Below are 144,179 nucleotides of genomic sequence, written 5' to 3'. Positions count from 1 at the left end.
TCCTTTGGTGCGGGGGAGGGGCGGGGCGAGATAAGCGCCTAATGCTGATTGGCTAAGATAGAGTAAAGCTTTCACGTTGAGCCAACCAGAGACATCAGGTGGGCGGGTGTTTACTCAGGAACACAGCACAGAGCAGCACTCACGCTAACTATCAGAGACGGCGAGCCTGGGGGAAAGACAGCGTTTTCTAGATGGAAATAGAGGCACTACTTTAACTTCGTGGCGGTCAAAGGTCAAAACGTACATATTGAGGGGGCGTTATGTCGTCCCAGAGCGAGAGTGAAGAGGCTGTCAACGTCCAATGTCAGCAACTCCAATTTAATGAAGCGCCTCTCGACGGCCCTACTCTTCTTCTACTAAACTGGTGGCCAGAAACTGCGTTGACACCCCTAGTGGTGATAGCAAGCAGGTGCTGTTCAGGTGAGCTCCGCTACAGAGAAGGACAGGAGCCACGCGTCCCAGCAGCCACAGCAGGATTTTTCTGCTCCGCTCCACAAAAACTCGTGACACAGACAGAACTTAACGAACTGATAGGCCTTTATGTTGAAAACAGGCTGCCGTTGTCAGCAGGTGATTCAGACTCCTTCAGAGCCCTCATAGACACCCCCCCCCCCCCAAGAAAAACCCCTTCCAAATTCTTTGACATTTTAAACTTAAAAGAAAAAAGAGTAACGCAAAAGTTACTTTCCCTGGTAACTAGTTACTTTCCCTGGTAACTAGTTACTTTCGTAGTGGAGTAACTCAGTTACTTTTTGGGAGAAGTAACAAGTAACTGTAACTAATTACTTTTTCACAGTAATGTGCCCAACACTGTTTTTGTTTGATTTTTTTGCAGAGGAATGGGTAACTTCCTTGGGAATTGATGGGAATAGATGGAAATGAACAGGAATACACTGGACACTCTGTTTATATAGTTTCCACTGCCTTTTACTGGCTCGTTTTCTGTTTAATTTAGCGTCCTGATTTCAGAACGTTCATCTGGTTAATGCTCAAATGTCATTTTTAAAATGCCTAAAAAACTTATGACAGTTAGTATAAAGAGTCTCAAAATTTTTGATTGATTCGTAGGCAGAACTTCTCTGTAGCTTCACAATATTTAATTGAAGACGGTCTTCTGACACCCAGTCAGTCTAACCAATCTGGCGCCTTCCTATGTTCAGAAAAGTGCACAGCATCAGATTGTGATTTCTTGCTCAGACCTCACAGGAACGTGAGGAGAAGAGGTCACCTGAGACGGAGCAGAGCAGAGTAGCAGGTGTGAGCCGACAAACCTCTTATGACCGGATCACTGGTGGCGGATGTTAACTCAGGTGACGGGTGTTGCGTGTTCTACAGAAGAAGACTAGCATAGACACTACCTAGGATGGGGGCAGGGCTGGAGAACGTTGGCATCAGTGGCGTCTGCGGTGTTCGACCAGCATGACCCCGTGTGATGTCATATCCTGCACTCATGGAGAAGCTGGACATGGGTGGTCCTACCGGAGGAGCCAGCACGCCGGCAGCAGGGGGCGGTGGTGGTCTGATAGCAGTGGGCAGGGGAGGCACAGAGTGGGAGGCAGTGGTGAAGGGGGAGGCAAGTGAGGAGGGAGGAGGAAACTGGGCAGAGAGGGAGGAAGGTGGAGCCAGAGGTCTACTGAAGGTGGGTAGGGGTGGGGCAGATGAGACATCAGCAGTGACAGAGATGGAACTGGTCCCTGCAGGGATGGAGGACAGGGGGGTGGACAGACCTGGAACACAAGGTACTCAGGTCACAACCTGACATCACGCCGAAACATGCCAGCCAGAGTTTACATGTATAAACGTCACCTCACACTCAGCAAAATCTGTTTTTACACCAACTTCCTGTCTGTGACGTTTACCCCATCGTGATAAAGTGGAGATTTCACCAAAGTCACAAGTTTGGACTAAATTATGAGGTCTCAACTTCACCACATGGCATCCACTTACCCACACTCAGTGGCGGTGCACTGACCGCAGCAGCCACATTCAGAGGTGTTGTCGGGCTGGTGGGAGGTGTAGTCTCAGTCCAACTGTCTTCCATCATCTTCTCAGCCTTCAGCGTTCACTTCCGCCCAGAATACAACTGCAGGAAGACGAGATCATGTGACGGCGGCGGCGGGGTTCACACAGTGACTGATTTTAGACACCTAACAACATTGTTTAATTGACTTTGAAAGATTAGAGCTGCAGCAAATCAACTCCCTGCATCATCAGAGCACACAGAACTAACCAACATTCACTAAATCATCTCCATGTACCTCTGATGTCAGTGTTTCTACCGTCAGTTATGAATCACGCCCCACCAGTACACCTGACTGTGCTCCCCCTCCACGATTGGTGGAGCCAATACACTCGGTGGTGCTTTCATAGACGACCTTTGGGGGACAGGGACACGCTCAAGTTGAGAGTAGTTGTGCTACCCGTGATGGAAGGATGCAGCCTGCAGATCATCTTACAGCAAAGCTGTCAGGTTCCTGTGTCGACCTGGCACCAGATCACGTGACACCACGGCAGCGTCAACAACCATCACATCACTGGTATGTAGAGGCTCTCAGCTCTGTTTCCAGTTAACAGTGCACCCCCCCCCCCCCCCAATCATGAAGACCTAAAACATGACTTGATTGAGAACCGAGTCTCATCATGTCATGTGCTTACGAGTCTGTCACGTCACTGAATGACCCCAAAGACAACTGAATGACCCCAAAGACAACAGACGACCCCAGGTCACGACCCCAGCTGGACTACTAACGCGGCTGCTCTTAGTCTATAGTTTCCCCACATTGGTACTTTTGTTTACCTTCGGAGTGACCTGAGTGTCGTGCTGACTGCAGTGTTAGCTGTTAGCTTGGGAGCTACACTTCAGCCGTACACGTGTGCAAACACCTCGAGCTCGAGGAACCTCGGCAGACACGGACGTTACCGTCGTTGACCGGAAGGTCCGCTCCGGAGAGACAACAGAGAGCAATTATGAAGCTACGGGCTGAACTGGAATACTTACCTGCTAGCCGGACTAGCTCAGTAAACCATTCAACCACACTGACTCACTCTGATGACGTTGTGTTTTGCCACGTCTGCTCGTAGGTGACTCCGCCCACTACCGGGAGAGCCCAGATGCACGTGACCAAGAATGGCGTGTTTTTGTTTTCTTATTTACTTAAAGACAAACACAAAACCGTCGATGATGAATCCAAACCACTAAATAGGTCCTGATTTGACCGACTCCTGGATTTTTTGTGCAACTTTAATTCACTCCGGAAAAAGCAAACAGGCAAATTCCTGATTCTGTTCTGTAACAAAAATGTTGCAGCCTCAGAGAAGATGTTAACTTTCTTAGACCAAACAAACACACAGTGCGCTACTGTCAAAATTAAACCATTATTTTTTTAAAGAAATTTAAGAGTCATCGAAGCCACTTAAGGTGTTTCCAGTTATAGTCCAGTCATTAGAACTGGATCACAAGATGAAAACGGTGCCTTCATGCGTTCTGTCAGAGTGACTGATGTTACCTCTTCATGGCCACCATGACGATGTGTGTCAGGAAAGGGTCCAACTGCCAAGGGCAGAACTCTCCAAAGGCCAAAAACACAGTCAAACATTTCAGGACTCACATAAAATTCAACAACATAAATGTAAACACTTTAAGTAGGACTTGAAAGATTTTTATTGTTATTTTTATTATTAAAAAAGGTCAACGTCATATCTCCTGAAAATTAATGAAAAGGTCAAAATGTTAAAAAGGATATTAAAACAATTTCATCAGAAAATTCATCCATTTTTGCACAATTGTTTAAAAATAACAGCTTTGCAAATGTATATATTACAGAAATTCCTCTTTCATATATATATATACCCTTTTACAAAAGTAATGTATGTAAAATTACCTCTGTTTACAGCGGTGTTGTCAATCCTTAGAGACATTTTAAGACATTTTTCCTGTTTCCAAATTCTGATGGAAAAAAGAGAAACATTTTCACTGGAATGTAGAAAACACCAGCATCACTCTTATGATGCTCGTGGTATGGGGCTTGGATGGTTGCTATGGCAACACCCTTAGAAAATTCAGACATAATGTGAACTGAAACACTGCATGGAAGGTGCACTTCCAGGAAAGGTCTGTTGGTCCTTGGCAGGTTTGGATGGATCCTGGACATGTGGGCGGGGCAAAAGACAAGGACGGAAAGGCGAGGGGGATCGCTGCCCCCTGCTCAGGAGGCTGCTCCGGTCTAACAAGTGCTTCACACTGAAACTCTGGTCTGGTTTTCATGGAGAAGTTAACTATGAGAGAGGTCACCGCTATGGATAGGGTTGTTTTAGAGGTTGTAAATCAAGCAGGTCAGTTGAGGCATCGTCATCTCAAGTTACAGTCTACCTGAATCAACTATTCTATCATTAGGATTTAAATCCCAGTATATTGAAAGTGGTGCGTCTTTGTGGAAGTCCAGAGGTTCTCTAACTTCTCTTCTTCTAGTCCCACCTACTCATTCTTGTAAAGGGTCATTAGAGGGAAAATACATCTAAATCTACTTTAAATATACTAATGAAATCCACCACTCCTTGTTATAGCCCTGGAATAAAATTAACACAATAAAAACAACCAGGTTCTTTCAAACATTCCAAGTGTGGCTTCAACAGCACCACAGAATAATGTTAGTGAATAGCTCGCCGATTGAACAACTCTTATCTATGATGATCGATTTGTATTTATTTTTAACTAATAGTTTTATTTATTTGTAACTAATAATCAATTGTTTGAATATCCATATTCTAATATATTATAAATTTAAACTCTGTCTGTTTAAGATTAATATTCTACTTAACTAAAAATAATTTCCACTGCATCGTGAACTTCAACTTGAAGGCATTCAGCCTCCCGTGTGTATGTGTGTGTGTGTGTGTGTGTGTGTGGGGGGGGGGGGGGGGGGGGACTCCCACCCACCCCTTAGGAACAATGGACTATGGACTGGTTTTATCTTTAAATCTCATTTTCCTGCATCAACAGTCTGATCAGCCTCAAATGTTTATAGCTTGATTTTTCCAGACAGAAGGTCATCATACAGAGATGCAGTCAGGAGAATGTAGTCCTTCTGAGACAGGTCTAGGAAATAGAGGGGGTCCTGGGTGGACTCTGGGTCAAAGCCCTCCTGGACCAGCTTCACCTTCTGCTGCTTGAAGGTCTCTGTCACATCCAGAGAAGCCTGAACACACAAGACAAGAAGCAAGTCTTTATTCTGTCACTACTGCAGACACAGACGAAGTGAAGGTGGCAAGCGCTGGCGTGACGTACCTGTATCCGTAGAAACCATGGCCAAGCATATGCAGGGAGTGATTCTCCTAAATGATTGTAGACTTTAGGACCGTTCAACTTGTGATGCTGTTTTAAGACAATGGCAGCCATGCCAGCTCGACCTTCATGTCCTGCAAAAGACACTTCAACACTTACTCAATAAGCAATGAACCAATCATGGCTCAATACTACAATTCTGCTGTATTACGCTATAATTTGTCTGTGACATACTAGTGTGGTGGCCTCATTCACACCTCAAGTATCCTACTGCGTCCAAACACATTGCTACACTTGAGCCGTTTTCACAAGATGGGTCAATATTGAGCTGCAGACCAGAGGCTCTGCCCTCACACAGGGCACAGCAACATCACCTCAGCTTGTAGAAATATGTGTTTCAGCAGAGGGATGAAAAGGAACAGTGGCTGCTGTCTTACTGTCACTTTGTAACGTGTTCACTACCAACAGACTCTCTTCTCTCCTTGACAGTTTTTAGGTGTTGGTCCTTAACAACAGAAGCGCTTGTATCTCGTCTCCCCAGGTACAGCTGATGTCCCTACAGCGATTTCTTCTGAGCACCATTTACTATTATTTTTTTCTGTGGGAGTGGGAGTGGGGGTGGGCCTCACTCAGCCTTTTTGAGTGTCCACTCTAAGAGTTGCAAAATGAACATTTGGACCTTTTCACAAAATCACTGGTGCTGCTGCTGTCGCTTCTTTTCAGGCAGCCCAGCAAGTAGAAGCAGTTTACTGAAAAACTACACCTCATCCCCCTGAATGGTGTCACTGCTCAGGAGAGGGAACTGCTGACTGGGAGGACGTGAAACTGGCCCTCAGCCTGAAAACAAGCAGCCACCGTGAACAGGAGCTGTCTGGTGAGATGATGCTATTCACTGTGTAGGTGTCTTCCACTGATCCTCCGGTCAAAGGTCAGATTGAGCTGCTACAGCAGTGACATCATCATTGTGAAGCTCATCTGTTCTGTGGTTGGGACAACGTCCAGAACAACAGTGCTTCATTCAATAGAGAGACACTGCCTGACGTGCTATCACCTTCAGAGGTTGGATTTTTTCCTCTGGTTTCATGCCAGTCACATGACAGACATGAGTGAGCAGGTAGGACTGATACACTATACACTGCTCGCTTCATACTGTAACACCAAGCATGTGGTGTGAGGGAAAGTCAACTTGTTGAGCTTCCTGAAGAGGTGAGCAGCAGGCAAACGTGGATCCTGTGGTTCTTTCCAGACCAGCAACAGAAAATACCTCCATGATTGTTGGTTCACTTCACATGGGACTCTTTCCATAACTGGGCCGGTACCAAGCTGGTTAGCAGAAAGCCTGAAGCTAAAGGAACACGCTGTTCCTTCACCACTTGGCTGTGTTGGTCCTGGAGCTGTTGTTCTGGCCCGCACCAGAGAACCAAGGGAACGCTATTGTGGTTCAATTGCAGTGAGAACTCAATCGAAGCATGGGATTAATGGCAGTCTGTGTGTGGTGTTGATTGACATGTTCACAGAACATCTGGACAGAAGAGTTGACATTTTTAAGCACTACAACTACTACTACTACAACTAATGTATCAATTTGAATCAGACTGTTCCCAGTCTAATCGACGATAACAAATGAAAGAGACTCAACAGCAAATGAACAAAGTCCAAAACTGCTCCTCAGTGACAGACCTGGGACAGAGACTCCATAAACATTGGCCTCCTGGATGAAATCAAGATGACACAAAGCCTCGGACACTTCCATTGTGGATACATTCTCTCCTTTCCACCTGTAGGACACAGCGATGGACACGACAGTGGCACACCACAGACTGCTGCAGTCACAAATATACCAAACAATATTCTACAATAGCTTTCTAATGCTACGTTTCAGTTCTTATGAAATAAGTACAATGTAATGTTGCCTGTTCATGTCACACAAAGTGTAACGTGTCTGCCGTTCATCACTGTTGTACATCAAAGGTGTCAGTTGTTATGGCAACAAGGATGCTACTGTCCATCGCATGGTAGCAACCTTGACGCCAGTGTTGTCAGTTGTCAGTCAACATGACGTCGGCTAGAGTTCTTACTATCTTTTCATACAAGAATGTTAAAACCACATTTTGCTCTTCTCAGGAGTGAATGAAGTTTTCCCGGAGAAGCTGATGGTTCTGGACACTTTGGCGCTGTAGTGGTTTACACGCCACTTCAATGTTGCGTGGAGGTCGAAACTCTGATTCAGGAGGAGCAACACGTGTTCCATCCTGGTCGTGGAACAGCGGACCAGCTCAACACCCTTGTGGGGTGTAACCATCCGGTCTTTGTGTTGTGTCATGTCAGACAGTTGCAGTTACATCAGCGATTCAGTCAGTGACTCCAGCAAGAGCACTGAATTTGCCACGGACGAATATCCCATTGCATTTAATCCTCATTCACAACTAACTGGACATACAAGCTGCCGCTGTACTAGCAGGGTCAGATAGTACCTGAATGTGTCTCCAACCCGGTCACGGAAGTAAAGAAAGTCCCTGTGGTCTTGGAGCAGGAGGTCTCCAGTGTTAAAATAGACGTCGCCAGGCCTGAACACATCCCTGAGCAGCTTCTTCTCGGACTGGACCTTGTTCCCAGCATACCCCAGGAACTGGTTCACAGCTGTCAGAGGAGCGACCAGGATTCCGGCCTCTCCTGCACACAGACGTTGGCATCAGTGATTGTGTCATATGAACCCAGCAACTTTAACATAAAGGATGTGCGATTACCTGTTTGTGCTCGTACACATCTTCCCAACTCTGTTCGAACTGGCTCATATGTTTGGGTGTCGTATCTCAGGAGCTCAAAGGGCATAGAGAGCTGACACAGCAGAAATGACAACAGGACTCGACAAGAAACTGATTTAGCTCTCATTGCACCATCAGAATACTAGCTTACATGAGTCCATTGCAAATCAGTACTTAAAACATGCCACGAACATTTAAAGTACACAAATCGGTACAACGTGAGAGTTTTTCTCCATGAGAAAAATACAGGGAATTCTTCCTGACTATTGATCTCAGCTGTGTATTGGCCCTTTTTGATGAATCTATTTTATCTCTAAAAGAAAGAGATGTTGAATTCCTGACCTTGTTGAAGAAGCTCGCCCTCCCAATCGCTCCGACCTCATCGGTGTAGTTGAGGAAGCCGATGCTGGCCTCGGTTAAGCCGTAACCCTCCCTGATCTTGATCCTCCCGAAGCGTTTGAGGAATTCCCTCCACACATCTGCCCTGAGACCACTTCCTGCTGCCAGCCGGACACTGTGAGCCCTTTCCTCTGGAACCTGCACACAGAGAAAGGCCTCCCGTCAATAAACAGAGTGCAATAATTTGGGGAAAATATACTTCTGCCTTGACCTGTCACATTTATAAGAAAGATATTTTGTTGCTTCTATATCAAGAGCCAAGGCAAGAACACACTCCAGGCCTAAGTCACACTTAAAGAGAAGCTGTTTGGCTTTTCCTGAATTTCTCTTTGATATATAATGTAACAGTGGTGAATGATCATGTTAATCCAAGGGTCAGTCAGTGTGGTCAAACAATCCCTGTAAGTCAAGTCGTCCATTTTATTTGTAGGCGCCAAATCACAACAAAGTTCTCTCATGACACTTTACAGGTAGAGCAGGTCCAGCACCTCCCTCCTTCAATGAACCTCCACCCAACAATTCTCCATCAGCAGCACATCCTGCAACAGCAGCCACCAAAACCTTCCTTTTAACAGGCAGGATCGTCGAGCAGACCCAGGATCAGTGGGGACGGCCTTCTGTAAGCAACCGATGATCGTGTCAAATCAGATACATGATATTTTATAAATAAATAAATAACCTTTGCTTTCTCTGTGATATTTGGATACAGTTTTTATTGCCTTGTAATGGGTATTAAAATTACAGGTCAGCTATCTCAACAGCTACTATAAGTTTTATTGTAGTGTTATGAATGTGTACTATTATGCATGAAACTGAACCCATGCTGCAATGTTTTCACTCGTCTTGTTGTACTTCTAGAAACCACCTGATGTCACTGTGCTCCCCCCCCACAGGGCGGCAAACCCTTAACAGTGATAATAATATGCAAATACTTGTGATAAAAAAAATAAGTAGGATGAGACCGCTAAAGCTTCCAAACTTTGTGTAAGGCAGAAATAAACCACGCCCTCCAGAGGACGTCACTGAGTCACGTGACCAATCAGCAACACTCGTCTTTCTCAAATGTTCCACAATGCACAGCTACATATATCAAATTGAGCATCATGCAAAAATATTCACAAAACAAGTCAAGACAAATTTGTCACGACTGACAATAATTAGTGTTATTTACAACAAACATCATATCTGTGATTATTAGTGGTCTTTATTTCATTATTATTGTTGTTGTTGTTCTGACCTTGAGGGTTACTGTGGTCAAACTAAACAATCTCAGACTAAGAACAGCTGAATATAAGGCTTCCATCAGAAATGATGGGGATGATGATAATCGTACGGATGAGAGAAATCCTGGCTCGGCTACCTCTCAGATTCACTGGCATAGAGAGAGTGCGGCCCAACCCTCAGCTGGTCACCCGGTCAACCAGCTGCTCAGGACAGAACACGACTGAACCTTATGGACTAAAATGGTCAAGACAGACGGCACATGACAGGAGAAAGATTGCGACAGGAGAAAATCTCTTGGCTCCTGATCAATAGTGAGTACATAGGAGAAGAGACCTTCTTACCTTGGGGTGGTTGAGCAGGTAGCGACACAGCTCTCCTATGTACTGCACCACACTCACATTGTACTTCACACAGTCCTTCCAAAACTGACTGGCAGAAAACTTCTTTTTTAAGACACACGTGGCACCTGAGACCCAAAGGTACAAATAAAGAAGACAGAAGGTCAAATGTCATGACAGGATACTGTTCACAGCTGGAGCTGTCGTGGGCACTGGGCACACTTGTTTCAGGCTCCTGGTATGTGAGGAAGTGAATTCCTTACAGCTCTATAAAAGGATATCCGCGGTCATGCTGGTTTCCTCAGGCATTCCACCACATTCTGTTTATGTGATGGCAAATCTTCCAGGAATTGTGTTTGTCTGGACCTGATACAGTAGCTCAGAAAGACCCACACAGTTGGGTGTTTAGAACAACAGAGGTTCCGCCAGCTTGTTTACCATTAGGAACCTTTGGAAGCAGCCAATCCTGAACAAGCAAGTCAGGAGGGCTCTCCTCGGCTCTTTAGGGTGTATTACTTGGCTCACTCAGCTAAGTTTGCAAACAGTACCATGGTGTAACACAGTGTGCTGGTCGCTGGTCTTTGCTCACCGCTCTTACCAAGGTGTATACATCCTCCAACCCCCAGCAGCGAGGCAGACATGTGGTACAGAGGAAGGGTGATGTAAATGATGTCATCTGATGTGGCTCCACACATCTGGAAGAACGCCATGCTGACTATGGCTTTGAGGTGACCAACGCAAGCTGCCTTCGACAGACCTGCAAGGGAGAAACACTGGTTACGTGAAATCCGTGCTGTTTATGGGTTTCCTGTGAATATCGCTAGAATATTCAGCGTTACCTGCAGCTGAGCAACGAATGACTGAAGACACACGCCCACTTTATGGTCCCGTCTCCTTTGTCAGAGAATTTTTTTTTTTAACTCTTTGGGTTGGGGTTAGGCGTCAAATCCTGTCACTTTCAAAACTCAATACAAGTTTGTAAGATGTGCTTGAAGCTAGAGCTGCACCACCAAGCAGTTTAACTGCCATACGAAACGCGAACATACGATAGATATGAAGGTGCTACAAAAACTCCAAAAGGTGTCAACATGTCTACAACGTGTGTAATTATTACAATTAACAATGGACTATTCCACCAGTTCAGTTCCATTATGACTGACTCCGACCACATCAAATACATGAACAGAACCTTATCCGAGTTAAGGTCATGAGAAAATGCCATTTACATGGTAGCGTCCTCTTAACTCCACCTCAACATATTGAATAGTCTCGTCTACATATACAGAACAATAGGACAAACTGATCATATATTTTAACAAACTAATCTAAACAAATTCCATATCAGCACACACACCCTTTTGGTTGTTTTTTTTAGTTGGATTTACAATAGAGCACCACAGGGATGAGGTGTGTTTATAGTCCAACAGGAAGTTGGCATATAAGAGATGAGGTATTTTTGTAGCACAACAGGAAGTGATCATGTCAGGGATGAGGTGTTGTTGTAGCCCGACAAGAAGTGGTCATCTCTCTGTTCATCCACCAACAGGAAGAAGTCATTAGCCTGTTCATTAAGATCATCTTCGCTAATAAACCACTCTGATGATGCTGGAAGCCTGGATGCAACAGTTAGCAGTACTAAGCTAACGTTAGCCTATGAAGGAGTTACACCATGGTCACATGACTCCAAGGTCACCATCACTAAGCTTAAGGCTTCTTCTGGTCTCACGCTGATGACCTCTAATGACCTTATTTAGCCACTTGTTAGCAACTGCTGTTTTTAAGACACATAAACACTTCAAAATTTAAGACTGGAATTTAAGTCACAGAACAAAACCTTAAAATATCTTCAGCTGGTGTTAACCTCTGACTTAATTTTAGGAATTTGACCAAACAGCCGCTGATGTGAAACCAGACATTCAACAATGAGAACTTTTTCCCAGGACTCATTCCTGTGTTGTACCACATGTCTCTATAGAGTTAGCATGTTTAGTTAGCATGTGATTGTTGTGTGGTGGTGGTTGGTGTGTGTGTGTGTGTGTGTGTGTGTGTGTGTGTGTGTGTGTGGTGGGGAGCAGCTGCTGTGGTACCTGTGGTGCCTGATGTGAATATGAAGAGGAAGTTTGACATGATGTCAACTTTGGGGGGGCTGAAGTTCTCAGTCGACATGTGTTCCACCTTGTCCAGTAAACTTTTGAAACCAGCAGAGGGAGCTGAGTGACGCAGCACCCACACAGTCATGTTGTCCCTCTGCAGCTCAGGCAGCACCTCCTCCACCAAACTCACCAAATCTGGATGAAGAGAGACAATATCAATGCAACCAGAGAAACCCCTGAGAGCTCCAACATCATTTTTCAAGAGTCACACCTGGTTTCATCAGACTGAAGTAATCTGAGCATTATTCCTGGTGTCTAGTCCACATATGCGTGTTCATGTATCTTCACTTAACATTGCTGCCAAGATAACATCCTTCCGTGATCATTAACCCTGCAGGTAAAAGGTCCATGTGCTCCCGTCCTTCACACCTGTCCAACATACCGGTGGGCGACATCACAGCATGATACTTTGCTCTCTACATTCAACTATCAGTGTCACTGATAGTGTTTCACTGGTTGAGGCAGAGAATCGCACATTGCGGACAGCAATTTGGCAATATACAGATAACCCAGTGAAAAGATGCGTGTTCCTTGAAGGAGATGAACACGCCGCAGTTACACTACAGCACTAGAAACACATCTCGCCTTTGTCAGGGAGCCAGAATTGTCTTGACCCAAAACTCATGTGGAGTTCTGAAGTTGTAGGATGTTAAAATAAAGCAGGAGACAAAGTAAAGTTGATACTGCAGAACAGCATCACAAGAGTAGAATTCTCATCTGATCAGCTACAGTCTCACAAGCTATAAACACGGTCGACCTCCAACCGTGATACGCCCACTACTGCGCACAGGCCAGAACCCCCCCCCCCCCCAGCACATGAAAAGGCAGTAATAATGATAGTGAGCCTTTAAGGAGCATGAAAGGGAGATTGTCAGCACAGGGATCAGAGCCCGTAGCACCAGTGGAGGGTCAGTATTCTCATTGATGACTGGCTTCCATGCCAGAGTAATGTAACCCATTCCCAGTCCACAAGAGCAACTATGTTACATACACCATCCATCCATTTTCTTCTGCTTATCCTGTTAAGGGATGGGGGGGCTGGAGCCCATCCCATCAGGTTTTGGGTGTGAGACGGGGTTCACCCTAGACAGGTCGCCAGTCCAACACATAGAGACAGACAACCATTCACACTCACAGTCACACCTACGGTCAATTTAGAGTCTCAATCAGCCTCGTCCCCTCTTGATGTCTTTGGACTGTGGGAGGAAGCTGGAGTACCAGAGAGAACCCACACAGGAACAGGGAGAACATGGAGACTCACACAGAAAGATCCCGTGCCAGAGCCAGGACCCCGACTGGGAACCTTCTTGCAGTGAGGCGACAGTGCTGACCACTGCACCACTGTGCAGCCCTGTGACATACATGTTATACTTTTTTTTTTTTTAATTACATGTTTAATGTGTCAATTCTGGGTAATAAATTGCATGACTTTTTATTAGTTTTTTTTAGAGTAATGACTCCTCCAACATGGCAAAAGCACACTAGACAACAACTTCAAATCCTGAATGACACTGAGTACCCCAGTGAGTTATGTACTAATACAAGTGAACCCTGCCAGTTGTTTGAATGTTGCAACATCGAAGGGAGTTTATTTGAATACATTTTAGGTAAATCAGGTAAATATATGGTTCCAGTATTTGACAATTTCAGTGTGAACAGTTTCGGATTTTCGGGGAGTTTGCATGACAGCGTTAGCAGGCCCTGACGCCCACTGCCTGATGGGGTGTCTGAGGGCGGGAACAGGGCGTGGCTTCTCTCTTTGACGGTCTCTTTAAAAAGGTAATTACTGTTAACAGAGCTAACGTCACTAGAAGCCAGTTCACTAGGTGAGAGCGTGAAGGTACCTGTGCCAACGACGAGCGTGGAGGCTGCGCAGCTGCGGAGGCAGTGAAGGAGAGCTTTGGCCGATCGGATGTTGCTGTTGAGGAAGGCCACCTGACAGCCCAGCTTGCACAGTCCCAGCCACACGCACACGAAGTCCGGCTCGTTGCACATCAACAGAGCAACAGTGTGTCCCTGCTGCACCGAGCCGTCCCTGAACGCGCCGGCGAACTGGCTGCTTCTCCGGTCCACGTCCCGGTAGCTGAGCCTCTGATCCTCGAAGAGAATGAAGGGTTTATCGGGGGTCCTCCTCGCCTGCAGGAGAAAGCAGTCGAGGTAGGAGACCACTCCTTGCTGCATCCGAGCCTGCAGCGTCTTTTTGTAGCTGCGCAGCCGCAGGTAGTAGGTGAGGTCCTGCCACAGGAAGGGATACGTCATCCTCTGGTAGAGAAGGAGAGCCAGCAGCCCCGCGACCAGGCTGCTCAACACCACACTGATCATCTTCTTCACCTAGTGACTCCTCTAACTTCTGACAACACGGCCTCAGAACTTCAGGCTGACGCCGCAGCAGCGCGCATGCCTCCGAAGAAGCGGCAGCCAATCAGCTGCCAGCGTGGACACTTCAAGACGCTGCAGGAAAAAACGGCTGTTTGCATAGAAATGTTGCTGCTGAGGACCCAGTCACAGTCAGGTGTTCACTTTGGTTCAGATTTACTCACAGAAACATTAGTTTTATGGTTAAATTGCATATTCAATCATAAAACTCACGTTTAATATAAAGGAGTGTAAAAATGCTGTTATCACAAGGTATGTACGTCATCAACGAGGACATGTGTCGTTTTCACCAGGAGTTTGTAGCTGAGCAACCTGTATTCATTCTTTCTTTCTTTCTTCTTAGGAGGACATCCGTGTTCCGTGCGTGAACATAAACCACACTTTGGTCCAGTCCGAGGTGAGTGTTGCTTTGCTGCCCATCAGTCCTGATGGTGGCGCTACAACCACCGTCCGAAGTTAGAGTCAAGTCAAGTTTAAACTTGTATAACAAATCAGCAGTACAACTTTCTGACTCCTATATGCAGCTGGAAGCGGGATGAAACTTTCTGCTACCTGCTGGCAGTCGTTTTGAAGTCCCCGTGTCTCTCAAACTGTAACGTTTACTGAGACTGTGTCCTCCGACAGATTCCTACTCACATCGATCTGGACTCTTCTGCTGATGGACCCTCCTCTATCTCTCTGACGGTTTCCTTCTCGTCCTTCTTCCTCCTCTAAATGCCCGACCCTGGCCCATTGTTGCATGGCTGGTACATTTTAATTCTAAACTGGACATTTCCACAAACTGATTTCAAACAGATTTTGGAGACAAAATTCTGTTTATAACTAAAATGGGTGTAAAAAAAATGTAATAAACGTATGACAGGGTGTAATTTACGTCATTAACTGTGGATGGTTTGTTATCTTATGTAGTTTTTAGGGGTGTGAGTGGGCCGGGATCTAGTACCAGTGGTCCTGGGAACTGGATGTTGTTTCTCTCAGAGATTAACGGGCCCCTGCTGCGATACTTGTACAAGTTACGTAAGAGAAGTGATACAGACCACAACCAACCGCTAGGTGGTGCTATACTCAAGGTCAGCGCGTTTAGGATGATAAATGCACATGAAATGTCACCAAATGAAAAACTTGATATCCGCGCATTCACTGTGCGTAGTCAGCTGAATCTTATGAGTTAGGCCTTGCCCCCATTTTTCTTCCCAAATCAGACAATTTCCCAGAACCTGCCTCATCCTGGTCAGTGCATCCAATCAAACTGAAACCTGGTATGGAGGATCTAAGGATGCTCATGAGAAGAAAAAAAAAAACAATTTCCTGCCTGTTCTGTCCAAACAAGAAGTGGTACAATATCTATGTCACAGTTAGTCCCGCCACTGTCTCAGACACAGGTCTGAACTTTTTTGAACTTCATCAATCTCTTACTTTATGTGTCCAATTATTCAACGGTATTTACAAATTGCCACTAATCTGGAAGTGAGCCACGTGATGTGTGCGATGTCTAAAGTTTAAACTTGACCAACAATTATGCATTCATAATAGAGGCTGGATTGACCACAGCTGTACCCAAAGGAGGACAGAAGAGAAGACACAGCAGGCCCCAGCACCTGGAGGCAGATGTGAAGGTCAGCTGGTTCAGGACCTGGGTGCTCGGAGGGCGTGTGCTGGCTCATACCCACGGCAGGGCTATAGACAGTTGGTCAATCTATAGTAACTTGAACCGTGGTCTTGTACTGTACTGACCACTGTACAAACATGAATTTTGTGTTTTTCTTTCTTTTAAAAGAAATTCAAAATATAAAGTGGAAATAAATATCAGACATGTAATTCAAAGAGAATCAATGATCAATACACACAAAGAATAAAATGAGGGTAACATGTTGTGATAGTTGTTGCTCTTTTCGTTGTGCCTTCATTTGAATATACGTTTACTACTTCCTCCTGCAAGATAAAGAGAGAAACAAAGGTTTGTTAAGTCCACAAATTCCCAACAGCCCATAAGAGTCTCTCTGTCCTGGTCTGTATGTAATACACTGATCTAGCAACATCTCATCGCAAGATACTGGTTTGAATCTGAGTGAATGACTGCAGAGAGGAAGCAGTGGGAGAGGGAGGAGACGGATGAACCCAGACTTTCCCTCATTATCAGGGTGAGCAGACACAAAACCTGCCTCCTGAAACGGGCCCCTGGAGGGACTGTAAGACACAGTTTCCCACTTTTAATAGAACAAATAGTTCTCTGACTTGTGTTTCATGGGGGCTTCAAGGAATATAATGACTGCAGCAGGTCTCCGACTCTCTTCATTCAGCTACTCACCACATGAAGAACATGGAAAAATGGATTCAGCTGGCACACTCGGGCAACCTGTGTGGCCCAGGACACACCACCTAAAGAGCCCACCTAATTAGAATAAATGTTGTGGTCTAGAGGGAAATAGGACCCGGGCAGAAAAGATTAAACGATCACAAAAAAACCAAAAACAGTCCAGCATCATGTCTCGTTACTTCAGCTGAGCTACAACAGCTGTGTAAAATCAGAGGGGAGATTAGTTCAAAGCCACGGTAAATGTGTGTAAATGTTCAATGTTCTGCTGTCCTCAGTCTCCGTGGAAGCTCAGCTGGTTTTGTGTGTTTGACCCATGTTTGGGCCACAGCTTAATGGCCCTCTGAGCTTTAGCTGGAAATCGTCCAGAATCTCCTGAGTGACTCGGTATCTGTAAAAATACAGAATTAAATAAAAGATAAGTGCCAATCACAGTAAACAAAACAACACAAAAAAACCCACCCACAAATCCACAAAAGAATGGCTGTGAGGACTCTTGGGTGGAGGCCACAAGGTGCCTGCATCCCCTTCAGCACAGACCAGGTCCCCCTGAAAAAGGAGGACAACAAAAGTTCTGAAGAGACCAGGTATTCAAGACACACGTTTCACTTGACCGCTGCAATTGGAGAGTTTCCTTACTTCTCAAGTAAAATTACCTGAAGGTCGATAAAGGAGAGCACAATCACCAGGACAAAATAAAAAAAAAGAAACTGTGTACCTGTAGAACTAGTGCTGTGGCCTCTGTTTGAGGGGCAGGATGTAGTTGTGCGACCTCTGACCAGAGATCTCTTGCATTTACAGTAAGATGAGTTCAGATTCAGACGTTATTTTCGAAGCAATGCAGATGATAATATCGAAAGATGTGTGAAATGATGACAACAACGATTTCTGGCCAGCTCTTCACACGTGTCCTGGGACAGAGGCTGGAGGTGTTCAAGTGTCTGGAAACATCTCCATTGACCGTCCAAAAGCAGGAGTACCATCACCGGTGCCACTCCTCACGCTCCAAGGAAGCTGAAGCAAAACCTTGGCAACAACATGAACGCCAGTATTTCATACTGTGTAGTATTTAACCAAATGAAGTACAATGTGTCGTAATCCATGTTCACATGGGCTGAGTACTACCTGGGCTCATCACATGCCCCTGAGCTTAATCCTGTTCCTGATTTTCGCAAAACACAGAGGTCATGTGATGATTTCAGACGGGTGTGGATTGGTGAATGGAGCCATTAGCCAGCAGCCATTAGCTGTGGCTACAGTGGCCAGGCTGCTCCCCTTAGTCACATGGCTCGGATGGTCATTAATATTTATAAGACAATGTACGAGAAGGCCTTGGACTCTAGAGAGAATGAAACTAAGGCTAGGGCTCAGACGCTCAAAGGTAACATGTTGGGAGTCACTTCTGAGCTGGAAAAGGAGATTCAAGACCTTAAAAAGCAATTGAACCAAGAAAAAAGTTGAAATTGAAGAGGCAGAAAAGAGGAACAATGAAAGACGTCAGTTGGACGAAAAGAACCACGCAGCAGAGCTTCAGTCCCTGAAGTTAATCAACCACCAAGTCAAGGCCCAACTGGAGATGATAAAACCAAAGAGGGCTGTAAGGGAAAAAAATGTAAAATAAATACACCTTTTATGGGATGCAACTTATCTTAACTTTATCATGAGGTGATGAACTAAAGATAACTATTATATTGAACATAACAAAAACCAAACAAACTACTCATGTGGCTGATGCTACCTGGTGATCTTACAATCCAATCCTAATGATCTGACAAAACAAGCAAAAACAAAACATAAACTGTGGTAATAACACAACACCCAACAAGTGGATGAACATGAGGGCAGGGGAGGAGCTAATACAATTTAAAAAAAAGAGACAAAAAAAGACTACTAAGGATTATGAAGATGTCTCTCCTGGTGAAAGGAGATAAAGAGTCGTGCGGTCCTCTGAGGTCTCGTTGTGTCTTTCAGTCAGAAAGAAACAAACCAAGTGTGTGCCAAGTCGGCTGTGATATATCTACAAGTAAATGAAGGGGGTTGGGTTCCCCACACCTTTCTCCCCTAAAACAAAAGGCCAGACAGGTGACTTGAAACAGACCACATGGTCTGTTTGAGGCTTGAGAGAGGACTTGTCTGAACTGTCTGGAGATACCTTTTGTTCTGCGGGTCATGGGCGAAAGGTTTTGCTAAAGCAGATGTTTATTTGTTTAATGACATGGTCACCACATAAAGTAAAGAATAAAAGCATCTCAGAAACCCCCATTTTGTTACAGCAAGGTCAATTAAAACCATCCGTCTGAAAGATTGGAGGATCAAGTATATTAAATAATGTCGCTGTCTAAATCGGTGCTTTCACTCTGTACATAAGCTTTCCTGTCAGGATGACGCCCCTGATGAGAAAGTGTCTGCAGGCAGCGAAGCTATGCTTCAGAGACCGGCGTTTTGAAATTGATTTGATCTTTCCGCTCCGTTCGCGGCAGCCGGTCCGCTCTCCGTCGCTGGGAGTCCACTACCGCAGCCGCACTCACACTCACGCACACAAACGTGCGCGCGCGCGCGCGCTACCGCAAAGGTAACGACGAACGGCAAAGTTACGCTCCAACACTGTCCAACTTTTCCACTCCTATGATCTTTTGCGACAACGCCGCAGCTGCAGGCTCTGCTTAAATTGCTGAAGTTATGCTAAATAAAATCATACTTTAAAAGTTGTATAAAATATCACGTAGACATGAAACTCAATACCGTGGGGGCGTGGTCACAGACGTAAAATCACGTGGTCGCACGCACAAAAGACGGACGAAGTCAGGTGATCACACGCACAAAATAGCGTCATCGTGCCCCAAGTCACGTGACCGCGCGCACTTCACGCGCGTGCACTTCACACGCGCGCGCAACGGTGCTGTATATCATTACTATACTGGGCTGATGTGATGTATTTTGGCTGATATGACGCATACAGGGCTGCACGGTGGTGCAGTGGTCAGCACTGTGGCCTCACAGCAAGAAGGTTCCAGGTTCCAGTCCCGGCTCCATCACAGGATCTTTCTGTGTGAGTCTCCATGTTCTCCCTGTTCCTGCTGGGTTCTCTCTGGTACTCCAGCTTCCTCCACAGTCCAAAGACATCAAGAGGGGACGAGGCTGATTGATACTCTAAATTGACCGTAGGTATGAATGTGAGAGTGAATGGTTGTTCATCTCTATGTGTTGGCCCTGCCATGGACTGGCGACCTGTCCAGGGTGAACCCCGATGGATGGACGACGATGACGCATACTGGGCTGATATGACACATACTGGTGTGATATAATGTATACTAGGGCGGCATGGCTCAGGGGTACAGTGGCTGTCTAGCAACCGAAGGGTCGCTGGTTCGATCCTCGACCCTGGTGACCATGTCCAAGTGTCCTTGAGCAAGATACTGAACCCATAATTGCTCCTGATGAGCAGGTTGGTGCCTTGCATGGCAGCTTCCACCATCAGTGTGTGAGTGTGTGTGTGAACGGGTGGATGAGAGGACACTGTAAAGAGCTTTGAGTGATGCTAAGGTAGAAAAGCGCTCTATAAAATTGAGTCCATTGAGTCCATACTGAGCTGATATGATGTATACTGGGCTGACATGATGTATACTGGGCTGATATGATGTATACTGGGCTGATGTGATGTATACTGGGCTGACATGATGTATACTGGGCTGATATGATGTATACTGGGCTGATGTGATGTATACTGGGCTGACATGATGTATACTGGGCTGATATGATGTATACTGGGCTGATGTGATGTATACTGGGCTGACATGATGTATACTGGGCTGACGTGATGTATACTGGGCTGATATGATGTATATATGATGTATACTGGGCTGATATGATGTATATATGATGTATACTGGGCAGATATGATGTATACTGGGCTGATGTGATGTATACTGGGCTGACGTGATGTATACTGGGCAGATATGATGTATACTGGGCAGATATGATGTATACTGGGCAGATATGATGTATACTGGGCTGATGTGATGTATACTGGGCTGACGTGATGTATACTGGGCAGATATGATGTATACTGGGCAGATATGATGTATACTGGGCTGATATGATGTATATATGATGTATACTGGGCTGATGTGATGTATACTGGGCTGACGTGATGTATACTGGGCTGACGTGATGTATACTGGGCAGATATGATGTATACTGGGCAGATATGATGTATACTGGGCTGATATGATGTATATATGATGTATACTGGGCAGATATGATGTATACTGGGCTGACGTGATGTATACTGGGCTGATATGATGTATCCTGGGCTGATGTGATGTATACTGGGCTGACGTGATGTATACTGGGCTGATGTGATGTATACTGGGCTGATGTGATGTATACTGGGCTGACATGATGTATACTGGGCTGATATGATGTATACTGGGCTGACATGATGTATACTGGGCTGATGTGATGTATACTGGGCTGATGTGATGTATACTGGGCTGACGTGATGTATACTGGGCTGATATGATGTATATATGATGTATACTGGGCTGATGTGATGTATACTGGGCTGACATGATGTATACTGGGCTGATATGATGTATACTGGGCTGACATGATGTATACTGGGCTGATGTGATGTATACTGGGCTGATGTGATGTATACTGGGCTGACGTGATGTATACTGGGCTGATATGATGTATATATGATGTATACTGGGCTGATGTGATGTATACTGGGCTGATATGATGTATACTGGGCTGACATGATGTATACTGGGCTGATGTGATGTATACTGGGCTGACGTGATGTATACTGGGCTGATATGATGTATACTGGGCTGATGTGATGTATACTGGGCTGATGTGATGTATACTGGGCTGATGTGATGTATACTGGGCTGATATGATGTATACTGGGCTGATGTGATGTATACTGGGCTGACGTGATGTATACTGGGCTGATATGATGTATACTGGGCTGACATGATGTATACTGGGCTGACGTGATGTATACTGGGCTGACGTGATGTATACTGGGCTGACGTGATGTATACTGGGCTGACGTGATGTATACTGGGCTGATATGATGTATACTGGGCTGACGTGATGTATACTGGGCTGATGTGATGTATACTGGGCTGATGTGATGTATACTGGGCTGATATGATGTATATATGATGTATACTGGGCAGATATGATGTATACTTGGCTGACGTGATGTATACTGGGCTGATATGATGTATATATGATGTATACTGGGCAGATATGATGTATACTTGGCTGACGTGATGTATACTGGGCTGACGTGATGTATACTGGGCTGATGTGATGTATACTGGGCAGATATGATGTATACTGGGCTGATGTGATGTATACTGGGCTGATATGATGTATATATGATGTATACTGGGCAGATATGATGTATACTGGGCTGACGTGATGTATACTGGGCTGATATGATGTATATATGATGTATACTGGGCAGATATGATGTATACTGGGCTGACGTGATGTATACTGGGCTGACGTGATGTATACTGGGCTGATGTGATGTATACTGGGCAGATATGGTGTATACTGGGCTGATGTGATGTATACTGGGCTGATATGATGTATATATGATGTATACTGGGCAGATATGATGTATACTGGGCTGACGTGATGTATACTGGGCTGATATGATGTATATATGATGTATACTGGGCAGATATGATGTATACTGGGCTGACGTGATGTATACTGGGCTGACGTGATGTATACTGGGCTGATGTGATGTATACTGGGCAGATATGGTGTATACTGGGCTGATGTGATGTATACTGGGCTGATATGATGTATATATGATGTATACTGGGCAGATATGATGTATACTGGGCTGACGTGATGTATACTGGGCTGATATGATGTATATATGATGTATACTGGGCTGATGTGATGTATACTGGGCTGATGTGATGTATACTGGGCTGACATGATGTATACTGGGCTGATATGATGTATACTGGGCTGACATGATGTATACTGGGCTGATGTGATGTATACTGGGCTGATGTGATGTATACTGGGCTGACGTGATGTATACTGGGCTGATATGATGTATATATGATGTATACTGGGCTGATGTGATGTATACTGGGCTGATATGATGTATACTGGGCTGATATGATGTAAACTGGGCTGACATGATGTATACTGGGCTGATGTGATGTATACTGGGCTGATGTGATGTATACTGGGCAGATATGATGTATACTGGGCTGACGTGATGTATACTGGGCTGATATGATGTATATATGATGTATACTGGGCTGATGTGATGTATACTGGGCTGACATGATGTATACTGGGCTGATATGATGTATACTGGGCTGATGTGATGTATACTGGGCTGACGTGATGTATACTGGGCTGATATGATGTATACTGGGCTGACGTGATGTATACTGGGCTGACGTGATGTATACTGGGCTGACGTGATGTATACTGGGCTGACGTGATGTATACTGGGCTGATATGATGTATACTGGGCTGACATGATGTATACTGGGCTGACGTGATGTATACTGGGCTGACGTGATGTATACTGGGCTGATATGATGTATACTGCGCTGACATGATGTATACTGGGCTGATGTGATGTATACTGGGCTGATGTGATGTATACTGGGCTGACGTGATGTATACTGGGCTGATATGATGTATATATGATGTATACTGGGCAGATATGATGTATACTGGGCTGACGTGATGTATACTGGGCTGATATGATGTATATATGATGTATACTGGGCTGATGTGATGTATACTGGGCTGATATGATGTATACTGGGCTGATGTGATGTATACTGGGCTGATATGATGTATATATGATGTATACTGGGCTGACGTGATGTATACTGGGCTGACGTGATGTATACTGGGCTGATGTGATGTATACTGGGCAGATATGATGTATACTGGGCTGATGTGATGTATACTGGGCTGATATGATGTATATATGATGTATACTGGGCAGATATGATGTATACTGGGCTGACGTGATGTATACTGGGCTGATATGATGTATATATGATGTATACTGGGCTGATGTGATGTATACTGGGCTGACATGATGTATACTGGGCTGATATGATGTATACTGGGCTGATGTGATGTATACTGGGCTGACGTGATGTATACTGGGCTGATATGATGTATACTGGGCTGACGTGATGTATACTGGGCTGACGTGATGTATACTGGGCTGACGTGATGTATACTGGGCTGACGTGATGTATACTGGGCTGATATGATGTATACTGGGCTGACATGATGTATACTGGGCTGACGTGATGTATACTGGGCTGACGTGATGTATACTGGGCTGATATGATGTATACTGCGCTGACATGATGTATACTGGGCTGATGTGATGTATACTGGGCTGATGTGATGTATACTGGGCTGACGTGATGTATACTGGGCTGATATGATGTATATATGATGTATACTGGGCAGATATGATGTATACTGGGCTGACGTGATGTATACTGGGCTGATATGATGTATATATGATGTATACTGGGCTGATGTGATGTATACTGGGCTGATATGATGTATACTGGGCTGATGTGATGTATACTGGGCTGATATGATGTATATATGATGTATACTGGGCTGACGTGATGTATACTGGGCTGACGTGATGTATACTGGGCTGATGTGATGTATACTGGGCAGATATGATGTATACTGGGCTGATGTGATGTATACTGGGCTGATATGATGTATATATGATGTATACTGGGCAGATATGATGTATACTGGGCTGACGTGATGTATACTGGGCTGATATGATGTATATATGATGTATACTGGGCAGATATGATGTATACTGGGCTGACGTGATGTATACTGGGCTGATATGATGTATACTGGGCTGATGTGATGTATACTGGGCTGACGTGATGTATACTGGGCTGATGTGATGTATACTGGGCAGATATGATGTATACTGGGCTGATGTGATGTATACTGGGCAGATAGGATGTATACTGGGCTGATAGGATGTATACTGGGCTGATAGGATGTATACTGGGCTGATAGGATGTATACTGGGCTTTACCATCCTTCAGATGAGCAAACCTCAGATTAAGTAGAAAACACAGAATCAGGGACTCACAAATACCACAATTATATCACCATATCATGTCTTTTAATTGAAAAGAGTTTTGCACAAAGAGCACTATAAGGAAAAGAACCCCCCCCCCCTCCCCCACTGGAGTTATAGATACAGTCCCATGGTCATAGTGGCTCCATCAGTGGTCACTGTGTAGCAGCTGGAAGAAACTTAGGGAGCGTTCTTCCAGCTGCAGGACTAAAGAAGCAGAACGTGTTGAAGTGTTGATGGGAAACATCTTAAGTGGTCATAGAAATACAAAGCACAGATGCTGCAGGACTTCACTGCTGCAAACTCCATTCTATACCAAATGCCACATTTGTTCCTGGTTTTCAGAAATAAGACACTGGGTGATGTTAACATTTTTACATCAGAACTGATCAAACTATATACATTATTTTACAACATTTCAAATAGGCTCAGCATAGTTTAAGACTGTTGGCTAGTTTGCCATTGATGGTCATGAACAGGAGAGACGAGGATGTCCAATCATCCTCCAGCAACAGTGTTCCGTCAGTGGTGTTGACACCAGCTGGTTAATACCATCTACCTCAATGATTCTTTCCAAAGCTAAAGTCCAGCTTAAGCTTGCATTTCATTCCATGTTCAACAAAGCAGCTGCGTCACTGATGAGTGGCTTTACTCTGTCACATGAAGTCAACATGATGGAAAAGCTGTGAGGACAACAAGGCTGCGAGGACAACAAGGCTGCGAGGACAACAAGGTTGCCTCACACTCCAGGTCACCTGTTCCCTTGTCGGGTTGGGCGGGGGCTTACAAGGGGTTGCTGAACTCTCTATATGGGAATTTACTTTACTCCACTGATGATGTCTTCATCAGGATATTTGCTTATGTCACATTGGAGAAGTGGAGAGAAACATTTTCACAGTTTTATACATAAAATGATGAACCAAATCATTTGATTGTCAACTCATTAGATGGAAATATAGTTTAATACTTCCATAGAAACATGGGACTGTAGCCTCAGGTCTGTCACAGCAACACATTTGAGGTGTTTCTTTTCTATTTTTTGTGAAAAATCAGAAGTACCTTCTATGTATTTCAATAAAAAGTTAAGTGCTTGAAGATTGGGACTCTTGTGACATCAATTCTAACCTTCCCGTCAGCAGATGTTCAGCAGAGGCAGAAGTTCTGTGTGTGGAAGGGTCACATGACAGTCCTGCTAGGCCACTCCCACGTCTTCGAAAGCTGCTGCATGAGTCAGGTGACCATTAAACACGCTGAACAGCTCATCTCTGCACAGGAACAACACCTGGTTGGACATGTGGATGTCTGTGTGGAGGTGCAGAAATCATACCTCCAAATGACTCCACCTAAGCACACAACCAGAACACATAGCTGCAGCTCTTCAACACCCACAATCTACAAAATAATAAAAAAAAAATAGTAGCACACTCAATTATTTACAATGCAGTGTGGATGGCAAGTTGTACATAATAATATCTGTGTTTGTGTGTGTGTGTGTTTGTGTGTGTGTGTGTGAGAAAGAAAAAAACGCACTAATAAATGCAATCTTTGTGAAATTGGCTGTTTAGCTTGCTAAATTGTGTAACACCCTGTTTGCCATGTCATCATACCAGGCCTGACTTACTCTATTGAAAAGGTGTGTTGCGTGTATGACTTAAAGTAAGTGTCACACGCACACACACACACAGGCGCGCACATGCACACACACACACACACACACACACACACACACACACACAATCTCAATGCACATATTTCCTTCATAAATACCAGTTCATGTGCAGGCAGAGGCAAATGCAGTGTTGACATCGGCCAGAGCTGCAGTCAGATCACACACAGATTGTATGTTAGTGCAAGTGAAAAATGGGGTCACAGCGACCCGGGGTCGGGGGGGGGGCAGTTTAGCTGGTCTGCAGTGGCTTAGCAAGAGAGATACATGAATATTTGACTACATGAACAAAGTAGAACTGCATTTGTGGCGAGAGCAACTACTGGCACCATTGTGGAGCTGATAGGAATGATAGTTCAGCAACAAACACTGAGCGTCATGTAACGAGATAATACATGAGTTGTTGGATTATCGTGTTGATTAACTGAAATGGCAGCAATCTGAGTAGTAAGAAATGATCTATAATCAATAATGGAAACTGTCAAAGAGAAGAGGCTCTGCTTAGAAGCTTCGATGTCACTCACAACTTTGGTTAATGCGTCACTGTCTGACTATGTTTGATAAGCGAACCTCAAAAACTTGTCCTGTGTCAGCAGCTTTCCTCTTTGATACATTTGCTCATGTCCAATCCACTTAGCCAGTTACACGCTGTTGTTACAAAAATAAAGATTTGATTGGTATTGAATGTTCTCAGCATGCGTCCAACAAAGTGCTCGTCAGGCTCGGGGGGGGGGGGGGGCTTCGTCTGACACATCCACTTCATATCGAGATGGTCAGGAGTGTGAAGGTGTGTAAGTACTCTTCATATGCACAGTCGAGTGGACTGCCATGAATGCTTCAACACACAGTTGTTGAGTTGCATTAGCGGTTCACTTTTCCCTTTCGCAGCCGTCAGATGACACAGAAACCAACAAGCTGCTTCTGCTGGAAGCATTCTAAGCTGCTACCTGTGACACTTCACTGCACTTTAAAAGAGGCAGTAGAAAATAACAGCCGCACCTCGACAGTAAACTCCAGGTTTTCATGCACCCACTTCGTTCTGAAAAGTCACGTTACAATGACAGTTTCAAAACTAAACAAAAACAAAACAACTACAAGTAAGCAGTGGGATCAGTGTGCCTGTGCGTGAGGTTTCCAGTGCTGGAGCTGCGGATGGAGGAGTGTCGGCCTGCTCATTCACTGTCCAGATCCTGGTGCTCCGAGGTGGGGCTCTCTCGGGCTGGCAGCAGGTCATAGTGACAGGGGATGTGGCTGTTTTTTGGTAGATCATAAAGGTCCTGGCCCAGCTGCAGGTGGCTGTTGGAGTCTCCAGAGGAGCGAGTGGTGCTGACAGTCGGCTCTGAGGGGGAGACCAACAAGAAATTACTCTCACTGCTGAAGTACAGCTACATGAGCCAATGTTTTTAGAGTTAAATGTTCATCAATGTTCATGTTTGTTTATAATTTGATTTAAGCATGATGGCAAAAAATGGATTGATGTTAAACTCACCAACTTCATAGACGTTCCTCTTGCTGGTCGCTGGGCTGCTGTTACTGATCTCAGCGTACGGTGAATCCCGTCTGGCGGGCGACTTCATCTCCACGTAGCCGCACTCTGTGTTTTTGGTCGTGAGGAGGGGCGGGTCCTTGATTGTGGCGTATGGGTTCTCAGAACTATTGAGCGAGCTGGAGCTGGCATGATAGGGTGTGCCTTTGCCCAGTTCTGGAGGACACAGGGGAACCAGTCAGACGAGTGGCAGCATGAACTGGACCAGTTTACCATGCATTTTTAGAACGTACCACGTAAGGATTTGCCCACGCATCTCCTGTCAACTCCATAGGCTCCTAGTTCCGAGGGAGAAGGACATAAGGAAGATCGGTGTTTGGTGGAAGTAAAATCAGGAGCGAGACCTGAACTAAATATCATGGTCAAAAAAAACAACTACTTGACTTTGACGACACACTCATTTCTCAGTTTTTTTGTAAAGACCTTTTTCTAAATGTTTGCAAGATTATCTATAGATCTATTCTCTACAGTCTCTGGTAGTACTCTGAGTAGTAGAGACCATCTTTGTAGTACTCTGAGTAGTAGCGACCATCTCAGGTAGTATTCTGCATAGTAGAAAGAGTCTTTAATGTTCATAAGTTTTATGGTGAATTTATATGCTCAAACGTGTGAGAACATTCTATAGCCTCTAGAATGTAATAATATTATTCAATATCAACAATAAGGAAGCATGTGACATCATCCTTTCACATTATTCCACCAAAAGAATCAAAATCAAATGCATCTTCATATACAGGTGGGTGGGACCAAACTGATGGACAGGTGATGCGGTGAGGATGTCTCCTCCTCACCTCCTCCACCTGCATAGGAGGGCGGGACTACAACACGAGGAAAGGAAGTGATGATGTGCAAAATTGGGATGGAGAAGACACTTTTATCTCCTGGTTGCTCCACATCCTGTCTCCCATCATTCGTGATTGGCTCCATGTGTAGCAGCAGTGTCTCGTCTCTCTCGCTGGCTTCTGTCATCGGTCTCAGCGTATTCAGTCCTCTTTCCTCCTCTTTGGGTGTTGGATCATCACCCAATTCATGTCTGTTTTCTCTCTGTTATGTTTTACTAGTTTCTTTTTTATTGTAAGTTTAAATTTATTTTCCAGTCTCTAGATGAAATGTCCAGCTACACACTCAGATATTCTGACTTCCTCGCTAGAGTGCTACACACCAACTGAGCTAAGCTTTTAGAATCGGCTGGAGGGGCTTTCCTGTCCGTCACGCAGAGGGAGTCACAGCTCACCCAGGTCGTTGAAGCAGTCCCCATGTTTCCAGTCAGCGGGCAGGGTGCCGGTGTGGTCAGCAACTGGATATCTCTTCCTCTGTTCCACATTTTTCAAGCTCACAAACATCTGGTTGTTCTTGGCCTACAGGTTAGAAAGAAAGTGGCATAAATCAGGTAGATGCTCTGACAAACTTGCCTCAGGACCAGAGTTGTTCTGATGCTGATACCAGAGATTCATGCTATTCCACCCAGTCCCCCTCCGCCCTGAGCAGGCAACCCCACCAACCAAGGGAGGCACTATTGCAGACAACAGGACCCAAACACTCCAGATTCCCCTGGAGTGGCCAGGCAGGCCAGGGAGCAGCAGGGGCAACCAAGCTTTAAAGGGTCCTTACCTTTCCATACGGGGAGTTGCTGTGTGGGCCGATGCACTGGGTCAGCGTGTGGTAGCTGGGGTTGGAGAAGTAGTTACTGGGGAGGGCCTCACATGCCGGAGGGTGAGCATCTGTAAAAGAATACGTTTTACCACCAGGATGCACAAGTTTGTGAACAGTTTTGATAAAATGCTCTTTTCTCTTCTGTATTCTGCCTCCACTCTTCTTCTGAAGGTGTAAACTACATAACAGGTTTCCCTGATGAATTCAATTCAGCAGTGGAACTGGGCTGCTGCATATTTGTCCTTGGATGTAGTAATAGTCCCGGCACTTACAGAATATTACCCAAGTAAGATAAGATCAACTTTAATTGTCCCACAGTGGGGAAATTTACATTGTTGCAGCAGCAAGAACAAGGAGAATTTAACATAAAAAGTATGTGAGGAAAAATATAAGGGGTGTACAAATGTACAAAAATAAGTAATATATAAAAGTAATACACAAATGTAAAAGAGGAAGAATTATGTACAGCAACAGAATAATACTGCAAACACACACAAAAAAGTATTGTACCACTGTACCTGTGATGGTGTAATCAGCTGTCACCCTCAGAGCAGGGGTGTAGGTCACAGCTGGCATGGTGGGCTCTTTCCCCTTCTGTTTCTTCCTGTAGATGATGAAGAGGAGGAGGAAGAAGAGCACCAGCAGCACCAGCACGATGATTCCTGCTATGGCTCCAATCTGGTAGGTGTCCACCTGCATGGCAGCGCTGGTCAGACTGTTGAGGCTGCCTACAACCACGGCAGCTGCACACACACCAGATACCAGAGTCCATTTGGTCCTCGTGGACAGAACAAATCTCCTGACTAAATTGTGGTTGTGATGTGGGTGTGGTCACCTTGGTCGCAGCGGGACCCCTTCCAGCCCGGGTTGCAGTAGCACGTGCCAGTGATGTGATCACAGGTGGAGTTATTTAGACAGTCGCACACGTGACGGCAGCCATAACCGTAAGTACCAGGAGGACACTCTGGAGAAAACACCACACACCACACTCAAAGATCCACAGAAGAACATCTTGATTATCATCACATATCACTGCTCCGGGGTGGCACAATGGTGCAGTGGTCAGCACTGTCACCTCACAGCAAGAAGGTTCGAGCCTCAGCTGGAGCACAGGGTCTTTCTGTGTGAGTCTCCATGTTCTCCCTGTACCTGTGTGTGTTCTCTCTGGTACTCCGGCTTCCTCCCACAGTCCAAAGACATCAAGAGGGGACGAGGTTAATCCAGACTCTAAACTGACTGTAGGCGTGGCTGTGAATGCCAATGGTTGTCTGTCTATACAGGTGAAACTTGAAAATGTATAATCATTCATATGTACTCAGTACTTGGTTTGGCCCCTTTTGCATGAATTACCGCCTCCGTGCGGCATGGATGCCATGGATGCTGTCAGCCTGTGGCACTGCTGAGGTGTTATCGAAGACCAGGATGCAGGTGCCAAGTCCTGCTGGACAATGAAGTCAGCATCTCCATAAAGGTTGTGTGCTGAAGGACGCATGAAGTGGACCAACACTAGCAAATCAACATCTTCATATTGGACGTCAAGCATCTCGGACTGTGTGCCTCTCCACTCTGCCACTCTTCTTCCAGACTCTGGGACCTTGGTTTCCAAATGAGATGCAGAATTTGCTCTCATCTGAGAAGAGGACTTTGTACCACTGAGCAATGGACCAGTTCTTTTTCTTTAGCCCAGATAAGATGCTTCTGATGTTGCTTGTTGTTCAGGAGCGGCTTGACAAGAGGAATACAACATTTGAAGCCCATGTCCAGGATCCGTCTGTGTACGGTGGCTCTTGATGCACTCACACCAGCCTCAGCCCACTCCATGTGAAGCACCCCACACTTTTGAACGGCCTTTCCCTGACAATCCTCTGCAGGCTGCAGTCGTCCCTGCTGCTTGTGCAGCTTTTTCTTCCACACTTTGCCCTTCCACTCAACTTTCTATTAACGTGCTTTGATACGGCACTTTGGGAACATGCTACTTGTTGCGCAGTTACATTTTGAGGTTTTCCGTCTTGTCAATGATGATTTTCTGCACAAATGTTGTTGTTTTTTGAAATTTCAGGAATTTCCCGCAAGGGATTCATAAAAGATTTCTGATTCTGATGTCAGGTCATCAGTCTCCCCCATGATTGTGAATTCTACCGAACCAGACTGAGAGACCTTTTAAAGGCGCAGGAACCCTTTGCAGGTGAATTATATATCACAATATCACGATATTCTAATTTTCTGAGATTTTGAATTTGGGGTTTTCATACGCTGTAAAGCCATAATTATTAAAATTATAACAAATAAAGGCTTGAAATATCTCACTTGTGTACGAAATGAGTCCATATAATATATTAGTTTCACCTTTTATGTTGAATTACTGAAATAAATGAACTTTTGCCTGTCCAGGGTGAACCCCGCCTCTCGCCTGAACTCAGCTGGGATAGGCTCCAGTTGTGTGGAAAACAGAAAGAACACTTAAATGTTTGAACAAGTCTTCAGAAAAGTTGCCGCTTTCATTGCATCAATGCAGAAGTGACAAGTGTGTGCTCGTTGAATCGCACTGATCTTGACTATGGAAGCTGCCTGTGATTATTGTGATATGCATACGCTGAAGAGTTCAAAATCATATTCTATAATAAAAATGATAAAGAGGTTAATACAGGAGGTGTGAGTGTTTACATCATTGAATCAAGTGAATAAATAACTAGTAAGGAAAGAATGATCATCAGAACCAAGAGTCTGACCCCTGAATGATCACATTATGGTCCAGATGGAACCAGGACTCCTGAGAGTCTGGACCTACTTTGTTCACAGTGCTGTCCCATGAAGCCGGTGCGACAGGTGCACTGTCCAGAGATGTGGTCACAGTCAGCTCCATTCCTGCACTGACACGTCTGAGAACAGTCTTTCCCATAAAAACCTAAAGGACAACCTGCAAGACAGAAGGTAGACGCTAATCACCCAGGGCTGAGCAGCATTCAGGCTCCGAGCAAACAGCAGAACACCCAGGTTCCATCATGTAGGACCTCATGAGGACCTCTCAAATTGAGCCAGCACACTCCCTCAGGCATTGGACCTTGGACAGTGCCACTGGAGCGTAGGGGCGCATGACTCGACATGGATGACCACTAACACCGGTGCTGCAGTTGGAATGCTGGGATGTCTAACTTGTGAGGAGGGAATGTGTGTGTGTGTGTGTGTGTGTGTGTGTGTGTGTGTGTGTGTTTTCGTGTGAGTTTGTTTGTGTATTTGTTTGTTTGTGAGACTGACGCTGTGTGCAGTAGAGGCCGGTCCATCCAGGGGTGCACTTGCACTCTCCGTCATAAGCGCTGCAGTATGCTCCGTTGTGACAGTTGCACGTGTGGATGCAGTTGGGTCCCCACTGGCCTGGCGGACATGCTGCAACACAGACACACAAACATCAGCAACTCCACAGCACACAGGTCAGCAGAGAAGCAGCACAACATCCTGTGCAATTCACTCACACTGAGAGCAGTCACTGCCGATCCACCCTGGGTAACACTGACAGGAGCCATCGATGGGGTTGCAGGTGCCGTTGTTGGTGCAGCTGCATCTCCAGGAACACTTCTTCCCGTAGTACCCACTGGGACACACTGCACACAGTCACATTATGTGGTCATCATCCCCAGTCCTCAGAGCCTCTCCACAGCACACCCTCAACTGGCTCAGGTCTAGTATTCTGACAGGTGCTGGTGTGATTCCCATCCCCCCCAGACAACATGATGATGTGTCCCTGAGGAGGATGCTGAACCTCACTGCTCCTGATGCTTGATGTATGAATGTGTTAAGTAACGTAGCCTAGAAACCTAATGCTGAAATCATGTGTCATGCGTGTGTGATTTCACAGGCAGTCGAGTGGAACTTGTGTCTGACGTGTCCTATTGATGTGTTTGTGCTAGCAGCACTCGTGAGATGATGTCACTGCTGGGATGTGATGCTCACCCTCATTGCAAAGTGCCCCTTTGAAGCCTGGTAGACAGTCACACTGCCCACTGACATGGTGGCATGGCCCGTTACTATGGACACACTGTGGGCACATCTGACTGCAGCGGTGTCCAAAGTAGCCTGGAGAGCAGACTGCAGGAAGCAGGGGACAGGAAGGTGAGGGACTGAACGTTCTACACCTGTTAGTTTAAAAGGGGTTTCGTGTCAGATTTGTGTCTTCACCAATAATGACTGGAAAAGTCTTGTGGCCAGTGGTAACATATATAATTATTGGATAAAGCCAGAATGATATCACCCCTTGTTTTAGGCAGGCTTTGTTTTTTGGAGCAGACTCAGCGTGGAGGCGACTCAGGCTCTTTCTTCTGACAGACTTCTACACAATGGCCCCCCCACTGGCCAGTAGAGAGAATACAAGTGTGTGTGTCCCTGTGCTGCTCTCTGGTAAGTGGTGACAGCATTGCTCCATTTGTTTTGACATATTGTATCTGTGGTCCTTAATCTAACTGACCTTACAATGTGCTGACTATATGGTAAGCAGCTGGCTGTGAGATATCCGCTCTGAGCTTCTTTCTTTCTGTCGCCCACTGTTGGTTTGGAGTGGAACATATGTGGCACTGGCTTGATCAGATAATCTCACAATGGTAGCTTTAATTAAAGTGCCAGTGTGAGAGGATGTTGGTGGAGGTTTGGGTGTGAGGGTGGGGGCTTACTCCTCTGACAGGTGGCACCTCTGAAGCCTGGTGCACACTCACAGGTTCCTTCATCCGGAGAACAGGATGCACCGTTCTTACAGTTACAGGGGAGGGAACAGTTTGGGCCCCAACGGCCTTCTGCACACACACTGTCACAGTGAATACCTGCTCTCACACACACACACACACACACACACACACACACACACACACACACACACACACACACACACACACACACACACACAAAAGAAGGTTATTATTACCATTGTAACTACCATCATAATTATCGCTGAAGGTTGTTGTTGTAAAAAAATACCAAAAAATATTCTGATTTATAAAATTGTGCGTACCCTCACCCGTGAGTACTTTCCTTTGTTAAATTACAGTAAACCTGGAAAAGTGCACACGGGAATTCTGGCTCGCCCCTGACATGCCCACATTCAACCATAAATGGTTGATGTAAAGCAGCTCATGAATGAATGACAGCTGCCGGTTGATCAGTGCGGCCTCACTGGGAATCGTGGCATCCCAGGTAAACAACGTGAAAGCAGAGCTTTCTAAACTCATCTTCTTGACAGGTCGGTAATCTCAGACACCTCCATCCCTCCTTCTGTCTCTCCCTCCCTCCATCCGCCCCCCCCCCCCCCCCCCCCCGCTGTTGTCATGCTGAAGCAGCAGGCAGAGGCAGCGGTGAGCCCAGTCATGTATAAAGATCTCTTTGTGGCTGCGCTGTGAGCTCGATGCTCAGTAAGCATACAGACGGTCTGCAGTGGACAAAATGTTCATTCACAAATACCATTGTGGGAATCTTTCACCTTCATATACAGTATATATACTTAAAATTCCCAAAGAGTGCTGCTTCTCACACACACACACACACACACACACACACACACACACACACACACACGGACCATGATATCATGTTCTCTCACCAGTCCATCCAGCCAGGCAGCGGCAGTGTCCAGAGGAGTGGTGACACCCATCAGCATGACTGCAATCACAGCGCTCCCTACAGTCCAGACCAAAGCTCCCATCCTGTCATCATCCCAGAGGGTGAGAGCGTCAGTCACAATGGAGCACCCTCAGATCACCCTCACATGCACCCTGGATTCAGTCTCCATACTCTGTTTTGTCTCCAGCGCTGTTGTTACATTGGTTTGGTGCGTCTTTTGTGTTTCCACGTGTTGGTCTTGGTCTGTCCTGTCCAGTCAGCTCCTTGCCTGCCTCGTTTCTTCCAGGTCTTTCTAGTTGTCTCCTTGGTTCTGTTGCATTTTATCTCTTGGTCATTCCAGTCAGGTTCTCTCAGTTAAGTCTTATTATAGTTTTGGTGTTGTGTTGTATTCCTAAGTTTAAGTCATCAATCAGTGTCTTCATTTCCCTATTTCAGCATCTATTATTGTTTTAGCTGGCTGCTAAACCGATTCCGACTCTGATCCTGACTTGAAAAAGACTGGAGGTGCTGCGTCCACAGCTCTCACCTGACAGAGGAGGTCACACCTCTCCCCCCTCCATCCCGGAGCACAGGTACAGTGACCATCCAGAGCATTACATGCTCCTCCGTTCCCACACCTGCAGGTCAGGTTGCAGCCCAGACCCCAGGTACCGCTGGGACAGCTGATGGAGCAGTCCACGCCATGCCACCCTGTTCAAACAAGAACCGACCTGTGACTTCTAGCAGCAACAAAAGCTGCCTATTCAACATATTCATGTCATTGCACCTAGAGTACAGAAGCCCAGAGAGCTAAGTGAGAATAAATATTCTGGTGATTCATGTTAGAAATCTGATTTAAATGGCAGTATTTCCTGTGTTTTTGACTTAACAGCTGGTAAAAAGTTTCTGCCTTCATTTTTTCATTATGTTATTTTATAAGTTATACTTGTTAAAATATACTTTTTTTCACCAGTTTAAATGAACGTCGGTCAGAATTCAGTGTTAGTTGGAGTTTCTAAAAGCCGCTTTTATGTAGGAATTCGTCTTGAGTCTGAAGAGTTTGTATCTGTGATGCCAGGAAATCTTGGACTCCCACAGCAAGCTAATGTTGGAGAGCTAGTATCCGTTCCTCTTAAAGGCTTCATCAGTTGTTACAAATCTTTTATTACAAGGCAACAGCTACTACTGAATCTCTATGAAATGGCCATCCACTTCCTGTGTGCTCCACCAGGACTACAGTGATGTCAGGTGAGTTCATGTAAGAGAAACTTGGGCTAGAAGTGAGAACTCAGAGCGCCTCCACTCTAAACGTGAGTTCATGGAGCACTTCTGCCACATTGCATCCCAGATTTTGAAAAAAAAAGTTCTAGAAAAAAACATTTTTAATCTGTTGTACAGATTTTGAAAAAAGGGATTGATGACGATTGTTCAAGCAAGTTACCAGTTCTGAAGTCACAAATGTTGGAGACAAAGATATTTCTATCAGATTAAGAAGATGGACCTCTTGAATGTTTTTTTTTTTTGCCCCCAGGTTCTTCCGTTCTGCAAGTTGAGGGGTAATACTCCTGCTGAGCCAGACACGTTTTATTTCTTCTGGCCCTGTGTCATAGGACCATGAACGTGTTTTCTAGCCTCCTTGTCCTCAGCTCACCTGCTCTACAGAAGCAGGATCCATCCACAGGTGAACACTGAGCTCCATTCTTGCAGTTGCATCTGGAGGAGCAATTGACTCCGTGAGATCCTGCAGGGCAGGGGACGGAGCAGTTGGGACCCTGGGAGGATCAAAAGCGTCAAACAGTCAGAACCCACATTCATTGTCCTGTGAAGAGAAACACTAAGCCATCACTGCTGATCAAAGCTGCAGCTGGTGAATATTATTAATACTTGGCTGCTGCAAGAATTCTGAAAATATACCAAACGTTAGCTGTTAGCATGATTCTGTGTGACGTGTCAGTGGAACTCTACCATGAAGCCTGGAGCGCAGGTACACTCTCCTGTCACACTGTGGCAGTCGGCACCATTCTGGCACTGGCACACCTGCTGGCAGGACTCGCCGTAGAATCCTGGGGTGCAGGTCTCATTGCAGTAGAGGCCAGACCAGCCCGGCTGACACGTACACTCCCCTGACATTGGGTGGCAGCTGGGAACCAGAGAGAAACATTGTTACACACGTCTAAAATAGCGAGAGAGTGGGAGAGGGAGAGAGAGAGAGAGAGAGAGAGAGAGAGAGAGAGAGAGAGAGAGAGAGCAGACTCTCACTCAAACCACTAAAGAAGGTCTGTATCTGTTTGCACCAGTTGGCAGCAGGGTGAGGATCAAAACACAAGTGGGCGGGGCTTCCTCTGTGTTTGACTGACAGCTGGTCTACCTGACACAGCAGCACTATTGAGAAGCAGCAGCACAGCTGCTCTCAAACAACATATGTAGCCAGCCAGCTGCGCTACCCTTACTGATTCCTGACCAGTAGCTCGCAGCAGTCAGATGTGTCACTCAGCCGAGATCTCACACGCGCACACACACACACACACACACACACACACACACACACACACACACACACACACACACACACACATGCACCACCAAGGACACACTCCCATGAGGTCTGTTAACTTAGCTGGAGAGATTAGAGGTGGAAACTTTGATGATTCAAGAACCTGTTAAGTTGTTTCTGGATTCATGGAACCTCTTTGTTTCTTTACTGGTCAGAATTAGAACCTATTTTACTGCATATTGTACCTGCGTGTATTCTGGGCATGGCACGGGCACTTCCTGTCACAGCGGAGGCCATAGAGTCCTTCGGGACACAGCCGGACATCACATGTCTCTCCTGTGTACCCGGGGTCACAGAGACACATTCCGTTGCTGTGGTAACACTTGCTGTTGTTCTTACAGCGGCACATCTTTGCACAGGCAGCACCGTATGTCCCCACAGGACACTCATCCTGACACCTGCTCACACACACACACACACACACACACACACACACACACACACACACACACACACACACACACACACACACACACACACACACAAATACATGCATGAGTTCATACACACTTCACATTTCAAAGTAAAATAACTTTAAAATGGTGTTAAATGCCGCCTCAAACACAAACACATAAAAGGATCCTGAATAGGATCACTTCTAGTGGGGGTCTAAGGTTTACTGAGAGTTGGGGTCGAGGAGAACCTCTAGTCTAGAGAGTTTAGGACCTGCTTTCTGCACTGTTGTGATGTTCACAGACGGACGGATGGACAGACTGACAATGTTTAAATGCTACAAAGAGCACACGGCTTTAATTCTGTTTATTGGTTGCAGCTGTATTCTAAGGCAGTGTTAATGATCATTGTACTTGTTGAAGGGAACTACAGTACTGTTACTGTGTATACAAAGACCTGGAGACATCTGATATTAGGGGGCAGCTCTGGGACATAATTCATGTAGAGAACATTGATTTAATCACTTAACACACTACAGCTGCCGGTTGCAATGTTGAGCCTGTGCGGTTCCATGGTTCCATCTGAATCACAGTCATTGGAGCAGGAACTACAGCTAATGAGGCCAACAGCTAAAAAAACACAAACCACTTGCAAATAAACCCCGGAGTATCCTCGTGATCTCTCGCACGATTACACACAAACACGTGCCATCAGTTGTGTCTGAAAAACAAACGTCCCCCTTGTGAAGACCAAGGAGACGACAAATATGTAACTTAATTGTCTTTTTTGACTCAAACCACACCGGGCACACTTGCCATCCATCCCTCCGTCAGACATATTAAACCACCGTCACCAGCCGGCAGGGCGGCTCATGTCCCAGTTGTGGGTGTTCCTCCTCCCCCAGGAGCCCAAGTGTCCTGTTAATGGATTCCAGTGGGTTTGGGTGGGGCAAGCAGCGTTATACCATGACGTTTGGCTTCACTCAAACCCTCATTTACTCATCAAAGTGCACTTGTGAGGGTTATTCCTGTCTCATCACTGGCTGCTTAAGTATATGCTCTGCACTCTCTGATATTGCTAATTATATGGACCTCAAGGCCTGCGCGGTGCTCTACTCTGATCTGGGCTTCCGGGGTTTGTTTTCTCTGGGATGGTCTGGCGGATGTGGATGATGATTTTATTTGGAGTTTGTTTAAATTTCCAGCATTTTAAAATCACTTCTTGTTGTTCTTGTTTTTTTTTTTTTTTTAAATTTCAGAAACTCTCCCTGTCCTGGATTATTTATCCCATTCTACATGCTAGGATTGAACCAGTTTACAGCTTAACTGAGTCTAAACTAGATATTTGACATGGAGAGTTTGACCTGGTGGTGTGTATCATTGCTTTGTGTATCTCCCCTGTATTAGTATTGTCATTCAAATATTCTATAACATGGAATTTCTGCTTTAAAGTTGACTGTCAACTATTTTCTTTACTTTAAAATCCTTGTCTTCCTGCCATGCGAGGAACATTCAGGCACTTGTTTTAAAAAGCATCTAACATTCATAAAATTACATTTTGAAGCCAGACAGTGACTGTGTCATGTAGAACGTTACCTCCTGTACTGAAGCATGAGCACAAGTAATATGTCATATCATGATTACACTTCAGACCTGGAGCCATATTATCTCACAGGAAGCTCAAGCAGCCCTGGTTGGGACCTCGCCTCTCAGCACGCGGTGACATCACACGTTTGGCAACAAAGCATCTTGAAAGGGTTCGTCTCTGAACAAGTGTTCTTCACTGGATTTATTTTGAAAAGGCTGTTTATTACATTGCTATATATCTGCGATGTAGCACTACATAGTAACACATCTGGGCCCAAGTTTGCCCCAAACTTTAATGAAACACAAGAAGCAACAGAATTGTCAGGATACGCAGCATTTCCTGTTTTCACTGTCAACTTGTTTTTTAGAACTGTTTGTCATGAGGGGTTCTCCTCCTGCTAACGAAGCATCTCTCACCGTTCTCCTGTGTACCCGGGGCTGCAGAGACACTGTCCAGTGGATGACACACAGAAGCCATTGTTGTGACACTGACATTCCTGAGAACAGTTTGGACCAAATCGTCCCTCTGGACATGGCTGGCCACACACAGTCCCCTGCACACAGCAACAAGAAGATACATGGAGTGTGTTAGGTGTGGAGTGTGTAAGAATTGTTTAAGGTTTGGAGTGTTTTCAGGTGTGGAGTGTGATAGGAGTGTTAGGTGTGGAGTGTGTTAGGAGTGTGTAAGGTTTGGAGTGTTTTCAGGTGGGGAGTGTGTTAGGAGTGTGTTGGGTGTGAAGTGTTTTGAGGTGTGGAGTGTGTTGGATGTGGAATGTTTTGAGGTTTGGAGTGTGTTAGGAATGTGTTGGGTTTGGAATGTTTTCAGATGTGGAGTGTGTTAGGAGTGTGTTGGGTGTGTACCATCCATCCTGCGGGACAGGAGCACACTCCGGTCACATGGTGACAAACACCTCCATTCTGACACGGACACCTTTCCTCACACTGCTGTCCATGCTTCCCAGGAGGACACAAGTCTTCGCAGCTACGAGGACAAAGACACAGGTTGATGTCTGTTTACCTGCTGAAGGTCTCGTAAACAGACACTGAATCCAAACACAATGACATTACAAGATCATCACGCATCACTGCAATTAGTTGTTTCCAATTCAATAACCAATCAATCAGTTGATAAAAACCTGCTTTAGTCCAGGAGTTAAAGCCTGATTTTTTTGATGAACCTTATTTAGCCGGATTCAGTTTTTTTTCTCTGCTGTTTCTTGTAGTTTACTGTCGGGGTTCCTCTTCAACATACAAGAGGGTTCAGAAATTAACGCCTAATGCCCAGAAAAACACACAAATTAATTATTTTAGGATATGTCATGCGAACTACTTGAATTGCATGTATCTAGAGTGATTTCTACACTCATTAATAAAGGAGGTTATGATTCTTGAATTGACATGGTCTTGGGCTTTTTTAGATATTAACCCCTTCATGCCCAAGATAACAAAATCACACCGAAATAGAAATTTTTAGATATTTCATGCAAAATACTTGAATTGAATGTGTTGTCTACAATTATTACAAAGAAAGCTATTTATCTTAAATGAATATGGTCTTTCTTGAGAATTTTCAGACATTAACGTCTTCATCCCCAAAACAAAAAAACATAGATGAATGGTTGTTAATCCAATTAATTTGCAGTGGGATACAGCCTTCAATAACTCAGTTAAACAATCTAGCTATGGTTGCTAACATCATTGTCCCCCTATGGACATGGGGATATGGCAAATACTCAAAACCCAATAAGGAGAAAAGGGCATGGGATAACAAATTTAAACTCTTTAATTATACATAGCATAATGACTCTGATCCATCAGAACAAAATCCAAATCAAATACACCAACTGATGTTGAGTTCATACATCAAATGTTAACCCAGTTAACCCATCCCCTCACACCTGTGCATTCCAAAACAATATGCTGGTAAGTCTCTCAACTGGTGGAGGTCAGTGGTTCTCAAACTTTTTCAGTGATGAACCCGCTTTGAAATATTTTTTAGTCAAGCACCCCCTGACACACGCAAAACATTTTTGGTAGAAAATAAAGAGGTACAGTGCTGTGCCATCAGTGTCTGATTTATTTAAGTTAAACAACTAATATCAATGATCTGCAAGCGTTGGCGAATTTCTCCCCGCAAAAAAACAACAACAGTGCTTTGGGTTCCTACTTTTGGTACTTCGTCGGCTCTGGTTTGCCTTCTTTTCCGCTTGTTTCTCCGTATTTTCAGCAGGATTGCTGCTGTGCTTTAGCCATGTCTCCATCGTCACAGTGCGTCGTGATGGCAACAGCAGGTTATTGACGAGTGATGCTGGATCAGTGGGTCAAACTAACTTGGTTTGGGGAGAGTCTGTTTATTAAGGATATTAAAATTGAATACTGAATACAAAATTCAGTATATGAACATACATTTGTACTTTATCAAACTTTGTTGTTTGTTTTGTTTTTTTAATATTTTTGTAAAGCTTCACGTACCCCCTGGAGTACTTCCACGTACCCCCAGGGGTACACGTACCCCCATTTGAGAACCAGTGGTGTAGGTTACTGCAGAAAACTTCAGTGGACTGGTGTGAAAGACAAATCTTAGAGATGAGTTACTAAGGATTATGGTCTTGAGCATCCTACCCCGAAACATGCACAGAACATCGTGGATGGCAAACCACGCTCTTTACAACTGCACTTTCTGGAGTAACAGGGGGTGTCACTCTTGCATCCACACCGGATCATTTTCTGGATGTAGTCTGGGACAAGTTTGGTATTTTCTCGTTGGTGGACTGCGGTCAGCAACACGGTGGTGCAGTGGTCAGCACTGTCACCTCAAAGCAAGAAGGTTCCGGGTTTGAGTCCCAGCTTGGGCACAGGATCTTTCTGTGTGAGTCTCCATGTTCTCCCTGTTCCTGCGTGGGTTCTCTCTGGTACTCCAGCTTCCTCCCACCGTCCAAGGCATCAAGAGGGGATGAGGTTAATTGGATACTCTAAATTGACTGTAGGTGTGACTGAGAGTGTGAATGGCTGTTTGTCTGTATGTGTTGGCCCTGCAATGGACTAGTGACCTGTCCAGGTCTTGCCCAAAAGCCGCTGGGATAGGCTCCAGCCCCCCCGCAACCCTTAACAGGAATAAGTGGAAGAAAGTGGATGGATGGATGGCTTGGTGTCAGTGACTTGTTGGACGTGTCTTTTTCCATCCAAATTCCTCTGGGTTCAGCGCTGGTAACAGATTGGAATTCAGATTTCGCAACAAGTATACAAGGAAGTGGGCTCTTTTCACATTTTCTAGGAAGGCCTCCTTTGTTGGTGGGAGAGCAGCCAGATTGGATGCTGACATCTGACCCTTTCCACCCCCCACCCCCCAACACGTAGCCTTGTGTGGGACATGTTGAAGCTCTCTGTTATGCCATAACAGGCTGAGACAAAGCCAGTGGTTTGATCGATGACTTGCTGGAATGGCCAGTAGGTCATGACCAGTTTTCAGGGCTTTGATGACAGATTCTTTACTTATCCCATTGTAAGACACTACTGTCACAACCTGAAATGGCATGGGCTGGTAAAAGGTGCTTAACGACTTCCGTCTGACTAGCCAGTGTTGCCCTGATATCCACCATCATTCTTTCCTTGCAGGGAGATTCCAGTTGTAGTTGTACATCAAGTCCTGTCTGATGGTGATGGTGAAGGAGAGGGACAAACACATCTGTGTCATCACATACCACAGAGGTTTGGTTTGCTTCTTCTGCACAACTTAGGACTTGTTGGACAATGATGGTGTCCGCCTGCTCCTGCTCATTTCTTAGATCTTACTTCTCCTGTCTTTCTTCGATCCGTACTTTGATGTGAAATGAGTCCTAACCTGTCACTACTGACTTGTGGTTTTGAGTGCTTCATAAATAGAACAGCCTGTCTTTTGTCAGGTCCTCACAAAGTAATTTCTTTAGGTGCTTCTTATTTTCAGTGGATGACAGGACAACTCTCTGTGCGGGTAGCTTGGTTGATGGGAGCAGATGATGGTTTTTTTTGCCAACCACAGTCTCCCTGACATCTCTGGTGGCAGACTTGATGCTGTACTCTAAGTATATAGCCTTGACATTTTCAATGAAATCTACTATAGTAAATGGTAAAATGGTAAATATTCATGATGCAAGTCGTGCAATGCTAATAGTAATGTTCATGATGCTGTCTACTGGATGGTAATGGGGTCGAATGGATCGAGGCAGGTATCCAGTTTCTGACCAGGTCTAGCCCTGTCTTTGGCATCTGCTACAACCCTGTGTTAATTCTCCTCTTTGTGATGAAGCTGCATTTCAGATGCATCATTCCCCCTCTTCCATCTCTTTCATATCTGACTCGATCTTACAGCAGATGTGGTGGCTCAGTGCCCAGACCTTCAGCGCCTCTGGCTTCAGGGTTATCCCAATGATCCCCCTGCACTGTGGCCAGATCTCATAAAGGTGGACTCTATGAGCTGGTCACTACACAGCCTATTCCATATTCCATGGAGGTGTCTTGTGACATGTTGCCCCTGGAGGAAGTAGAAGTGAACACTTGGAGGATGTTTTCCAATGGCACGAAAATAGTAGAGGCCATATCGGCATATTGGACATGGCTGGCTGCAAAGTAGTAGGGAAGTTTTGGTGTTCCAGGCATGAAGGGGTTAATATCTGTATATCCTCAAGAGCATATTTATTTGAAATACATAACCATCCATCCATCCATCCATTTTCTACTGCTTATCCCAGCCTATTCCAGCAGCCCTCAGGCGGGAGGCAGGGTTCACCCTGGACGGGTCACCAGTCCATTGCAGAGCCAACACAACTAGACAGACAACCATTGGCTCTCACAGCCATGCCTACAGTCAGTTTAGAGTATCCAAATAACCTCGTCCCCGGTCCTCTTTGGACTGTGGGAGGAAGCCCGAGTGAGGGAACCCAAACAGGCACAGGGAGAACACGCAAACGCCACACAGAATGATCCCGTGCTCCAGCCTTCTTGTTGTGAGGCGACAGTGCTAACCATTGCGCCACCATGCCGCCCTAAATACATAACCATCTTTATTAATTTTCATTGTAGAAATCACATTAGATGCAAGTCGTTAACATGAAATACCATAAAACCAGTTTTTGTGTGTTTTTCCGTGTTTTTTGAGCAGTAAAGGGTTAATACCTGAAAATGCCTAAGGGTGTTCAGTGAATGTGCCTGGGCTCCTTGGACTATTTATGGGACAATTTTGTGTATTATAGTGAAGTGATTACAGTGGTACTGGATGGAGATAATAAGATGTAATAGAATGAAATCAGCGTTTATTCAAGAAATTAGTCTTATAATCGTTTCACAGTCTCGATCTAAAGACATTATCGATGGTGAGACAGCATGAGGCCACAGGGAGGTTGGTGTCATCAGCACCGCGTCTGAAAGGAGACTACTGTTGAACAAGTTCTTCTCCTCCTGGGGTCATTCTCACAATCAGTAGCAGAGATCCGCAGTCAGCTGGTTTCTAGTAAGCAGGATGAAGATTCTCAGAGCACCAAGGAGGCAACGGTGAGGAAGATTGACCATGCTGCTTAGTATGACGCTTTCTTTGAAGAGGATGTGATTGGTAAAAATAAATATATTATTTTCCAAAGTTGTGATCAGTTTCATGTGCTAACATCTGCAACCAACCACGAGAGCTTTCTTCGATGGTTTTAGAATAACTTTGATCTTTACTGTGATCTAACTGGAACTGTGAAAAAGAAAATCTAAGAACGTCTTATAAATCCAATGAATTCTCTCAGTGGTTCTCACAAGGAGCAACGCTCGATGCTAACTTCATGAATACAGCCAGTGAGGCATGCTTTTAGTCCAATGGGACATTGACAGCTTGTCAGGGATAAGGTATGTTTGTAGTCCAACAGGAAGGGGTCATCTCCACGGTTCCTCCACCAACAGGAAGTGGTCATCTCCATGGTTCCTCCACCAACAGGAAGTGGTCATCTCCATGGTTCCTCCACCAACAGGAAGTGGTCATCTCCATGGTTCCTCCACCAACAGGAAGTGGTCATCTCCATGGTTCTTCCACCAGCACCCAATGGGATTGTTCCATGTGATTGCAGGTGATTGAATCAGTAAATCAGCCTGTTCATCAAAATCATCTTCACTAATGAACCACTCTGATGATGCTGGAAGCTTGACTGCAACGGTCAGCAGTGCTAAGCTAACATTAACCTATGGAGGAGCTACACCAGGGTCACATGACTTCAAGGTGTTCACCACTAAGCTCCAGGCTTCTTCTGCTCTCACCCTGATGACCTTTAATGAACTTCTGTAGTCCTGTTAGCAAGTTTTTTCAAGAATTCAGGAGTGTGGTATTTATTGACCATTTTATGTTGTAGAAAGAATGTAAATTATTGTGTGTTATTCACAGACATTATTTCAGGCATTTAACATAAAAACCTCTGACTTGGCGATGGGAGAATCTGGCGAGTGGTGTGTTAGGTGCAGAGTTTCCGCCTCATTGCCACTAAGCTTTGGTGTGAATCCTGTTTCACTGTAACGTGGTTCTGAGTCAAAACACAGAAACACCTTTGAGCTTGAAGAACTTGCTGTGTGTGTCCACACATCCAGGAACATCGAGAACTAAAGCCACCACCAGCCAAACATGTAAACAGTGTTCCTCTGCAGGCCCCAGACCACCAGAGAGATTTTCATTTCATTGATGGGATACTAAACAACACACACATACAAGCACGCACACGCACACACATATCTACACACACACACACACACACACACACACTTGCTCATGCACATTCCAACTTACAAAGCTCCAGTGTATCCTGCCGAACACTTGCATTCTCCAGTCACATGGTGACAGGCCGCCCCGTTCTGGCACTGGCATTTTTGCTGGCACCCGTTACCGTAGGTGCCGACTTCACACTGGGCCTCACAGCGCCAGCCTCTGTATCCTGGTGTGCAGATGCAGGCTCCAGTGATAGGGTTGCAAAGCGCTCCGTTCTGGCACTGGCATCGGTTACTGCAGTGGGGACCCCAGTGGTTGCTGTCACAGGCTGAAGACGAGAGGAACGATTCAGCTACGAGTCAACAAAAATGAGTTTCGCTCGTCATCTTTGGTGAAGGTTCAAGAGGGAGAATCTTTTCTTCCTCATCGTCCCCAGCTGAGATGCAGAATCACTGTCATCCACAGTTGTGACATCACGATAGGCAATCCATCACTGTCTCCAGATCCACACCTGCACAACCCCCCTCCCCCATGCCACCAGCAGCAGCATCCAGACCCCACCCACCTCCATCATCATCAGCCTGCTCTCTATCAATGTCCTTTCCTGCATCGCTTTCTCAATAAATGTTCTACAATTCGCCCTTTGATCTTTTCTAACTTAAAAGTTATTTTTGTCTTTTGTTCTACTGTGCTTGAAGGTACACTAGAATCAGGAAAAAGAGATGATACATGAATGTCCCCCAGCAGATTGGGAGGACATGTGTTCTTCAGGACGATCCGCAGTGATTCCATTAATGAGAGCCAGGAGCTGTAGAAACATGAAGTAATATCAACTCTACAGCAGCCATCAACGAATCATGTGAGACACACGCCTCCGTTCAGAGCAAGAACCAAATCTGAGCCAAGGACTGATATGTTGCACTAAAATTCAACCCATAACTGGCTCAGAAAGTCTAATGTGCCACATGTCTTTTTACAATACAAATATTCTCATGATCTCTGGCAACATAACTGTTGTTTTGCACAAAAGCCTCTGGAACACACAGCAAGAGGATATTTTAGTTCTTTTATCATTTTTAACAAAAGCACTTTGTGTGTGTACAAATTAAAATACTTGTTTGCTTCATGATTGTCTGTGTGATGAATGTATTTTCATAGTTTTGGGACAACAACTGAGCTCTCGGACACAGACACACGTTTTTTTGTCTCTTACTCTCTTCACTGGGTCTCTTTATGTGATTTTTTTTTTATTTTAATACAAATGAATCAACAGCTTCATCTTCCAACTATAAAACGCATGAATGAAATTCAGAACTGTGATTGGCTGAGATGAGCTGAAACTAAGAGGAGTCTCACTCCATGAGATAATTTTAGATCTTCTTTTATTTTCCAGTTACACACTACCGCTGAGTTTACAGAAATGTCATTCATACCAGTGTTCCCAGTGACAAGTCCACAACTGTATTATCCTTTTTGAAGCTGGAGACATGATGACTCCAGGCTTAGGGAGCGCTGGAGGGCAATCACTGGTCACTGGTCTAGTTAATGGAGCTCATAGTTTGAGGGTGGCAAGGCGTATTATGGTTGAGTAACCCTGTGTTCAGCTGCAGCAGAGTCTTATTCTGAGGAAACCTGCTCCGTTCACTCCAGCATCTGCAGTGGCTCCCTGTCACTCAGGACTTTGATCACCCATAAACATAATGAGACCAAAACTACTTCTTTTTCTTTTCATTCTGTATTCAGACATGAAAGCAACTTAAGTAACTCGACCGTGGGCTCTGTGGCACCACATCAGTGTTACCAAAATCCACTCCTCACCACAGACATGAAACCACCTGACCTTGCAGCCAGACTCAGCATCTGTTGCCAGGCAGGCTGTGACCTGAGTCGCCTACTTCACCTCTGCCTTTAGGACCACTCCTCACAGACACGAGTGAGCCAGCTCCAGGACATGAGCTTCTAATCATCACATGCATCATGGAGACTTCAGCGTGTGCTGCAAACGTGAGAGTGTGGTGAACCGCATGTTTATTCTAGATGAGGCTAACAACTGGCAGCAAAATAGCAGGGGAAGGTTTACAGGGCCTGGCAGGCTTTTCAATATGAGACATGACGTCTTGGAGCTTTCTTCACAATTATTTAACAGGGACGCTGACTACCCAGCGGCCTGACTCCTTCCTACGCTGCACCTGTTCAAGTTAAAGCAGCATTTATTGAGTTTTTGGACACAGAATAAACTGTTCAGCAGACATGGAGCAACACTTGGTCTCCAGCTGTCAGCAGGGGGACTGTCGACGACAGTTTGGCAGGTTATCAAAGAACTTCACCTCACTGCACAAACTCAGGAAAGTACAGATACTGACGGAAAGATCTGGAGCACCACTGGGGAGACAAAGGATCTGACAAAGACGAACTAAAGGATCACTACAACACACTACATGTTCAGAGACTGAGCAATAGAGAGAGCTGAATGTCCGAAAGAAACAAAGAGGGAAGGGGGGCGCTGACAACAAACAAAGGAGAAAGAAGACAAACACTAGGAAGTAAAACAAACATCCTGTCAGGATGAGAGATGAGACTGCTGAACTCACTCATAACAATTGTTTGTTTGTAGAGTCAAAAATTGTGTAAAAGCAAGTTCTCTTTTCAGTTTCCCTCCTGACCTCAAAAACATGGACTATGAGGTGCAGAATGTGTCTTTCTGCTAAGACAGTTTCTATCAAGTGAAATAAAAAATGTATATGAGGAGTGAAAAATGTGGCTTGGATGGACACGACCCCTGAACGTTGACGGTAATGAAAGTGAGAGCAGCTCCTACCTTGTCCCATGCTCCACCCTCCATAAAGTCCACCTGACAGAGGGAACATAAACATCTTGGTGGATGTAACGAGTTAAAATGCTGCTGGAGTCTGTCGCACTGACCCGGATCAGACCATTCTGACACACAGACCATTGACTCTGCATGATTTCAGCCCGTCACCATGTGTCTGCCTCCTCTGCAGCTCCTGGTACAGATTCAGGGAAATAGTATTGTCACCCTCCATCCTAAATCATCTCAATCCGGTGTGGATCTACCTCTATCAATCACGACACTGACTGTTATGGCCCAACAAACCAAATTGCTGCTGTTGTGCTCGTGTAAGTCCCTCATACATTGTAAAACAAAACGCTGTGTATCCATGACATCCTCCAGAGACACATGCAGCCGACTGGCTTTACACCAGAAACCGAATCTGCTACCTCGAACTTTAGTTTGGCTGTGATGGATCAGAACAGCACTGAAACCACCTCATCCTGATACTGCTGATTTCAGCCTCAGCGATCTACTGATCAGTAGCTCTGCTGGGCAAATGCATTCAGCAACAAATAAAGTAGCACAGCTCTCTCTATAAGCTCATTTAGACAAGTACCTCTGTACTACTCTCGACCTATTTAAAGAAGTACGCTAGTACTATTATAAACAGGGTACTGTGGGCCAGGGACATGGTACACATCAACTTAAACATTAAGGTGATGGTCTGTTTGTTCTAGGCTGCTGTAGATTCAATTCATCGTCTTTAACAAAACGTAGTCCCGAATATTCCAGAATATTCAGTTTCTGCCAGAGGACCCGATAAAACCCTTTGCAATGTTCCTTTGATTAAAGCTCATTTAAGAAATTGTATATAGTTTTTTGGTCTCATAAATACATTTAAAACAGTGTCTTCACTCTCCACACAGATCACAAATACTCATTCAAATAGTGCCATTAATATGTTATTTTTGTGTAACTAACTCAGGGTTTGCTCAGCTCCTCTTCTCCACAACATAAACAGAGTCTGCTGTTTATGTGCCCTGCATGCAAATGAACTCAACCAAACCAGTCCACCATTCTCAAGCTGTTCAAGTGATTAACAGGCCCCTTTTATTCCTCCTGCATTAGCCTGCTTCAATCTGACCACATCGAGAGGCATACTTCCTTTTCCTGCGGCAGTGTGATACATAGCAGCGAGGATCAGGACGAAGACAAAGAGGAGGAGGAGGAGGAGATTAGAGATACGAAGATGCACATGTAAAAGCCTCCTACATTCAAGTCTGGCATCCTGGCACCTTTGTGAAACCTGACCTAGATTGGAGAAAGGCCAAACTCCAAAGAGCTCGGGGCTCCTCACCCGCTCGCCTGAGAACAGACTGTTCTTATTCATCGTACGTGTAAAAAAGGCTGCACTGTGATGGTCACAAGGATGGAGGCATCACATCCCAGGCAGGATCACATGGCTTTTTATTCTAATGGATGTTCATCATGGAGAATCATCCATAAAATCTCATGTTATCTCCTGTTATCCAGAGTTCATGTTCCAAATGCAGTGATTAAAGTTCAACAGAATGTGCATCAACTCACAAAGTGCGATCTGGGGGAAAGAGCGGGTCAAGAGGAACACAAAATCTTGGGCTGCCAGTAATTTGAGCTGCCAGTTGTTGAGAGTTGGCTGAGCTCCGAGCCTCCACACTGGGGGTGGGGTGGGGTGGGTAATGTTTTCCCTCCTGTTTAGTGATTACCCAGTCTCCCAGGCATGGTACACTCATGGGAACTGAAAATGGCTTTCACACTGATACCCAGGATTCCTGATGAAGGAAAACATCTGTATCCTTCCTCAGTTCTTCCATTCCGTCTTGCTGCGTGAGAATGTATGTCCTCCTCCGAGCTCTGATGGGGGATGACAAACCCTTTAAAAAAACAGAAGCTTGATAATGTGAGCACCTCTCTGATGGTCGGTCTCATTTCCCTTCAGCTGACTGTCCCCCTAGTCAGAGATGATCAGCTACACCTGTGGAGGGCCCAGCGTTGAATACGGGCTCTTTCCAAGGGTCTGCCTCCCTCACAGATGGCTGAGTAGCCGGCTGGCCAGGTGGACTACAAGCTGGCCTAGTTTGGTTTTGTGTTTCCTTCATAACTTGAAACAAACATAAATGATCTTTCATACTAGGTGGCTTTCGATGTTGTCAGTCAGTGTCGCTGTCATGGTTGGCAATCTCTCCACATACTCCACGACTGAGCTGCAGTGACATTTATGAGGTTCTCTAACAACAGTGATTACTGAGTATAAGCCATGAAGACCTGTCACACACTGCCTACTACTGATGCAGGAGAAACTCCTCTGGAGTCAGAATTGGATGTACATGATAACCCTGATTCACAACATGTGATGGGTGGTGGTTACTCTTGTTACAACACATGGCAGTGCCAGCTGGCAGGTGTTGGTCACATGGTGGTCTGGTGATGGTCAGGTGGTGGTCTGGTGATGATCTGATGATGGTCTGGTGGTGGTCAGGTGATAGTCTGATGGTGATCTGTTGATAGTCAGGAAGTAGTCAGGTGATGGTCTGGTGGTGGTCTGGTGATGGTCAGATGGTGGTCTGGTGGTGGTCAGGTGATAGTCTGATGGTGATCTGTTGATAGTCAGGAAGTAGTCAGGTGATGGTCTGGTGGTGGTCTGGTGATGGTCAGATGGTGGTCTGGTGGTGGTCAGGTGATAGTCTGATGGTGATCTGTTGATAGTCAGGAAGTAGTCAGGTGATGGTCTGGTGGTGGTCTGGTGGTGGCCAGGTGATAGTCTGATGGTGATCTGTTGATAGTCAGGAAGTAGTCAGGTGATGGTCTGGTGGTGGTCTGGTGGTGGCCAGGTGATAGTCTGATGGTGATCTGTTGATAGTCTGATGGTGATCTGTTGATAGTCAGGAAGTAGTCAGGTGATGGTCTGGTGGTGGTCGTCTGTTAATGGTCAGGGTGGTCCGGTGGTTGTCAGGTGATGGTCTGGTGGTGGTCGTCAGTTGGTGGTTTGGTGGTGGTCTGGTGATGGTCAGGGTGGTCTGGTGATGGTTTGTTATGGTCAGGTGATGGTCTGATGGTGGTCAGTTGGAGGTCTGGTGGTGGTCTGTTAATGGTCATTGTGGTAGTCAGGGTTCTCTGGTTGAGGTCAGGTGATGGTCTGGTGGTGGTCTTGTTGTGGTAAGGTCATGGGCTGGTTGTGGTCTGATTGTGGTCTATTAATGGTCAGGGTGGCCTGGTGGAGGTCTGGTCATTGTAGGCTGATGGATTGGTGGTGATGAGGGTGGTCTGGTGGAGGTCTGGTGTTTGTCTGGGTAGTCTTGTGGTGGTCTGGTCATTGTAGGCTGATGGATTGGTGGTGATGAGGGTGGTCTGGTGTTTGTCTGGGTGGTCTTGTGGTGGTCTGGTCATTGTAGGCTGATGGATTGGTGGTGATGAGGGTGGTCTGGTGGAGGTCTGGTGTTTGTCTGGGTGGTCTTGTGGTGGTCTGGTCATTGTAGGCTGATGGATTGGTGGTGATGAGGGTGGTCTGGTGGAGGTCTGGTGTTTGTCTGGGTGGTCTTGTGGTGGTCTGGTCATTGTAGGCTGATGGATTGGTGGTGATGAGGGTGGTCTGGTGGAGGTCTGGTGTTTGTCTGGGTGGTCTTGTGGTGGTCTGGTCATTGTAGGCTGATGGATTGGTGGTGATGAGGGTGGTCTGGTGGAGGTCTGGTGGAGGTCTGGGTGGTCTTGTGGTGGTCTGGTCATTGTAGGCTGATGGATTGGTGGTGATGAGGGTGGTCTGGTGGAGGTCTGGTGTTTGTCTGGGTGGTCTTATGGTGGTCTGGTCATTGTAGGCTGATGGATTGGTGGTGATGAGGGTGGTCTGGTGGAGGTCTGGTGTTTGTCTGGGTGGTCTTGTGGTGGTCTGGTCTGGTTCCATTTACATCACTGCATTTCACAACTTCACCCCAAGTTTTCCTGATCTTAACCAAACAGCTGTGCATGGGCATCTAATCACAAAATGAAGTAATAATTACAACCAGAATGAGTAATTTGCTCTGTAGGTACTCACTAGTAGATGCCTTATGCTATGTTAAGAGCTGATTTAATGGTTTTTCACTTCTGTATTACATCTGTGTGACTCCAGAATGCAGGAAGAGCATCCATATTTGATTGTTTTGGTTATTTGTTCATGTGTTTGTCCTCTAACTACCAGCACACACCAACGGGGCTGCTGGACTGGTGAAGATGTATGATACGTGTAGCTGTTCTACAGTCTCTGAGCTGAACTTGAGTCCTCCTGAGTATCTTGTGTTGTTGTCATGTGTACTGAATCACAAGCTCCATAGCCTCAGGTCATTTCCTACCACACAATTTTCTCCCATTCTTCCTGCCTCCCTCTGAATGCAGCCATCCCCCATTTCCTGTTCTTGGCCCCTAAAGTGATCCTCAGACATATTGTTGGGGCCCGCTGACCTGTAAACACAATCAATACATGGGAGCTTTTGGAGGTTTGGAAGGAAATTAAAGACATGTTGCTGGGTGGGTGGTGGTGGGGGTGGTGGGGGTTGCAGTGAGTGACTGACCTTATATTGTTGCTTCAAAGAAAAGACACATCCTCCTCACAGACACGCTCAGCCCATGAGGATTAGAGCATGAAAAACATGAAATCTTGTCCTGCAAATATTCACTATGTGCCCTGCAGTTCTCTCCTGTCTGACTGAGAATGTCTCTCCCAGGTATAAACAACACAGAGGCAGCTCAGGTGGCCTGTAACAGCTGGATTTTGATCTGTGGATACCTGGACTGGCATGTGGTTCGGCCAGAGACACTGAGCAGTGGCAGCTGTGGAGGAAAGCCTGAACCCACATGTGAGTGAGTAGACAGGATGATCTGGTCTCTAATTCTGTCTCCATGTCAATAGATGCAGAAGCATCAACATAATTCAGCCTCCAGCTGCGGTACAACACCCAACAACGTGACAGTAGGAAGCCGTGGAAGATGGATGTGGTGCCATTCTAGCCAAAACACAATGACGACAACAAATTCTGGAGTGTCCAGAGCCTGAGATGCACCCCCCCCCCCCCGTCAAGTCAGTGTTACTGATATATGCTGACACGTATTGGACTTCTACTCTTTCTACAAGCTCTATAAACAAACACTTTTCATCTATTTACAGGTGTTTCACATCCCACAGTTCAGACCATCAGTCTAGAATGTTTGTCATATGACTGTTGGACCAGCTGAGGCTGCACAGCTGTGCTGAAGATTTGTTCAATGCATATTCTTTATTTTGGGCGAGATTTCAAATAAGACTTAAATTATTTTGATGAAATGTTGCGATTGACACCACTGAGAAAAAAAATCCAGCTGAGCTGTAGTTCTGAATCAGAAGTGCTTCTGGTTTATGGAGGTCATAGGTCATGGTAGAGCCTGGCGGTCGTATCCCTCCGGCACCCAGATTCTTCTAGTGAAATAGAACTCATCATTATTCCCTCAAGACGTTACAGTGGCGGCCTTGAATCAAATCCAAAAATGTGTTTTTGCAGATCATTTTGATGTAACATTGAAGTTGACCTTTGGCCTTTTGGATATAAAATGCCATCACTTGATTCTTTCCAGCTGCTAGACACAAGGGAGAAATGTTTTCCTAATTTACATATGAATACTAAATTGTGCACTTAATGTATTTTGTGTCACAGTGACCTTTGACCTCCAAAATCTAAACAGTTCACTCAAATTGGAAAAAAATTCCCACCAGGTGTTACTGAGTTTTAATGCTCATGAGACTAGAACCTGAAGGTTGGGTGAGTCAGTCCGTCGTCACTGCAATCAATATCAATAATCATTGCAGGGGTCAAGCACACTCCCACCTTCTCACTCACAGGCCTCTGGTGCTTTGAAGCCCCCTTCCCACAGAACTGGTTCAGGTTCTTGAACCAGGATCCACATTCAGGATTTTCTGGACCTTGGTTCTGTCTACTGAACCAGTCCATGTTACACACTTGTGCAGGGCTGTTTCTGTCTCTGCTGTGGTGGCAAACCATCAGTAAAGACCAGACATACAAAACAATTCAACTGACTGGCTAACATGCTGATGAACCAACACTACTGTGGGGGACTTTTGGATGACATATGTCACTGTGTCACATGTGTTCATGACTCAGATGTTGCTATAAGACAATTAGGTTGTTGTCATGTTAACATGTTGATGACATTCACACTGTTTTGTCCTCCTGCAAGTAAGGAAAATGACATTAGTAGGACCAGAGGTCAGTCCTGTTATCCTGCACTGATCCATGTCTCCTGTCCTCTCTGCCCTGGTCCCCTTCAAGTGATTTCCTCACATAGTGACAAACGTTGACAAACGTTACCATGGTTACATGTTCTCACTTTACGCATTAAATGTCCCAGCCATTCATGCTTTCATTCATCTCTTAATGACAAGTGAAACTTCTTTTTAGGGATGCTATACAGTGTGTGTGTACAGTGTGTGTATAGTAGCGTGTGTGTGTGTGTGTGTGTGTGTGTGTGTGTGTGTGTGTGTGTGTGTGTGTGTGTGTGTGTGAGAGTGTGTCTCGGCCCGGCCAAGTGGAGCCCCGGGGCCCAGACACAACAATGAGTTCTTTTATTACAGGCTGAGGGAAGGCAGCCAGGCCTCGCCCTGTGGGCTCCTCCTATATATCAGTGTATAGCCTGCGTGGAGACACACTGTCACGAAAATAACCTCCCAAAAACACTGAGGGCAAACTAAAATTTCATGTTCAACCGATCAGTCTGTTATTGTCAGACATGTTTTTGGTCTCAATCATTGATAGGGACAATGGTGAGTGGAACTGGTCCAATAAGAACAACAACTTTACAACCACAACATTAGTCTGCAAGTTTCAAATGCCTGTATTTCAAATGCTGTAATACCACCCAGAGGTGGCAGTATAGGCAACATCCACATGGCTCTAAGGAGTAGAAGAAGAGCTGTCTGTAGCGATCTTGAGAAGTTACTTTCGGTTGGATAAGCTGCAGTTGTTCATTGCTACCAGCTAGTGTCAGCCATGTTGCTGCTGTCTGGAGACGAGTACAAAGTTTGGGAATGTGAGAAGACGCTGGTGGTGGAAGCAGCTGGAAAAGAGATTATTGGAAAAAGTGGGGTTTGTTTCTGGTTTTGCACATTTACTCTTTTTCCAAAAAGGCAAAAACCACCTCAAGCGAGTGTAGAACACTTGGGGGACTTTTTTGTTGTTGTTGATTTCCTATTTCACTGTTTCTGTCAATGTTTTCTGAAGTGATCCTTCAAAATGCACCAAGATTTGCTCGTAGAACCTGGACTGATGGCCGGTTCTGATCTGTATGCTGAGCATCTATTACGGGAAAGAGCCCTGCAGAGAACCAACAGCGGGTCAGTGTTGCTGAGTTCAAACGCGCATCACTAATGTTCTGTGGGACCTTGACAGGACAGAAGTACCAGCAAGTGTGTGGGGAACTTTCCATCACAAACAACAAATGTACAATCACCATTTTTGATGCTGAGATCTGAGCATCTTTCAGCCAGACACACCCTTAGGCTTTTTCCTAACATTTTGCAGTGTAACAACCAGGAATTAAAACCGATTATATCTATAAGACCATGTTAAGCAATCTGAGGGTGAAAAATAGCTCGTCTGTGTCAGTACTTGTTACTGAAGAACCACCTTTGACTACAATTACAGACTGCAGGCTGAGCCCAGTCTGGGGCAGCAGGGGCGCCTCTGGGATGGCCCTGTCCTTGGCACCAGCCACAGTGCCCTCAGTCTTGACCCAGTTCCTGCTGAAGAGAAGCGCTAGTGATGGAAATTATGGTGTTTTCAGACTGATGTGCCCCGTTGGGTTTCTGCCACACAGAGTGAACAAAGGGCTCACTCGTATTTACACAGTATATCAGTTTGTTCACCTCTGTTATTTACCAGATGGGCTGCATCCTGTTGTCTGTAGGGCCCCCTGGATCTCTGCCTCTGTCTTGTGGTCTTGGATTTTAAAATAAACTGCCTTCAACCTGCCTTAATGCTCAGTAAAGATATAAATTACAAATTCCTGCCTCTTGCCTGTCATTCCTGAAATGTGTCTCGGTAACATCACACCAACTGAAAATGATGTCAAAGTCAGGGGCGTCTTGGAGAAACGCGTCCTTTCCCACATGATTGATTTAATGATGTGTGGTCCCATAATTCCAAGTGCTACAGAAATTTGTAGTCCGCAGTAAGTAAAAACTGACAGCTGGTTGATGTCTGAATGGAGGAGCTGCTGTTCAGTTCAAAGTCCGCTGGTCTGAAGTACAACAGGAGAGGTCAGAGGTTACCAAAATAATTAGGAATCATCTTCTCGGGAAGATGAGCTTTAGCACAGGTCTTTGCAGTCTGGTCTGATATAGATGTGTAGAGGAAATACAAAGAGTGTTTTTTCCTAAACAGCCGTAGAGGTCCAAGGTATCTCTGAGTGCTCGTCTACAACGGAACAGCTATACGTGCAGAAAACTGCATGTGATAGTTGATAAACCTCCCATGTGAACTGGCAGCGTTTGGCTCTCATGATGTTGCTGTTTGGGTCAGTGAGACCATCCAACTTTCTGGTGAGTTCAGCAGGACAAAAGTCAACGAAGAGCAGAGTCACACAAACACAGACGGACAGCAACAGCTGGAAGACTTACCGCTGGAGCAGTTGGAGCCCCCCCAGCCCGGCTCACACTGGCAGGTGTTGGGGGCCATGCAGCGGCCGTGCACACAGCTCTCTGCACAATGAGCTGGACATGGAGGAGACGGGTGGGTGGAGGAGAGGTGGGACAGTACTGTCAGACAAACCTCAGATGCTAAGCAGTAAACACATACATGTGATCAAACATCAAGTTTTGTTCATATAAAAAAACTCACAAAAACATTTGCACACATCAGTTGTCCAATCATCCATGTCATTCATGTATGACGGGATCTGATGTGCTTGCACACCTGGTTGGATAGTTTAATATATATACATAAATACATATATACACATACATATGTACATATACATATGTACATATGTATGTGTATATATACACACAAACATATACACACACACACACACACACACACACACACACACACACATATATATATATATATATTATGTACATATAGATACAGATATATGCATATCTATATATTTATATATCACATAACCAAAGCATTTGAAGTGCACGGATGAAACTAGTGGAGAAGAAGTCATCACAAACATTCTCCCACTGATCAGTCACAAACCTTTTTTTAAATTTGGTTCAATGTGAATCAAATTGTTAATTCTAACCAACTGATTTACTTTCAAACTTTAAAAGAAATTCCATGTCGCCTGCAGAATTAGGCACACTCGCCCCCCTGCAGAGCTCCACAGTGGAGACTCACCACAGCACGTGATAACTGCTGACGAGTTGGAGCCCCTTAAACTCCTCTTTTTACAACCAGCTCACTCACTCACTCACTCACAAACACACACACACACACACACACACACACACACACACACACACACACACTTTCTTCTTTACCAGTGATAACAGCAGACCATGTGTTAAAATAAAGCTTTCACAGTCGCTGCAGAGCAACAGTTGTTGTTTGCTAGTGACACACCTGTTACTGTCTGCTGGCTCCTGACAGAGAGGGTATGTGTGAGCGTGTGTGTGAGTGAATGAGTTGGTGTGTGTGATTGAGCGAGTGTGTGTGTGTGTGTGTGTGTGTGTGTGTGTGTGTGTGTGTGTGTGTGTGTGTGTATGTGGGTCTGTCTTATGACAGGTCAACAGCTGAGCCATGCGTTTCCTCGGCAGGTAGAAGCTGCAGCAAACCTGAGAAGGACTTAATTATTGTCAGTGATCTAATCGATCTAATCAATCTTATATATCTAATTGATCTAATTGAATTTAATTGAATTGAGTTTTGGGTCTTCATGAGTCCAGGGCCATCCTTGTGCTGATCTTAAATCTGTAGTGAAGTGATTCAGAAGTGTGGCGGTGGTCCTGGATGCACACACACGTGTGATGTAGAAAAGTAAAGCCTCCACTACACCAACTAACAATGGTGAGATATTCAACATTTAAACTTTTACAATGTACAATATTTGCATACTCAGAGTTCCTGGATGACTCAGAGACGGAGGAGGGAAAGAGGGTTTTACTGTCCAAACCCAGGGAAATATCCTCCGTGCCGTAACAGCTGTCCATCTCTGAGGAGCAGGGCCAGCTCCCTGGTCCGGCTCTGACAGGGCAGCTACTTGCTAACAAACATGTCTTTCATTGGCAGGGGGGCACTGCAGAATCCAGAGACCCCACATCCCAGGCCCAGACTCCGCTTGCTTTGAGGCGACAGTGCTCATCACAGAGCCACTGTGCTGAAGACGTCATCCCAGGAATTTGTAATAAGTCAACTGAACTTTTGTTGCGAAAAACAATATAACATATCAGGCAGCATTTACACATCAGACTATTTTTATGTCTGAAAAACGTGTCCGGAGGGAATCTATGAAAAGCAAGAATTTGATCCATATAATTACACAGACACACCATTTGTGTACCAAAACAACTAGTAAAATAGAACATTTGTTTATTAGTCCGTTTGAAGCAGACTTACGCCAGCCCCGCCAAATCAATTATTTATGATTAACACTCCATATCATTCTGGCTTCGCATTCTCCACAACATCGTTACTGAGGCCAAACTATATATTAGCACCAGTGCAGCTGGACCACTTTATCACTCTGGTTGCCAACATTTATCATATGGGACGCTTTCACTACATGATTGTGTCAATATATCAGACCACAGCTGGATCAACTGTGTGTGTGTGTGTGTGTGTGTGTGTGTGTGTGTGTGTGTGTGTGTGTGTGTGTGTGAGAGAGAGTGAGTGAGTGAGAGAGAGAGAGACAATACTCACGAGCACAGATCTCTCCATTTTCAAAGAAGCCCGGACAGCACTGGGACTTCCTGCGGTACATGGTCTTCTCTCCTCGTCGATAGGCTATCCGATAGCTCACCCTTCACACAGATAGGAAGGAAGGTCACATCGAGGAATGCTATTGGCTGCATGTACACATGGTAACTGCCTGTTATCTCAAGAAAGTTCACCTCAACTTCCACATTCTGTGTGAAAATGAAGCAAAATATAACCCAGTTACAGACGCACTCAGCTAAGAATAACTATTCTTGAGGCTGGAAATTCCTGTCATTGCAAGTTAAATAATTAATAATTATGATAATAAAATTCTGTCCAAAGTCATTCAGAAAAAGTTAATCTACTATTGACTCCTATTTGAAAAAAGTAAAAACCTGCTTAAGCAATCATACAACAGCTCGGCACTTCTTTCTCATGTAACCACTTTCATCAGCCTTTTTAAATGCAGTTCATTTTGTTGATGAGTGGATAAACCAACAAGAAACACTGGTAAGGAAACATACTTTACTTCACAAACAAACCCAGCGCTGTGCATCTGATCCGACCCTCACCTGTGCCTGGTACACTTGAACCAGTTAAGGATGTCGGTGCAGCTGGTGTAATAAATCTGATCAAAAGGATGAGCGTAAGACTCCTGCACCGTCACCAAATAACTGAAACCACAGGAAGAGAAAGAGACAAGAGATCAGACATAAAATCACTCACACATAGTGTGTGTGTGTGTGTGTGTGTGTGTGTGTGTGTGTGTGTGTGTGTGCATGTGTGTGTGTGTTGAGGCAGGATTAGGTATCAGCCGCTTTCATGGGACCATTTCTGCTTCACACTGTGTAGCCCTGCCCACTGTACTGTGTGTGTGTGTGTGTGTGTGTGTGTGTGTGTGTGTGTGTGTGTGTGTGTGTGTCTTACCATTGTGCCATATCAGGAAACCTTTTAAGGGGGCGGAGCCAAAACTACCATATGACTACCTCGTGAACTGCTCTTATCACAGGCTCTTTGAAGGTATCAGTCCACTCACTAACAGTACCACTGTTAGCGCCGTCATGAACTGCATCATTGTTGGTTTTACATTATCATTTATATTATATGGTAGATGAAACTGCACCTTGCATCCCCCAACGTGCGCGCGCGTGTGTGTGCCAGTTATGATTGTTTTGATCGTTCCCTGTGATTGTGCTGCAAATCAATTTCCTTACAGAGACGAATAAAGCTCCTATTAATTAACCTTAAAAAATTATTAAAAAAACAAGCTGAATAAAAACCTCTGATATGATGGCCATGTTTTCCTTTGTACTACTGATTGGTCAACAGGTCAGGACGAAGGAGGGAAGAGTGCACGCAGCTGTTGCCTCAGATTAGTCCATGAAAGGCAATATAGTTGAGAAACTTGCCAACACCTCTCTGCCTCTACAGCTCTATGGAGGGTTTCTAAGACCAAGAGCTTGTCTCTGTTCTAACGCTGCGTTTGAAAGGCTGTACCATCCATTACACTGCAACTGGTGTTCAAGAGAATGTAAATAGCTGTCTGAAGTCCTGTTCAGCAGATCGTTTACGTAAAGACACAGAGTTCCACAAGGTTCTGCGCCTGGACAAATACTCTTCACGTTATATTCCTCCCTTCCATGTCATTAGCAGAAACACTTCATGTAAATCCATGAATGAAGCCAGATACACCAAATCAGCCAGGTAACCTTCAAGCATATGGACCCGATGAACTGCATCGTCACACTGTTATATGGACAAAACTGAATGTGTTTGACCTGTCCAACCCCTCAGAAACCCATTATATACTGAGATGGTGGTCTTTATGGTATTTACTGGGAATCCTCCATCACAGTCAGCTGCTCTCAAACTAGCACAGATAAATGCTGCCCAGAGGGGCTGCAGGTGAGGGTGCAAATGTCTGAATCAGCTGAGCTGGACATCACAAGTGTGACATGTATGTAAATATTCAGGGGTGAAGAAGGGTCGATGTCTAACTGTCCAACAGTGTGGTAGTGATGGAGAATTCACAACTGAACTTATCAGAAGCAGACACACAGAGGGTGACCTGGACTACGGACCTGTGAACATGACCACGAGTGTTTGTGATGGAACTGGCTTCAGTCAGGGATCGAGGGACTGTGTCCATCTTGGTTTCTGCTTTGATGTTTTGTGTTTATGTTGAAATAAATACACAGGAAGCTCTGTCCCCTGTAATTAGTTAGCCGTCTTGTAGAAATAACATTCAACAAATAGATATTTGAACATGTTCAAACTTAAAGACTAATTACCAAATGACATGATACATATTTGGTTAGTCATGGTAGCCCCCGTCAGTAAGGGCCAACATCAAAACCATAGGACACATTCAAGTAACGGCAAAACACATTTTTATTAACCAAATTAGACCCCAGCCAGCAGATAGTCGCCTACCAAGAGTTTTTTGTGTCCAAGTTTTCTATTTGTTCAAAGGGACAGTGTTTTCTTGCCACTGTCACTGATAACTTGTTCATGAGGTTCTTGATAGTTCTGGTTCAACCTGATTTATGTCAAGTGCTTTGAGGTAACTTTGACTGTATCCACATGCTAAAATGACACAACCTGATGTCTCTCTACATGTCCTGGAGAACAACTGTATTCCTACACACTCTAAACATTTGTTTAGCAATGTAAGGTCACTGTCATTCAACATACACAATAAAATAGTGGGGCTTTAACAGAAATAAAAAAAGCCCTGTCAGTTTTGGATACAGAGTCACTGTGCCAGCTCCTTTGCTCCCACTGAACCTGAGAAGGAAACAGCTACTTGTTTTCCTGGTGCTGCTGATGCCTGGATGTTAACACCATCAAATGTACACAGTCTGTTTAGCGAATCTCGCACAATCAACGAATGGTGAACAAAGCATGGCAGGGTAACTGACCTCTCCCAGTGGCTGCAGACATTGGGATCCTCCAGGTTGAGGGAGGAAGTGATGCAAGGCAGGAAACAGAAGGCCACAGCCAGTAAGACTGTCCTGTGACACTGCGGCGACACGGCCATCTCCGTCGCAGCTGCACCTTCACCAGGACAGGAGGAGGAGGAGAGAATACAAGGAAAGAGTGATGAAGAATGAAGTTTTAATAAAGGTTTATCAATGGCAAACTAACACCAGTCACACTGAGTCTTGAAGAATTACAAAAATGATGATGCTTCTTTTACCTCACACATGATGTGTGAGCGAGTACAGACACCAGGCAAGTTATTTGCAGTGTTAATAGTATTTTGAAAAAAGCTTTTTCTGCAGAAAATACACCGTGAATGCTGTGAGCTAACTAAATCACTGAAGCTGATAAGAATCGAAAGATGAAGAAAGCTGAGTACTTTCAACACTGAAGATGCATGGTGATGACACATGAAAGCAGCTAAGATTATTAGAATTATCTCCATTCACTTCCATTTTAAGAAAAATACACACAGGAGCAGAACAAATTGATATTTAGTTTGGTTTCTGTCGCTGAAAGCATCACATGAATATGAAGATAAAACAAGTTTGGGATCTCGCAAATGTGAATAAGCATTAACAGTTACAGCTGGTAATTAAGTAACTGTTTACTGCGAATGAGATAGCAACAACATGTTCATTGTCACTTTGAGCCAACTAGCATTTTGCATTACCAGCCACCACACTGAGCTGCTAGCATGGCTATGGACTAGACACTAGTCTAGAGTCTTGGTTCACGATAAAGGCACTGACAGTCTGAAGACTGAAATCAGATCAAACCTGTCCTGTCCACTCATTAGCATAACTCGGGGGGACTGTGTGGAGACTGTAGACCACAGAACATAAAGAGTAAATATGAGCATACATCCAAATTAAGAAGCACAAACCAACACCATTAAATCAGAAGAAGAATAGTTTGGTTCAAAACACAGTCACAGTTGCAGAGTAAAGACGCCAGCAGCCCTGCAGTGAGCGAGCTGTTTGATGGTGAACTGCTCCGTTAATCAGGTGCAGCCACGGTGTTTGGGGTTTACCAGCACCAAGTTAAACAGCTGAAAGGTGAAGCCACTGTGTTTCCCGTGTATAGCGTCGCAGCAGAAAATGGGCCAAAATTAGCATATCCACCCAGGGGTCACATTTCCATCTCTGCCAATCAGAGCTGGCCATGACTTCTGTGAGTCATTCCACCAGGGAATGAATGCTGATTGTACCCTTTCACACTCGAGACACAAGCCAGATGTTCCTGGTGTTTTTGTAGGAGAAGAACTTGTCCATGAGGATGAGTAGAATATCAGAGCCTATGGACTTGGTGTGTGTGTAGGATTTGGTGTGTCTGCATGTGAATGGGACACACAGGCTGATCACGTGTGGTCTCCTCTATAGTCTGAAAAGTTAAATGCTTCTCATTGGAGTGTTTGCTTCTGTTGCTACAATCTGGTCACAATGAGAATTCCACAGGACGTGCAGCATTCTTTCACCACTAAGCTCATTAGACACACGCGCACACACACACACTCACACGCGCACACACACACACACACACACACACACACAGATCCCAATAACGGGAACCAACAATTTCTAAAATGGGTCTTAAGTCTAGCACAAGAAAAGTCTGATTTAAACAAATGTGGGTCACATAATCAGCTGTTTAGACTCAGTTCTATCTTTACTTTTCTGGTTTGGAACCACAAACCTGGAAATTCAGTTGTGCTGCTCAGTTGTGGTGTTTGGTTTGCCACAATGACAGAACTTCATCGGGAGATGTTTTCACTGTGATCCTATATTCAAGGATTTCAAAGCTTTTTACAATGATGATAAGGAGGATCAGCACGCCAAAGAAAATGTCTGAGGACCAACAGTCTGAAACCAGGCTCCACTTTCAGGAAGAAACCAAACCACTGAATGGCCTAGAAAAGCCTCCCGTCACATTACCTGTGTTGGACTCCACAGCTAAAACACACAATAAAACCCTGCAGTGGCAGTAATCTGAACAGGTCAGATCCTCCGATTTCACACTCCAAACCAAAAGGGGGCACTCATTGCCCCCCCCCCCCCCCATGTGATACACTGACACCAAAACGAATGAAGAGAAAGTCACATAGACTGAAGTCCCACATCATCTTGCAGCACCATTTAAAGCATCAGTCACTAAAATGATTTATTCCAGCGATTAGCTTTAAAGAGGTACATCAGCTAGCACATGGCCGTCTGGGATTCCGGTCAAGAAATCTGTGTGAAGCACACGGCAGTACAAGCACAGTTAATACATTAGTTAACGAAGCTCCTCACCAACAAGACTGAATGGCTCATCTAGTACATCAGTGGTTGTTTTACATGGTCAAAGATCTGGACCATCCAGACTGACTCAAATATGTAGCCTGAATCATGTAATTAAACAGCACACAGAGTGATGACACAGATTACTAAGCATAATAATTAGCCAAAGCTGTGATAGAATGTGCAGTGTGCGTGGAATTCAGTAACATGGACCATAGTAAAAGAAATCATAATCATGATATTACACAACCGCGGCAATATGCACACATTTAAACAAATAACAATGAAGTTCAAGCTTATTCTATCCTTGGTCTAGACGGAGAATGTTTTGAATGTCCCAAATAATATGTCTGTGTTCAAGCTCCTGCTGGTCAAAGCCAGTGGCACCAACACTGATCCTGACTTTCACCTGTCAAATGAGATCTAAATCATGCATGTACTCCTAATGCTTCAAAAACAGCTTTCAGTTTACTTGTATCATACCTTTCATAGGTATTTTCAGCAAATTTGAAAGGCAGGTAATGGGAGAGAGTTGAGTTAGTGAGTTCATGTTGATAGACTAGCAAATGATGATGTGTAGCTGGAGCTGATGGACGAGGGCTGGTCGTCTTCTCCTGTTTCTGGTGGTTCAGAAGGTCACTGTTTCCTGTTCCTCGGTCTGTATTTGTTACCATCGATATCAGTACAAATACAAGCCCTGGGCTGAATTTGTACCCTTGTTGGCTCATTATGTCGGTCCTGACACTGTCAATAATTTTCGAGCAATAATTTCAACTGTAATTACACTTGAAGCCTGAGGATGGGCACTGAAACTGAAATCAATAATATGAATTTCCAGAGATTTTGTGATACTCTAACAAGGAATAAATTATCCAAGATATGTAGGTATCTAAGTAAGTGCATTTTTTTGAGTAAAAAAGACAAATTATGATAGTCTTTTTATGTCTTCACCCATGTTTGATCTTTACGATACATAATTAGGCTAAAATGGTGGTAAAACACTTGCTGGTGACATCATAACACTTACCAATAAAGTGATAAACACATCATATCATCCTCTAGGGATCTCACACGGATCCATTAGTGTGTCTGGTCTTCTTCTTGTACACCAACAGCTGGCTAAGACAACTCCATATATGGCCACATTACTGAGCCGTCGACTCAACGTATAGAGACAACAAGGTTCGTCCTGATGGTGGCAGCCAACAAGATGTCTCCAGTGAGAGTAGGAGGACACTGGGCTGGGCTGGCAGTTTATGGGCCAGCAGGGTAAGGGCTCTCTGGTTTCACTGAGCTGAGGGCACAGCTGCACCCACCAATGCACAACCCCCCCCACCCCCCACCCCAAGACCAACTGCACTGCTGCACAAACAAGGGCCATGCTGTGCATGTGAAAGGGCTCCAGACACACAACCCCTCAAGGAGCGGATTAGGCAGGGCTACACAACTTTGATACACTGTTCCAGGCAGTGCCGTGTTGACGCCTCTCTGTCCGCTCACAAAGCCCTGCCAGGAACCAGGAACCAGGACCTGGTGTGTGAAGTCCCTCCAGGACCAGACAAAGGCTGCACTCAGGCCACGGACCAATATTTATTTGCCAACACATGCAGATCTCTGGGTCAGATTTCTCTTAATTTGTGTAAAATCTGATTGCTCCCTTTTTCACTGTTGGTAGATGCTTTAGCATTTGGTATGAATCTTCTACGACTAATAGTGGTAAATGAGTTGTGAGTCCAGTCACAGGGCAAATTGAACTATCAGTGCCTGATCGAAACAATGTATTAACAAAAAAATAGAAATTATCCTTAAAGCATACAAATGTTTTTGATAACTCCAAGTACTGTTGGGCCACAGCTTTGTAAGCAGAGTAGAGTCCAATAAACACATTAAATATCCATCCATCCATTTTCTACTGCTTATCCTGTTAAGGGTTGTGGGGGGGCTGGAGCCTATCCCAGCAGGGCGGGGTTCACCCTGGATGGGTCACCAGTCCATCCCAGGGCCAACATAGAGAGACGAACAACCACTCACACTCACAGTCACACCTACAGTCAATTTAGAGAATCAATCAGCCTCGTCCCCATCTTGCATATCTTTGGACTGTGGGGGGAAGCTGGAGTACCAGAGAGAACCCATGCAGGAACAGGGAGAACATGGAGACTCACACAGAAAGATCCAGTGCCAGAGCCAGGACTGGAACCTGGAACCTTCTTGCTGTGAGGCGACAGCGCTGACCACTGCACCACCGCGCCGCCTCTGTTACGTTAAATATAATGTTGATAATGAGTAGTGCTGTTGAGTCATCTTAACACATATTAAAGGCAAATCAATCAAATAACATAAACTCCATCCATCCACCCATCCCTCCATCCATCCATCCACCTCTCCCTCCAATCATCCATCCTTCCCTCCTTCCATCTTCGACCTCTTATCCTATGTTGGGTCATGGAGGTCGCAGCTCCGGCAGGGAACCCCCAACAGCTCTTTCTCTGGCTATATCAACCAGCTCTGTCTGGGGATCCAAAGGGAGCAGGGAGATGTAGTCCCTCCACCTGGTGCTTGAGCTACCCTGTGACCTCCTCCCAGCTGGAACACCTCCCTAGGGAGGCACCCAGGTGGATATCCTGACTAGATGCCTCCATACAAAGTTGCAGTGGCTCTACTCAGAGTTCCTCTTGACTGAGCTTCTCACCACACCTGTAAGGAGACGCCAGCCTCCTCCTGAGGAAACTCATCTTGGTCATTTGTATTCATTATCAGTTCTTGAGTCATGACCTGAATTTTATGACCGCAGGTTGTTATCCTGGCTGATGTAGCACCAGGGACCAGCAGGTTTCCCGAGGATAGACGGCATCACCATGCCAGCGCTGGAGGACATTACGATGATGCATCTAAATTACATTAAAAGGTTTTCAGTTGTGTTTTGGGGTGTAAAATCTGTTACAATTTATTACTTTGCAGTGTACAATAATAAATGTGTGTAATAATTTTCACTTTTCAAGATTTTAGCCTGAAAGAAAGCTGGGCTAAATGGTAAGCGTGTGGCTGTAACAGAGATAAGAACAACTGTTTTTTTTGAAGAATTCTGAAAGCATTTAATCCCAGTTTAGTTAGAAGCACGTTGTGAGAAATATCTATGTGTCCCACAGTCGGCACTGATACCCCGAGGCAGGCAGGCAGGAATGTAGACAGGCAAGTGGACGTGAGAGTGATGTGCACTGCAGGTCATTAATGTCCAACCCAGACTAATAACAGGAACCCATGATTTAGTTTTACAACTTTTATTCTGGGAATTTTTGTGCTGGTTTAACAGGGTTTCTTTTACTTTGAGACTGTTGCGCATAATTGGCATGTAATTGGTGTATTCTCCCTATTCTCTCCCCACTTTCTATATTGAGTTGTTTTTGTCACAAGATCTTTGTGGATTGTTTATCTTCTTCAAGATGAAGATCAATTTCAAGACATTATCTCCTTTTTTACAAATTTTCAGGGAACTATCAGTCTCACACAGTGGAGTCCGAATCTGATGTTGAATCACAACAAACGTTGGCTGATCTTGAGTTGATTTGCATCCCAGAGCTCTGGAAGGTGTGTGGGAACAGATATCAGAGTGAAACTGACAATGTCCAATGCATGAAATCTGCAGCTCTGGAGTTTCTTCAAGAAAGAAGTTGATACATGTAGTTCTTTTATTTTCCCATCGAGCCTCATTGGTCGTGCCTGACAAAACAACAGCTGAGGGTGTTGAAGCGGGTCTACAGCTGACTCCAGCGGCTGTTGAGCAAGCCTGGATACATTCAGCTCAGACCACACTGCTCTCACGGTGATGAGGATGCTAAGGGGTTAATAACAGTCAAACTAGCATATAATTGACCCCCCATCTCCCCCTGGACTGACGTATACTCCGCATGCATAAACCTCCTGCAGTAGTCAGCACACATCCTGATGACAGTCACTGCTGGGGGGACCAGACGTCCCAGCAAAGATGTAAACATGTGTGGAATGTTTACAGCATTTCAGCATCGCTTCTGATTGGATCTGTATGTGTATGCGTGCATGTGTGAACTGACAGTTGAAACTCCCATGAGCAGGAGCTCCTCGTTGACATGGATGACATTCTCTCTCGCCATCGTCATTTACTGATCTCTTGAGTGCTGCCTCAGGGTCAACAGGACTGTTTAAATTGTCTTGATATGACTGACTGACTTTTTCCACAATCAGTCATCCAGGCAAGTAGAAAATAAAAGTGGTTAACTTGATGATACCCAGGTTTACATGTTGTGACGTGTCACTGACCTCCTGCTTGAGTTTTTGAGGACCCCTGCAGACTGTTCACTGCCCTGCTGACCAAATCTATGGTGGGAGGTGGTATCTGTGCAGCTGTGCCGCAGCTTAGACATCAAGACTAAATAATGTCAGACTTGATATTCGTTAAACAATGCCTGAAACTGGTTCCTGAGGCGGGTCCTCATGAAGAGAATTACACAGACTAATACAGACTCGTCTACAAACATGGACTGGGGTTCCTACATGCCTCCAGTGTGCGTTCACACCTGCACTCACGGCTGGCTACCTGTGACTTGGCCTTCTTTCACTACCCTATTTTAAATTAACTTCTCTGTTTTTCAGATCCAAATCATTTCCTTTACCTCCACACATTAGAACTGTTCCAAAGAATCAGTCATCCATTTGGTTGAAATTCTTCAACTTTTCATCAAAATGGTGGCTACATTTACAAAACCGTAATATTCCAATGTTAACACAGTTATGACAATACTCTGCCTGAGATGCCGTCATGTAAACAGCATTTTGTAACCTCTGTAACAGGAATAAGGATTTGAGAATTGAGCAGGGCAGGAATGAGCCCTGAAACCAAGAAAAAGTTACTGTTGATGAATGTGCGGCTCCCTTCTCTCCAAGCCAACAGGTTTTTAGAAACCAGGTCTGTGGTTAACACAATTCGAAAGATATAATGTCATGTTCTATGACATAAAATACATCAGTAAATACCACAATGGTGAGTTTTGAAGCTTTTATGCATTTTAAAAATGGTTGTTGCTAACAAGTATCTACATAAGGTCATCAGGGTGCGAGCAGAAGAAGCCTAGTGGTGGTGACCTTGGAGTCATGAGACCGTGGCTCAGTTCTTCAAAGGCTAACGTTAGCTTAGCACTGCTAACCATGGCATTCAGGCTTCCAGCATCATCAGAGGCATTCATTAGTCAAGACAATCTTGATGAACTAAACCTGGAAGATCATCAAATTTTGTTCACCACAGAGCTCATTTACTGATTCAATCATCCAAAACTACAAATATGGTTCATACCTAACATGCTAACTTCCTGTTGAACTACAAATGTACCTCACCCCTGTGGTGCTCTATTTCAGCTGTAGACACATTAATCCCTCTTTTTTGACTTCCTGACAGTCAAACTGCTTTACACCAAAGCTCAATCTTCAAGTGAATGTTACAAGTTGGCTTTGAGCTCAGTGTTCTGCAATATTAGCAAGAAAATTCCAAATCCACCAGAGTAAGAACATGATAGAGCTGGTTTTAGGTAGCGTTCCAGAGGGAAAGCTGATGTAGAACATGTGGGAAGTAACATAGTTGTGTTTTAAATCATTAGCTGCTATGTAGAATGTAAAAAGGAATATGAATGGAATATTCTAGAAGCAATAAGTGTAAACACCTTCATGGAATTTGTTTAGAACCAGGTGAGATTGTTGGTGTCCATGTCAAAAGAAAACCAACATTGCCACTGCAGCTTTGCCACCACGTTACACTCAGGACAGAAACACAAGCAAGTGAGCTAACAGGAGCACGCAGTGCTCACATGTCACATCTGACAGAACCTCTCCCTTTCACTCAGTACGCTTGCAGGTGGTGGTCTGGAAAATGTGTCAGAGAGAGTGTGTGTGTGTGTGTGTGTGTGTGTGTGTGTGTGTGTGTGTGCGTGCATGCGTGTGTGTGAGTGCATGCGTGTGTGTGAGTGTATATGATTTTGGCAGGTGCTACCTCAGTCTCTCGGGGACTATTTGTTCAGTCCTGCTCCAGAGGGTCCCTCACTACTCTTAACAGGAACAGGTGGTCAATTTGGAAAAGCTCTATATGAAATGATGGGGAATCCAGCCAAAGAACAGAAGAACCGATGGAGCACAGCATGTTTCTGCAGTTGAAGCCTACTAAGGTTCCCTGTGGCATTTCCTACATAATTTCATAAATTCAAAGTTACAGATGGAAAAGTCTCCAGCTTCAGATGTGACAAAGTGCAACGGTGCATGTTGGATTTATGCATCTTAAACAGAGAAAACATCCAATCAATCTCTATTAGTCAAGTACAGAGATGCCAAATAGATATTGAACTGACTGTCTTTCGTAACAGGAGGAACAATTATTATTTTGTCTTTATTTCTCCTTTTGTTTGTGTTCCTAGAGTTCTTCCCAGTTTCTCCTGCCAAATATGTTACAGACTTCCCCGCCAGTGTGTTTACTTTCACACATGTAGCTGTGACTGGTGTGTGAAATACACCTGACTGTTCTACATGTCATTGATGGAGGAAATGAACCTGAAACCAAATCTTAACAAACTCACTTCAAACCTTTTACAGCTCCAGACAGGTTTCATTTTTAACATAAATATGTTCTATTTGGATTAGAGCTCATATGGATTCCTGCAGGGGCGGAACAATAAACCGACCTACATCGCTATGATCAACAAACTGAAGTGGTGCAACATCCAAACATTGATGTTTATTGTTTGTATTGTGTTAAATTCTTTGAATAAGGCTTTTTCATCATTACTGCCCAAGCATAACTCCATCAGGAATAAAACGGTCAATGTAGATTTTAGTTGTTTTTTGTGAGTTGATTGTGTGACATCTCATATCGATCACAATCACCTGAAACATATCACACTGAAATCATGACCATTCTGCCATATAATTTTGTATCATAATGAAACTTGTGATTTCCCCATCATTTCTGAGCAGTACAGTTCCGCTAACAATTGAATATTTCAGAAAAGTATTTCTCAGTTACAAAGACGCGACACAAGAGTCTAGGGACACACAAATACTTTGTGCTGAAAAAGTCTCTGCTAAGAGCAACATGTCTCCAACGTCAGTCCAGTTCAGGGTTCCATATCACACTTGGTACTTTGAATACCAGACCACCGATGGGTCCATACTGGATGTGGTGTCTCAAATGCATATAGAAACACATTGCAGTTCAATTTAAAGAGCGCACAGAGAAAGTGTGCACGACAAGCAGATTAATTTTGACTCTGCTCTCTTCAAACATGCACCAAAACTATAATGCTGTCAGGTGAACTGTAGACCCCTGGGGAACACCGGGACCCAGAGGCAGCCTGCTCCACACTGTACTAGCCCCAGTAATGAAGGACTATATTTCAGTGAGCGGTAAAACAAAATGAACCAACTTAAATCTGCAGTCTGATGTCTCTGAGCTCATCTGCATGTTCATATGAATGCCAGCGTGTCTTATATGAGCCTCCGTGTGTCGCCGCTGCAACGTGAAAGCAGAACTGTTGCATCCAGATCTGTTCTGAGTACCAACAGCACACACTAGCCCCTAAAATAGTACAGCAAAGGAGCAGTTTGGTCACTGTTTAGTGGTGCAAGTTATTTCTGAGGTCTTTCCTGCCAAACTATTACTGAATGGGAGAGGATGTAGGTCAGAGCCGGCAGTTTTACCCCGAAATGCAGCTGGACGTTTCTCATCTGAAGCACAATCATCTTCAGCCAAGAAAGAAGTTCAGTGTTTTACTTCCTGCTTTTAAATCATTACACTGCACTTTACCCAACGAAAAAGCTAATTCCAAAGTAAAATACGCCCTCAACTAGAATAGAATAGAAACAAATGTACACAACTTGGCAGGGCATTACACTGCTAATTCTGCATATCAATATAAATAACACAACATTTGCTTGATGTAGTAGTGTAGTGAAAATATTAAATCAGAAATAATTACAGGTCCTACAGTCAGAAATATTGCATCAAATAATATGTTTTTATGTTCTTCCAAAAGAGATACAGGATTTAAGTATTATTCCTCCAGTATCTACACATACATCCCACGAAGCTATCATGGCAGTGTGTACATGAAATAGACAGTAGCTCTCAAACATTTTCATGTTCCTGAGCTTCAATAATCTCTTGTTGCAGTAAATAAAATAAAAAAATATATATCTCCTGATGTATTTCAGGAGGGAGTTTTCATGAGTTTTGCCTTTATTTGTCTAAGGAATTCAGCAGATTGGCTGAATCTCTGTCAAAGCCAGGAGACAATTGATTAAATAAGAAAGACTCCCAGAGAACCAGAGCCACGGGACAACTTAAGAATGGTCAGGAAGACTATATTTATAATCAGCAGAGATTGATGAATTAAATCTCAAGAAATGATTATTATTATTATTGATATTTTTGTTGTTTTAGTTGTTGTTGTTTTTTATTTGTGTTTTTTTCTTTTGTATGGCCCCGGAAGACCTACAAGGACTCCTGAGGGTCCCGATTCCAATTTGAGAACCCCTGGTACAAAGACCAGAAATTAAGAATAAACAGAAAATGTAGAACGATAACAAGACTTGCGCAGTGCGCGTGTTTGATGATAAAATCAAACAAAACAAAAAGTCTTCACGAGCTTTCAAAGAAAAAACAAATAAGCAAACATGAAGGCTAATCGATCGCTAACTCGGGATATCGGAGTCAGGAGGACCGTACCAGGATGAAGAACCGGGTTTACCTGGTCTACACGGGGACAGCGAGCCTGCTCTGCCTCATGGGTCCGTCCCCTTCAGCCTGCTGGGTCCCGTTCCGTCCCGGAGGTTCTAGGGTGTAATGGTGGTGTTCCCAGAGGCAGTAGATCAGGGTCATTGATGGCGCTCAGCCTGGGGGACGAGTCTCCGTCAGCGTCTCATCAGCACTGAGGAACTTTTGCCATTCTCAAAACACAGGCTGGACCGCTCCAGTGACGTCACCGCCCTCCCCGCCAATGCCAGGCCGTCACTGTCTTAAGAATCGTATGGTGTATTTGCTGGTAAGACTTCCATCCATCAATTTTCCTCCGCTTATTCTGCGGGGTTCACCCTGGACAGGTCACCAGTCCATGGCAGGGCCAACACATAGAGACAGACAACCATTGGCTCTCCCAGCCACGCCTACGGTCAATTTAGAGTCTGGATTAACCTGGTCCCTCTTGATGTCTTTGGACTGTGGAGGAAGCTGGAGTACCAGAGAGAACCCAGCAGGAACAGGGAGAACATGGAGACTCACCCAGAAAGACCCTGTGATGGAACCGGGGCTGGAACCCCGAACCTCCTATTAGACGACAGTGCTGACCACTGCACCACCCGCCCGTTGGTAAGACTTGACAATAACATCCACACTAAAGTTGGACGTGGCAGAAAGTCTGGGACGTCTGCAAGTACATGACACTACGTGAGTCCCATTGACAAACAATCAAGACATAATTAATTAAACACGCTTTTAATGATGATGATGATGAAGAACATCTGTCAACACCTAGGTCCAGACTCTGGAGGATCAGGTCTCATCCACAGACTCGCTGGGGTCCATTCTCGCTGGTCTTCCAGGGGAGCCTCCTCCCGCACTACCAACGAACTCTGCAGACCTGCATGGTTCTGGAGCTGAGACAGACAAGCTAGGTAAGAGAAGAGCTGGGTTCTGCACTTATGAGACTACCCTCGGGGATGGTTCGAGCTCTCAGGGTACAACCCCCCTGAGACCTGACGATCCAATGACTCCTTAGGGTGGTGGACTTGCATGGAGGACCGTTTGACTCTACTGCCACCTTTTGGTGGAAACGTTCTGCACAGCGCATCAAGCCCCACGTTGCCTGGAGGTCAACACAGATCCACACCGGACCCCGCTGACTTTTGGTGTTTGTTTAAAGGAAAAGAAAAAAAAGGAAATGGTGGTTTTCAGTCTTGTGTATCAGGGGTTCCGTTCGCGGTCAACAACCTCCCGGCTGGACCGAAGAGGCTGTCTAACATCTTCAGGGTCTACGGGAAATTTCGTCCCGCGTCATTTACTAGGTCTTAGAAAGTCGGAAAAACTGCTCCATCTATCATGGTCTGGGCCCGGTTCTTCCTGTCCTCTGGCCCCCCTCTGTTAGTGGGTTACCGGCGGTTTCCCCGGTGTTTGGTACCTGTGTGTGTCAGTGTGTTGACGTCCGAGGTTTTTCGTTTTTCGTTTTTTTTTTTTTTTTGAGGACTGCCAGTCTGCGTCCTGCTGCTCTTCCTCCTGTGCGTACCCAGCGCCGAGGACCGCGGAGGTCCAGCCCGCTCCCGCCACCCCAGGTGGGTTTTTTTCTGTTCTGATCTTTTTCTGGTTTTGCCACCGTGTTTATTAAGTCTTCTTAAACTGCTTCGGTGTGTTTCCGCCGGTCAACACGACACCCAGAGAATGCGGACGGTGCCCCAAACCCCTGTATCTGTAGCCACCAGATCCCATCGATTATGGCTGATCAATGTGATGTGGGATTATTAATATTCTTTCTCCATCATTCATCAAAAAAAATTCAAAAAATTAAATACAAAATCTGTTTATGCATTTTTGTTTCTTCACAGTTTGTCATGTAAATCACGTCCCGCTTTATTATATTATTTTATTTTCCCTATTTATTAATTTCATTTAAAAATGTTTTTATTAGAGATGAGAATAAAGTCTTCCAGAAGCTCTGTTGTAGAGAAAAAAAATGGTAGGAATGAATAATAGAAATTAATAATCAGGAAAAATACAAATATAAAATAAAGAAACAGATTGGAATAGTTAAATATATCGGGATAAAATAAATATAAAGATAAGTAACGTTTCACCTGTAATTATTTTTTGTATTCCGTGTTTTCACATTAAACTGCATATTTTAGGCCGACTTGATAACTTAGTTTGTATTCATTTAATATTCAGGCTAAAACTGTAATGGAACCTTAAACTGTTTCAGGTTCAACCACATGTTGCACTAATTGTTTATTTCGGCGATTGATTCATGGCTATAAAACCAGAAATGTGTGACTGTGCTGACGAGTATGAATCGCAATAAAAATAGAGGCACAATATATCCTGGAAACTGAGATAAATCCGAATATATGGCCTCTGTTGAACAGGTGAGGTTCCTCCCAGTGTAAACCACGTCATAACATAAAATAAGGAACAAATACTTTTTGACAAATTCATCGTCCGATTTCACACAGACTCACACGGTTCGGACGACACGGGGGTCTTGACATCAGCTGCCCTTCATCGGAACACACACATCAGAACATCTGTTTTCTGCAATGAGTGTATACTTTCATAAAACTAGAATATATAATGAGTGTGTTTGTGTATGCGTGTACCTAATTGTGCAATCATTGTTCATTAGTTTAATGTATTTTATGGCTTTGGCCGATTTGAATTGAATTGAATAAAAGGGAGAGAAAAAAATCTTGCATCATGAAAAATGGTTGTTGGCAAGAAACTAGCCTTCAAAATAAAACCACCCACGTCCTACTGAGAGTTCTGTTACAAACTACAGTGATTATTATTACACTAGATCGTGAACAGACTGTGTATTTACATTATATTTTAAATATATTAGTTCTTTTAGGGAAGTTAAAGGCTCCGATTATTAAACTCTGTGCATTCAGAGAAATGGCGCTTTTATTCTGAGAAGACGGAACTCCACCGGAAGTCTCGCTCTTGCCAACGGAACTCTTCATAATGACAGTCAGCTCTTCAGAAATGGATCAAAAATGATGAAGCTACGCTGAAGTGGCTCGGTAACCGCCGGTCAGTGTCGGTTTAACGGTGGCTGGTGAGTCAGGAGCGGAATTAGACTTGCTGTAAAGTAACGTTACAACCGGGAGGACGGCGCTCATTCGTTACCGTTACATCAGAGAATTACTTGACCCGCGATATGCACGGGGACACGTATCGGTAACGAGGGATTCGCTTCGAGAGTTGCGGTGACAGAAAGGCAGTAGGACATTTCTGGGTCACTCGGGAGGTTCACTGTGTGCTCCCAGTGGAGCGGATGGCCACTATGAGATATTTGGGGATTCCGGCACGGTTTGATACCGTTTCCACTGTGACAGACGAGTCCCAGGGATGGGACTGACTAATTGGGCAGGGCAAGCCGCCGGTTCTCTGCATGAAGCAGCGTGATGTGTGCTAGCGGAGGAGGGAAGTGTGTTTTTCCACGTCTGCTCGGACACTGGAAGCCCAGACACGTCAGCACCTCCGCACTCAGACAACGGCCGCATTCATACGGCCCCCCTCATCCACCGCGCAGACAACGGTAAACTCTCGGTGTGCTATCCAAACCATGGCTCTCAAATCCCGGAGACCGTGGACGACCGTCGTTTTGGGCGTCTTTCTCGGGTTCACCGCCTCCTCCTGGCTCATCGTGCCCCAAGTTCTAGAGAGCAAAAGGAAGGAATCTCCGCTCTGTTCCTACTACAGCGACTCAGCCGTCGGTAAATTACCGGAAGTGCTCGGGGACATGGCGGCTGTCAGAGACCCGGGCAGCCAGCAGGCGAACCAGGAGGAGCGGCGGGACTTCAGCGCGGTGAACAGCAGCGGGGATAACGGCAGACCCATCGGCCAGCCCAGGCACTTCCTCTTTGTCGGCGTGATGACCGCGAAAAAGTACCTGAGCACTCGGGCCGTGGCTGCGTACAGGACATGGGCGCGCTCCATCCCCGGAAAGGTGGAGTTCTTCTCGAGCGCGGGTTCCGGCAGCGTTCACGTGCCCGTTCCCCTCCCGGTAGTCTCACTTGCAGGTGTAGATGACTCCTACCCACCACAGAAGAAGTCTTTCATGATGCTCAAGTACATCCACGACCACTACCTGGACAAGTATGAGTGGTTCATGCGAGCAGACGACGACGTTTATATTAGAGGTGATGATTCTCTCTCTCTCTCTCTCTCTCTCTCTCTCTCTCTCTCTCTCTCTGTGTCTTTCTGCCTGTCTCTCTGTCTGTCTCTCTGTCTGCCTCTCGCTTTCTCCTGTATTAGGGGAGACCAGGGACAGATGTAACAGCTTGATTGTACTAGGGACAGAGATGACGTCAATCTGCACATGCTCAATTGCGCTGAGTACATTTACTTAAAAAACCCCAGCTGTGAATTTGTTTTAGAGCTTTCTGATGCTCCAGTGTGGTGTGACCTCTAACACCTGAAGAACATCGGAGATGCATGACATCACTATAGGGCAGGAAGATATAATCAAAAATGTTATCAGGATATGATTTTTTTTTAAACGAATCTATCTATAATTATCACAACATATGTCATGTCTTGACTCCTCAAGTTTAGAGGCTCGGGTGTCTTCATCCTTCATCATGGTTACTCAGTTCAGACTGCTAGCCTGTTAGCCTAGCCGCTGTGATGTAAATACAGTCGAAGCTCGCCCTACCTCCCAAGTCACCACATGCAGCTGCTTTTCGGAATAAGAGCATGCATGCTGTGGAGCAACATCAGACAGCACCATCCAGAATAATTCTATGGTTGTAATTACTACTGTGGTTTTATTGCCGAGGCCCATGTCAGTGGAGGGAAGTGTTTGTTTCTAAACCTGCTCTCCTCCATTTATGGTAGTCTCGGGCAGAACAGAGGCAGAGCTGTGACTCCGAGTACCACGTCGCCCTGTGACAAGGAAAAGAGAAAAAAAGACCAGTCATGGAAAAATAGAAGCCTGTTGCGCTGCCATAGTCTTGTCTGGCTCATCTGCTGTGGTCACTGTAGCTGTTTGAATTGATTAACTGATTACTGACTTCAGCAGCCGTCGCTACACTCATGTTACAGGTCACATTCGGTGTTTGGGTTCTGTCCGCAGATCAAACACAGATTACATAAAAACATAAGTTCACCACACATTGGTAACATAGTAACAACTCTGCTGTTCTAACAGGAACCCTTTTTGATTCATTTGAGACGCTGTAAAAACTACATCCCTGACACAATATGGACTACATTTTAACTACAGTAATTACTGAGGGAGAATTAACTCCAGGCTCGAGACCATAGGGGGTGTCCTTGTGGGTCTCATGGGACCTGTACGTGTCATGCTGCTCATTAGTGGGAGCCACCCTTTATTTTCTCATCACTCAGTCTTAAAAATAACATTCTGACTTCTGACAGCTGGAGTCTGATGTGCAGCTGTGTAACCCTGTTCCCACTCAGTTCATTGATGAGATGTTGGACGTTACAAACTCTCAGATGATGAAATGAGTTTGAAACAAACTGCCAGTATGTATACCAGTATGATTTTTATCCAAATAGCCAACTTTCTAAATCTGATTGTGTACACACTGATTTCCCGTGCGAATTCCAACAGAGACGACTGCTGATGTCTGTGTGGTCACCTACAGTCACCCGCGCTTCTGTAGCCCTGTCCAACTGTTGGCAGAGCTCAGCCTTCACTGTGCTGAGGACATTATCATTCTCCTCCTCTACTCAGAGGCTCTGCAGTGGCGCCGTATGCACCATAACCAACCCAAGCCAGCACGGGACCTCACCACGGTGTGCATTAAGCTTGTTATTTGGCGTTCGTCAACTCAACATTAGTGTTTTGAGTGCACTGGAATTCTGCACTGTTATTTCCTGCGCCGCCAACTATGGTGAGGCAGGATCTGCCCCCCCCCCCCCCCCCCGTCCAGTCTCGGAGCGGGGGATGGAGAGGCGTAACAGTGGTAGTGGTAGAAGGGCTTTGTGAATATAAATATTTGGCAGAACGATGAACATATCCATGTTGTAATAACGCCACCTCCTCCTGCAGCCCAGCCTTGTTCCTGCTGCAAGATAACAAGGGATCCTTTCTACGACTGATCAGTGGTTCTAAGTACTAGCAACTGTTGAGTGCAGCAGTCATTGATTCTTGAGGTTTTTGCTTATTTTAACTACATCCTGATTGTACGGTGTTGAGGGAGGTGAGGCTGATTTAATGGATTCACACAAGTTTGGCTCGCTCTCTGAAAGAACTATGAAATATGTTAGTTGTTGTTTATACTGAGCTTACCAACACATTCCAGAAACGCACATTCACACAACGTCCCCCTTCCCCCTCTGCCAGGTGAGAAGCTGGAGTTGTTCCTGCGGTCACTGAACAGCAGTAAGCCTCTTTATCTGGGTCAGACAGGCCTGGGCATGGCGGAGGAGTTGGGCCGGCTAGCTCTTGAGCCTGGAGAGAACTTCTGCATGGGCGGCCCTGGGATGATTTTCAGCAGAGAGGTGCTACGCAGGATGGTTCCTCACATCAGTACCTGTCTCAGGGAGATGTATACCACCCATGAAGACGTGGAGGTGGGCCGCTGTGTGCGACGCTTTGGAGGAACACAGTGTGTGTGGTCTTATGAGGTATGCATCCTGTCACTCTGCTGTCTTTAGCTTCCCTTAGGAACAGTAGCCATGTTTTCATAAAATCTCAAGCCAGTTTTAAGCAAATTTTGGAAGTAAAGGATAAAGATGCAGGGACATGTGAATAAATGTAAATGAAAGCAGTTGCCATCAAGGTGTCTGAGGCGCATAAACCAGGCTGCATAGTTTAAATTCCTGTCAGAAGATGGCAGTATAGGCAGCGCTCTGATGACTAACAGGTCAGATAGGGGAGGACAACCCAGCCACAACAAGCAGGCAACAGCTGTCTACCATCCAAGAATGGAGAGTTCTTGAAGAGTGACCTTGAGGTGACTTGCTGTGATAGTTCTTTGGTGCCAGCTGGTGTTGGACAGGTTGCCTCTTCTCCAGAGGCAAAGACAAAGTTTAGGAATATTTGGAAGGCCATCAGTCACGTGGGGTAAAGATTCACTTAGTCAGGGTTTGTTAGATTAAGGTATCTCCATCGCCCATTCTGTGCAGTTGTTTTTTTGACTTAGGCAATGACCCTTTCAAGCTGGTGTGAATTTTTTTTTGCAAATTTGAGGTAATTTGGGCACATTATGCTGTTTACATGAAAAGACCCGTCCCCTATACCCCATACACTAATATATGTTCCTCATGTTCACACGTCACCAGAATGTGTATGAACACAAGTGCACTCAGCCAAGTATGGAAGAGGACACACACCCCAACTCTTAATAGATAAGAAGTTTTGAAAATGGATAGATGGATAAAAAGCCGAATGAAAACAAAATCTCAGCACTCAAAAGTGAATCCCGTTTTGTAGTTCGACTCACGCCTACAGCGCAAGAGTGTTTGTGGTAAATTGACTCTATTTACATAGAGATTTACACACACACACACACACACACACACACGGTTAAAAAAATGGTAAATGTTCTGTTTTTTTCCCTTTTTAATCAGGACATATTTGTGAGTTCTGGTGTTTGTTTTAAAATAGAGCAAGAAAAACATCCATCTTACGGACATGATCTACTCTACATTAGAACCCTGCAGTGCTACCTCTGCCGAGGGGGGGCAGCGTGTGAGAAATCATACGAATGATGGGCTGATTCAGAGTTTGTGCGTTAACAGAGAGAGGAGCCCAGTCATCGTGGGAGATCCCTCAGCAGTCCAGATGTAGAGCAGCAGACCTAGGGGATGGTTCCTGAGCCGGCTCTAAATCTAAGCGATAAGGGTTAGCTTCCTTCCAGAGCTGCTGGAGGCAGAAGTAATGCCATCCAGAGCCCACCAGTCTGGCTGGCATTCCAGGCCCAGGACGGTAACTTCAGCTCATTCTAAGTGTGACAACAGAAGATTGCAAGTCACCGGGGTTTGAGGTCCTTGGGACAGCTTGATGTTTAGGTAGATTCACCACAGTTGGGTTTCATCTACTAAGAGTGAAATTTTATGGAATCTTTCCTACTTCTATTACCTCACGGAAGCATTGTAAGAATCTTGATGTTAATATCTTTTGATCCAACTCCAGTCAAGGTTGTAGGGATAGCAGCAAGACACAGCTACTTCTCCTATGGTTGCAGATTAGAAAGTGCATTGGATAATGTGAAGACTCCCAACACTGCTGCATGCTTGTGAAGGCTGCGTCCATTCATTCATCTGTCTTTGAAACTTTTTCATGTGGACTCTAAAAACCTGCTATTAATATCTGTACTTGGTGATGTGACCACACCGGGGTGAACACACTCAGTGCACCCTGACATCCATCTATTGGGACCACATTCAGAGGTGGTTATGTGTACATAAACTGTTGCGAGTAAATATGTAAATTGAAAACAATGAAAGGAAGTAATAGGTATTTGCTTGTCTACAGAATGGGGAAGGGAGGTCTGAGATCACAAGTGTCACAGGAGATGTGTTTAAAAGTCGAGTTTGAACACACTCAGCAGAGCTGTCCACTGGTGATCAGATCACATAAGGATGGATCTTAATTCCAGGTGCTTTATCTTCCCTCCGAGTGCATTAAATCTGGGGTGATGGTAACATAATTGCCCTGATTGCTCTGCCAGTAGCAAAGGGTACCAGCAGACTTTAAGTCCTGCTGGTCAGCTCTTGCCACCAGGCAGACATGTATTGGGTTCACAAACTTTTTTCTAAACCAATCAGAAATCCAGCTTAGTTCCCATCCTGTCTGGTCTAAACGCTGTCTTTGGTGTTACATGTATTTCTCTCAAGGTGGCTTCTGGTCGACCTGCAAGTCCATGCTCTTATCCCACTGCTACTCTTTCCACAGATGCAGCAGCTCTTCTATGAGAATTACGAACACAACAAGAAGGGTTACATCGAGGAACTCCACAGCAGCAAGATCCACAATGCCATTACGCTCCACCCCAACAAATGGCCTGCCTACCAGTACCGGCTCCACAGCTACATGCTGACCCGAGAGATCTCACGGCTCCGCTACCACACCATCCTGCTCCACCGTGAAGGCCTGATGATGACTGACCTCAGTGATACTGAGGTGCTGTGGGAGGACCAGCAGCTGGGGGCGCCACCCTCCTACATGCGCTATCAGCCCAACCAGAGAAATGATGTCATTGAGTGGGATTTCCTCACTGGCCGCCATATTTACTCTGCTGTGGAGAACAGGATGGCCCGGCAAAGCCTTCGGAACTCACTTCGCACTGCGCTGGAAGACATAATACTCCAGGTCATGGAAATGATCAATGAAAACTCTAAAACACGTGGACGTGTGATTGACTTTAAAGAGATTCAGTATGGCTACCATCGGGTGGACCCCATGCATGGTGCTGAATATATCTTAGACTTACTGCTCCTGTACAAGAAACATAAGGGACGCAAAATAACGGTACCTGTGAGGCGGCATGCGTACCTTCAGCAGTCCTTCAGCCGACCTTTCTTTAGTGAAACTGAAGAGATAAATGTTGCTGAACTGGTGACGGCCATCAACTCTGAGTCCCAGTCACTGTCATTCCTATCCAACTCTCTGAAGTTCTTGTCTCCTTTTCAGTTCTACGAATCAACCAGGGAAATGTGGGAGCAAAGTCAGAGGAAGGTCAACATTCTCGTCCCTCTGTCGGGTCGCTACGACATCTTTGTCCGTTTTATGGAGAACTTTGAGAAAGTGTGTTTGATACCCAAGCAAAATGTGAAGCTGTCTGTCATACTGGTCGACAATGAAAGCTACCAGAACAGAGGAAAACACATCGAGTTAATCAAAGATTACCAGCAGAAGTATCCCAAAGCCGACTTTTCTGTAATCCCCACGACCGGTAACTTTTCACGAGGGTTCGCTCTGGAGCTGGGCTCCTCGCAGCTTGACAATGACACACTACTCTTCTTCTGTGATGTTGATCTCATCTTTAGTGGTGATGCCCTGCAGCGCTGCAGAGACAATGCAATACAAGGCAGACAAATGTATTTCCCTGTTGTATTTAGCCAGTACAATCCCAAAATAGTTTATGCTGAGAAGGCCTTAAGAGAAAACAAATTTGTCCTAACCAAGAAAAGCGGGTTTTGGCGAGATTATGGCTTTGGAATTGCCTGTGTTTTCAAGAGTGATCTGCTCAAAACGGGAGGATTTGACACCTCAATCTTCGGCTGGGGATTGGAAGATGTAGACTTGTTTACGAAAGTTATTCATTCTGGTTTAAAAGTGTTACGCAGTCAAGAACCAGGAATTGTCCACATTTATCATCCTGTTCACTGCAACTCAAGCCTAGAACAGAAACAATACAAAATGTGCCTTGGGTCAAAAGCTAGTACATATGCATCCACGATACAGTTGGCAGAGCTGTGGCTGGAGAAACACATCGAGGTCGCATATAACAGAACTGCATCCTGACATTCCAGCCTTCCTGGACACCTCAATGCAAGTTTACCTCAGTTCTGCTCGAACAAAGACCGCAATGGACCACATTTGTGTTGCAGTGTGACAGGAGATTGGAGGTCCTCAGTTGATAGAGATGTGTATCCAGACTGGATCAGAAACCATCTTCTCCGAAATAGAGCTGGACTCAACCAATCAACTCCACCCAACCTGGACAGGATCAGGGGGAATGTTGAGTTAAATATTAATGCTCCCAGTTTAATTGGAAGCACATTAATAAGCTGTACAGTTGGGATGTATTGATTTGTCATTCAGTGTACCTAGTGGTCCAAAGGTCTACTGTTGCCTCTGCTTTTGCATTATTTTCAAGGACTTCATTTTTCAAACTCACGTCCAATAGGGAGGCAACATATCACCGGAAAGTTGGGCTGTGCACTCTTACAGTAAGAAAGAAGTAAATGTCAGCTTTCTTAGCACCAGCCACCGGACATACAGTAGCATTCTGTCTATTGGTTGATTTACATCCTAACAGTCATGTATTGTCACATGTCCAAAGATTGTTTTGACAGGAAGGATGCAAACCATTTTCAGATACAATCACAAGTACTTCACCTTCTCTGACAACCCAGCTATAATCTTCTGCAGGCAGAAACGAGCACCTTCTGTTTCAGTGTGATCTAATTAAAGTTAGTCAATAAAGCAGACAGTCATGATGTAGCATCACTCTAACTGTTCGTGGAGGAACTTCAAAGCGTTGCCTTTAAAAACAGACCAAAACCCTGCATGCAGTAGTCCCATTGGTTTAACGTTCTGTAGATGTAGGTGATGGCTGGGATCAGTTGAGGCCAATCTTAGATGAGTGGAAAGATGTTTTAATGCTGCTCTGTTTGTCTCTCTGCCAGCATCATTGTTTCACCTTCTATAAATGCTTGGGAAACAAACTAGTCTGTCACAAGGACGTTGAAGGTTACATGACATACTTTCGTGCATTAGCACAACTGATTTAATCAGTAAGTGGTGGAGAGAGAGCCAAGTGACACTTCACTTCACCACTGTGGAATGTGGAAAGCTGCTGTGCCATGAGCAGCATCGCTGCTGCGTTACACAATCTGCGTGTGCGTGTATGTGTGTGTGAGGGAGTTGTCTCACTTAAATGCTCGACATCAGCCAGCATTTGTTACCGCTGCTGCTATTAATGCCCATCCACAGGGATTAGCAGTTAGAGGCTAACTAGCAAACTGAACTCAGAACCAGGTCATCCGAAGGAGCAAACACTAGACCTGCTGTCTGTCTAGCGTGTATGAGTTGTGCAGTACTCCATCAGGAGTGATGCACGTTGGTGTGGGAAGAATCGTGTCCAAGTGCTGATGCACATCCATGGACTGGATGAAGACACAGTTTGCGCCCGTATATAATCAGGAGGTCAGTGGTCTGCTCCTGTCAGTATGACCTGACGCTTACCAGGATCCTGGTCTGACTCCGCATGAAACGGTTCTAGACATCTGGACCAGGCCTGGTGTGACTAGGGTAGGTCCTTCCATGGTACATCCAGACTGCTATTTATGTTGCCATTCCTCATGTTTTGTGTGTCATTCAGTTCTGCAGGGCCCATTGTGGGTCTGTCATGGCTTTTGCTGGACTGTAGTATTTGTTCTTAGCTCTTTCTTCCGGACAGTTATTCTGGCGTTGATTCCTCTGCCTCAGGACAGTGTGTTAACACCCAGCACAATGCAGCCATTTGTTCAATGATGTGTCCACAGCCTCTGAGGAAGCTGGCAACTGATGGTTGGAACAAACTGGCAATGCATCTTTGAAGCAGCCTGGTTGTGGTGAAGTAAATTGCTGCCGCCAGGATAAGAAACCTGCTCTTTTTCTCATGATCTACAGAATGTTTCATGATTCCATTTGTCACTGCAAGATATTTTCATACGTACCAAATACTCATTTTGTTTGAGTTCGTGTGGCAGCAGCTGTAGATGTCTCAGCTCTGAATTACCGTACACACCTTTGTCAGTGAGACAGAATGATGAATAATAAAGAACTAAAATAGCAAATGTGTGATTGTCAAACTCAGCTGGTGAATAACACTCAGGTAAATGGGTAAATATATTAGTAATTATGTCATCAGAATGTTTACCTGCAATGTATTCAAATACTTCCACCAACACGCTATGTCAAGTTCCCTGGTGCTAGAACCCATAAATGTTCTCTGTTCCCAGTCTACAGAAGTGCATCGCAATCACCAACCAATGCTGATTTACTATGTTTGTATCTAAGGCTGGTGTGTATATTTATTGTATGAGGCTGCCGTGATTATAAGGTTTCCAGAGATTTTCTAGTGATTGTGGCACCCAGCTTGTGTTGAAGGCTTGGGAACAAGGAAGGACTTTTTGTGAATGCAGTGCTGTTTCAAAAATATTAATGTGATGTGAAAGATTTGATGGTTCATGGTGTAGTCACCCAAATGTAAATCTGCCAGCAATATCAACTGCTACAATAACAACTGAATATTTATAATAAATATTTAATCACATACATGTGGTCATTGTAGTTATGAGCGGTCTGTACTCCTTGTCATGCTAATTAAGCTGAAGTGGTATGAAAATATTCTATAAATATTTGCATGTTTGTAGAAAGAACACTTCATGATATTACTGCACCACAAACTTCATGTAATTGAATGTAACATTAAGTATATTGTATTTGTGTTTTCTCTGGAGGCCGTCTTTCCTCTGGACACATCAGTTTGATTATTTATTTATTTATTCATTATAATATTTTTATTCAGATGTACATAATTCATTTTAACAAATAATTGTATTAACTGAGGTCAATTGACTGATTTTAATTGACTGTCACTTCGTTATTAGAATTGCGCAACGTGACAGAAGAAGAGTGAAGAAACGTCTGAGTCTTTTTGACAGACTTCATAATTATAGACATTGTCGAGTCTTGCTGAAGACAACATCTAGCTTTTATTTATGTTTATGTAGTGTTATAATCATAACGGAGAAAAACAAAAATTTGAATGAAGGAAAGTACTTGAAATCAACTCAGGGAACAAGTTCGACCGCTGTGTCCTTCAGCACATTCATACATTTAAAGCTTTTTATGCAACTGAATGTGTGTTCTTGAGTTTATTTGGCTTTTTATTTACCTCTTATGTCAAGTTTCAGTTAATGGCATGAGCCAAGAGTCGATCGTACTTCTGGAATCACACTGAAACTTCCTGTTTTTCTTGGTGGACATGAATGCGCCATTGCTGATGACGTTTCACAACGAAAACAAACATGGCGTCCGGGCAGCAGTGGGTGTTGGTGGAGATGGTGCAAGCTTTCTACGAGGTAATTTTCTCTGTCCTTGTCTCATTTTGAGGTAAATAATCCAGACGCCTTTAAGTACATCAGCCGTGTGTTTCGCGGCGGGTTGACGTCAATGTGTCGTCTTTCCCGAGCTTGTAACGGTACACTTCGGAGTCAGGAAGTAGCCGGGGCCCGGGATGGTGTTTGACATACTCACGCAACCAATTGGCAGTTGTGCGTTACATGGTCCTTGCGGGACTCTGTATGAAGAACCGGTTAATGTACCGAAGCGAACTAACAAGGACGTCGCCAGACGCGTTTAACTGCTCTCTAACAAAACCAACAGAAGACAGTATTTATCGACTTGATTCACACCAACGCAAAGAAATAGAGCACTGATGTAGTAACTCCACTTCATACGTCTCCTGTTAATGGTCATTCTATAGCCCAGGTCATGTCACAGTAAACTACCGTACCAAATAAGCCGAGACCCATAGAAACAGACCTATCTAGTTGCATTCATGTCTGTTAATAGAAACTGAAAAATAGATGTATTGAGTAATGGTAAAATTGGAGGCAATTTTAATTTTAAAACAGCAATTGACTTATCCAGGTCAAATTCATGTTAAATGAAGTGTTGTACGGAAATGGAAACATATCAAGTAGATATTTAATATGAAATGCAGATAAGTAAGATGGATATAAGCGAATACTCCATTATCCATCCATCCATCATTGTCTTCCGCTTATTCCTTTCGATTAAGGGTCAAGGGGGTGCTGGAGTCTATCCCAGCATCTACGGGCGAGAAGCGGGGTTCACCCTGGACAGGTCGCCAGTCCATCACAGGGCCAACATACAGAGACGAACAACCATTCACACTCACATTCATACCTACGGTCAATTTAGAGTATCAATCAGCCTCGTCCCCTCTTGATGTCTTTGGACTGTGGAGGAAGCTGGAGTACCAGAGAGAACCCACACAGGAACAGGGAGAACATGGAGACTCACACAGAAAGATCCCGTGCCCGAGCCGGGACTCAAACCCAGAACCTTCTTGCTGTGAGGCCACAGTGCTGACCACTGCACCACCGTGCAGCCTAAGCGAATAATATGAAAGAATAAAAATTAGAGGTCACAACAGTCCAGCCAGACATTACAATACATGATCCCAAATAGGTTCATTGAACTGCAGTGACAAACTGAATGTTTGTAGACAATTTAAATCAACAAAAATGGTGGGGCGTTCGTTACAGACTAGAGGAGCATCAACAGCCAGAGAGTCAGAGACAGCATGGCAGCCAGCAGAATCAATACTACGCCCCTCTAAGACTCACTGGGATCGGACCACAAGAAGCCACGTTACTCGAGCAGTGGAGGGGATGCTCCTCTGACATCTTCTGCTTTAGCTCCAGCATGGACTCGTTTGCGTGCGTTCAATTTATCATCTAGTGGAGATACTGTTTTTCATGAGAATCACATTTCATTTGGTTCAGCTGGAATACAACAACAAGTGACAGAAACTAAATCTGCCTTGTTTTTAATGTCTTTGTTTAAGTCCTGTCAGTTTGTTGTAGACTGTCATTTGTGTGGTTTGTAACATAAACCATGGAGCCAAAGGTTCTAACAGTACCAGAATTGGTAGCAGATGTGAGTCCAGGTCATGTTGGAACTGAACAACTGAAGCTGGGGCAAGTGTGGCTGGAGGAGGTCCAGCTGCACCATCCCTTGACTGTGCTCTTGACCCTGCAAGTCCTGGACTAGGTGTCCCACAATAGAGCATCTTGTGTTGGAGAAGGACGTAGTAGTCAAAGTCAGAGCTGAATACTGAAGTGTCATCATGTTGTCTTGCTGCTCCATCACTCAGTTAACTGCTCCTGGCTGTAATCAACTCACGTTACTTGGCTGATGACAGGTTGCTCAGTTATTTGAGAGAGAGAGAGTGTTTTATTGTCACCAAGGGATCGAGCCCAAGGCGAAATTGCATTACACAGCTCAAAGCCTGATACAACGATCACAAGCGGTCGCAATTATTACAGATTGAAAGTAATAATGGTACATTTCAGAAATGTAACAACAGCACATATACATTTGTTGTGTATGTACGCTAAACTTGAGCAGTCCATTGACCCAATGGAGGTAAGTGAGAGTGAGGCGTCGCAGCAAGAGCCGCGCCAGCCAAGCCCGGGCGGGCAGGCTGCAGCCACCAGGCGCTGCCACCCCAAGGGAGGTGGAGAGAGCAGAGGCGGGGGGGTCAGGAACACACGGGGGAGGGGGGGATAGTACGTGTCATTTGCGTCACCAAGGCAGAAGGAGTTCTCCTGGAGGATAAACAGTGGGAAGGTGACCTTCAGTAGCCGATAAGGAAGCTGTGTTTGGGTTTGGGCAGAGGAGCACACAATCCAATCCGTCTTCTCTTTCAGTCCAATCCAAATTATAAGTTAAAAATTTTTCTGGTCTTCAACATCACTCTCCTCTTCGCAGAGCGGCCAACTGCTCCGAGATGGTTTCCATCCTGCGTTTCAGTTCAAGAGTCTGTTGTTGCCCCCGCTTTGCCAGCCTCAATAATTGCGTTGTAAATGACGGTCAGTTGTGGAGTCCAGATCTGGTGGCAGCCGTTGTCTTGCCTATTTGTGGTATGTGAGGGCACCTCCAAGTCCGAGGAGGAGAAGCCACCACAACCATGAACACAAATAAGTAGAGGTCCTCGATATTTGTTGGTATTTGAAACATTCCAAACATGTTGTGGTATATTTGTTCTGGTGAGAAAGCAAACACTGAACTCCCATCCTGGCCTGTGTCCTCCTCAGGCTCCTGCCTACCACCTCATTCTGGAAGGGATCCTCATTTTATGGATTATCCGACTCCTCTTCTCTAAAACCTACAAACTCCATGAGACGTATAAGCTGACAGAGAAGGTAACTCTGTTTGTGTGTGTGTGTGTGTGTGTGTGTGTGTGTGTGTGTGTGTGTGTGTGTGTGTGTGTGTGTGTCGTGCGTGTGCGTGTGTGTGTGTGTGTGTGTGTGTGTGTTAGTCACTTACTCACTTCACTCACATCACTAGACAACTGTCATGTGGTTTGGTTTCAGGAGAAGGAGGACCTGATTGAGGAAGTGGCAGCCTGAGCCTCTTGTGCCTCCTTTGTCCAAGGACCACCCCTCCCTCAACTATGATGTGGTCACAGGGTAAACACACTCTGCATTACTGCATTGCTTGTTTTTGCTGGAGTCCATCCAGATTGTGGCTCAGTCTCCATCATGAGGCTTATTTCAGATGGTGAATGTAGCTTGATTTAGAAGAAATCAAATATCCCCACCAAATACCAAATGAAGGCACCAAAGACATCGAGGAACAACGTGGAAACGTTCATAGCTGGATTTGGTGTCAAAAAAGTTTTTGACATTGGAGATTTTTGTTGCCCACAGCCACAAGGTGCTGGTAAATCTTTATTATAATCCTTGAAAATGCCTTAAAAAGTGCTTGAATTTGACTTCAGAAGGTGAAGGAACACTGAGTGGTGGAGTGTGCTGCCGCCAAGATTGAGGACTGCTCACCCACGTCTTGTTCCTCTTGTTTGCATTTGCCCGAAACTGCTCATATATTTGTTCGGTTTATCTCGTGTTTGTCAGCACGTTTGTGGCTGCATGCCGTGAAGTTCTATCCTGTAAACTTTGGTAACATCTTTGAGACTGAAACAGAGCAAGACAGAAAGTTAAAGCATACAGTGTTTCCTAACCTGGTTAGACAACTCTCAGCAGTTAGTTTTCAATTTTGATAAAATAAATCTTTTTGAGTCTTCCAGGGCTGCACGGTGGTGCAGTGGTCAGCACTGTGGCCTCACAGCAAGAAGGTTCCGGGTTCGAGTCCTGGCTCGGTGCGCGGATCTTTCTGTGTGGAGTTTGCATGTTCTCCCTGTTCCTGTGTGGGTTCTCTCTGGTACTCCAGCTTCCTCCCAGTGTGAATGGTTGTCTGTCTCTATATGTGTTGGTTCTGTAATGGACTGGTGACCCGTCCAGGGTGAACCCCGCCTCTCGCCCGAAAGCTGCTGGGATAGGCTCCACCCCCCACCCCCCCGCAACCCTGAACAGGATAAGCAGATTTTTCCAGATCTCATGTTTAGTCAACAGCTGACTTACAAACCCTGTTTTCCATCACAGACCCCCCAGCCACAAAATCACAGTTAATGGAAGAGAGTGCATTAACTTTGCATCGTTTAACTTCCTGGGACTCCTCGACAATGAGCGGGTGAAGGTCAGTAGTTTGTGTTTCCACATCCAGCAGTGGTGTGATTGATTGGTATATTAATAAGATGCTCATTGCCCTCCTCGTTACAGCAAAAGGCTCTAGCATCACTGAAGAAATACGGTGTTGGAACATGTGGTCCCAGAGGCTTCTATGGAACGTTTGGTGAGAGAAAAACAATCCTCTCCTTTCTTCATCCTCTATTCTATTCTACTGTCTCATATCTACAGAACATCATACTATGACAGGAATGTGCTTATCCACACTGTGCTGAGAAAAAACACCAGCCACTGTGGCAGCGCCGCCATTGAGAGGAAGTGAAGACCACAACATGTGGGTGTTGTCTGGGTGTAGTATTACGGCCCCCTGTAGGGAGATTTATAGATGCGTACCTACAACATAAAAGAACGGTCTCAGTAGACTGACCTAGCTGCTGTTGGCAGCACATCTGCACTTGCGTGGTGATAATTTGAGTCAAAACTTTTTCTGATGGCACAGACACAAGTGTCCTTTGTCATTAAGGCTGATTTCCACTTTCTGAGCAATCTCCATCTCCTACGAACTTTACTAAAATCAGGTGGAGACCAGAGAGGATGCAAAGAAACTATCATGAGAATTTTCACATTAGTACTCTTAAATGTTTCTCCAACAAAAATGTTAGTTTAATGCACGTAAATGTGACACAGAGCTTCATGAAGGCCTGGAAACTTTGAGATGTCTTGTTCTCTGGAGCAGGAAGCAGCTGGCCGTTGAGTGCTGATTTCAGTCAGCATTTTCTGCCTCTTTCGCTTTTTGCATGCGGTATTTTTGAAAGCCCTCCTCCACATAGGACAGCAACGAACTCCGAGGTAACTAGCTAGTAGGAACTTAGACGCTGAAAATGTCAAGTTTAGATTTGGATTTTCAAGTAGGGTAGCTTTGTTGGATTATATGACAGAAGAGTTACAACAATATACAACAAATGTAAATACCAAGTTTACCCCCAACATTTGCAAAGACACTGTCGCTGTATCCTGGGCTAAGCCCTGCCCACAGCAATTCAGATTGACTTGTGAATAAACAAATAAGCTGGAGTGTTTTGTCCACTACAGCAGAGTGATGACTGGTTGAGCCAGATGTCTCTCAAGTCAGTTTTATTTGTGTAGCGCCAAAACACAACTAAAGTTACCCAATGACACTTAACAAGCAGAGCAGGTCTAGAACTCCACAGCTCCCCATGAGCTACTGTACTGGGAAAGGCCCGGAGGGACGTCTGGCCCCATGAGACGAGTTAAAGTACACTGAGAGGAATAGTAAACCCCTCAGTATAAACTATTTCATTTGTCTCTGACAGATGTTCACCTGGAGCTGGAGAGTCGTCTGGCCAAGTTCATGAAGACCGAGGAGGCCATCATCTACTCATATGGCTTCGCCACTATCGCCAGTGCGATCCCCGCATATTCAAAGAGGGGGGACATCATTTTTGTGTACGTACGGCCTCCTGGCAGGATGATCAGGCGTACGCAAGAGCTGATTCGCTAACTGGACCAGGTCACATGACCATGGAGTCATGATGCTGCCATGTTTGTGGGGGCAGTGTTATTTGTTGGCAGGGTCTGTGACTCATTCACATACAGAAATGGTCAAACACAGGGGTTTAGTTTAGTTGACACAACCGTAGCCAAGGGTAGCAGTTCCAACTGAGAGCCCATTGAGCTGACATGCGATTGTTTGCTAACAGGCTTATATTCCTTCGCCCCTGAAGATTATCTACTTCAGCCAGTTTGAAACTTTAAATTGAAAGTGGAGTTTGTTGTCTGAGGTGACTAGCTCCATGTCACAGGTCAGCTATGCCTGCTCGTATGGAGCACTAGAAAAGTGAATGATGTTGGACAGTCGTCCCATCAGTGTGTGTCCTTGTGTATCCAGGGATGAGGCAGCCTGCTTCTCCATCCAGAAAGGCCTCCAAGCATCCCGCAGCTACATCAAATACTTCAAACACAATGACATGGAGGACCTGGAGAGGCTGCTGAAGGAGCAGGAGGTGGAGGACCAGAAGGTGAGTACCAGCACACAAATCAGGGAGGACTGTTTTATGGGAGTGAGGGACTTGGACGGGCCAACGAGTTTGATTCATGCAGCAACACACAGAGAGAATATCTGGACCAGTGTGACAGATGATGTGGTTGGTGGTCCATCCATGGTACTGAGGTAAACATATATTTACCTCTCTCTGTTGCAGAACCCTCGTAAAGCTCGAGTGACCCGGAAGTTCATCGTAGTGGAGGGTCTGTACATCAACACTGCTGACGTCTGTCGTCTCCCGGAGCTGGTACGCTGCCCAACAAGTTTACAAACCCCAAAGACTGTTGGAGAGGGACTTAGGAGAAAAAGACATTTCACACCAAGTGCAAATTTGTGGATTATTCTTTGAAATTTTGGTTTCACTATTAAATGATGTGAATATTCAGTGTGGGTTTGAGAACAATGCAGCCCAGAGACACCTATCAACGAATGTAGGCGGAGCATAGAGTCAAACAAAATGGTCATTTGCTGCCAGTGCAAAGCTTCATGGAAATATCAATGCAACCATGACCTAGGTGGTCAAGGAAACCTCGAGCACATGTACAAACAGCATCTGCCATGTAGCACTAGCGACATACAAAATGCAGAATTTACAACTGGCTCCTCATCAGGTGTTGAACTGGAACATGAGAAGGAGAAATTTCACACTGTGTATGATTAGCATGAGAAGCCCACCTCGCAAATATTCTACACACACATGCCACATTCTGGTGCTGCGCTGGTGTGGAATGACTTGAAGTCCTCAAGATTCATAAGATACTGCAGGCGCTGGCCAGCGTCCCACACTGGAGACTGTAGATGCCTCAGCTCTGCTCCTGCTGGGCTCTGCTTGACACAGTATAGTTACAGTCGGTAACATAGTAATCATTACAAGGACCTGTGCTATAGTCTAGTAATTACTCAAGTACTTATGTAATCATGTAGTGACTGCAGAGTACCTAGATAGTAATATAGAAATGACTCAAGCACTGGAGTAATAATATATTGACTTCCAAGTACTTGTGTACTAATGTAGTTATGACAGCTGAGTACTGGTGTAACGGTGTAATAATGACTACTGAGTACTCATGTAATAATGTGGTAATGACTACAGACTAGCGGTGTAAACATGGTGCTTGTGCTGGAACTGGTCCAATCCTTTCCAAGTTGTTATCCAGTTCCTCAGGGACAATGAAATCTTTCTTGTACCATTGTACCATTGCTCCAGGCTAGTAAATCAAGTCTCTTTTTACTGCGTTTGTGTGTTCTCCAGGTGAATCTAAAGTACAAATACAAGGTGCGGATCTTCCTGGAGGAGAGCATGTCGTTCGGTGTGTTGGGGGAGCATGGTCGAGGAGTCACAGAGCACTTCGGGGTCAATGTGAGTACACTTGACTTGAAATAAACATCAACTGATGACTCATGAAAGGCCAAACCAGCTGATCACAAACATGCAAACATGATTTTCAGAACAGGTTACTACTTATTTGCCACCTGCTTCTATCTTGAGTTTTTCTTTTTACGTCTACATACAAAAACATGGCCCTCCAGACAAATGACATACTGAGCAGGAGATGTTTTTGAAGGTGAGTGAGCAGGAAAGATTGTGCTAACCTGCCCACCTGCACTGTTCATCGTGCTAAGCTACCTAGGGGCAGGTCTCTAGCTTCTTGTCTGGCTCAGGATACTGTAGACAATAATTGCATTTTCCAGAATGTTGCTCTGTCCTTTCTGAGTTATGTTTTCAGGTTGCAAGGATCTGGTGTGTGGACTGCTAGCTTGTTAGCATCTTGTCTCCTTACAGATAGATGACATTGACCTGATCAGCGCGAACATGGAGAATGCTGTGGCCTCCATTGGAGGGTTCTGCTGTGGACGCTCGTTTGTAATTGACCACCAGGTAAATACCACAATACAACGGCTTTATTGAGATGGGGGGGGGGGTGGGAATTGATGTTGGGGATGGGGGGGGTTCACTGTTAATATCTTGGTCCATTCGGGCTGGCAGAGATTCCCTCTAAAGGGGGTTTTCACACTTCCATTGTTTCAAGAAGTGCTCGATCCAGTTGTTTTACAAACATACTCTGGTGTGTTGGTTTTGTGATGTGAATGTGATCCCAACTGGCTCTGACCCAAGAACTGGACGCATCGTGCATTCTTGGATCAAACCAGCTGCCATAGCTGCTGCCTGTCTGCTGCCGGCTAGCTGTTAATTAGTTAGCTGTTAGCTGTGCAACAGGAACCGAGGAGTTATCTGGGGCTGCTGCTTCATTCTGGATAACCTAAGATTCCCTGGAAGAAACCATGTGACTTCTGGCCAATGGATGGGCGACAGCTCGACAGCGGGCTCCTACACTTGACATTTTGCCTGTGTAAAATAATACTGATCCAAGGGGGGCACCCACTGAGTCCACCTAGTCCTCAACTGATCCAGACCAGCAAAACTAAACGTGGGTGTGAAAATGCTCCAAGAGACCCAGATTCAGACTGTGGAGCAGCAGAACCAGCTGGATGAGATGAAGTGGTGGAGTCAATGTTGAGTTATACCTGTAGCTGACAAGTCTACTTCTCTAATTTATATCTGTTGGGTTTTATCAGTCAATCTGCCAGACCTCTGGACCAACCCAGACACGCCAGGCTGGCTGGTGTGTGCTGACTGTGTTTAGTTGTGCAGGGATTCACTCCAGGATTTGCTAAGTGTGTCTTTGTGTTGCAGCGTCTGTCTGGTCAGGGCTACTGTTTCTCAGCCTCGCTGCCCCCCATGCTGGCTGCTGCTGCCATCGAGGCCCTCAACATTATGGAGGAGGATCCAGGTCTGTTCTGCTCTTTAGTTCTCTTTCCTCTGGGCCATGATGACTCAGCTGTTATATAAATTAGTTTATCATCAGAGAAGCGTGTTGATTCATAATTCCCCATGTTAACATCTGTAACTCTGATCTGTTGCAGATATTTTCACAGTCCTGAGGGACAAATGCAAATATGTTTACAAGTCATTACAAGGGTAAGTCCTCTTCTAGGTATTTATTTGTTCTACAGCTGCTGGCTGTCTTCAAACTACCTCATCCATTTGTGGATACAGAGAGTTAATGGCCCCATGCCAGCTCTACCCGGCACTTCTTCTAGTTTTTAGTGCCCTTGACTTTGACATGACTTCAGGACAGAATCACAAGGGGGTAGGTGATGAAATCTTTACCTTGGAAATGGGCCACTTCTTTCATCATCATTAGTCTGATTAGTTGGGGGTGGGGGGGGTCTCTCACCCAGGGATGTTCAAATTAGATAGATAGCCAACATTTCATTAGCCATGCAAAAGCAAACGACTTGAAAAAAGATCAGGCTTGGGGGGGGGGGGGGGGGGGTTTGGCTGGACCAGGGTATTATATAACATCCAGTTACATTTACATTAAAGTAAGATATTCTAATGTCTTAAAAAAAAAGACTTGCATGAATATTTATGAAGATACATTTAAATTTATGGTGAATGGTTGAATGTTGTAACCCTGCATAATAGTGTGCCAAACAGAGAGGAAGGGCTTGGAATGGAGCCTCAGACTCAGAGCGATACTGTTAAAAAGGGCAAACACAACATTCAGTAGGATGACTAAGCATTTGAGTGAGTCCAAGTGTGGTTTTCCCTTATGTGGCCATGCTGTTGGGCCTGGACCAGCGGACTCAGGAAGAGATCCAGCCACTCAGTGTAGTCCTGTAGGTGGTCCTCATCAGGGCCAGTGTATCCCCAGCATCAGGTTCACACATACACAGTCATAGGGGGCGCTGGTGATCAATTAATCCTAATCACTGGAGTTGTTCAAACCAGTGTAGTTGTCTGCAAACACCGTCCATCCATCCATTTTCTACTGCTACTCCTGTTAAGGGTTGGGGGGGGGGGGGGGGTTCCCCCTGGACAGGTCACCAGTCCATCACAGGGCCAACACATAGAGACAGACAACCATTGGCTCTCACAGTCACACCTACAGTTAATTAAGAGTATTCAGATAGCCTAGTCCAAGTCCAGTCCATGTCTTTGGACTGTGGAGGAAGCTGGAGCACCCAGAGAGAACCCACACAGGAACAGGGAGAACATGGAGACTCACACAGAAAGACCCCGTGCTTCAGCTGGGACTCAAACCCCAAATCTTGAAATTAAAGCTTGGTAGCACAATGGAGAACCACTGGTAATCACACTGAGCACCACATTATCCCCTCCTGATACATGCAAATGTTGTCACAGGGAAACTGTCAGAACTGGCTTCCCTCCTAATCGTCCTCTGGTGGTCCAAGTTTCAGTGTTCATTTGTGTTCCAGAACTCCAGGTTTGAAGTTAGCAGGAGTTCCCTTTTCCCCGGCGTGCCATTTACAGCTGGAGAGAAGTTCTGGTTCCAGAGAGTCCGACATGCAGCTGCTCCGCTCCATCGTAGATTATGTAGGTTTCCACTTGAATACACCATCATAGCAGCACGCGAGGCTGAGCCTGAGCTGACATCTCTGTATCTGTGTCCTTACCCCCACACACACACCTGTTCCAGGCTGTCCAGCTGGTACTGAATGGTGGTAGTCAGTGTCTCACATTGTTCTCTGTTGTCTGTGTCAGTGTTTGGAGCAGCAAGTGGCTCTGACGCTTGCTCGATACCTGGAGAGAGAGGAGCGGTACCTCCCCCCACCCAGGTGAGGTCCTGCTTCACAACTGAGTAACAAGTCCCAGTTTGGAACTTGGGTGTTGAGCCTTACCTACTTCTCTCGTACAAGTGTCCTCTCAGCCTGTCACATTTCTTCTAGATGACAACTTGTGTTCGATAGTGACAGTGGTTATTTTTTGTTAGTTTTAAATTTGAGATCTACGGAAACGATGAGCAAAACCTTGTATGTGGATGTTTCTGTTTTGAGACGTAACTTGAGGCGTGTAGACATGGTGGAGATGATGTGCTGGAGGTCACACGGTTGACCCCTGTATGGCTGCACTAGTCGTGATGGGACCTGTTCATCTGTGCGTCCTCAGCATCAGAGTGGTGGTCACCATTGAACAGACGGAGGAGGACATCCAGAAGGCCGTGGCGTGTATCCGGGAGGCAGCTTCAACCCTCTTGAAATGACGGAGCGGTGCTGATCGCCACTGAACCAAGCAGAGGTCATTGCGGCTCGCATCCACCCAGTGGACGGAGACATCACTGTGAGAGAGACGAGGGCGGAGCTGCTCGTTGAGGCCTGCCAGCCCTGCACACTGAACTTCTATGATAAATACACGTTTTTAACTTCTTTTGTTTGTTTCTTAATAATTTGCCTTAATTCTCATTTATCATGCATCTTTTGTTGTATATGGCTGTGAATGTTCATGTAGCTGTCAGTTGTCAGTAATTAGGCTCCAAGTCACAAATAAAGAAAAAAAAGCAACTGCAGCGAAAACCAGACTTGATCTCCACAGACCAAATGACTTGTTACTGTGTGAACTGACCAAAGAGGAGACGCAGTGCTCATAGACCTGCAGCCTTCTGGCATCCGCCTTAGATTTCATGCCACTTTATCTGAAACAGATGCTGATTTTTACACCAAATTATCATCTCATTGTTTCCTAGTTGATGTAACTTCTTCTGTTGTAGGTTGTTGCATTTCTGACATTTTGTTTTTATGGAATACAAATATTTCTGAAGTGGGTTGTGGTGACTGTGCTTTTTGTGGAATGATGGAAGGAATTAAGCCTGAGGGACAAACGTTGTCAGTGTTTTCTTCACTTGATCTACAGCAGCATCATATGTCGTGAGTGTGTTCTCTAGCGCCAGCTTGTGGATGCACGAAGTGATATTTGCTCCGCAGTGCAGCATCAGTCTGCCCCATGTGAAACTCAAACATCAGGTCCTACCTCCCTGTCATTCTACTAAAGACACTGTGACATGCATGGCCCCGCCCACCGAAGCACCTGGGGCTGGAGGTGTGTCAGGGTGGAGAATGGTGGAGCTCCCTGAGTGATGATAATTGGTTTGTGTTGTGACAGCTCAGTGTACTCTTCCTTCTCCAGGCCTACAGGAGCGCTTTCCAAGTGAGACTTGAGTGTTGCTGGTAATGTAGTTAATGTGACCCTAACCCCAGAGCTGTTACCAAGGCCTAAAGCTAGTACTGCAGTACTCCTACACACAGTACTTCCTCAAAAAACAACTTGATGTGAAAGGGGCTTTGTAGTGATGAGTCTGGGCCGCTATGATGAAGATGGTGGAGCTTCTGACAGAGTCCATCTAATCATGCAGAGGATTATTAGAGCCAGATGTTTAGGAGTAGTTAGGCAGCTGAGGGATTGTGGGTATTGTAGTTTGACATTGCATCTCACTTTATTTTTCAGGCTAGTATGAAAACTTAAGTTATCAAGAAAGAGTAATGAGAAGTTGTGTACTACATAGATGACATTAAGAAGCCTGTCATCGTTTTCTTATATTGATCCACAGATGTTTAAAGAAAATTATTATCCATTGACTAATAGCTTATAATGAGATTATGAAAAATCTAGTTTTCAAGGATAAACTTCAGTACATCTTAGGTGGGGAGGCATGGCTCAGTGGTAGAGTGGCTGTCTGGCAACTGAAGGGTCACTGGTTCGATCCTCACTCCCCCTGGTGACCATGTTGAAGTACTTATGAGCAAGATATTGAGCCCCTAATTGCTCCTGATGGCCCTGTGATGGACTTGTGACCCATCCAGGGTGAACCCCACCTCTCAACCAATGTCAGTTGGGATAGGCTCCAGCCCCCCCACCCCCATACCAACCCATAGTGGATAACCAGTATAGAAAATGGATTATATTTACTTTCTGAGAAAAACAGAATGATGGACCACAAAATAGCTGCCAGCTCTAAGATGTGAGACGACGTTTGGTGTCAGTTACGAAGTTGTGGCACTTGCAGCTGATTTGTTACGAATTTGAAAATTGGACAACTTTAAATGGTTGGTATAGTGCCACCATCAGGACTATTGGCCTACAGATCCAGTTGAGGACCTTTGGCACAGGACTGGGCTTCTTTGTTCTACAAGGAGGAAATAGTGGGTGGGGCTTCAGACCTGGAGGTGGTGCCAATCCCTTAATGACAACAGGGAGACAAATCTAACATATATTGCTGTTGAGAAGCATGAAGATGTGGATTTTGCACATTTAATATTATGTAACAGAAAGATTTGATGTGCATTTATAAGCTGCTCTTCCAGTCTGGTCGGCAATGTCCTAACAAAGCTTGATGATCTTGAAGTGGATGTAGGCGAAGCCGATGAAAGCTGGCGGGTCCATCTTGTGTTGTAATAACATTTTGTTCCTCACGAGGCCTTACTGAGTTATGTAGCATGCTCACAGTGCTACCTGAAGGAACTGACCTCCTCTCTGGAGCCCTTCACCCAACAATATGACAGCGTTATGAAACAGAAAGCTCTCATTTCTTCAGCTTTCGTACACATGCACAGACACACACTCTCAGACTCAGGGTGAGAGGGAAGAATCTGGGCCAAAGTTCTGTGAAGAATGGGGCTGAAGATTTAGATGTAGAGATGTTTGTGTCCTGGATGCTGATTGGTTAAAGCATCTGCCCCTCTGCCAGTGAACAGACCTTCAAGTCACTGGAAAGGTATGTATAAGCGCAGATGTGTTCTCCTTGCCTCAGGCTGGCAGGAATCCAGCTGTTTTTTTTTTTACCACTGTTATTACCAAGCATGTGTGTGGCTGGTACTGTTTTCAATGTGTGTGTGTATGTGTGTGTGTGTGTGGGGGGGGGGGGGTAAAGAACACTTGGGCCCCTCCCCACACACACTTGTTTCCACAGTTTCATCCCATTTGTGAATCTACTGTTTCCTTCTAATCACTCTTTGATGGGGCAGCAGTCGATTGATTCAGAGTACAACTACTGAGTATAGAGGTGGGTCAGATTCATTGGTAATATGGTAGTGATTTATTAACCTATTAATATCTACATAAACATCAATGTCAGGCCTTCGTCTTCCAAATCTGCTGTGGTATTATTGGTCTGCTCAATTGCACTCTGCTTCGTTTTATTTTAGCTCAAATTTTCTCCCAGCTTGGGTAAATATTGAGACAACAACTACATCAGAACCCCCCCCCCCCCAATCGGTGTTTATCTATACTCAGCAGATTTGAAAAAAGATAAAGAATCCCTTTCTTAAAAATGTCATTAACATTTGGTATTTTGTACATCAGCATATTAGAAACATCCAACCATCCATTTTCTTCCGCTTATTCCTGTAAAGGGTCGGGGGGGGGGGGGGCTGGAGCCTATCCCAGCGGCTGTGAGAGGGAGGGTTCACCCTGGACAGGTCACCAGTCCATCACAGGGCCAACACATAGAGACAGACAACCATTCACACTCACAGTCACACCTACGGTCAATTTAGAGTATCAATCAGCCTCGTCCTCTCTTGATGTCTTTGGACTGTGGAGGAAGCTGGAGTACCAGAGAGAACCCACACAGGAACAGGGAGAACATGGAGACTCCACACAGAAAGATCCTGTGATGGAGCCGGGACTGGAACCTGGAACCTTCTTGCTGTGAGGCCACAGTGCTGACCACTGCACCACCGTGCAGCCTAAAGTGTACTCATTCCAATTACAGGGCCTCTTTTTTTTTTTTTTTTTTTTTTTTTTGCAGGGGAATTCTCACTTTATTGCAAAGAGCAAAAAGTACGGAAATGAGAAATAAATGGGAACAGAAAATAAGAGCAGCTAATAGAATACTGTAAAATGAAAATTCACAAGTTGGATATCAGAAGCTTCCCAGTGTATTATTGGATGACAAGAGGTATCCCCTCAAAGATAACAGCTGCTCCACCAATTACAGGGCCTCGAAAGAGTCCTGTATTGTTATTTTTCGTCACTACCTCCCCGAGTCGGGAGTGGGTCATTTGCGCGCCTGCTGCCTTCCTTGGATGTGGTAGCCGTTTCTCAGGCTCCCTCTCCAGAATCGAACCCTAATTCCCGTTACCCGTGGTCGCCATGGTCCACACAGAAAGTACCATCGAAAATTGATAGGGCTACCCTTTTGCTGTAAATCAGTATTGATTGATTTTGGGCTCCTCCAAGCTGGAAGACTGAAAAACATGCAAGTGCCCTCAGTAAAGATATGTTTGAAGGAAATTGCAACATACCGTGCATTGGAAAGACAACAATTTCTTAAAGTATGGAAACCTTTTTTGAAATGTTGGAAGATGAGAATGTTACAGTAACTTGAACGTCATCACAGCTGCTTTTTCTGTTAATTTGTTTTTAATCACCTCTGTTACCACTGTATTATCATTATGCGTGGGTTCTCTCTGGTACTCCAGCTTCCTCCCACAGTCCAAAGACATCAAGAGGGGACCAGGTTAATCCAGACTCTAAATTGACCATAGGTGTGACTGTGAGTGTGAATGGTTGTCTGTCTCTGTATGTTGGCCCTGTGATGGACTGGTGACCTGTCCAGGGGGAAGGCTGCTGGGATAGGCTCCACCCCTTAACAGGATAAGCAGTAGACAATGGATCGATCGGTTCAATATTAGGTCAGTATCTGATCGATATCAGGTCAGTAACCAATCAGTATCAGATATCTGAGTTCAATATCAGATCAATTTTAGTTCCGAATCAGATCAATATCAGGTTTATATTAGACATATATCACGTCAGTATCAGATCAATACCAGGTCAGCATCAGTTCAATATCGGGTCGAGGCCTGGCCTGCCTTCCTTTCGCCGGCAGGTGGCGCCCTCCCCCTGCAGCTTCACTGCCGCGCTCTGGTGAATCCTTACTGCACCCCTGACGCGCGTGCGGAGCGCGAAGCTCTCGTGCACGCGGCGCTCCAGGCTGGCTTCCTCTCCGCGCATGGAGGGAGGGAAGGAGGAGGGAGGGAGGCCAGTCCGGATCCACAGCTGGCTGGGAGAGAGTTGTCCGGCCCTCGACGTCCCTGTACGCCGCTTTGTTTTCGCGTCTGCGCCGCATCTGTCCCGCAGCTTCATGCCTGACTCTCGTGCGAGCTGGAAGGAGCGCGTGGAGTCCGACTGCTGACTTGTAGGCGAGAAGAAGAAGAAAAAAAAAGAAGAAGAAGAAGAAGAACAAGAAGAAGACGTGAAGGCGAGAGAAACTGGACCGAAGCGTCTCCAGCAGGTTTCAGGTTCAGAAGCGATCATGAGGACTCTGGTCTGGATGCTTCTGCTGGCTCCTCAGCTCCGGTGCAGCGGTGAGTCCCGAACTCCTCAAGTTACTCAGAGATGCTGTGCACGAAGTGCTGCAAAGATCTCATCGGGTCACGGAACCGTTCTTTGTCTCGGGTGGTGCTGAAGGGGAGCTGGTCACACATCCTGCAGTTCTATCAGGTCCACATCTGGTCCGAGGCCGGTTTCCATCCTGTTCTTTTATCTGCTATTTGTTTCACGCACTTTAATCTACAGAGATTTTTTTTTTTTGGGGGGGGGGTGTCTTTGTTGACATGAGTTTGCAGCAGCTTGCTCTAGGTGCTGGTGTCGGACTCAAAGGGCCAGTGGCTCGTTGTCATGTTAATGTGTGTGCAGCTCCAGGTGATCTGGCCTCTTTGTCACTCATGCTAATCCATGGACTCTCCCTGCGGGGAAGGGGGGGGGGGGCACGTTCCTGTGTTCTGCTCGGCTTTGAGGACTCACCATTTGGTTGGAGTGAAAGGGGCATGGTAGTGAGCTTCTGGGGGCAAAATCATTAGCACCCCTCCCCCCCTTGACCCTCTTTAGTCTACAAGCAGAACTTTTTCCACTTCTGTCCATGGGACCTGCAGCAGGAGACGGTCCTGCATCCTACGATAGTCAGTCCAGGATGTCCACCATGTTGCTTCATGTCCTCCAGATGGTTTTCACTCTAAAGCAGAATGTGGTCATCAGCGTGTAGACCACGTTATTAGCTGCTGGTCACACACACCAGTGTCGTCACTGGCCATCAGCACTGGTTGCGTGTTTCCCAGATGAGTCACATGAGCGTGTGTCACTAGAAAGCTTTCAGAGAAACTCACTGTGGTGAAATTGCGGCCCCTGGAACTTTGGTGCTGGGGTCCTAATTAAAGCTGTACTTAGTGATGGGTGGATTGTCACAACACCACGTGTGTGTGTGTGTGTGTGTGTGTGTGTGTGTGTGTGTGTGTGTGTGTGTGTGTGTGTGCTCTGTAGAGAGAGTGTGAGAGAGGTGAAACCTGATGATATTAGGAATTTGCATAAAGGAACAGACTGATGCAAATGTGGAATAAACCACTTCTCGTGTCCACTAGGTGGCACCAGAGAACGCACACTTCCTGTATGTGATGCATGTCGATGCGCTGCAGGTATTGACTGGCTCAGCTCTGCTTGGCTCTGGTGGAAACACAAAATTCAGGTGAATACAGTGGGTAGCAGCCAGCCTTTAACCCTCAGACACGAATGATGAGTCAAACTCCACCGTCAACAATCACACGGAGGGACGAAACTTGTCGTCTCCTGCGGTAACCACTGTGGCTTCCTGTCCTCCAGCAGCACACCAATGTGGTTCAGTTGCTGTTGAGTTTGAAGAAACAGACCGAAGCTAAAAATACATCAGACACGTCGTCACTGTTCTCCGTGCTGCTGTGGCTACAGCCAGCAAGTTTGTGTACAGGCCCAGGATGCTGCCCTCTGAGAGCCTAACAAGACTGTGAGCTTATGAGGAGATTTCAAGTGAGAGTTGCTATGGAGGGAGGACAGGAAGTCGCTGGAGCCAGGGCAGCAGCTGTGAATGAAGTGGGAGCCTCGTACTAATGAGTACTCACCACCGTATGAGTCACTATGTTGGGGTTGGAGTAGAAAGGCAGAGCTGCCGCCGCTGCTGCTGGAAATGGGGCCCGAGGGCCTTCCTTTGCTGTGGGGGGTGTTTAAGGAGAGCGCAGCTCCCCCTGTAATCACATGTTACCAAAGCCTGCAGGCAAAACCGTGAGACAGCCGACTGGCAAAGTCGTTTGTCCACTTAAAATGGTTTATACTGGGGGCTGCATGTCATTTGCTGGGAGATGCAGACGGAGTGGTAGTTGTAGCTGGTTTCTCTGTGTCTGAGGCATCCTGAAGGAGCCTTTGAGGAGAGGCTGGCTGGAAGGTTCCCCATGAATAGAAACACTTGGACCTTTAAACATGTTCTTTGGATTCATGTAGAATGTGGTCCTGGTCCCTCATCTGACAGTGTGTAGAAGCACGGAACCACAGAGATCTGCTATTATGTGATGATGTCACAAATTAACATTCTGCTTTAATGTGGTCATGTCTCATGGTCACTGGCATCTGCCAGTGTAAGTCAGCGTAGGACAAATGAATGGAACCAAAAACACAAACAAAAACCCACCACACAAGACCTGCTCATCCAGAACCTCAACCTCTGGGCTTCCTTAGATCCCCAGCAGGACAGACGCCATGTTTCTTACAGTAGATTTGATGTGGAAAATGAAAGGAAACAAATAGAAATGAGTGTTCATCAGAGATCAGATCGTCTACATCGCCATTAATTCCAGCGTATGTAGGGAGGGAGAGGAGCGAGAGGATGGCTCAGCCTGGCATCACTCACTGTTAAAATGGAGAAACTGTGTGTGTAACACTTATCACACTCCCTCAGTAACAGCTGGGATCATATGTGAGCCATAATTTGCATCGGCCAAACTCATTTTGCTGATAAAATGTTAAGTAATATCAGATATGTGCGTGTGAGTGTAGGTGAGGGAGAGGGGGAGGGGGACTGAAATGCTCTGGCCTCCGGTGTGGACGTTGCCACAGGCACCTCAAAGCTGATGGAACTTCCTGTTTCAACTTTTGACCCACTGTACGTGTGTGTGTGTGTGTGTGTGTGTGTGTGTGTGTGTACTGTAAACCACTTCAGAAGTACCTTTACTGTGACTGAGTGACGTCACCCTCAAATCAGACGGTTCTGTAATCCGTCAGCTTCTTCGAGCCTCATACTGAGATAGTAGCTTTTTTTGGGGTGTTGCTATTGCTAATAAAGACTTTTCCTGAAAGCTTTTGAGTCATAAAACAGCAGGTGAGGGTGAGTAATGTGGAATCTCATTCTTAGTTGCGGAAACCATCGGTGCTTTTGTAATCGCCAGTCAAATTATATGTAGTAGAATAAATGTGCCGTCTCCAGGGGGTGGATATCACTGCTGCCTGGTGATGCACTGGAAGAGACTAACGGCTTTGTTATGCAGCTACAGGCCAACGCTGACCTAACTGACAAACACAAGCAGCCATGATTAACAACTGCATGGCACCAGCTTTTCCCAAACCCTCCCTGGCCTCATCACAGACTCTATTAGACGTTGGCGCTCTTCCCTCCACGTCTGAAGCTGTGAGGTGAAAGAATGTGTAGCTGAGAGAAGTGAGCCAGAGGTCAGGCCTTTCAGCCGCGTCTGAGCACATGTCAGTGCTTCCAGAAAAATGCAGAGGTTTTTTTTGTAATTTTTGCGGGCAAAAATCCTTGATTACGCGGCATGTTTTCTTGAAAATAAATGCGATGGAATATGCAAGATATTTTTTCAATTTGATGTGATGAATTTGCGGGAACTTGCAAAAACCGTTGTTTGATGAATAAGAAAGAAAAAAGTGATTCCCCCAACTGTTCTCACCAAGCTACAACTTTCATGTAGAGTCATTTCTAATGACCGCCTATGATAAGCAAGCGAACTACGTCACAGGAAGTGCTGGGAATGATGAAGTTCTCTTCTTGTTTTATTTCCCACCCAAACAAACATATGGCTCACACCTACAAACCCTTGATGAGTCAAACAAGTTCCAAGCTTATTTTAGTTGGCAAACGAGACGGATTTGCGGACGTCATCGTGTCTTCTTCGCAGGGTTTGCTGCTTTACGATTACGTCACCTCACAATATTCCCGAGGCAACAGGAGCAAAATGCTGCCCCTGTGTCAAGAAAACGCAACATTTTTCAACTTTCTGCAAAGATATGAGTGACTTTGATGCAAGGAAAATGGGATTATGAATCGTGCAAGCCTCGCCTATGTTGTGTATTTTGCATGGAAACCTGTGATTTATACACCAAAATTGCGGCATCTTTGAAAAAATGCAACTCCCTGCATAAATGTGTGAACTTTGCTTGATTATGTGTTGAATTATGCGATCGCATAATTGCATTTTTCTGGAGGGACTAATTGTCCTTAGATTAGATGAGAATAGATTAGATCATTGTCATTAGATCACTAACACAGTTTTGTGCGTCCTCACATTGACAACCAGCTGCACGGAGGTGCTGTGGAAAACTAGCCAAGTCAAGTTTAGCTGAGCTGGTCAGGTGTGGGAACACCTCTCCTGCTGCTGCTAGTAAGCTGCTAACAGTGTTTGGGTCTGGTGCCTGTAGCAAGTAGAACCGGTGTTCTTATGCAGCAGGACAGGAGTTTCGAAGCAAAAGGCTGCATATTTGCTCCCAAAATGGGCAGCAGCCATTTATTAGTGGTTGTCACTGCATCTGATGGATCAGTGATCATTTGAGAGAGGAGGAGGTTCCTCGGTGTGTGTTGTAACAGTCTGGTTCCACATGAGTAAGATTGTCTAGGTTGTATAATATTAACAGTTGTTGATGTATTTCACATGTTCCTACACAGGTGATGGAGGCGGCTGTGCTGGTTATAAACACCTGGGAGAGCTGCTAACATCTTTCAGGGCAGCTTCAGTATTTGTATCATGAAGATGAGATGATGTGACAATGTGCTGCTTCAGAAGCTTCAGTCATCAGGTCACTAATCACTTCCGCTAACACACAACCACGCGCACACACACAACCATGCACACACACACAACCACATACACACCCGCACTGCTCATCATGACTGCAACACGACTGCTCTGATCTTTGTCTCAGCTAACCGCTCACTGAGGACAAGCACTCAGACAAGTGTGAAGAGGGTAGAGGTAAGCTGCAGGGTGCTACTGGTTGCTACAGGGTGCTGCAGGGTGCTAGTGGTTGCCACAGGGTGCTACTGGTTGCTACAGGGTGCTGCAGGGTATAACATGGGGCAGCATGGTGCTATTGATTGTGACTGCGTGCTCCATGGTGCTATATGGTGCTACTGGTTGCTGCTTTGTGCTCCATGGTGCTGCAGGGTGCTATTGATTACGAATGGGTGCTCCATGGTGCTGCAGGGTTCTACTAGTTGCTACTGGGTGCTACATGGTGCTGCAGGGTGCTACTGGGTGCTACATGGTGCTACATAGTGCTATGTGGTGCTACATGGTGCTGCAGTCAAGATTCAAGATACTTTAGTAATTCCCGAAGAGCAATTCAGTTTACAGTCAACCACAACATAAATATACAGGCACTCTGTCAGTGGCAAACAATAAACACGTAAAGGACAAAATTGTCATTGGACATTAAGTGGTGTGATGGCAGAAGGAATGAAAGAGTTTGCATATCTGTTTGTTTTCTTAGGGGGGTCAGGTAGCGCCGACCCAAGGGCATCAAACAGAATTCGTGGTTCAGGACGTGGTCAGGAGAGCTCAAAATCTGTCTAGCTTTCTGGACAATTCTCAGTCATCTGGACTCCTATGATCTTGGAGCAGATGTTAACAATGGTGCTGCTGGGTGCTCCTGGGTGCTACATGTGCTGCCGGGTGCTACTGGGTGCTACATGGTGCTGCCAGGTGCTACTGGGTGCTACTTGGTGCTGCTGGGTGCTACTGGGTGCTACATGGTGTTGCCGGGTGCTACTGGGTGCTACAGGGTGCTTCTGGGTGCTTCAGGGTGCTGCTGGGTGCTTCAGGGTGCTGCAGCACAACCAGCAGCCAACTCCTAAATAGTTTTACTAGGTTTCTGAGAAAAACTTTAGAATTAGTGCAGTATTACTATAAATATGCTTGGGCTTGTTTCATAAAGCTTGGTGTAATATTTCCTGAGGGATTATTAAACTGAGAAAAGGCTTACTTCCCAATCTCTACCTCCTGGACCAGATCCACACAAAATTAGCAACTCAACTGGTCGTCCAGCACCTTCTGGAATGGAAACTCTGGTTGTCATAACATGAGATGTAACTTCCTATATTTTCCACATGCACGAGACATTCCTGGTGTGTTTTTACACATATGAAATTCAGAATTTATGTAATACAAAACAAACACCTGGCCCAGCCATTGTGTAGGATTAGTGATTTAGTCTCTTGGGCACCATGTAGCAGTAACATCAGAGGGACAACAGCGCACTGGCCTGCCGGCTCCAGTATGACACCTCATGTAGCCTCTTTTCCCTCAGCAGCACTCACCTTTTGTTTTTCTCCTCTTTTTCTTAGCTTTTTCTCACAGCGAGAGACACTATGGCAGTGCTCCCCTCCTGCTGGCGCTCATCACTGCAACAACCGAACAGGCACTGATAACATCCAAGGCAGAATTGTAGCCTGACATCACGTTGGCTGCCAGTCACAAGCCACTTTGTGGTCATGTGTTTCGAGTTTGAGAAGAGGAAATAGAGGAAGGGTCCTGCTTTTCTGAACTGGGAGATTATGGGTCATAATCCGTGTTTCACACACACTTAGTGATATGCCCATGCTGCCACCCAACTGCCTCAGCACCAGGTTTGTTTGGCAGCAGCCTCATTATGCTGGATTATTATCACAAGTCATGACACTGAGTCTGATGAGATTCATATAGACAGAACATGACAACAGAAGTAATCTTTTTTACAAGCTATTGATGCCAAACACAGATCAGGTTTCAGTTCAATTTGATGAGGATGAAAGTAACGAGAGGGTGCCACCAAGCATCAAGTCTATGGTGACCGTGCCTTTGCCGTCAGGACCCCCGACTTTGGAACAACCTACTCATAGTCTCATGATCAGTTACCTCTTTTAAATCACTTCTTAAAACCTTCTTTTACAGACCTGCTTTTATGTTAAGTCATCCTTTTACTTACCTGATTACTGTTTTATTTATTTTATTGTATGATTCCACATTGAACTCTCATCCATCTAATCTGAGCAATTTTATTCATTCTTGAATATCTGTTTTTTCCTTTTGCTGCTCTTAACCTGTTTATCTGTCTTTAACTCCTCTGATCTGATGTTCTTATTAGAGTGAAGTATTTTACTTCATATGATCTTTGTCTGACTTCAGACTGTCAAATCAGAGATTTCTGGGATTAAGGGAGAATTCCAGTAATTTCCGTCTTCGTTATGTGAAAATTGAAAGGGACAACAGGTCCTGGAATCGGTCCAATCCTGAGGAAGAGAGCAACCACGAAACCACTGACAGGCTCAGATGGTGTTCAGACTGTCTGCATGACATCATGATAAAATCATCCACAGCCACGGCGCATCTCGTCAACATTAGATTTCCTCTGGTTGAGTTGTTGTCCGTCTGGCTGACATGCTGTCTGACATGATGTCATGTGAGCTGATGTTGGGTCACTTCAGCTCATAACTTGACCTCTGCACCCTCTGAGATGAGAGTCTTAGTTGAGTGTGTGAATACAAGCGTTCAGGGTCACTCTTACCAGCGTGTCCAACTCATCTGCGCTTTGAACACACTCCGAACACACTCTCCAAACACACACTCTGAACACACTCTCCAAACACACACTCCGAACACACATTCTGGCCTCACACTTGATGTAGAACTCTAATGTTCACACCTGATAAAAACTTGTTCACCTGATGCCTGCTGCAACCTCAAAGCGCAATTTTCTAAGATGCACCAGAGAAGCCTGACAATAACCTAACAATAATCCTGAGCCTGATTCAACTGTGAGCTTTCTGTAATCCTGACCTACAAACAGCTCATTAACTGGTGAAAACTTCCTCATGACAAAAAATTTGTTCGGGTCCACATTATGAAGGAAGTTGAGGAACACATACACACACACGCACGCACACACACACACACACTCACACACACTTTAAAGTGCAAGAGTGGGAATGGTTTACCATCATAGATCAAACCGTCTGCAGCAGCAATGGAGGAATGAGAGAAAATCTTTCAAGTGGTAAAAATACATGTATGGTGTAGTAAATGAAGTAAACTATGTATATATACAAACAAACAACAATAGCGGCGAAGTTTCCTGTGTTTGTTGATGTGAGGTGTCAACACAGACTAATGATGTACGGCTGTGTGTGAGTTGGCCTCGGTCTGGTTCTCATTACAGTCCTGGTTCTGGGACTAATTAGAGCCATGCAGGACATTCCCATGAACCGGACCCGTAGGCAGGATGAAGTGTGTGTTTGTGTGTATTAGTACACTGAGGCAACTGCAGTTGTATGTTCTGGAGCCTGTACTTGGAATCAGGATTAGAGCGTTAGCCAGATAACTACAGGCTCAACTCAGGCTTTTGTGTACTATAAGGGCAGTTCATGTCTCAGTGGAGTATATCACCATGGTAACATATGCTACTAGCTAACCTGATCCAGAGTCAGTTAGGACGTAAGATACAAGCTGACCAATCATGTCTCTGGATGATGTCATCCTGATTCAGTCTGATAATGTGATGCGGTGGTGAGCGTCTTTGAGGAGATAAACCACTAGGCGGTCTCTCCTGACCAGCAGCTCTGTGAGCAGTAGTTATTTTTTTTATGTAACTACCTGTCAGAGGAGGGTGTACGTGCAAAAGTAACTAAACATGCAAAATTAGCAGTAAGTAAAAATGAAGCTTGATACTTTTCTTTCGTATACATATTTTAGGTTTGTCTTTTTACCTCAGTTCATTTATCTGAACCCATCAGTTACTTTGAAGAGGAAGAATTTTCATAGAAAACATGAAAACAACCTGATGAAGATGATGATGAAGATGTTCTTTCACACTGGAAGTTGCCAATTTCAAGAAGGCTCGATCTGCTGGGACACACTACTTTAACTTGACCTTTACAGGTCAATGGTTGGAGGGTTGAATAAACATATATCATGGACAATGTGTATTTCTACTTTTTTAAACAAACTCAATATCTAATACTTCTCTACTTTAATAAAAACAAAGAGTACTGAATGGAAACTTTTCCTGGAGAATGAGTTTATCTGTGTATTTCTACTCTTAATCAAATCATTGACAGCGGTGGATGAAGTCTGCAGATCCTTGACTTGAGACCCAGTGGCAGCTGAATTTATGTATAACTGATATTCAATTCATGCTCGTCTCCACCAGCCACACGTCTAATGTCAGATCTGCTCCTGTTGATTAACACTCATCTTGCCTGTAAATGACGTCTTCATAGATTTAGAGGAGACAGTGAGAGATCCTGGATACATGGCTCCTGCTCTCAGGCTACCAGGACTTTAACTAAATGCAAGCATCCGTAGCGTTTAGAGGACAGTTCTACTATCATAGTGCTGATCAGCTGTTTGAAGCTACAGTTGGAGCTCCAGATGCATTAATATCATACTTATCTTGACTAGATTTGGCAGAGACGCCTGGGAGGCCTGACAGTGACACATGCTCCTGGTTACTGCTGCAGGAACAAGGAACTCAGTGTTCTTCCAATGCTTCATTGTACTGCTAAATATTTATGTGTTGATGTTGCGCTAGTAAACAAGACATAAATCTCCCATCAGAGAAGAAGGAGGTCAACTCCAAGAGGAAGCAGCAGCTTCAGAGTAACAGAGGTCTGCCAGTGTGCAGCTGCTGCTGGACAATGTGGAGGGTTTGTGGGTCTGAGCTGCTGCGCCATGGTGTTGTGACAGTGAGATCAAAGACAAACACACATGTCAGAACAATAAAAGCAGTAGCATAAACAGCGTGTGAGGGGACAGGAGTGCTCTGAAGACAATCACTGAGGTGGAGACATGACAACACTCTCATCTTCTACTGTGAACTCAGTAATCAGCCCAGGAAACCCTAAGGAACCAGATTCAAGTCAGAGAAACAAACACGATCCAGCTGGGAAACAACTGCAGGAGCATGAAGTGGTCACATGTAGCGTGACACCTCATTGAATTCTGATGATTTGAATGAAAACTCAATGTATGTTTGTTCTTTTATGTCAAACCAAGAATAAGAAGTCAATGAGATTCAGTCAGTCTGTAACAAAAGAAAGATGAATTTCAGAAAGAAGAAATGCAGACAGACGTCAAGCAAGTTCTACAGCAGGCTAGTAGAGAGGAGCATAGACTGGCTGTTCTAGTCTGCTCCCACATGAATTCCAGATCCAGCATCAGGACACTGGTGTGGCATTACAGTACGTGGCTGTCCAGCTGCCAAAGGGTCACTGGTTCAATCCTCACTTCCCCCGGTGACCATGTCCAAGTATCCTTGAGCAAGATACTGACCTAATTGCTCCTGCTGGCCCTGCGATGGACTGTTGACCAGGGTGAACCCTGCCTCTCACCCAATGTCAGCTGGGATAGGCTCCAGCCCCCCCACACTCCATGACCCTTAATGGGTAAGCAGTATAGAAAATGAATGGACATCAGGACACTTGACAAGAAGAGCAAATCTAGAAGCCAGACTATGTTCATCTAAACGCAACGGTTCCCGCGAGAACTTCTGAGACAGCAGGGACGTAGAACTTCCTGTTAACAGGCAGGAACGTCTATGGGGCAGCCATCTGCCTCGACCAGTTGGGGGAGAGAGAGAGGGAGAGAAGCAGATAAATGGACAGAAAAAGGGATGAGAGACATACAAGAATCCATAAGGACAATACAGCTACAAAAACATCTACGAACTACCACAACAACAACCTCCACCATAATAAGAGCATTTAAGTACGATTATTACCATCAAGCACAGTGCTGACATTAACGCAATACTAGTAACCTTAATACTAGTACTGTGCTGAATAGGCTGATATGAATACTGCTAGTACAAGTACTACTAGTAATAGTAAGGGTGGCAGCCTGAGCGCCTGCAGCCCATTTAAGGATTGTTTGTCGCTGGTGTGTCTCTGTCTCTTTGTGTCATGCCTCCTGTCAGCACCCCAGCGATGCTGGGGGGGGGGGGGGGGGGGGGGTCTCTCTGAATGTATGTGCCTTGGTGTAGGAGTGAACAGATTACGTTGGGCTCAGAGGAGCCAAAACCACACTGGAGAGTTTTGGTGCTTGAACTCGTTTCAAAAAGACTTCAGCTCATACTTTGTGGCCAACATCAGACCCACAGATTGTGTTTTTCCTTTTGTTAGCCAGATAAATGCTAGGAGCCCATTTGTCGACGCGTGCAGGAAGTGGGTGTGACCCCGCTGGCTCCAAAGCGCAGCACAGTAAAAACACTCAAAATACAAGATGGACAGACACTGTGGAGGCTGTAAAAAGCTGCTGTCAGTTAGAGAGAGGGAGAGAGAGTGAGGGAGAGTGTCTCTCCTACCTGTAGAAATAGTTAGGCTACAAAGGCATGTGGGGGCGGAGCCATTGCCGGCGTCAGTGGTGCTCTCTAGATGGAGTTATCACTCTCGGCTCTTTAGGGAGGAACTTTTAACTGGGAGGTAAATGTGTGTCTTCCTGTGGGGAGGGGACCTTGCAGCAGGGATGGGGGGGGGGGGATTTATAGAGTGTTGGAGGATGGCGGCCATGTCTTGGCTGGATTTAGAAAGTCTGCCTCAGCAAAGAGATGTCAATCTCAGGGGACTTCCTGGGTAAAAGCGAACTAAATAAAAGTTAACAAAAATAGCAGCCTGCTTGCACCAGATAGACGGATGTAAGAATGAATGGGCGCATCACAGGGCACATCCTGCAAGTTATTGTTTAGTTTTGGAAATTGTTGTGAAATTGTCATTAATTTATCAGGAATTGCTACAAGAACCTTTCATAAATTAGTTCATGTGAGCATTAATCATTTCTTCATTTCCCTCTTGCGAGTCTCAGCAACTCAAACCTCCATCGAGTCATGTGATTCTTCGTTCGTCCTTCCTCAGTTGAACATGTCGGCTTTTTAGGCTCCATCACCTCTTGAACTGTGTTACGTAAATTGTATAGTCTGATGTGAGAGGGAGCCTGATCCCTCCCAAGCCCTCCACACACACTCAGAGGTCAGAGGTCACATGGAACCCGTGTAACACTCCCAGACCTTTTGTGTGTCTGTGTGTGTTTAAGCCGAGCTGTCACAACACTTATTGATCAAGGATATTTTGCTGAGGGTTTTGAAACATGCAAGAAGCGATTTTGAGTCCCAGCCGGCGTCTGGCGATCGTCTGTTTGGATCCGAGGACGTTTGGAGCCACAGGCAGGGCTGTTGAGTCTGTTCATAATTATCCTCTTAAAGTGTCCCAGGATGTGTTCTCCTGTTTTATGGTGCATACTTGCCTACCTGTGTAACTGTGTTCAGAGGGCCGATCTGATTCAGACCCTCACACATTCCTCCCAAACTCAATTAATACAAGCAAACATGTGCAGGCGGTCTCGGCCGTCTGTCCGCTCCACTGTCAGGAGTGAAACAGCTGACTCCAAAGCATGACAATCACCAGACAACACCTCTATTCATTGTTGTCTGTTGTAAACAGTCAAACCCCCCCCCCCACACACACACATATTTATAAACATCTCCCGCCTTTGTCCATATATTACTACAATATTGAGAGTGTGTATATACGCTATTAATGAGTTGCAGGCTGCCAGACGTGCTTCGTATCTTTGACAAAGCCCCTCATCCAAGAGGCTCCATCAGTCCTGCGCTGCAGTGGAAAAACACTTAAATCATTTCCTCATGCTGAAGTATCAATACCACAGTGGAAAACCTCTGTAGCACTGGTGGAGCTCTCTGAAGCGCCGCGTAAATCAGCCCAGTGCTTCAATAGTCCAGTGGAATTTATGGAAAATATGGACAAAGTCATGCACAAGACATATGGAGAGATGGAGGAGCGCAGCCGCTCATGACAGGGAAGAGGGTCGTAAAAGGCAGAGATATGCTGGAGCGTCAGTGTAACTAATGATCATGTGAAATGAAATGAATTATCATCATTTATAATGGAACAAAGATGAACGTTTAAAGCTTTTGAATGTCTTCAATCTATTTTGTCATAGAGAGGAAGAAAAAAACAATCATTTATCTGGATTTAAACGTTTTGTAGTTATTATAACTTATAACTTATTGTACTCGTAGTTCTTTAAGTACTTTGAAGTGATCACTTCAACATTTTTATGTATCAGTAAAGTAACTTGTCAAAGTAAACATTGTACAAGTATACAAGTATTACAGCAACACTAAACATAAGACAAATACTTAAAGTTACTGTTGTTGCTGATTATCAGCAGTGACGGACGTCGGTTGCTGATTGAAACATTTGGTTGAATGTTGAGCTGTACAAAGAGGAAACCGCGCCGCCAAGTTAAAGTCACTGCCAGCGGACGCCATCAGGGGTCCGATGTGTTCAGGTGCATCCTTGTTGGATTTGATTTGTCTGCACCTTAAAAGTCACTGAGGAGAAGTTCAGGGACATCGTAGAAACTTCAAGACAGTTTTTGGTTTTGATGGTCTGTTGGGACGCGGTTTTAACTTCTGATCGGACGCAGCTGAAGGTGCGGGTCAGGAACACGTGCAGGAGGATGATTGAGATCCGATCGCTCACACTCCCTGAGCGTCTGGACCACATGAGACCAGATTCTTGTAGTGGCATGAACACACTGGATCTCATTGGCATGGTATTATGATGCAGAGGCCCCACACAGACATATTTTAGGATGTCAAACATTCTGAGGCTTGCATCAAGAGTGTCAAAGTGAGATCTTATCATTAGTGGTCCTAAGAGATTCACATGGAAACACATTGTAACTCCAGGTGTGAAGTCCCGATCCTCAAGTCACTCAGGAGGCCTGTCGGGTCTGAACAGAGCCGGTCTGCGTGTTCTTAGTTGATTTAGAACTTCCTGATCTGATTTCAGCAGCAGCTGAAAAAAAATAGCCACCACTAAAAATAGCAAGAACATTATCAAAAGGGTTTTCAGCAGTTAGTCCCAGGCAGTTTACAGGACACGTCAGTACCAGATCCAGAGAGGACAAAGCAAACTCAGCCGGCGACTCAGTGTTGAGGTGCAGCTCTCCAGCGCTACCAGGAGCTGAGGCGTATCTGTCCACGAGACAGACGAGTAAAACAGGCAGAAAGCCCTCAGCAGTGGTCTGCCATGGATCTGTGCAAATATGTTAACAGCAGGCTTGTCAAACTAATAAGCTGTCCCTCCTCCTCCTCCTCTTCATCCTCCTCATCCTCCAGCAGATGCTTTGGTAATCATAGTTCAGAGACGTGGGCAAAAGAGGAAGAAAGAAAATGTGGCAGAGCGGTGTGGCTGCTGGGTAATATTCTGCTGCATGGTGCTGTTCTGCTCCACATTCCTCTGAGGAAGGAAAGAATGACCAAAAACTGATATGGAGAAAGATAAACAACTGACACCAGAGCTTGACACGCTTTCAAAGCTGCTTCTCCCAGCTGACCTCAGTTTGGTATGCACCACCTTATCAGAGAGCCAATAAAATGCAAATGACTCAGCACGTCCCCCATCGTGACCTTCCCTCTCTCATTTATTGTCTTGTCTTTGAGCTTCCAAATGGCCAAATATTTGAAGGGAAGTGGCTGCTTTTATGAGATGGCTTTTGTTGTTTTAACTCAGTCATGGGGATGGAGTTACTCCCGCGTAAGCTGCCTCTGCCCTGAGAACTCGCAGGGTGGGAAGATAGCATCAGAGCCCGTTCAAGGGAAATTCCATCGCTGGCCACTGATAGCATCAGAGCATCCAGAGAGCGCCACGATCCAGTCCTCGTGTCAGAGACCCTGAACACTAGACTGGGACCAGTGTTTATGTCTGGGTGATAAGAGCGAGTCCTCCATCTGGAGTTTGTGTTGAGAAGGAACTGTTACTGCCTCAGACGAGCACGGTGGCTCCCGTCCTCTGTCATCTGATAGGTGCTCTAATGTGCTAAATAGCTCTTCTCATGTGACTCATGGTCATGTGACCAATACTGGGCATGCACCAAACTGTATGTTACCGATATCTGATTGGCTGATATTTTCTATCTGATTTGGCTGGTAACCAACACTTACCCATCTTGGTATAATCTGCATTAAAACAATTTTGTACAACATTCTTGCTGTGAATTAAAAAAAAAAACTTTCCTATATTTCCAAAAAACAATAAATATTACATTTACCTGATTGTTTCCTCATATTAGATGAGAAGAAGAGACTCAAGCAAAACTGGGCTGATTTAAATATCAACCATCAGACCCACACCGATGGCGTGGCGATCTTTGAGGCTCCTCCTTCGATACTGATGGATCAGGCCTCCAAACAGCCGCACGCAACCTGAAAATGATTCAGAGGAAGCTGCATAACACCTCAGCTGCGATGACGATAATGAGCTGAGCAACGGTCCCTCCAGACTCCACCGTGCCGCGCACACACACGCTGAGCTGCACAGACAAAGACACACTGGGGTGGATATTGTAGATAGGTGAGCTGGTTCGCTGGAATTCATCATTACAGGACAGGAAGTTCACATCAGGAGTTCACACCTGTTTCCACTGAGCCCCTCATTCTATTTGGCGGAGGAAGAGGAGTCAGACATTTGAGTCTCTACAGCATCTCTTTGCTCGTGACACTGGTGATTGATGTTACACTGGAATACAAAGTCACAGACACCAGTTGATGTTTTCAAATTTAACGTTGACACTTTGATTGACAGCAGATGCCAGGATGGTCAGATGATGAGTTTCATAATTAAAGCCTCCATAAAATGTCTCAGATTAGAAATAATCACATTATTGTAGATGTATTTATATTGTTTATACCACAAGTAGGAACATTACAGAAAGTAATCATTACATGAATACAGTTTGAAGATGAAATTTAAATAATTGACAACCAAAAACAATTTTATACCTTAAAAACAATATTTGAGGACTTTTCTTGAGGTGTTTGGATGCACTGGTACGCCGCCGGTAGGACAGCGGAACTGGTAATACTGGAGACTCTTCACACCATTGTTTCATTACTCACAACAATCTAATTAGTGTGACTCAACGAGATGGAGAAAGAGCTTCACTGTCGGTGGTGACGTAGGAATGCTCCAGGAGCAGACCTGTCTCACAAGGTTCCATCTTCATTCTGAGCAACGGTCATAACACGAAACTGAACACAAAAGATTGCAGTGGTTGAATATGTGTGAGGCCTTAAAGATGATAAGATTTTTTTTGAAAGCTTTAGTAAATTTTTGATGGTCTGAAAAAAAAGAATTTAAATCTCTGACAACATGATTCTGTATCTCATTTGTCCTTCATAGCAACTGCAGCACTCTGACTGTCTCATGTTCGCCTGCTGGAGGTTAAGTTTTGGGGGACCTAAAGACACGTGTCCATTTGTTGGGGGAAAAGTCAAGAACTATCAAAAATTTAGTTTTGAAAGGGTCTTTATTTTGAAACTTTTTTCCCAACTATTTCTTTCAGAGCAGTTTGAAACATTAATTTTTCGGATATTCGCCCTCTTGGTCGGAGCGAGTGAGTCACGATCGGTTTGAAACTGAAGCAGAAAAGAAAAGTCACTGAGTGCTGGAGGCGGGACAGTTTTCCTCTGTTATGAAATGGAGTCCAATCACAGGTCACCATGGGGTGGAGAAGATGGCTGTCCTGCTGGTGGAGTTTTGTCTTCAAACTTGCATTAATTTGTTCTTCTGTCAGTCACAGCCGCCACGAATGCGACTCACTTCCATGTCCTACGGTTATGATGTTCAGTGATGAATGGAGGCCATATTGAGATCTGGTGGGTTCAGATCCTGATGTGGTCTCAGAGAAGCGGTCTGGTCCAGCTTGACTGTCCTGATTGTGATATTTCAGACACACTCTCAGATTTCTCAAATTTGTCTCAAACATTCAGGCCAGAGTTTAGAGGTCAGAGGTCACATGTAACTGTAATTCATACGCCAGCTATGAAAACATGTCCCACAAATATCTTAGTAGCATGAGAGCATGATTTCACATCAGTTAAACATGGAGGGACGATCTGGGCTGCCTGGCAGAGGCGTGCGGCGCTCATCCCGTATTTGACGTGTCTTGTGTTGTATCTTCAGAATGAACGGGGTCCAGGTCCAGGTCCAGATGCTGAGTCCCTGCATGCATAGAGCTGCAGGGCTGGTTTTATTCAGGGTCATCACATTCTTTGACCCTTCACTTTTACAAGAGGGTCATTATCCCAGTAAGACCATCCTGAGTGTGTTTGTGTGTGTGTGTGTGTGTGTGTGTGTGTGTGTGTGTGTGTGTGTGTGTGTGTGTGTGTGTGTGTGTGTGCGCGTGCAGTGGGCAGGACTAGTGAAGCGATTTGTCGAAATACCAATAACACATTTTTTTCCATCCCAGTCTTAACTGCTAGGGAGACTAATAATTTAGGATTTCAGCGCTCATTTTTTCCTGTCTGATTTGGCTCCGTCTCTCTCTTTCCCTGGTCCCAGTCAACCAGAAGTAGCCTGTCACTGAGTTTATGGCGGGGCAGTCCCTCGCGTCACTGTTGCACTGCGTCTGCCCCCCTTTTTAAGCTGGTTTGCTCCGCCCCCAGGGTGCTCTTATCTCGCCACCGTTCTGCATCAGCTGGATTTCTATCAGGGGAGAGACAAAGATGAAGTTGATCTTTGCAGCTACAACATTCTGCTCCAGTTTCTGTGGCTGTTCTGTTCAGGCTCAACAGAAACCACCATCATGAGTCAGACGTGTGGAGCAATTTTACTGTGCAGAGGTGAGAAAGCGACCCTCACATCGCGTTTCCTGTCATCAACTCAGATTGTCCTCCAGGAAAATGTTACACTCCAATTGAACTCATATCACAGCCGTGTCATGTTACAGGTGTGTTTGACTCCTCATGTCTGTCCAGACCTCAGAACACTGACATGTCATAGAGGAACTGTGATGCCACACAAATTCAAACAGCAGCTTCCTGCAGAGCCTTCCAGAGCTCCAAGGCTGAAACTGGCTGAAGACAGATGGAAGCACCCCCCTCATCCACCCCCCTCATCCTCCCTGTGCAGGGCTGAGAAGAGGGACAGTTTATTATTGGATTTTCCTTGTCTGGCAGGAAGATCTCAAGATAAAACTAGTTCCACAACCTGCTGCCCAACACCAGGACTGCTCAGCCTGAGAGGAGGTCAAGTGACTGAGACACTGGCTCGGTTCAGAACTTGTTTTGGGCAGCTAATTTGTTCTCTTGACTTGTTGATCTGTAGCTGACTCATGTGGCTCCATGTCTGAGGGGTCCTTCTGAGGTCCAGGCAGTTTCCCTCTGGACTGTGAAAGGCCAGCAATCCTGGATCGGCTTCAGCGTTTCTAAGAGAGTGTCATCTCCTCGGTCAGGACAGGTCACACTGAGAGCTTAACTGTCACCGCTCTGTACTTAGAAGGTTCTAAGAATGTTCCTATGAACTGATTCCATTGATATAACTCCTCCTGAAGCAGGCTGGGCTTCCTTTTAAAGACGGCACTTATGTGTGTAACTGAATAAATCCCATGACAGAAAACTGAGAGGCTGAGCAGGGTGACGCACAGAGAAAGCACACAGAGCCTCAGCTGGAGAAGTGGAGCGGGGAGGTGGACCAGGACTTGATTTATTTAGACAGGGGGGGATAATGTGGTCCCCTCCATCTACACAGCGATGCTCACAAAGGCTGAGCTGCTGCAGGTCAAGTGGCAGATCAGCAGATAGAAGGCAGCTTGTTGTGCAGATGCTTTTAGACTGAAAGGCTCCTTAAATGAAGCACAGAACACAAGCTGCTGTTGTCCAGGCTTCACTCTTCAACTTAGTAACACTGAAGTTCCAAAGCAATGAAATGTGCTGCAACGACCTTAATGTGGAATGAATGTGAAAATACAAGCTTTTCTTTCAGTTCTGTTTGTCATCAGCATTCAATTGTATCCGTCAACAACCTTGTGATTGGATGGGTTTCAGCATCAGTTCAAGAGAAACAATAGAAGCTCTGAAGTCACTGTTCGCTCCACTCGTCTTTGTTAAGTGGATATCCACAACCTTAGTCCATGATCATCAGTTTTGAGAGTGATTTCTGTCTAGGTGGCGCGGTGGTGCAGTGGTCAGCACTGTGGCCTCACAGCAAGAAGGTTCCGGGTTCGAGCCCCGGTTCCATCACGGGATCTTTCTGTGTGGAGTCTGCATGTTCTCCTGTTCCTGCTGGGTTCTCTCTGGTACTCCAGCTTCCTCCCACAGTCCAAAGACATCAAGAGGGGACGAGGCTGATTGATACTCTAAATTGACCGTAGGTGTGACTGTGAGTGTGAATGGTTGTTTGTCTCTATGTGTTGGCCCTGTGATGAACTGGTGACCTGTCCAGGGTGAACCCCACCTCTCGCCCGAAGGCTGGTGGGATAGGCTCCAGCCCCCCCCCCCCCCCTTAACAGGATGAATGGTAGAAAATGGATGGATGGATTTCTGTCTAATTTGATGGTCTACCTCCTCCAGAATTCCGGTGGTTAGCTGGTCACGTGCAACTGACAGTCTTGCGTGAACAGGAAGTTCCTGCCAGGAGTTGAGGAGGCCGCTGCTCTCGCTTTCCTCCATGCTGCATCTTTCCCTTTTAAAATGCATAATAGAAACACTGCAGTTTAGCCCAGTTTAGTTTGAGTACAAGACTGTGTTTGTCTGGATGGATGATGCAGTGACCCGCCCCCACACCTCTGACCTCTGACCTTTGATTGTTCTGTGGAAGAAAAATGTCCCTCACATTACTTTTAAAGTGATGCTAAAACACATGTACAACTAGCCAGAGTGTATTGATTGTGTGTCCACATTTGCATGGATGTGTGTGTGTGTGTGTGTGTGTGTGTGTGTGTGTGTGTGTGTGTGTGTGTGTGTGTGTGTGTGTGTGTGTGTGTTGCTCTGCATGGGTTTACAGGAGCATGTGTGTGTATGTGCATACACTGGTATGTATTTCTAGTGGTAGGTCTGGAGTGTGTATACATACTTATTTGTGTTTTAGTGTCAGGGGTGCTTTTTATTTAATTGGCTTTACTTTGCTGATCACTCTGTGATAAATTGTGTCTGTTTTTGATTTTTTGGATTGCTGCTGCCTTGCTGAATGTATGTAGATGCCTTTTAAATGTTAGGGAACATTTGATCACAAAAACACAGACAGAAATCTTTTTCAGACTCCCTCAAACCCACCGGTGGTCTGAAAGGAAGTTTATTACAGCCAAAGTCTGTAAAATCAAAACCTGCTGTCAGATTATCAACTCTCTGATGGTCCACGAAAAAAATCAGGTGAATATTTCATCATTTTAATTCAAACGAACCTGTGAAAAAACAAATTCAACTGTTGGTGAACTGGGATGAGACAACGGTCACATGACCAAGTCTCAGTGAATCTCAGGTAAAAGTGTTTACTGCACTGAAGCCAAGTGCTGTTTCTTCAGATGCAGGAATTTATATTGTAGTGAAAAAAATGTCAGAAGCAAGCAGTACCCAGAAAAGTTCTGTTTTGAGGAGGTTTTTTTTGTTCACAGACAGCCTTTACTCCCTTTTCTGGTATTTATGAGGAGGTGAATATCATCCAAGATCCAATAGGATGGATGCTGCATGTTGCTTTAAAAGCTCGCTCCTATTCTTGGAGAGAGGAAAAGCAGCGCTTAAGTTTTCAGTCATGTTTTCCTCTTCCTCTGTGGTTCTGAGGCATCATATCTGCTTCCAGAGCTGCTCTGTCTCCAGCAGGCTTCTATAGAACTCCCGTCGGCTCGCTGGTAACTGCTGGAGGGAAGGTGGGAGTGAGGGCAGGCCGCTGACACTGGCTGCTCAGGAAACAAATTTGTGGTGTGGAGGATGGGGAGGAACAGAAACAAAGGTTAGAGGACTTGGAGGCAGGAGGAGCTACACACACACACACACACACACACTGGAGAGGGAAAGTGTTGAAGTGTGCCAGAAGGCCCTCAGTCAAAACCCCAGTAGATGGACCTGTGGCCTGGCCTCTCGGCTCTCAAAGGGCCCTTTCATGGCCGAGGCAGCCGGCTGCTGGAATGCAGCGAGCGGCGCTCAGATTCAGCCCTGGATGGAAAAGCATCCTTGAGCCCCAATCGCTTTCCAACACTGTGGTTGGATGTAATCAGTTACAGCCCCTGGTGGATGTGATGCTGCTCCCTCTGGGATGCTTGTCTTGCTTCTGTCTTGTCTCTGTTCCCTTCAGAGATATGAGCAACATGACCAGCGCTGCCTCGCTTTGTTGTGAGGTTTACGACATGCAGGTGAGCTGCAAGGTTCATGAAACTCCACAGACACGCTGACGACGGTGGCGAGTGTGACTGGAGAATAAAGAATGAACTAGCAGTGAGAGTCAGATCAGGGTCTCCGTTGATTGTTCTGTTAGTTCCTGGTGAGATAATGAGACATTATCCGGGATGTTTGTCAGGTGGCTCTCAACTCATCTGAGAACCCAACCTAGTCGAGTGTGTGACTAGTTAAGGGAGGTGTTGGCAGCAGTTGACCAATCACATACACTGAGTCTGGAGCTGATTTGAAGAAGATGAATCCTGGGCTGTGCAATGCAACATGCTGCCTTGTGGGAAATGTAGGATCTTGGAGCTTAACCCTACTAGCAGGCATCTGGAAGCCTCTGCACTTCTTCTGATGAGTTCTCCACCTCCCTGAAGGTGCAACCCTAAACCTGGCGAATCATCCATTCATATTTGCGCTCCGGCGGCCCACCTGTATCACATGGACTCCAGTGTTTAGACTACAGCTGCTCTCACTGCTCGCGCTCTTTCTTTCTGGAGCAAATAGATCTCTCCCTTTTGGTTTTAATCAGTGTCTCGTTGCTGACTTCAGCAGCAGATCTGGACCAGATGGAAGATCAAGGGATAGATGGAACAAAGGCTTCGTTTGGATGCTTGAACTTTACTTGCTGCAGAATCATCAGTGCCTCTGTGTTTGTGGATGTCGAACAGTTAGCACATGGACTTTATTAATATCTCGGAGGACTGAGCTTGGCATGTCTTGGCTGGACGGAAGAACAGAGATGATGTCAGGTACGAGGCTTGAACCAAGTTGGGAAAATCATGCATTGATCTGCATCTTGTGCAAAAATACATGAACTTATCCCCCCCCCCCCCCCCTTCTCCTCTATGGCTTTGTAAGACTCCACGCTACAGAGGGGGATGTAAGGAATGCTGTATGGTTTTGTTTTTGTCCTCAGCACCTCCAATTTCCTCTACCACCTCCATCTGTCAAGCACATGGTCTGTATCGCAGGGAGGGTAGGAGCCAAGCCAAGTCCGACTAATAGCTGAGCCATACATCGCGTCCATGCACACGCGCCTGGTCCTGATTAGCTCCCAGGGAGAGCCAGACCCAATCACCAGTGCAGCCAGAGTATCCGTTACACACACTTCTCCTGAAAACTAGAAGAATGGCTATTGTGTGTATTAGAGAGAAAATCCTGCAGAGCCACAGCGAGAGAAGTGGCTGAAACATTCAGACTCTCTGGAGATTGTTGCTGTACTATCATGTTGCGGGGGGGGGGGGGGGGGGGGTCATCATCACCTCAAACTAGTACTCTGGGGTTTTGCTCTTGTTGCTGCCTTCCTGACAGAATTCCCTCTCTGTTTCTTGTCCTGTGAGGGGTGGGATTGAGACCCGGTTTCACAAGGACCCCCCCCCCCCCCCCCCCCCCCCCCCCCCCGGAGCTTTCTGGCGTCCCCATACTATAACGTTGAGCCAACATTCAGGTCCTTACCTGAGCATATAAACAGCAGATCTTTTTACTGGTGTTCAAACATGTCACCTGTCAATCGTCTTGTGTTGCGTGTTGCCGTACCAGTGAGTAGGAACATGTTTGATTCACTGTCATCAATTTCCAGGTAGTTAAGAGGAAGGCTGAGGGTGCAAAGTGACCAGAGGTTTGGCTACGTTGAGCAGCTCAGGGAATTTCACACGAGCATTTCAAAGTAAAAGTCAGTTTACGCGCGAAAGTAAAAATACCTCAAGACATTCAGGAAATAATCTCACGTTTCTCACAGTTCCAGGTATGGAAGTGCAAATACAGTGAAAAGACAAGGATTTAGTAATTCTGCTTGAACATTCTTCCCAACTGTTTTTCAGTTTTTCATGAAAATCCATATTTGTGCTCTGTACAGAGAGTGAATGTGTTTCCAGGTCTGTAGCTCAACTGTGAAAACTAACCAAGAACCAGAAGAACAGCTGACGAACATCTGGACCATTAGATTAATTTCTGATGTTCATTCTATTATCTTCTGTTAGGTTTCAAAACATTTGCAATAATTCATATTTATAACAAACAGATGAATTGACCAGAGCTCGTTTAATAAAAATAACATAGCGTAGACGGACGCCAAGTAGGACACAGAACACAACACAGAGATCAGCTGTTTGATGACTCAGATCAGACCTCAGAGTGATGTCATCACTTGTAGTTTGTCCTTATCTGCTCTGTGTTCAAATCATACTATTTCCATTTTCAACTGTGATATGATGCTTTTATCTGCTGGGAGGCAGCGCTGCACTCCCTCCCTGTCTGAAATTGAAAGAAGAAGTAGAAGAAATCCAACCTCAGACCTCTCTGGGCGTCTCCCAGGCTGCAGCTCAACCCACTCAGTTTCTGCCGGAGTTTTAACATCTCTGTCCTTTGCTCGGTTGTGTGTGCAGGTGACCTGGGTCTGTCGGCGGATGTGGACGGTCTGGCTGAGGCTCAGAGTGGAGCTGCACCCACAGCTGAAGGTAGGCCCGCATGTATTTGCTCTCGTGTCCGAAGCAGCTTTGGTGCGATTGTGCTTGTGAAGTAAAAAGCTTCACTCCGGTAAATCTGTCATATATGATGATTTGCCTCTAAACTGACAGCAGCAGTGCAGCCTGGCTCCCCCTGAGGACCAGCTCAGCTCCATCACATCTTCTAGCAAACGTCTGCTTTGTCATGTTAAGATATACAGTATGAAGCATGTTGAAAAATAAAAACATAACATGATCCTGACAAAACAAGAGAAAACCCTAACTTAAAGGGACAGCCCAGTTATTTTGATGTTTGCTTATATGAGACACTGGCATCATGTCAGAGTCTCACCTGCTGTCAATGATGTCATCTCATCCTCTGTCCGGAGATGTAGCAGGAAGCAGATATGTCCCTTTACCTGCCCGTCACTCTTTTAACATTGTTGGTGCTCTGCATTCCTGTGAGACAGCTGCTTCGTTTGAGGGCTACACTCCTCATCTGCAGAACATCTATATTCCTACTCACAGCTGCAGCTGCATCTGCTGGGCACTGTGCTACAACAGCGTGATGACTGAACTGTCCCTTTAACTCACTTTCAGCCCTGGGCCTGTTTCACACAGACAAGCTGCCTGTAGCATTGTGCTTTTCAAACATGGCATCTGCTGCTTGTTTTGGAGGCAGCCAGAGCTGAAAATTCAGCTTCACACAAGTATGCAGATGGGACTGGCAACAATGTCTTCTGTGCTGCTGTGGCAAGTTCTGGGTGTTCTGGTTAGATTCAGAAGGACAGGACGGAATGTGATGGTAATAAAGTCTAAATCCTCCATCGTTTTGGTGCTTCAAAGTAAAGAGATACATTCCTTCTCCATCCTGGATTCCTCTTTGGAGGAACTCAGGTGACCCTGCATCAGAGCTATCAGGTGCATCTGTCCTCACCCCTCTCCTCAGTGGGGGCATGAAACACATCACACACATTTGTTTCACTATTTTTGTCCAAGAATCTAGTTTCTTTAATAAGCAGCCTCAATAAAAAGAAACTTTCCAGTATAGTTTGTGTCTTGGGGTTTTCCTCCCTTGCTAGCTAACTTAGCTTATCTTATCTTAGCTTAGCTTAGCTTAGCCTCTGGCTTGTAGCTGGTATCAAGTATCAGTCGAAGGTCCAGAAGGTGTTTGGATGGCGACCTGTCACATGGTTCAGGTGAGCATTGTTTAAACCAGGTTGAACAGCTCACTGGTAATCTCATGAGTTGCTCCTAATGATGCGCTGCACATTCACCCTTGACCCCTGATGACTGAATGTGGTTTCACTGTTTTTGCCATTTTTAGACCTTCACTTAAACAATATGAAGATTATTATCTTTCAATGAAAATAATTGACCTTTAGATGGGTAAAGAAGGTTTCCAGGAGACATTTCTTAAAAATGCAGTACATATATGGCAGGGAGATCCTAATGGTTGCTTCCAAATGGATTTTTGTGGTCTGGCCCTAAACAGCCCAAGAACCGCTACTCGTCCGAGGGCCATTGGTTGGGAACCCCTGGTGTGTGTAACCAAGTCTCAACAGTTCCTCTGCCTCCCACACACACTTGAGTTAAAGGACACATTCATTATAGTGAACCATCAGAACACAAGTGGAAGCTTGTTGTACACAAATAAGGTTGAAAATGGATAGAGGGAGAGTTCCAGACACGTGACAGTTGACATAGGTGACACCTGAGAGCACAGGCGGCTATAGAGGGAGTATTTCAGTTTTTAAAGCATGGACCCATAGACCACTGAGAGGAGAGGGCCAGGTTGCTGTTATGGACCTTTTTAGAGGATTTTTAATTTCACTCTTCTTCTTTAGGGGATATTTGATCAAGGACTTTTGTTTTGTCCAGGATTTCTGAGAGTTGATACCCATGTTCATCTCTGAGTTCTGGACGTAACAAGATGCCTGCAGCCTGACTGTCCCCTCCTCCATAGTCACCTCTATAGACTCCTCCTCAACTCTGCGTTGAGTTGGGGTGCATATATTCCCCATAAATCAATAAGTATCTAAAGCCAGTGTTTCCATGGAGACATCACTAGACATCCTTCACATGATTGACACTTTTCTCCATCAAACCATTGGGCTTGTTAGACATATGGCAGCAGTTTTTTTCCCGGTCATGTCACTGGAGACTATCGGGGGTCGGCCTGTCATCTGGTCCTGGTCCTGACTCAGACGCACCGCCTGGTGGTCCAAGGGAACCCCACTTTGGATGGCTTCCAGCTTGGAGAGAAAGCTGTTTTTCATCATGCGACTCTCCTGGGGGTTGGACTAATCAGGCCATCGCTTCAGCCGAGATACCTGACACAGCCGCGTCTCCACCGAAGTCCTCAACCCGTCACTGACATCTGACAGGACGCTTGATTCGAGAATCATCCTGCACGCTCGCAGCCGCGCCTCCTTCACCGCTGTTGCTTTGCTGCACATCAAAGATGAGCCACCAGTGTTTTTGTGTCACTTTGGTACTACAGAGGTTTTTGGTTGAGACTTAAGAGCTGAAGGCTGGAGAACATGTGAGTTCCATGAAACCATGATCTGACCAAAGAAAGTATCCACAGGGATTTAAATTCCCCTCCACGGATGAGAAAAAAGGGAATGCTGGAATTGACTTTAAAACTCAGCACATTACACCCAATGACCTTTGATGTAATTTCAGTCCATCCGTGTTTTGTTTTGTTTATGTGGGGGTGGGGGGCACTCTGGGCTCATTATAGTATTGGATTGTAATGGATTGCACATTGACCTTATAAAGAGACAAACTCAAACATAATGTTCACAAGACAGAGGCAACAATAGAATAAATAATAGAGCCCCACGTATCCTAGTCCTCAGACACAGTGACACACTTCAGGAAAGTTTTTCATATGGATGTTTTAGTGGACGGACACATTTTCATGATTCATCCCCTCAAGTATTGTAATATTTGCCCGCGTTGCTGTGGATGTACTTCAGGCAGATGTCTGATAACACAACTGAAAAGTTTAGATTACATGAAAAAACTAACTTGTATCAATAGTCAAAATCAGGATGTTTAGAAAATGGAATGTTAAAATTGTGTTAGTCAAATGTCTTCCACATGATTTACTCTTAAACCTGTTGGGAGTCAGTCAAGACCAAATACTCGCTTGTGCCATTTGTAGTTTCTGACCTGAAGCCATTTTCTTTACTACATTTTGTTGTTGGGCAAATGTGACTCATGCTTTGATTTTGATTCGTATAAAATGGATCAAGAAAGAAAAATGTCATGGTTTTCAGCACACACATGAGAGGAAATTATATCTTGACCTTTCATTTTTAAAAAAGTTTCTTTTAAAAATAAAAGTCACTTGACTGATTTGTGCCATAAGCCTGGTGGGCTGTAGTTCAAAGTCTGGGCAGGAAGTCGTAGCTGCCAGGATGAAAGGTGCTGTGGTCCAGTTTCTTCTTCTTCTTAAGTGTTTTAATGAGGCTGCTGTTGTTTGAATTCATTCACACGTCAAGGAAAGCGGTTGTGGCAGATTGTATTCAAGAGAACATTTTACATCTGAATGAATCTCATGTAGAAGTGATACAGCTTCCAATGGCATTGTCCAAATTTTTCATCGTGAGTGATGATTGTCAGGTTGACAACAAAATGCTATTACAGGAGGCAACGAGGCCGACTCTAGCGTTGCCTCACGCAAGATCGGCAGGCTATCGAGTGCAGGTGTTTTCAGAGCGTCACTGGGCTGCGGCGTATTGTGTGCAGGGGTGTGGGGGTCTGCCCTGGTCAGGACGAGAGACATTCTGTTTTACCATTATGCAAAACCTGGAGCCTGCCTACTGCCCAACAGTGCCTCTGTGCGTGTGTGTGTATGTCTGTGTGTGTATGTGTGTGTGTGTGTGTGTCTGTGTATGTCTGTGTGTGTATGTCTGTGTGTATCTGTGTATGTCTGTGTGTGTGTGTGTGTCTGTGTATGTCTGTGTGTGTATGTCTGTGTGTGTGTATGTGTGTGTGTATCTGTGTATGTCTGTGTGTGTGTGTGTGTGTGTGTGTGTGTGTCTCTCTCTCTCTCTCTCTCTGTGTATCATCTCTTCTTTTCCCTTATACAGTCATGTCCATAGCTCGCAGAGATCAAAGCCGCCTCTCGTCCTCCCAGCACCGTCTGAGTGCTGCTGTTAGGGTTGTGAGCTGTTTCAACAGTTCAGGTGCTGAGAACATCAATGTTTCTCATCATACTGGCAACAGTCGTCAGGAAAACTTTTTAAAAATGTTTAGAAAAAGATATGTTGGAGCTAGACGGGATGACTGACACTCACACAAACCTCCAGAATATCTCCAGTGAGCTGGATCCGGAATCCTCCTTGAAAATCTGTCTTTAAGGTTTCTTCACAAGCCTGTTAAAGACAGATCCAGGATTGACACTCCAGCAAGTTGAGCTCTGGTGTTCCATGAATCATTTGTCTGAGCAGGGGGGTCAAGTCTTGGCGCTCTCACCTGGCCACTCTCCTGGTCCCATGTCTTGTTCCCCTCTCCTGGTCTCGTCTCCTTGCACTCGCGACCCAGTCTCCTTGAACACCATCTGGTGTTCTGACCCAAACCTTCCCCTTTCATATTATAGTCATGATACACAGACACACATGTTGCTGTGTTTGCATCAGCAGGATGAGAAAAAACTGAGCAGACCCTCCTACTACGTATGGGACAACTGGCCTCCTCAACATTTTACACATGACCTAATTTAATTCTTCATACTGGTCAGGTTTCTAAAGACACCATCGCACCTGTGGGTCAGTCCCACTGCCTCCACTAACCTCTAATTCGTGTGTGTTTGTTTGTGTGTATGTGTGTGTTGCTCCTCTCAGGCTACTTCCTGGAGTTCCAGGAGCCAGTCAACAATATCACCCACTTCCAGGGCCAGACCGCCACGCTGCATTGTAAAGTGGTTGGTAACCCACGACCGACCATCCGCTGGCTGAAAAATGACGCCCCAGTCGTCCAGGAGCAGGGACGCATCACCATCCGCAAAACGGAGGCAGGATCTAAGCTCCGCATCCAGGACCTGGACACCACTGACACAGGCTACTATCAGTGTGTCGCCTCCAACTCACTGAAGGCCATCTCTGCCACCGGTGTTCTCTACGTCAAACTAGGTAAGGCTCAGATGTTTGGATGCACTGACTGAAGGAGAATGTCTGACCAGCAGGGTGCAGTGAGGCCCCTCAAGAGTAATTACTTTATGTATTTATAAATGAAGAGAAGATTGGAACCATGTGACTTCCTGTGAATGTGTGAGTGATCAGATCTCAGCATGACTACAGCTGCTCACGGGGATCTGATGAGATCAGCAGCTCGTGCTCTATTTGACTGATGTCCCCTAAATTCCTCTTCACTCTGTGGAAGGGCCAAATAGGTGGTGCCGTAATAAGATTGATTGATCTTATTTGACATATTTGAACATACAGTCAAATCTTTGAGGTGAACTACAAAATAAATGTAAAATATTACATTGTACACAGTATCTATACGCTCAAATACACAGATATTTGACAGCTTAATGTGATTAATGTATATTTATGTATCTGTACATGAACAGGACAGATGCCCACGCACAGCCCCGATGACACGTAAGTGAACATTTTCATGCATGCATGTTTAAAATATCATGCCAAAAATGTTAAAAGACACAGAAAGATGAATGTGTTCATGTGTGGAACTTCACGTGTGTGTCGCTCCTGCATCCAGATCTGCTGTCTAAATGCATGTTCATGCATCTACAGCCTGGTGAGGTAATGCGTCCACACACCAGGGTGCAGAACAGCTCATGTGGTAGTTAGCCCCTGCGTGGAGGTTTTAGGATCCATTGATCAGCCAAACTGTTGCACAGACCAACTAGTGATGCCACATCTGCATCTGGTTCTTCCAACACACACACAGAAAGAAGTGTGTGCTGAGGGATTAGTCAGTCTTGGTGGAGGTCTGACGTCTCTTTCCGGAACATGGCGAGCTTCCAGGAGTTCCAGTTCCAGGTAGCTCATTGTGGCATCTTCCTAAATCGTGCAGTTGTTGGTTTTTATGGATATATTAGAGGTGTGGTGTTAATAACGAACACCCTCAGGAGTGTGAATGTGTGTATCTGGCTGTTACAAGTGTCTGCCCAGAGCTAACACGGGCATGTGCTAACACGTCCGCTAACACTCATACCTTCACGTCATACCTGACTATTTGACATTGTGAAGATCTTGGTTACGTTGCACTGATGGATGCAACCAACACATGAGGGTAGCAGGACGGACGTGCAGCTTTTCTTCTCTGTCTCTCTCTTGTGGCTTTGACTCACCAGCACAAGGCTCAGAATAGATTCCTCCAGCAGCAGTCAGGCCCGAGGTGGTTAGAACAGGCCCGCTCAGAACTGGAAAGAATGCTGATTCATGTTCTCACTCAGACCAATTGTTTCTGAATTCCTGAGGGGAAAAAAGACATTGGTTGTGGCGTTTTTCCTTGAGGCAGCTGCATATTCTCAACAACTGTGAGAAAGATGCTGTGCTAATTAAAAAAAAAAAAAGTGTGGACATGATCTGTCAGTCGCTCTGACTGATGTGTCTCCTAGAGAAGCACTGGAGGAACCACTTCCTGTTCTGTGTTTGTACTGCAGGAACCAGCAATGACTGCACCTCTTCACCTCCATCCAGGATGTAGGTGAACGTTCACTGACTGAGCCAGTGCTCTTTTTAGTGTCAGTCTCCAAAAACATAAACATCATAATTATCATCAAACACACACACAGCGTGCACACACACACACACACACACACACACACACACACACACACACACACACACACACACACAGACATATATAGCAGCCTACATTGTTGTTGTATTGTGCAAAGAAACGGCGTCACTGTAATAACCACCAACACTTCAGAGTTGCTAGTGGTGTGACTGCAAACACATAAAAGCACTTGAGGGTTTGTAGTTCTCAAGGAACCACAGTGAGAATTTTGCCTCAGTTTGTCACAGTACCATGAAGAAAGCAACTGTGACAAAGTAACCATGGAAATGATTGAAATGAGTGTGTGACTCTTCTCTGGGTGTAAATCCAGAAAAGATCGTTGAATTCTCTACATTCTGACTTTTTCCTGTTTCTGCAGCACCTCCCACGCTGGATGAGCATGAACTCTCTGATTAAAAAATTTGGCAAATTTCAAGATTCCAGGGTCTTTCTGTAGGGCAGCATGGCTGAGAGGTAGCGTAGCCGTCTAGCAATCAAAGGGTCTCTACTTCGATCCTCACTTCCCCTGGTGACCATGTCAAAGTATCCTTGGGCATGATACTGAGCCCCCAATTTCTCCTGATGGCCCTGCGATGGACTGGTGACCTGTCCAGGGTGACCCCCACCTCTCACCCAATGTCAGCTGGGATAGGCTCCAACCCCCCCCCCCCGACCCTTAAGGGATAAGCAGTACAAAAAAATGGATGGTTGGATGGATGGATGGATGGATGGATGGATGGATGGATGGACGTTCTTTCTGTGTGAAGCGTTCATGTTTTCCCCATACCTGGGTGGGTTTTCTCTGGGGGCACCAGTTTCCTCCCACTCAGTAGTCAGGTTATTTGGAGATTGAAGATGTGAAAGTTGTTTGCCTATAGGTTGGTCCTGCCCAACGTGATCCCGCCTCTCACCCAGTGACTGCTGGGACAGGCTCCACCCCCGCGACCCTCAGCAGTAGAGATGAAGGATGGAGGGATATTAAGCTGAGAAGAAATGCTTGTGAAGAGGAAATCTCTGCCCAGATGCCAGCCGGTTACACCAAAGCTCCGGCGTTTGGCTGCTGGTTCTTTTATAGCTGGTGGCTGATGAGTCACTGCTGAACTCCACTGCTGCACTACTTGCAAAATGAGGTCATGACACGCTGCATGCTTGTGAAGATTTGGGGGTGTTGCGACTGGAGGATGTGTGAGTTTAAACACACCCACGATTCCTACCAATCCTGCAGTGCAGCCCAGCACACGTGCCTACACTGTAGTGTGATCATTTGTGTTCCAAACCTCCAAATGCAGTCTGAGTGGTCGGACCTCCATGTTGGTTCTTCGTGTCACTGTCATCGCTTTTATTTTTTCCTAAGTCTGAAGGGTTTCAGCTGTCTCTGCAGCCTGAAACCATTTTTTTTCTCAATAATAGAGCTGTGTCACATAAACAGAGAGGCTGGGCCCAGGATTTCTCAACTGTAGGTTCCTTGCATAGAAAAAAGAAAAGGCCCCTTTGGTTGTTTTGAGGCGTGAATATGAAGTGGATGTGTTTGGTCATGTTTACGGTAGTTACATGTAAATCTCTGAATGTCAACATGTGACCAAGGTCTTCACTGTTTGGTTGTTGAGTCATTTTGACTGACATCTTTGTACTTGAAGAGATGATCTGATCTGTATTCTCGAGGGCCGATCCATTCTCAGTCATCATGTATGGTCTTTTTATGGAGGGTCCCAGGACGCACAGAAATGAGCCTGAATAGAGCTGGAGTCTAAGGCTCCAGAAAACAAGAGCTGTAACAAATAAGAAGAAATCTCTCTGAGATATAACAGAGGCTGTTCAGGACTGTTTGTATGAAGGTAGATTTTGTTCTGTAAGGAATGTGACATGATATCAGACCTCTATGGACAAACATCATCTTGATCAAAGCATAGAACGTTAATAAGAGCCTGGAGCGGCACGGGTCCGCCTACTCGTCATGGACGTCTTTGAAAGGCATTCCCAGCCCTCTGGTGGTTTGGTCCAGGTAGAAAGAGACAGGATAGACTAGAGGAGGGTGGGGTCTCTCCACAAAAACAAAAACAAAGACATTACTTGTTGAATAGTGAAATAGTGCGAGTTAGCAGCATAGTTAAACACAGACAAAGCAAGAATTATGATTATACAATGTCAAGGAGTGAATCTTTAGACGCGTTTGGAACAGAAGGGATGGAAGCCTGAACGTGGGCACTTTTATCCATGAGTGAGTGGTGGCCTGCCATCAGAGTCAACAGTGTGCTTGTGGGTCAGCATCAGAAGACCTAGAGGAGCGTCTGGAAAGACCAGACTAGTGGTGAACACAGAGAGTCATTGTCAGTATTCTAGCCCTACTCACCAGCTGAATGGAATTACCTTTGCCATGCAAATGTGATTGTAGGTAATCAAAAGCAAAAGGACTCCCAGAACTCACACAATAGGACATTATCCAGTATTAGTCAGCATCACTCATTAGTCAGGCTTTTACTGCGCGTAGACCCCCCGTTTTGGTCCGGCATGTTTGTTTTGTGGATTAAGATGGAAGCCAGGCCTGGAGACTAAGCCTGCCTCTCTCTCTCTCTCTCTCTCTCTCTCTCTCTCTCTCTCACACACACACACACACACACACACACACGCAACCATCACAAACATCCTGGTTTGTCAACAAGGTGAGATTAGTCCGTTTGATCGACATCATTTCCTGTCCAGCAGCAGAACTGGACAAGCTCTGCATGTACTGTGTGTGTGTGTGTGTGTGTGTGTGTGCGCGCACGCGCGTACATGCACGTTAATATTTGATTGGCCTGATAAGTCATCACTTGGGGTCTAATGTAGTTTGCATGTTTCAGGTCAAGTGAAAAAGGCTTCTGCCAGCCGTACCGAGGCATCGCCTGCGCTCGTTTCATCGGCAACCAGAGTATCTATGTAGAGTCTCTGCAGATGCAGGGAGAGAGTGAAAACCGCATCACTGGTAGGAAGATGAATGCAACTTTTTACTTTTTATGCAAAAACTATAAACCTGAAGGTTTTTAGGACTATACACACATGCACAATTGCAACAGTTTAACCACGTGTCTCTTGACTGGCAGCTGCCTTCACAATGATCGGCACCTCCACTCAACTGTCGGATCAGTGCTCCAGGTTCGCTATCCCGTCCTTCTGCTACTATGTCTTCCCCCTGTGTGATGAGGGCTCCCGGGGTCCACGGCGCCGGCAGCTCTGTAGAGACGAGTGCGAGGCTCTGGAGAATGACCTGTGCCATGCTGAGTACACTATCGCCAGGTCCAACCCCATGATCCTCATGCAGCTGGAGCTCCCCAGGTGCCACCTCCTGCCCCGCCCAGGCACACCAGACGCTGCCTCCTGCATGAGAATAGGAGTACCTGCTGAGAAACTCGGCCCATGTAAGTACAGAGATTTACCTGAACCTGAAATGGTCAGCCAGCACAAGAGTAGTGCCTGTCTCTTCAGAATTAGACCAGCTTTATTGATCCCTGCAGGGGAAATAGGTTTTTTTAGGTTTCAAGCGCTCTGGTCACCTGTACAGGGAGGCTGCAGTTTACTGCAAGTAAAAAGGAGTAAAATGACAAAATGAATTAGAACATGAGGCTGAGCAGCAGCTGCAGGTGTAGCATACATGCAACAAGGTGTTCCGTGGGAAAGGAACTGCGTAAATAGAAGGGGTTCAATTATTCTAAGGGCTTAAAATAATCCATCCTATATTCTATACAATAAGCCTTTAAGTGATTATTTTTTTGATGTACCCCTGAAGTCGCACACCTCAGCAGTATCTGGAGTGACCTACTGAGCCACATGTGTTTACAGACTCCCCCTCGGACCACAGCTGCTACAACGGGAGTGGGGCTGACTACAAGGGCACCATCAGCATCACTAAATCTGGTCACCACTGCCAGCCTTGGAGCGCCCAGTACCCTCACAGTCACCATGTGTCCCAGGACTACCCCGAGCTCTGGGGAAGCCACAACTTCTGCCGGAACCCAGGTGGTCAGATGCAAGCCCCCTGGTGCTTCACACTGGACCCTCAGGTCAGGATTGACCTGTGTGACATTCAACCATGCAGTAAGTACCACGTTGCATTCACTGTCACAATCAACAGACAGACGAGAGGCTCACATCTATTAAGTGCAGATCCACAACAGAAGCCATCACATAAGTCTATTCATGAGGATCCATGTAACATCATTCGTGAACATCAGTACAGTGGCGCTCAGTGGCTGCTTCTTTCTGATGATATGTCTTTTTTTGCGTTGCAATCCCCAGAGCCTCCAGAAAACCCCAGGAAGGAGATTCTGTTCATTCTAATCCCTGCCATCGCCATCCCTTTGGTCATCGCGTGCCTCTTCTTTCTGGTCTGCATGTGCCGCAATAAACAAAAAGCGTCAACTGACACACCCCCTCGCTGCCAGCTCAACAGCTCGCCCAGTCAGGACATGGAGCTGACATTGCTCAACCAGCAGAAGCACCAGGTAGGATTCACTCACTTCTGATGGGAGACCCTGTTCACGCTGGCACAGCTGTACTCTTTAACACAGAGGCAATATTTTCCGTCCGGGCTTGAATTCCACATCTCCACTCAGTTAGCATCAAGTCAGCAGAAGCACAATCTGAGCTGTTCTGGTCATCGTTGGTTTTGTCAGAAACAGTTTTCATAAATATAATTTGAGGCTTTTGAAAAAATAATGCACATAGCAACTTCTGCTCCATCACTACTCATTTCTTGAACCCAATTCCACAAAAAAACACCCAGTCACAATTTAGCCCACACTTCCAGTTACCCCCCCCCCCACACACACACACACACACAGCACTATTACATTCAGAGATGATTTTGGTGGTTGCACTAAAACAGATGATGGTGCACTAACTCATCTTTAATGTGTAGTCAGGAGTCTGCATGGGGCCTTGAAATCAGCCTCAAGTCAGCCGCCTCAGTGGTCAAGATTAATCACTCTATCAGTCATACTGCCGATTAGTATTCAAATGGTGGTCCCCAATTTACACCCCCACCACACACATGCTGTGCTTTAAAGTTGGGATTTTGTAAAACGCCACTACCTGCCCCAGTAATAATGGGGCCATTACTGAATATGTTTGTGACGGACAGCAGAGCAAAAATGTGCTGAATTCAAGCAATACTGAAACTTGGCCCAAATAATATTGCTAACATTGGAACTGTAACTTAACAGTGAAATAGTACATTAGAGCTGACTTAGCACCTTTCAAGCAACAGCACAGTTGGTAACTACCAATGTGACGGTCTCATCACGCCATCTGGAAAGTTCATCCCCAAACGTTACAGCCTAGGTAGTCATTATTTATACTGGAGATATTTTTCACTGAACAACCAACAATTGTTTTTTTTCTGATAGAAACTAGGCAAGTTCAGCTTCAGACTTCATGTTTTTCCTCAATCAAGAGCTGCTCCAATGTGGAAAATCTGTGCCAATATGTACCCTTGTCTTGCTTCATCTGGTAACATTCCTCTTCCTCGTTTCTTTCCGGGAAGCTTTGATTCCACACCTGATAAGGGCCATTTTCCACAGCCTTCATTCATGTTGTTTATGTTCGCAACATACATTACATTAGCTATCTACCTAACTACTGAGTAATTGGTAGCAGCAACCCCCCCCCCTCCCCCCCCAGCTGCTGGCTGTGTTATACCAGACGCTAAAGTGAGTCAGGATTAGTTTCTAGTGGCAGAAGCTGTATTACAAGAAAGTATGGGCCATACCCTGAGTGTTGTCTGTGTCTCTACAATTCCATATATGGCCAACTTTTCCATGCCACTGAAGCCGCACTTCGTTGATTGGGATACTTTTTAAAAAAGGTTTAAATTAATATTCCTTCTAGTCACCCTACCTCTCGCCCGAAGGCAGCAAGGATAGGCTCGAGCCCCCCTGTGACCCTTAACAGGATAAGGAGTAGACAATGGATGGATGGATGGATGGATGGATGGATGGATTTCTTCTAGCCTTAACAAAGTGCACATTTAATACAGGGCTGGTTGGGTCTGAACAACCAGTGTTTCAGAAAAAAAAGAATATATGAGGTTATGTTGTTGCCATACTTTTTGTACTGACTTGTATTTGTAAATTTCTGCTTTGCGGCTGCAGGCCAAGCTGCGAGAGATCAACATCTCAGCGGTTCGATTTATGGAGGAGCTTGGTGAGGATCGTTTCGGAAAGGTTTACAAGGGTCACCTATACGGCACTGCACCTGGTGAGCAGACCCAGGTTGTGGCCATAAAGACATTAAAGGACAAGACTGATCCCACACTCAGTGAGGAATTTCGCCATGAAGCCATGCTCCGCTTTCACCTTCAGCACCAAAATATTGTCGGTCTACTGGGTGCTATTACCAAGGAGCAACCAATGAGCATGATATTCACTTACTCCAGTCTTGGTGATTTGCATGAGTATCTGGTGATGCGCTCCCCCAACTCAGATGTTGGCAGCTCAGACGATGACAGGACAGTCAAATCCACATTGGAGCAGGCTGATTTTCTCCATATCATTACCCAGATTACTGCTGGAATGGAGTACCTCTCTAGCCAGCAAGTAGTCCATAAAGACCTTGCTGCCCGAAACATTCTTGTTTTTGACAAACTCAGCATCAAGATCCTAGATCTCGGCATGTTCAGAGACGTCTACTCAGCTGATTACTACAATCTCATGGGCACAAGCCCTTTCCCCATTCGCTGGATGTCCCCAGAAGCTATTATGTATGGCAAGTTCTCCACCGACTCTGACATCTGGTCGTATGGTGTTTTGCTGTGGGAAACCTACAGTTACGGTCTGCAGCCATACTGTGGCTACTCCAACCAGGATGTCATTGAAATGGTGCGCAGCCACCAGTTACTGCAGTGTCCAGATGATTGCCCAGCCTGGATCTATACCCTCATGCTGGAGTGTTGGAGTGAATTCCAAGCAAGAAGGCCTCGCTTCAAGGACATCCACACACGTCTGCGCTCCTGGGAAAGTCTTTCCAACTACAACAGCTCAGCTCAAACCTCCGGCACCAGCAACACAACACAGACCAGCTCTCTCAGCACCAGCCCTGTCAGCAACATCAGCATGAGCACAGCCAATGCATCACGCTATACCAGCCCGAAAAAGAGCTCCCCCTTTCATCAGGCCCAATTCATGCCCATGAAGGGTCAAATGCATCGGCCAATGGTACCACCTCAGCTCTACATCCCTGTCAATGGATATCACCCCATGCCAGCTTACCCATACCTACAGAACTTTTACCCCATGCAGATACCCGTGCCCATGCCCCACCAGCCGATTCATCACCCACCACAAATGGTGACCAAAGCCGGGTCACACCATAGTGGCAGTGGCTCCACCTCTACAGGCTATGTCACCACTGCTCCCTCCAATACATCAGTGACAGAGCGAGCAGCTCTGTTAAATGAGGACTCCAAGACCAATGATGAGGACTTGGTTGACATCATGTCCCAGCAAGAGCTAGAACCAAACGAGCACTTGTCAGTACCTGAAACAGAATTACTAGGCGACAATGAGCCTCAGCAGACTGATGAACTGGTGATCCACCTGTCAGACACATAAGCATGGTTCTGTTTGAAGGACAGTGGAGCTGAAATACTCTGTAAGCTGTGCTTGCTTACTGTAATTTCAATGAGCAGCATGAAGTGAAGGGAGCAACTTTGCAGACCAGTGACTGAATGTGTTTGAATTAGATAATATGCTTTGATTATCAAGTGGATCTTTGTATGTCTCAAGCTCATTTTTCAATCCTGCATTCATTAGAGAACTTGTTTTCAGATGTTGTTATTCAAAGAATTTTTCCTAACGTTGCTGCGCAACAGGCTCAAATGTGTCCTTATCCACAAGTGCTTTGGGAGTTGCCTTGTCTTGACAGACGTTTTGCCTTCACTGATACATATGATGTTCTACCTACAAGCACATGTATCTGGAGATTGTACAGGCATCGAACCCCACTCACCTTGCCCCCCCCCCCCACACACACACACAGGCAAACCAATCAGAGATGAAAGCTGGTTTAGCTACAAACAGGATGACGCCAGAATCTCTCCCCACCCAATTCCTGTAGAGTCTGTGGATACACAACACAACTGGATCCGAGGTATTGCTACCAGCACCCAGAACCCAGAACTGAACCCAGGTTCTTGAGTAAAAGTTTTGCTCATGTGCTACTCCTGCATCCCTTGATGACAATTAATGTTTTTTTGGGAGTCATAATTCAGTGATGTGTGAATCGTTGCCAAAATCCTATCACAAAAGAATGTGTGATGAATATATCATTGTAGATTTTCCAGAATCTATTGGAAACTTTCTTAAGTCACAAGATATATTGTGACAGGAGATATATCTGGATCTCTTTACCGAACAAAACTAAGCACAACATGGCATATGGTGTCATGTTTTGTTTTTTACAGGCCAGTAATTCACCTGCCTTATTTCCCACTAAGCTGATATTTTTAACATCAGCTTTGACAGCCAAGTTGTATAGATTTGTAATTTATCTACTTTACTTTGGACATTGAATTTGTTTATATTTTTCTTTATTGGTGAACATTGCCAAGCATGGTGTCAGTGTGATGTCCTTGCTACCAGTTGTTTGCTTTTACTAATAAAAAAAAAAACTGTTGTAACATGATAACCATTTGTATATTGTGTACATCCATTGATGGAGTATCCAATAAATCATAAGAAAGGAATGATGTAAAAGAAGGAAATCAAGTACAGTTACTCATTGATTGGCGAGCTCATGTGTTCAACCTTTTGTCATCAAGAATCACAGGTAGCACTGGCAATGATAAAAGTATCAAAATGAATACATTGTGTAACTTCCCATGTGGTGTCACCAGCATACCTTGCTGTTATTACAACCAAGTCAAGTCAAGTCAATTTTATTTCTAGAGCGCCAAATCACAACAAAGTTCTCTCATGACACTTTACTAGTAGAGCAGGTCCAGTACCAAACTCCTTCAATGAACCTCCACCCAACAATTCTCCATCAGCAGCACATCCTGCAACAGCGGCAACAAAAACCTTCCTTTTAAAAGGCAGGAACGTGGAGCAGATCCAGGATCAGTGGGGAGGTCTGCTTTGGCTGGTTGGGGGGGAAAGAGAGCAGGACAGAGACAAAGAAAGATAATGGAGGGAGACAGAAATACAGAAGGAAAGAGAGGGACAGAGATAAAGAGAGAGAGAAGGGAAGAGACTGATGGACAGACGGGGACGTGAGCAGGTGGAGCTACGGGTGGCAGCTGGAGCCTCTTCAGGTCTGCAGCCTCCTCCAGCAGCACCCGGGATCTGGGATGAGGGGAACCACAAAGGCTCTGGAGAAGAAGATGAGTTTGTAATACGTATGACTATGATTTATATATGACACATATAGG

General features: G+C 45.3%; 6 protein-coding genes and 1 long non-coding RNA gene across 10 annotated transcripts in view; 4 read left to right on the top strand and 3 right to left on the bottom strand.

The window, feature by feature from the left end:
* The window catches only part of prrc1 (proline-rich coiled-coil 1), a 10,770-nt gene extending 7,679 nt beyond the window's left edge, over window positions 1-3,091 (bottom strand). Inside the window, exons 1-3 of one of the 3 annotated variants that reach the window (XM_086188009.1) lie at window positions 2,999-3,091; window positions 1,948-2,083; window positions 1,359-1,727 (exon numbers count right to left, since the gene is read on the bottom strand). In XM_086188009.1, the coding sequence (XP_086044135.1) occupies window positions 1,359-1,727; window positions 1,948-2,044 (466 nt within the window). In that variant the 5' untranslated portion in view covers window positions 2,045-2,083; window positions 2,999-3,091. The other 2 variants (XM_086188010.1, XM_086188011.1) reach the window with 2 other exon arrangements.
* Window positions 3,092-3,655: 564 nt separating this feature from the next.
* Window positions 3,656-15,382, bottom strand: LOC147244392 (long-chain fatty acid transport protein 6). Of its 2 annotated transcripts, none has more exons than XM_086187042.1 (10): window positions 14,005-15,382; window positions 12,095-12,295; window positions 10,597-10,764; window positions 10,011-10,135; window positions 8,389-8,583; window positions 8,029-8,119; window positions 7,756-7,954; window positions 6,962-7,059; window positions 5,285-5,415; window positions 3,656-5,195 (listed from the first exon to the last, which is right to left on the bottom strand). In XM_086187042.1, the coding sequence occupies exons 1-10, from the start codon at window positions 14,480-14,482 to the stop codon at window positions 5,019-5,021; spliced, it is 1,863 nt and encodes a 620-aa protein (XP_086043168.1). In that variant the 5' UTR covers window positions 14,483-15,382; the 3' UTR covers window positions 3,656-5,018. The 2 variants fall into 2 exon arrangements, with proteins under 2 accessions (XP_086043168.1, XP_086043169.1); XM_086187043.1 differs by having other exon boundaries at window positions 10,606-10,764; window positions 14,005-15,380.
* Window positions 13,814-16,394, top strand: LOC147244391 (uncharacterized). The gene is made up of 3 exons (XR_015110358.1): window positions 13,814-14,788; window positions 14,880-14,933; window positions 15,161-16,394. It is a non-coding gene; the product is annotated as an uncharacterized LOC147244391 (long non-coding RNA).
* Window positions 16,395-25,110: 8,716 nt separating this feature from the next.
* megf10 (multiple EGF-like-domains 10) lies at window positions 25,111-75,080 on the bottom strand. Its single transcript, XM_086188440.1, has 25 exons — window positions 74,420-75,080; window positions 63,318-63,453; window positions 60,969-61,070; window positions 60,400-60,500; window positions 58,152-58,244; window positions 46,762-47,008; window positions 40,836-40,956; window positions 40,392-40,528; window positions 38,181-38,393; window positions 37,407-37,581; window positions 37,093-37,213; window positions 35,989-36,152; window positions 35,443-35,545; window positions 34,523-34,669; window positions 33,810-33,944; window positions 33,332-33,460; window positions 33,117-33,245; window positions 32,650-32,778; window positions 30,697-30,825; window positions 30,380-30,604; window positions 29,820-29,929; window positions 29,443-29,566; window positions 28,442-28,486; window positions 28,152-28,364; window positions 25,111-28,001 (listed from the first exon to the last, which is right to left on the bottom strand). Exons 2-25 carry the CDS (start codon window positions 63,434-63,436, stop codon window positions 27,835-27,837), a joined length of 3,378 nt encoding a protein of 1,125 aa, XP_086044566.1. The 5' UTR covers window positions 63,437-63,453; window positions 74,420-75,080; the 3' UTR covers window positions 25,111-27,834.
* A 2,308-nt stretch (window positions 75,081-77,388) lies between these two features.
* On the top strand, window positions 77,389-86,245 carry chsy3 (chondroitin sulfate synthase 3). Its single transcript, XM_086188442.1, has 3 exons — window positions 77,389-78,578; window positions 80,750-81,033; window positions 83,306-86,245. The coding sequence occupies exons 1-3, from the start codon at window positions 78,002-78,004 to the stop codon at window positions 84,875-84,877; spliced, it is 2,433 nt and encodes an 810-aa protein (XP_086044568.1). The 5' UTR covers window positions 77,389-78,001; the 3' UTR covers window positions 84,878-86,245.
* A 1,836-nt stretch (window positions 86,246-88,081) lies between these two features.
* On the top strand, window positions 88,082-100,095 carry sptlc1 (serine palmitoyltransferase, long chain base subunit 1). The gene is given in 16 exon segments (XM_086188443.1): window positions 88,082-88,206; window positions 90,973-91,080; window positions 91,252-91,275; window positions 91,277-91,347; window positions 92,320-92,413; window positions 92,497-92,569; window positions 93,738-93,870; window positions 94,313-94,442; window positions 94,626-94,715; window positions 95,721-95,828; window positions 96,252-96,347; window positions 97,164-97,260; window positions 97,394-97,448; window positions 98,753-98,870; window positions 99,039-99,112; window positions 99,444-100,095. Coding segments are annotated over 16 exon segments (1,419 nt in total). The 5' UTR covers window positions 88,082-88,152; the 3' UTR covers window positions 99,538-100,095.
* A 4,182-nt stretch (window positions 100,096-104,277) lies between these two features.
* On the top strand, window positions 104,278-143,471 carry ror2 (receptor tyrosine kinase-like orphan receptor 2). Its single transcript, XM_086186754.1, has 9 exons — window positions 104,278-104,638; window positions 127,955-128,026; window positions 132,871-133,158; window positions 133,602-133,632; window positions 137,620-137,741; window positions 137,860-138,174; window positions 138,596-138,850; window positions 139,052-139,257; window positions 140,905-143,471. The coding sequence occupies exons 1-9, from the start codon at window positions 104,587-104,589 to the stop codon at window positions 142,360-142,362; spliced, it is 2,799 nt and encodes a 932-aa protein (XP_086042880.1). The 5' UTR covers window positions 104,278-104,586; the 3' UTR covers window positions 142,363-143,471.
* The last annotated feature ends 708 nt before the right edge of the window (window positions 143,472-144,179 follow it).

The sequence above is a fragment of the Aulostomus chinensis genome, chromosome 19 (genome assembly GCF_037954235.1).
Source record: "Aulostomus chinensis isolate RoL2024-O1b breed Wild chromosome 19, RoL_Achi_v1.0, whole genome shotgun sequence".
NCBI classification, from domain to species: domain Eukaryota; kingdom Metazoa; phylum Chordata; class Actinopteri; order Syngnathiformes; family Aulostomidae; genus Aulostomus; species Aulostomus chinensis.
Note: the sequence above shows the minus strand (reverse complement) of the source record. Positions and strands in the feature narration are given on the sequence as shown.

What these genes read in the sequence shown, in the direction of transcription:
- megf10 (XM_086188440.1), bottom strand. Translation starts at nt 63,436, where the DNA reads ATGGCCGTGTCGCCGCAGTGTCACAGGACAGTCTTACTGGCTGTGGCC. An exon ending in AGGTGCCACCTGTCAGAGGA is followed by an intron (nt 33,945 to 34,522) that starts GTAAGCCCCCAC and finishes TGCTTCCTGCAG; the next exon opens with TCTGCTCTCCAGGCTACTTT. An exon ending in GGACTGCTTCAACGACCTGG is followed by an intron (nt 28,487 to 29,442) that starts GTGAGCTGTGAC and finishes CCTCGGAACTAG; the next exon opens with GAGCCTATGGAGTTGACAGG.
- chsy3 (XM_086188442.1), top strand. Translation starts at nt 78,002, where the DNA reads ATGGCTCTCAAATCCCGGAGACCGTGGACGACCGTCGTTTTGGGCGTC. An exon ending in CGACGACGTTTATATTAGAG is followed by an intron (nt 78,579 to 80,749) that starts GTGATGATTCTC and finishes CCCCTCTGCCAG; the next exon opens with GTGAGAAGCTGGAGTTGTTC. An exon ending in AGTGTGTGTGGTCTTATGAG is followed by an intron (nt 81,034 to 83,305) that starts GTATGCATCCTG and finishes CTCTTTCCACAG; the next exon opens with ATGCAGCAGCTCTTCTATGA.
- ror2 (XM_086186754.1), top strand. Translation starts at nt 104,587, where the DNA reads ATGAGGACTCTGGTCTGGATGCTTCTGCTGGCTCCTCAGCTCCGGTGC. An exon ending in TGCTGAGAAACTCGGCCCAT is followed by an intron (nt 138,175 to 138,595) that starts GTAAGTACAGAG and finishes ATGTGTTTACAG; the next exon opens with ACTCCCCCTCGGACCACAGC. An exon ending in TCAACCAGCAGAAGCACCAG is followed by an intron (nt 139,258 to 140,904) that starts GTAGGATTCACT and finishes TTGCGGCTGCAG; the next exon opens with GCCAAGCTGCGAGAGATCAA.
- LOC147244392 (XM_086187042.1), bottom strand. Translation starts at nt 14,482, where the DNA reads ATGATCAGTGTGGTGTTGAGCAGCCTGGTCGCGGGGCTGCTGGCTCTC. An exon ending in CGGGTTGGAGACACATTCAG is followed by an intron (nt 7,060 to 7,755) that starts GTACTATCTGAC and finishes TGTGTCCTACAG; the next exon opens with GTGGAAAGGAGAGAATGTAT. An exon ending in TTATGGAGTCTCTGTCCCAG is followed by an intron (nt 5,416 to 6,961) that starts GTCTGTCACTGA and finishes TGTCTTTTGCAG; the next exon opens with GACATGAAGGTCGAGCTGGC.